Source organism: Quercus lobata, chromosome 11, assembly GCF_001633185.2.
Source record: "Quercus lobata isolate SW786 chromosome 11, ValleyOak3.0 Primary Assembly, whole genome shotgun sequence".
Taxonomy (NCBI): domain Eukaryota; kingdom Viridiplantae; phylum Streptophyta; class Magnoliopsida; order Fagales; family Fagaceae; genus Quercus; species Quercus lobata.
This window is the reverse complement of record NC_044914.1, coordinates 1148468-1292093: the sequence shown is the minus strand read 5'-3', so window position 1 is coordinate 1292093 and position 143626 is coordinate 1148468. Positions and strand designations below refer to the sequence as shown.

General features: G+C 34.0%; 13 protein-coding genes, 1 long non-coding RNA gene and 1 pseudogene across 16 annotated transcripts; 7 read left to right on the top strand and 8 right to left on the bottom strand.

The window, feature by feature from the left end:
- Positions 1-582: 582 nt before the first annotated feature.
- LOC115968420 (protein TIFY 10A) lies at positions 583-3661 on the bottom strand. Of its 2 annotated transcripts, none has more exons than XM_031087818.1 (5): positions 3160-3661; positions 2189-2300; positions 1569-1897; positions 1395-1452; positions 583-930 (listed from the first exon to the last, which is right to left on the bottom strand). In XM_031087818.1, the coding sequence occupies exons 1-5, from the start codon at positions 3323-3325 to the stop codon at positions 822-824; spliced, it is 774 nt and encodes a 257-aa protein (XP_030943678.1). In that variant the 5' UTR covers positions 3326-3661; the 3' UTR covers positions 583-821. The 2 variants fall into 2 exon arrangements, with proteins under 2 accessions (XP_030943678.1, XP_030943677.1); XM_031087817.1 differs by having other exon boundaries at positions 2189-2378; positions 3160-3659.
- Positions 3662-32620: 28959 nt separating this feature from the next.
- Positions 32621-44249, bottom strand: LOC115968270 (probable polygalacturonase). The gene is made up of 5 exons (XM_031087609.1): positions 43665-44249; positions 40713-40833; positions 37980-38228; positions 34544-34697; positions 32621-33396 (listed from the first exon to the last, which is right to left on the bottom strand). The coding sequence occupies exons 1-5, from the start codon at positions 44085-44087 to the stop codon at positions 32871-32873; spliced, it is 1473 nt and encodes a 490-aa protein (XP_030943469.1). The 5' UTR covers positions 44088-44249; the 3' UTR covers positions 32621-32870.
- Positions 44250-47661: 3412 nt separating this feature from the next.
- Positions 47662-49739, top strand: LOC115966278 (photosystem I chlorophyll a/b-binding protein 6, chloroplastic). Its single transcript, XM_031085531.1, has 5 exons — positions 47662-47814; positions 47934-48101; positions 48225-48262; positions 48586-49100; positions 49440-49739. Exons 1-5 carry the CDS (start codon positions 47768-47770, stop codon positions 49455-49457), a joined length of 786 nt encoding a protein of 261 aa, XP_030941391.1. The 5' UTR covers positions 47662-47767; the 3' UTR covers positions 49458-49739.
- Positions 49740-50051: 312 nt separating this feature from the next.
- LOC115967664 lies at positions 50052-52167 on the bottom strand. 2 transcript variants are annotated; one of them, XR_004086506.1, is made up of 4 exons: positions 52015-52167; positions 51562-51621; positions 50461-50569; positions 50052-50343 (listed from the first exon to the last, which is right to left on the bottom strand). It is a non-coding gene; the product is annotated as an uncharacterized LOC115967664 (long non-coding RNA). The 2 variants fall into 2 exon arrangements; XR_004086507.1 differs by lacking the exon at positions 52015-52167 and adding an exon at positions 51881-51998.
- A 265-nt stretch (positions 52168-52432) lies between these two features.
- On the top strand, positions 52433-55613 carry LOC115969040 (pollen receptor-like kinase 3). The gene is made up of 2 exons (XM_031088601.1): positions 52433-54126; positions 54432-55613. The coding sequence occupies exons 1-2, from the start codon at positions 52608-52610 to the stop codon at positions 54998-55000; spliced, it is 2088 nt and encodes a 695-aa protein (XP_030944461.1). The 5' UTR covers positions 52433-52607; the 3' UTR covers positions 55001-55613.
- Positions 55614-58810: 3197 nt separating this feature from the next.
- On the top strand, positions 58811-61837 carry LOC115966241 (ubiquinone biosynthesis protein COQ9-B, mitochondrial). Its single transcript, XM_031085494.1, has 6 exons — positions 58811-59241; positions 59355-59462; positions 60351-60512; positions 60608-60779; positions 61195-61268; positions 61380-61837. Exons 1-6 carry the CDS (start codon positions 58903-58905, stop codon positions 61458-61460), a joined length of 936 nt encoding a protein of 311 aa, XP_030941354.1. The 5' UTR covers positions 58811-58902; the 3' UTR covers positions 61461-61837.
- Positions 61838-62613: 776 nt separating this feature from the next.
- LOC115967802 (actin-104-like) lies at positions 62614-64707 on the top strand. Its single transcript, XM_031086949.1, has 4 exons — positions 62614-62753; positions 62831-63224; positions 63487-64100; positions 64318-64707. Exons 1-4 carry the CDS (start codon positions 62697-62699, stop codon positions 64381-64383), a joined length of 1131 nt encoding a protein of 376 aa, XP_030942809.1. The 5' UTR covers positions 62614-62696; the 3' UTR covers positions 64384-64707.
- A 1823-nt stretch (positions 64708-66530) lies between these two features.
- LOC115967394 lies at positions 66531-69433 on the top strand. Its single transcript, XM_031086480.1, has 3 exons — positions 66531-66908; positions 67014-67135; positions 68945-69433. The coding sequence occupies exons 1-3, from the start codon at positions 66785-66787 to the stop codon at positions 69263-69265; spliced, it is 567 nt and encodes a 188-aa protein (XP_030942340.1). The 5' UTR covers positions 66531-66784; the 3' UTR covers positions 69266-69433.
- Positions 69434-71964: 2531 nt separating this feature from the next.
- On the bottom strand, positions 71965-75233 carry LOC115969515 (sm-like protein LSM1B). Its single transcript, XM_031089182.1, has 5 exons — positions 74825-75233; positions 73297-73365; positions 73084-73199; positions 72922-72984; positions 71965-72470 (listed from the first exon to the last, which is right to left on the bottom strand). The coding sequence occupies exons 1-5, from the start codon at positions 74883-74885 to the stop codon at positions 72393-72395; spliced, it is 387 nt and encodes a 128-aa protein (XP_030945042.1). The 5' UTR covers positions 74886-75233; the 3' UTR covers positions 71965-72392.
- Positions 75234-82846: 7613 nt separating this feature from the next.
- LOC115968443 lies at positions 82847-85003 on the bottom strand. Its single transcript, XM_031087838.1, has 4 exons — positions 84482-85003; positions 83482-83556; positions 83116-83206; positions 82847-82904 (listed from the first exon to the last, which is right to left on the bottom strand). Exons 1-4 carry the CDS (start codon positions 85001-85003, stop codon positions 82885-82887), a joined length of 708 nt encoding a protein of 235 aa, XP_030943698.1. The 3' UTR covers positions 82847-82884.
- Positions 85004-85293: 290 nt separating this feature from the next.
- On the top strand, positions 85294-90974 carry LOC115968441 (annotated as a pseudogene).
- A 3876-nt stretch (positions 90975-94850) lies between these two features.
- LOC115968440 (zinc finger BED domain-containing protein RICESLEEPER 2-like) lies at positions 94851-99608 on the bottom strand. Its single transcript, XM_031087837.1, has 4 exons — positions 99599-99608; positions 97595-97665; positions 95232-97407; positions 94851-94915 (listed from the first exon to the last, which is right to left on the bottom strand). The coding sequence occupies exons 1-4, from the start codon at positions 99606-99608 to the stop codon at positions 94851-94853; spliced, it is 2322 nt and encodes a 773-aa protein (XP_030943697.1).
- A 10652-nt stretch (positions 99609-110260) lies between these two features.
- LOC115968439 (cell division control protein 2 homolog) lies at positions 110261-112393 on the top strand. The gene is made up of 7 exons (XM_031087836.1): positions 110261-110448; positions 110746-110866; positions 111013-111183; positions 111273-111451; positions 111976-112063; positions 112160-112213; positions 112301-112393. Exons 1-7 carry the CDS (start codon positions 110261-110263, stop codon positions 112391-112393), a joined length of 894 nt encoding a protein of 297 aa, XP_030943696.1.
- A 4123-nt stretch (positions 112394-116516) lies between these two features.
- Positions 116517-120044, bottom strand: LOC115969621 (F-box/FBD/LRR-repeat protein At3g26920-like). The gene is made up of 4 exons (XM_031089310.1): positions 120000-120044; positions 118496-119450; positions 118268-118411; positions 116517-116838 (listed from the first exon to the last, which is right to left on the bottom strand). Exons 2-4 carry the CDS (start codon positions 119417-119419, stop codon positions 116569-116571), a joined length of 1338 nt encoding a protein of 445 aa, XP_030945170.1. The 5' UTR covers positions 119420-119450; positions 120000-120044; the 3' UTR covers positions 116517-116568.
- A 7559-nt stretch (positions 120045-127603) lies between these two features.
- On the bottom strand, positions 127604-130797 carry LOC115969513. Its single transcript, XM_031089178.1, has 6 exons — positions 130582-130797; positions 130364-130430; positions 129405-129931; positions 128338-128503; positions 128054-128116; positions 127604-127869 (listed from the first exon to the last, which is right to left on the bottom strand). Exons 1-5 carry the CDS (start codon positions 130585-130587, stop codon positions 128097-128099), a joined length of 786 nt encoding a protein of 261 aa, XP_030945038.1. The 5' UTR covers positions 130588-130797; the 3' UTR covers positions 127604-127869; positions 128054-128096.
- Positions 130798-143626: the final 12829 nt, after the last annotated feature.

The following is a 143626-nucleotide window of genomic DNA, read 5'->3' as shown; positions in this document are numbered from 1 at the left end:
ACATGAGACCAGTTACCACTACCCATTAATTTTTCTTTTTGTTTACTTGATTTTTGGTGATACAAGCATTTAATAATGCAATTTTTTTGGATCCCTAGCTAAAAAACTTGACTTATGCTTAAGTTTAAGCTTAATATTAAGCTCAACTAATTAATCAAGCCAATCTCAAGCTTTTTGACATTCTCACGAGTTCGAATTTAAATATTGCTTTTAGGCTTGTCTCAAGTTTGAACCCAGCTTAAGCATTTGATTTTTATTGACGAGCCAAGCTCATACACGCACTATACGGCAGAACTTGGCTCGTTTACAACGCTAAAGAATATTGCTAATATATATGATTAAAAAAAAAAACATGGATTAATCATATTCTTTGCAAAGAATTTCAAACTCCAATTTTTTTTTTTTTTAATCTTCAGTTTGTTTAAAGGATTTACACAAAATGAGAGATCTTGGAAAGTATATACTACATATATACATTGGACAGCCAATAATGTAGTGTTGGAACATTTGGCGTTCAAATAAAGCTATGCTTTTAATTTTAAACCACAATAATAAACACATCCACTGAGAAAGAATCACCAATTGAAAAATTAATTAGTTCATTCATCCATTCAAAATTATCAGAACTCAGATAATAATCATATCAAATTTAATTACATCACTAAGATTCATCGAAAGTTAGATCTAAAGGCAGGTTCACTAAAGCCGAAGCTAAAAGTGAAAACATACTATAAAGTAGGCTTTAAAAGCCCACTAAAAAAAAGGAGAGAAGGAAAGCAGGCTTGAATTGTAAAATGCCTAAAATTGAATATAAAAATTAACTACTGCTTTAGCTGAGCAGCCAGGCCTAGCCATGGCTTGGATTCAGCTGGCTTAGTTGGGGGGGCTTCCTCTGGGTTGTTTATTTGGTATGGTGACTTTGCAGTGATCCTGTAAAAAATGCCATGTGAAAGTAACAAAGATCAATTATTGAAGAACAAATATATAATAAGAATACTAATTAGTTTCTCTAACTGTAGCCACAGCTTGCACAAAGAAACATCAACCAAAATTTTTTTTTTATTGCTAATTCATTTCACTTTTGGTCATTAAATAATACAATGGTTGAAAAATATACCAATCTCAGAATGGGAGACTGATATTAAAACCTAAACCTACCCAAACCCCTCCAGAAATTAATTTAGCAAAATTTGCTCTAGTGATAATCAAGAATGCCTTGAATTTGATCCCACAGCTGATGCTGTAAAAAATTAAAAAATGCGAGACCACTCCAATCACCTAGGAACCTAGTGTACAAGTTTATTTGATACATCTGCAGCTAAAGTTACACAAACAAATGGGATAAGAATTTAAAAAAAAATATGTTTTCCAATGTTTTGTTCCAAAATGCCTACCTATCTTTTCTCTTCTCCAAGAATCGGTGCAGTGAAGCTCTCCTTGCAATTGGTAAATCTGCAGTAAATAAATAAATACAGACTTTAATCAACAAACATATTCAGCATGATGCTCTAAACATTCTATTTTTCGAGCTTGTTGGTAAAGAAACAAAGGCAATCACAAGAAATTACCAGCAGCAAGAGGTTGAGGAGATGGTTGAGCGCGTTCGCTAATCACTTTATTGCCAAAATTTGGAGGAACAACGCCGCTAGAGCTAGTAGCAATTGAAGTGCTGGATTCAGCAGAGTTCCTGGCCAAGTTAGGAGCAAAGGCAGGCTGGTTGTTAGTAGCCGGATTAGAAGCAAAGGGGGTGTTGTGATTCTGGGGGGTTCCCTTGCTTGCTAATAGCATCACTTCCTTTGCCTTGTCAGCCGGAAAATCATTGAACACGATTACTTGTCCACCATAGAATATTGTCATTTGGGCCTTTTCAGGCTCTGCTGTGGCAGGCTTGTTCAATCTGGAACATAATAAACATATTACAATCAGATAAACAAATATTTCTGTACCAAGATTGTGTACTATAGCTTCTATTCTACTTCACCATGTGCAAAATAGTTATGATACACCATGTGCCCCAATTAATCAACCCAAATCATTAAATAGTCCATATCTATGGTTGATGATGTAATTATAAGCCATAGAACAACTAGAATACCCTATTTCCAACTTATATTTTGGGCATACTTGATATGGGTATTTATGAAGACTAGTTAAAAAAGCATAAGAGAGAGTGAGTAACTGAGCTTACCTAGAGTCAGCAATCTTTGGGACCTCCTCCTTAGGAAATGGAGTAGTAAACCCAGCAGGTTGAGGGAACAGATCAATGGATTGAAGGTTCCGATTGGCCGCCTCGCTTTGGCCTGAAACATCACTTAATTTCTCATTCACCGGAAATAAATTCATTGTTGAGGCTGATTGACGGTACATCTCAGGTGTCCCTGTTACAATTCTACAAATTATTTTCTAAACCTTGGCTTAAAAAAAAATTAAAAAAAAAAAAAAAAAAATCTATGAAAAGTAAAGAACCTAATCACTACCACCATGTTTCAAGGAGAATTAATTTATAATACAATTTCAGGAGGGCCCTTTTCAAAATCCAATTAGACCCAAGACCAAGTCTTTTTACAGACATAGGTTGAGAGATATTCTCAACAGATATTGAGAGGGAACATTTAGAAAGCATAAAGAGGAAACAAAACGTTAACTACTTATATTTTTCTTGTTATGAAAAAAAAAAAAAAAAAAAAAATTTCGGATTTGAGTGTTTTGAGGAGAAAATCAAGGACATGTCCTACAAGTTTGAACCATCAAATAGGAATATTGATATTTTTGTGGATATTGGAATAAAGAAATTTAAGGTAACTTTTACAGATCCATGTTCTGGGTTTTTCTTAGAATCACATACCAAAATGGAAATTTGGGTTCAACTTATGCTCCCATAATTATAAACTAAAAATGAATTAAAGAAAAATAAGAAACTATAAACCTATATCATCAAACATAAATAAGCTACTGAAATCCCAGCCTGACTACGACTATTTGACTTCAGTTAAGATTGTGTTTCGTTTTCATTTTCATTTCAACAGAATCCCCAAAAAAACCAGACCAGTATGAAACATTAAAACTTTCAAATCCCTCTCTCCCTCTCTTTTCACAACCGAAATACCAGAAATTCAAACTGTAACCCAAAAAAAAAAAAAAACAAAAACAAAAACGTACCGTTGGATTCGATGTTGCAAGTCATACCGAGGCTGAGATCTCCAAAGGAACCCTTCTCCTTAAGGTACTGACTCAGCAAGCTACACCTCTGAGAAAAGCTTGCCTTTTCCGGCAACTTCCCTTGCCTTTGCCCTGAAAACTCACAAAACTCCGACGAGCTCGTCATCTTTCTTTGAATATTTTCCAAACAGACCCAGATACAAAATCCAATCCCAAATCCAAAACCCAAAAAAAAGTTACTCCTTTCAAAGGTTCAGAGAATTATCAAAATTTATATATAACCAAACTCAGAATACACCTCGTTGTTTGTGCTCTCTCTCTCTCTGTACTCTATGACACATATATTTTATCTCTCTCTCTCTCTCTCTCTCTCTCTCTCTGTGCTCTATTGTATTATATGTATGTGTGTACCTGCTTTTCCTATCTTCTCCTTGAGGCTATAATATATAGTATTATTATATTTTTGGTAATGGTTATTTTGGTTGAGAGAGTTAAAGCACGAGGAATATATGGTGCTTTTTAAGCTTGTTCCTCGCACCTTCGAGGAGTACACTTTATTATTAGTATTATATTTTATATTATTTTATTATTTTGCTTTTTATTCTTGTTATTTCAAACACGTGTTCTTTGCATCAGTAAACGGCAACCTTTTTTTATTTTTCTTTGTCAGTTCTTCATGCCAACTTGCCTTTGGCCACGGTTTTTGTATTTTAAGATTTCGATTGATGTTACCTTATTAGCCCCACCCCAGCTGTACATTACTGTTTCACACGTGGGATTCAGTATGTTTGGTCTCTTTATTCGGGGATTTTGTTTTTGTGTATTTGGTATTTACATTACTATTTTTTTTCCCCTTCAAACTTTTTATTTTTAGAAACTACGCTATAAAAAGATTAGGGCAATAGTTTTCCTCCAAATGGGGTTGGTGGTGACTGGAGATTCTTTCGGCTTATTACTTGGAAGGTTATACAATTATCTGTGAATATTAAATCACATGTTTTGTTAAATCATTTAAATAAGTCACATGTTTATTAAGTAAGGTTGTAAATAAATCAAGTTGTTTATAAAAACTGTTTTACCTCGACTTTGAAATTTTTGTTTTACATTGTTTTTTTAGTAAATAAGTTAGGTGCAAACCTAAATTTAGACTTTACTATGAAATGAGTCAAATTCAAACATACTAATGCATCTATGGACGAACGTTTGAGAATGATTTACAAAAATATACACTTTTTTTTATTTTTAAAAAAAATTCAAAGTTTCAATGGAGGAATGAAGATTAGAATACTTGACATTTTCGTTGGAAATATTATGACAGTTGCTACGTGGATCTTCATTTTTTTTTTTCATAACAATTTTTTATATAAAAAAAAATACTTAGATATTAGATACTGTAAGTTTGTAAATAAGTTCCTCATAAATTAAATTAGCATTTTTGTTGATAATATAAACAGTAAATTTCATAGTAAAAACTAAAAAGTATATATGCTTTTTAACAATACAAGTTCGGTTAATTAATTTTTGATAAATTGATTTTTTATTAAGTTTCTAACTATAGCTTATTTATTAACTATTACCATAAATTTCAAAAAAAATATATATTACCATAAATTTGGGAATAAGTAAAAAAAAAAAAAAAAAATTCATGATGCTTACCCTATATGGAAAAAAAAAAGAGTTAATCATGTAATTCATGAACAAAATTGAAATTGTTTGATAATAAAATAATCAAAGATTGAACATGTAATCTAATTTGTTGATAAGTTCAAACGTGACTTGTGTTTCAAATAAAAGTAATAAACAATTTTGAATTCTTAGTAACCTAATGGCTTGGTTTATTTACAATCTTACTTTTAGGTAGGTAGTATGAATAAAAATATGCGTGAAAAATATTTTAAGTTTTCATACGGTGGATTGCAAAAACTTTCTTATACAACCCAATTTAACGGAAATTTCTATCAATTTTGGTAATGATTATAATTAAAATGATTGTTGTTAGGTTTTAAAGATTTAGGAACTAAATGTTTTAGAACTTCAATATGTAATGTTGGCAAACCATGATCAAAACTTAGAGTCTAGATTTAGGCTACTCAAAGTATGTTTATTGTGAAGTTAGAATCGAGTAATTATAGAAAATTATTATTCACTTTCTGCAAGGCTCGATCGATCGAAACTCGTGCAGAATGTTTTTTTGCAGAATTTTCCAACTCAACCCAAGCCCATATGACGTGTAGGGTTTTATGTTTTACCTTAAGTATAAAAGGAAAAATCCTAGCCACGTTCTCAGGTTGTTGTTTATACTGTGTGTGTGAATTTTTTGTGAGATCTAGAGGTGTTTGCCTTCATACACACTTAGGGTTATCTAGACCAAGATTGATGTCGAGAGCTTGGTGATTGCTTCAGGTGCTGCACAAAGAGCTTAAAGAAAAACATAAGTGGGAATCCTTGTGGTTGCTATGAATCCAAGAAAGAAGTAGTCCGTGGACTCGAAACTGTCGTGTGGTTGTGATAGTAAGTTTTCTACTCGAGATAATAATAGGATGTTAGTGGTCTAAGTCGCTATTGTAAAACTTCAATTCTTTTATAGTGGATCAGTTTTACCTTGAAGATAACTAGGTTAAATCTTCCCCAGGTTTTTTACTAGTTTAGTTTTCTTGGGTTATCATATCGTTGTGTTATTTATTTTCCGCATTGTTTACATGATATGATTTACTTGTGTTAACCTAGATTTGAATAATTTACTTAAGTAATCACTTCACAAGTTTATTAACCTAGATTTGAATAATTTACCTAAATAATCACTTGGCTAAATAGCTAGGTTAATCAACTTGTGTTTTAAGGGGTCTAAAAACGTACAATTGCAATATTATTTTTTCAACAAAAGGTTTTAAGTTGTAGATGCAAAATGAGTACATGTATTTTCTTCAATTAATTCTATTAATTTTTTTCTTCTAAAAAAAACTAAATATATATTGTGTAGGGGTGAGCTCCCTTAGAAGGTACTATCCGTTTTGGGTGAAGACCCTCACGGATTTGTCCCACATCGGGGAACTACGCCTCCCACCTTCAACTTATAAGTGCTGGGCCTAAGTGAAGGTGTACCATCGTGTGTGCCACATACTTTTTAGGGGAATATGTAAAACTATATTAATTACAATAGAACCAATTTGACAACAATAATGTTATTGTTATTATTTTATCATTAATTATTTATTTCCAGTAGCTTATCTATCTATCTATCTATCTATATATATATATATATTAATAGACAATGTTTAGAGAAAATCCAATTAGATTCTACAATTGAAATCCAATTTTGCCATGTGTCCTAAATTATTTATTTTTGGAAGTTTTATTTATTAATTTTGGACTTAAATGTGAGACCGCATCATAAATATTTATTCAAGTGAGTTATTGAGTACAAAAACCAAAGAATCTAAAATTAATGAACCATAAAAGGAAAAAAGAAAGAAAAAAAAGTGCTTCACAATATTAAAAATTAAGAATAAAAAAAATATGGACAGTTTACATTTTATACCTAATAATATTTTTATAAGAATTTTTAAAGAGTTAACAAAATATAAGAGTGACTATCAATAGTATTTAAATTATATATGTAGGAATTTTACTGTACGTCTTAATGTATATCTTTTAAGTATATTCATGGGGTTACAAGCTAGTATATATTAATAAGTAAAGTTTAGAGAAAATCCAATTAAACTCTACAATTGAAGTCCAATTTTGCGTCATGTGTCCTAAATTATTTATTTTTAGAGAGAGTTTTATTTTTTAATTTTGGAGTCAAATGTGGGACTACATCATAAATATCCATCAAAGTGAGTTATTCCGTACAAAAACTAAAGAGTCTATAATTAATGGACAATTTACATTTTCTACCTAATAATATTCTTACAAGACTTTTTAAAGAGTTAAAAAAAAAAAGAATAACTATCAATAATATTTAAATTATATACGTAAGTATTATACTATGCATCTTAATATATATATTTTAAGTACATCCATGCATATGCATAGGATTATAAGCTAGTATATATTAATAGGTAAAGCTCAGACAAAGTCTAATTAGAATTTCAAATTAGAGTCTAATTTTACGTCATATGTCCTAAATTATTTATTTTTAGAGAGTTTTATTTCTTAATTTTAGAATCAAATGTGAGATCATATAATAAATATTCATCTAAGTGAGTTATTAAGTACAAAAACCAAAGAGTCTAGAATAAATGAATCGTAAAAAAAAAAAAAAAACAGTGCTTCACAATAATAATAAATAAAATAATCATGGACAATTTACATTTTACACCTAATAATATTCTTACAAATTTTTTAAAGAGTTAACAAAATATAAAAATGACTATGAATAGTATTTAAATTACATATATAGAAATTATATTATGTATCTTATTGTATATCTTTAGGTGTATCAATGTATATGCATAGGGTTACAAGTTAGTTTGCATAATATGAGACAAAAAGTTAAAAATTAGTCTATTTTCAAAAAGCTGAAAATGATATTATTTAAAATAAAAAAGAAAAAAAAATCAGTTATATTCCAATGCTAAATACATACTAAGTACTCCAATTTGACAACAATGTAAAATTTTTATTGGAACAACAACCTTTTATGTGAACTCATAATTTATACTATTATTTTTATTATAATCAATTACCCAAAAAAAAAAAAAAATTACAAGTTCCTTAAAAAAAATCAAGAAATATTTGTCAATTTATTGTTAAGAATTGGGTGATGTTAAATTGTTAATAAAATCCAATGCACAGAAAAATACAAGACCCCAGTAGACCAGACCACAGCACAATACCCACATGGGCAGCTGCCAATAGTAGTAAAAACAAAAACAGCAGAAAGATAGAGGGATGAAGCAAAAGATAGCGTGTTGAACGGGAACGGGATAGTTTAGTAAATGGTCATAATTGGATTGGGAGTCTATGGCGTTAAGAATAACGTCGTTACGTGCCGTCCTGCAGGTTAGCAATACGACCAAAGTGGGCTCCACACCCACATGTCTTTGTTTTTCTTTTTCTTTCTGATTTTACGCCTATAAGTTTTGGATTCTAGTAGGTTGAATTAGTTAATTTTTTTTGATGATTGGATAAAAGATTTTGAATTTAATTTTTATTTATATAAAAAATTAATCGATATCTTAATTTGATGATAAAAAATTATTATTAAAAGTAAATGACATAAGTTAAATTTAAAAAAAAAAAAATCTGAGCATGTAATATAATAAATAAAGAAATAAAGAAATAAAAGAGAAGCGGCAAGTGCACGTCTTGACCACCAATGAAAAGCTGAAACGAGTTTTAAAACCGTAAAAAGGTTTGTTGATTGAAACTCCGCGTGTTTATTTCCCATACCCCCAAAGGGAAAGGCCAACAAAAGCATATAATATAAAAAATATAAAAGCATGGATCATGGATCATGGGTCATGGTTGGATTGGACATCCACAATTGCACATGCTAATACTCTTTTTTTCTTTTTCTTTTTCTTTTTCTTTTTTTCTTTCTTTTTGTTTCTTGGGATAGTAAAACACATGTTTCTATATATATTTTATATATATATATTTATTGTGATTTGATAATCTTGCCGGGTTTATTAAAAAAAGAATTTTATAAATCCAAGTTGAACGATAACCCCTTTCATCTCATTTTCTTTGTTTCCTCTTATTAAACATCGAACCTTTTAATAAGGGGGGTGTTTAAAATAAAAATAATATAAACTTTTCAAGAGGACTTTATTTATTATATTATTATTTTTCCTTAAATTAAAAAAAAAAACTTAAACTATTCTTCTTAATTTTAACTAAAAAAAGAAAAGAAAAAGAAACATGAATTGTATTATATTAGAATTTTGAAATGAATAATAAATATTTCATGACATCTCGTTAGATAATACATATAGAGATAGAGTCATATTATCAGATGCCCTTACAGCAATTATTAATAAACCATAATAAGAAAGTTTTAACATCATTTTCGCGGGAAATATAAAAAACTGTTAACAACATTTATTGTTTTACCATTCTCCTAATAAAATATTTCTAAAAATAGCTCATAAATTAATGTCTTGAGGGTATTGATTAACATTTTCCACGGAGATAATAGCAACTCGAACATTGACTCAAATAGGGAAGATCCATGCCACTTACAAATCCTATGTTTGGACATTAGGACTCGAGTGGGGTGGAATTGAGAAGTAAAAATGGCTGACCCATAAAAAAATCCCAGTATTCAAGATGAGAGGCTAAGATCTTAGCCCCACTTTAATTCAAATTATAGAAAATTTGAGTGACTATTCTCTTTTCTCATTTTATAACGTAAACGCAATTGAAAGTTTGAAACTAAAGAATACTCACAATAAGAAGAATTTCATTATTATCGAGAGAACCAATATCCTCAAGCTGACTTAAGAATAGGAGAATGATTTTTTTGGTGCTCCTCCTTACTACGACAACTGTACTTGATCACGTTTAGACCACACAATCAACTGTTTCATTAGTGAACAAATAAAACAAGACCGCGCGAATACGTTCTTTGTTAAACTTGACTTTGTTTTTATACCTTATTTTATGATCCAAAAAAAGGGTTAAATTATCAATTTATTTTTTGAGAGAGGTTAAATTATCAATATTAAATATTAAAAGTCAACTTCTCATTATGCTTATCCAATTTTTTATTTTTTATTTATGAACATTATGTTTATCCAATATATATATATATATATATATCATCATGCTAGTTACAGGCTTACAGCTAGTATTTGTCATTGTATGGTACAGCTAGTATTTGGCATTGTATGGAAAAAAAAAGTTGTGAATAAATTATATATAATATATATATGCTATTACAGTAATGCTAAGATCATCTAAAGTTGCGCAATTTTTGTCACAACTTGATATGTGTCAAATTGTGAGTTGTAAAAGTGTGATGATAGGTTCATATGAAAACACACCTTTACTACTTAGAACTCACGGCACAAAAATTTATGCAAATTTATGTGGTCCGAGTATTGTTCGTATAGGAGATTCAAGATATGGAAAACATCACTCTCATTATACAGCTCATACGTCTAGAAAAGAACATCCAATCTCAACGTATTAACGTATAAATAGTTACAAAGAGTTCAGGACCACATATTTGTTTACATATTTAGATGTAATTTTTTTTTTTTTTGAGAATCCATTTAGATGTAATTTAAACACGTGACTAGTGGTAATTGAATTACTTTTCATTAAATATTAATAATAACCTAAGGTGTAAATAATGTAACCTAATTATAGGTTAAAAAATATAAATTGTGTCAAAGTATGCGAACAAAAATTAATAAAAAAATTATCATGTTAATTAGTACTGCTAGGAGAATTGTTAATAGGCAAATATTGACAAGCATTATGTGGTCCCACTTGATAAAAAAAAAATAGAAAAATGAAAGAAAAAGACATAAAATTAGCCCCACAAGAAGCTAACTTCATAGCCTATGAAGCTGCAAAAAAAAGACATAAATTGTGTTTGGATATTAATGAAAAATTATAATTATTTTACTATTTAACTTATTTTTGTTACTATTCATAGTTCTATTGCACTTTTTGATACTATTCATAGGCTTTGTTGTACTATTTTCCTTAATCTATAATACTTTCAGTAATAAGTTTTCAATTACAGCAAAATAAGCAGTATTCAAACAGACCCCAAAATTGCTGTTTTCGTTAACAAACAATTTTATAAAAAATTTGATACCGGTTTGGTTAGAAATATAAAAAAATTAATTTTTTTAATGAAAAATTTTTAAAAATACATCTTAAACCGACATCCTTAAACCATTCATTAACATTTATTTAAAAAAAAAAAAGAAAAGAAAAAAAAAAGTGAATAATAAAGGGACATGATGGAAATCCCGTGTGAAAAACGCGGAGAGAGAGAGAGAGAGAGAGAGGTGTAGCTATTATAGGTTAAGGGTAGGCGGCTACAGCTAGCTAGTAGCTAGGTCGCACATGCACGGCACAACTCCACACGAAAATTATATATAAAACGTGGCGAAAGGCGATTGGCTGGAAGAGATAGGGACATTTTCCTCGTGATCTTGACGTCTTGGGTAGTTTTTTTTTTTGTTTTTCAAATATGGGTTTGGTTTGGTCGTGTGGTCCCCTGCTTTGTCGCATGTGGTAAAGCTTTTTCTAAGTGTGTGTTTGAATTTTTTGAAGAAACAGTACAACTTGGGGTATCACGGGTTTGATGACTACTACTGACCTTCTCTTTTCTTTTTACACCACGTGATCTTCGTGTTCACTCTCTGTACTTCCTTGCGAAACACCCTTGTAGTTCTCTATATTTACAACTCTACCACCTGCCGACCCCAGATATATTTTAAGGTATTACTTAAATAATGCTAAGGAGTAACCACCGGCATTGCCTTTGCTGTGAACTGAACTCTCTTTTTTATTTTATTTTTTGTCCTTCGTAAGCTTTCACAAATTCGACACTTTTTGGTGGATCATCAAAGCAAAATATTCTTTTTTCTTTTCTTTTACTTATTAACAATAGTTGAGTTAGACAAAGTCTTTTTATTTACTTGGAAAGAATGGGAATTTTTTTTGGGGTTACTTTTTCGGTTTCGTTGGTATGAAAGAAAATACTATTTTTTGGAGCGGAAGAAAGTATATTTGTTGTTAAAGAAGATTAAATTAGGATCCAGTAAATGGTATTAGAGTTTTATTGATTTACACCTAGTTTGGCATTATAGTATAATTTTTTAAAATCTCACATTTTCAAAGAACAAGTATACTTTAGCTTCTTTTCAGCAAAAAAAAAAAGTAATGTTAAACACACACTTAATCTTTGTTTGGATATCAATGAAAAATGAAAATTATTTCACTATTTAGTTTATTTTTGTTATTATTCATGAATCCCACGACACTTTTTGATATTATTTATAAACCCACTGTACTGTTTCAATTAATTTTTACCTTTATCTATAGTACTTTCAATAATAAGTTTTTAGTTTCAGCAAAATAAACGATATTCAAGTAGATCTTTAGTGGATGATTTATTGTGTGAAGATTATATTTGGTACAAGTTAGACCATGATTAGATTGGTGGTCGGTACCAGTAGAGTTTGAGAGAAGATTATATTGGTACAAGTTGGCATTCCATTTTATTCAAAGTGTGAATAAGTATGGCTTAAACTATGGAAGTGACAATTATTTTGTTCAAGAAAATTTTGCTTTGACTAATGTGAAGCTACCCCAAAAAGAAAGAAAACTATTTGATGGATTTTTGAGTTAAGGTGGAGATTATTGGCGAATTTCCCAAAATTCCTATTGAGGCTTGGAAAGCTATTTAGGTTGAAAGAAAAATTAATTTGAGTACTTTTTGGGTTTTCTTGGTGAGGAAGAAATCCTAATAGGCTCTTTAAAATCGCTTATATCTTTAATTATTTCATGTGTGAAAATACATTCTTAGTTTCTACATTTTGAAAGGGTTTATATTTTGGTCTTCGTGTCTTTAATTTTACAAAATGAAACACAAAAGACCAAAACAAAATACTCCCAAAATATAGATATAAAAAATGCATTTTGCTTATTTAATTTTAGTCCTTATACTTTTTTAAATGTTTGAGAACCGTTTTTGCCGTTGATTAACAAATGGAAAATACTAACATTGCAAAGAAAATTGAGGATTGGTCTCAACTTACCATCCTCAAACTCATCAACGAACTTGATCCAAAACTCGAGTACCTAAATCACAAACCCATCGAGTCAGTGCTTATGAGTTATGACAGTTTGGAGGTGGTGTTTCAGCATGATTGATCAAATCTCCCTGGGGATGAGGGCGATTGGGTAGATAATGGGTTTGTCATTTGTATACATGGATTCTGGCTTGATTTTGTTGATGAGTTTAGGCTTTTAAAGAAAGTAATTTGAATCACATTCTCAATTTTTATTTTTATTGATCTATTCAGATTATTTTTACATGTAGAATGTCCTCTAACTGATCGAGTTACTTGAATTTTTGAATGTCTTGAATAATAAAATCCTAGACTCGATCAATCGAGTTCAGAAAATGACTTGGGAGTTGGGTCAAAATGAAATACCTAATTAGTTAGACTTCAATACTTGCAGCCCAATTAATACCAATAACTTGCTGAAATGGACTTCAAAAAAAAAAATTTCCCAAAAAATCATATGGTGTATGGACCACTATTATATGATCATCCATTTATAGAATTAAAGTACTCAAGACAAAGTCACAAACCTCTATGCATCGTCTATGAAGGTGTACTTGCTAGAGAGACCTTTCTTTGTTCATGGACCACATCAAAACTCTAGAACTTGTGCAGTTGTGCTCGCCAATGATTTTATTATTTTATTTTGGGCCAGTGGTGAAAAGTTTATTATCTCTCATCTTTTTACCCTATTATTTACCATGATATAAATTACATTCTTTACGGGAATTGAATCTGCTATTACATTTAAAAAAAAAAGAAAAAAAAAGAGGCTTTTTTATATATATTTTTTACAATTGATAGTATAATTTCATTCCTTCCCACTCTAGTACCGGTATCACTTGGATCTAGGTTTATAAATCCTTTTAAGCTTTTAAGTCTTGAAGAAGTACCAACTCACCTAATATGAGTGGTAATAAAAAAAAAAAAAGGTTTTTTTTAAAAAAAAAAGAAAAAAGAAAAAAAGAATAAAAGAGGCATATTTATTCTAGAACCGTATTTTTACATGCACTTATTGGTAGATGACCCACATTGTCTTTTCATTGGAGCGTATATAAATAGCTAAATAGAAGTTAAGCGATTTACTCAAAATGGGAAGGAAGAAAAAAAAAGAAAATTATTGTTTTGTAAAGAAGTTGTCATGTCAAGAGTGATTGAACAATTTTTAATTCCTTTTGAGAGTTTTCTTAGTGCTTATCTTGAACATTAGTTATGATGAGGTTACTTGCTTTCAAGCCAAGCACTAGATGCGCATGTGGTCTTAATAGTCGGCTCTCTCTCTCTCTCTCTCTCTCTCTCTCTCTTTCTCTCTCTAATTTTTTTTTTTCCAGGGATAACTCCTTTTATCTTAAGCCTTAATAATTTACAAAAGCAAGGAATATGTTGAAGCTGCTGGATTCAGATGTCGGCATAGCACAAGAAGATAAAAAATTCACGGTCTTTGAGGTCTATTTGAATACAGTTTATTGTTAAAAACTGAAAACTAAAAACTAAAAACTGAAAATACTGTAACAAAATAATTTTTAAATGTGTGAATAGTACCGTGGGACTTAGTTTTAATGAAAATTTTGCTGAATTAGTTTGTCAGTGCATAGGACCCACTGACAAACACACAAACACGTTGAAATTTCATTTCAGCGTAATCCAAACTAACACTAAGACTCCCAAAGGAGTCTATGGATGGGTCGAAAAAATCTTGTATACGCCGATCTTATAAGACTAATATGTTATTGACACATGGATCCCATTAAAAGAATCTATAGAGATCAAGAAAATCTTGTATGCACTGGTCTTACAAGACTAACGTTTCATGAGACTAGCGTAATCTTGAATGTGTAAGGACCATCTTTGTTGAAATTTCAGCGTAATCCAAACTAACACTAAGACTCCCAAAGGACTCTATGGCTGGGTCGAAAAAATCTTATATACACCAATCTTATAAGACTAATATTTTATTGATACATGGATCCCATTAAAAGAATCTATAGATAGATCAAGAAAATCTTGTATGCGCTGGTCTTACAAGACTAACGTTTCATGAGACTAGCGTAATCTTGAATGTGTAAGGACCATCTTTGTTGCTTATATGTGTTTTTGTATAATTGTTTTTTTTTTTTTTTTAGTTTACTTTCTCTAAAGCTTATATGCAAAAGGTTGACACAGAAAATATAATAAAGCCTAGATAATGTTAGAAATTAATAATGCTTTAAAAAGTCGTATATAAATAAATAAGCTAATATACAAAAGAAAATAAATAAACTAATCCAAATGCAATACAATATATCTAAGACTAAGAGCATTCTAAACAATTATAGAACCTAATGATATATAGCATATGACCCTATTGCATGCTACAATTTTATTAATAAGTACAGATAGGTGATAGGTCTGATACCTCAGTTATCATCTACTTCTTACCTATGACCTTGTTATATTAAATTTCAAGCATACCTTGTCAAACCAAAAATTATTTTCCTATGAATCATTTCAAAATCGGTAATTAATTTTAAATATTTCAATAAATAACTTTAGAATCCTTTAAAGAAATTTATCTTTGAATCATTACAATGTATGAAAAGATGATTAGATGGATAGATATAATTACTAATAAGAAGTATTGACCTTAATCCATCTTAATTAACAAGTATTGTTTTTAGTGTATGTTTGGATAGCGGCAAGCGTCCCACGTTTTGCGCGTCCAGTTTTTTTAGTGGGTCCCAAGTACTGTTTACAGGATTTACGAGTACTTTTTTCAGAAAAACAACTTTAAAATTGGGTCTCATCGTATTATTCATACATTTAAAAATTATTTTATTACAGTATTTTTAGTTTTCAGTTTTCAATTTTTAGCAATAAGCGATATTCAAACAGACCCTTAATACTTAATAGGCAATATGTGAGGGAAGCACAACAGGAAATTTAATATGATTCGCGTGAGGTTAATATTCAATAGAACTTGACGTTAAGTTAAGAGAGAATCAATTTTCCACAATCAAATACCTTTTGACATTGTCAGCGAATCACAACAAGAAAATGTGATTCTCGTGAGCTCAATTTTCAAATGCTCAATTAGGGCATTAAGTGGTAATCCACCTAACTTTTGTAGCAATTTATTTATTTATTGGAAGAAAAGAAAAGTTTGAGGGCAAGTGGGATTAGCATGATCACTAATTTTATGGGCATGCAGAAACCTTTATATGTGTATTTGCTAATCATGAATTAACCACCCACCTAATCACATTTTTTTTCTTCATTTATTTATAAGATATGCACTTTAGTTCTAGGTATACATACAAGCTCTTAGGTAAATTATTCAGGGGTAAAAGCTATTTATATCAGCTCACTCTTTGTCTTCTAATTGGGATTTTGGTAATACTCTGTATTAATATTAATGCTGGAGAGATCTATTTTCACAAGAAATGGAAGGCTCACCTAAAGATGTACTTTGCTAAAATGGAGAGCAACAGCCAAGTAGGTAAGAAATTTGAATGGTTATTTATAAGCATGCTAAATTGACAACAATTTCACATCTCCAAATATGTCTACCACCTTCATTTAAATGAGTTAATAAAAAAAACGTTTAAATTGCAAATTATGGTGGGTGGTGGACAAATGGGGAGATATTGTCATATTGTGAAATTGTTATTATAATTATTGTTTTGTTGTACTAAATTAATGCAAACAGTAGTTTCTCAAAAAAAAAAAATTAATGCAAACAGTAAATCTAAGAATAAACATTTTTTTATCTGTTTTTTTAGAATATATTTTTTTAATCATTGATTTGGCCTATTATGATTTGTAAAAAATAAAAGTAGTAGCTCGCGGACTTATGTTAAAGTGATGTTGATTGCAATCACAACTTACTAAAATAATTATAAATAGAGTAATTAACTAAGAATATAATTCTTTTTCTTCTGGTAAAAAAGAAGAAGTCAATGCTCCTTTACCGCACCTTACCTAACTCCCTTGTTTGAGAATAAAATAAGAAAAATATATGGGCATTTTGAATAAACAAAAAGATACAAAGATAAAGAAAGTGACAACGAGTATGAAAAAGAAAATCTTTTAAAAAAGATAGTGAAAAGTAGTTGTTTCCCTAATCTTACGCTTAACTCAAAGCTTATATTTATATACTATTTATAAGAGGATTTCTCTCTTTAGTTTGGATTTTTATATAGTTTAGAAATACCCATAAACCTTACGTTTAACAGGAAAAAACTTAAGGACAACTTGGTAAAAATATATTTTCAACTCCAATTAAAATGCCTACAAAATAAGACACTCTTCTACTAATTAATGTCTTCAAAATAAACTTATCCATTTTTTTTTTTAAAGGAAAATTATGACACTTGACCAAAAACAAAAAGCCTTATCGCATGTGCAAAGCGCGTGTGATTAGGCGTGTGTGTGTGTGTGAATATATATATTTTGTTGGGTTCAAGTTACATCATATGTAACTCTACGTAATATTACACATCCTAATAACTTTTTATAGGATTAATATTTCAAAAATCTCGTCATTGGATTATATGTTCACTATATTGTTAACATGCCTATCATGTTTCGTGTCAATTGAATGTTATTTACTATTTGATCTAGAAATACATCTTTGCATAATTTTAAATACAAAAATTTTGAAATTTTTATATTTGAATGATGACATAGTTATTGATTTCCGATAATCTTAAAATTTTGCAAGCATGTGGAGTATAAGAAGAGAATTTAATTCAAAAGTGGATTTTTATTTTAAAAATTTGCTTCCGATTAAAAACATAATTTAGAATTACACCATCTCTCTCTCTCTCTCTCTCTCTCTCTCTCTCTCTCTCTCTCTCTCTCTCTCTCTCTCTCTCTCTCTCTCTCTCTCTCTCTCTCTCTCTCTCTCTCTCTCTCTCTCTCTCTCTCTCTCTATATATATATATATATATATATAGATGGGAGGAAACTTGTAGATATTAGAGTATCCCTAGTAAGGTCGCTAAATTGACTTTAATACTTTTAAAATGCATTGCACAACAAATGAGCTAAACTAAAAAAAAAATTGAGTATTAGCTACAGCTTACTGTAGATTAAAACTTAATTAATTAATTTTTCTTTTAATGTGTGGTGTTAAAAAAAAAGTATTTTAATGTGTATGGTTGTGATTGTTATTTATTATGTTGGATATATTATTTTATTGTATTATTTATATTATTTTAATGTGTTAAATGTTAAAATAAAATATTTGATGTTGAGTGTATTATAAAGTGAGGTGTTAAAATAAATAAAATAGCGTCCTTAGTTGCTTAAAGCTATATATTTTTTTAGCTTTCTTGAATGTTTTAAGAGCAATCGCATCCGTCCTTGCAAAATTCTTGTCTATTTTGTAAGAAAAAACATATTTTATCTATTTTATATACCAACTTTTATAAAACACTTACTTCAGTTAATTTATTCTATCATCTATTTTATTTAAATAATAATATTTTTTTTAATTTTTTATTATATTAAACAAACCATTACCCACATGGCCCACCCATCTTTTTCTTTCTTTGTTGTGAGAAAATAACGGATGAGAGAACAACCTGACGAGGAGAGAGAAAAAAAGAATAAAAAAACATTTACACCATGCATCATTTGCACATTTTTACAAGTATTAATATGTGTATTTTTTGGGTTAAAATGTATAAAATTAAGTACTTTTTGTATTTTCCAAATTTTTGTAACCACTGATGTGGTTGCTTACACTGTCACTTACAAATTTACTTTTCTGTTCCTTCTTTCGTTGACTTCTTTGAACCAAAGTGGTCTATTAAACGTGTATGACACTTTTATTACTTAAGTATTGCTCTTCATTTTTTGTAATGAAAACTTAAAAAGCATTACTTGTTCATCTTGAACACGCAATAATTGAATCATTCTAAGCATTAAACAAATGAGTGAAATTAGCTAAAGAAGTATATGACAATTGTTTAAACTTGAGTCGACCTGGTCAGGAAAAAAAATATTGAAAAGAAAAGAAAATTGTAAACTTAAGTTGTGCCAAAGCACATTGGTCCGTTTGGATACAAATTATTTTGCTGAAAATTGAAAATTGAAAACAATGTAACAAAATAATTTTTAAATGTGTAAATAGTGTCATGAGACCCATTTTTAATGAAAAAGTTGCTGAAAAGTGAAGTTTGTGGGTCCCTCGTGCACTGTTCACAGGAGAAAAGTCAACAACTGCGGATGAAAAAAAAAAGAAAAAGAAAACGTGCAAGTGCTTAACACAAACGCCAATAAGTCGGATCCAAACGGGTAATAAGTGTGAGTTTGAATAGAGCTGAAAGTTCCTTTCAGCTGTGTTTGCATCCAACTCAGTGGATCTCGTGTACTGTTTACGGGACCCATAAATACTTTTTTCAACAAAATTTTCTTTAAAACTAGGTCCCACGATACTATTCACACATTTAAAAATTATTTTATTATAATATTTTCAGTTTTCAATTTTAGTTTTCAACAATAAACAGTATCTAAACAAACCTTAATACAAAGAATTTTTATAAAGATATGTTGACGATGCATTGTGTAAGAATTGATTCCTCATAATAAAGAGAATTTGTTTTCAAGAGACTAGGTCGGGTCGGCACGACAGACAAAGGAATTTTTAATATATGGGAAGCAAGATGAGCAAGGTATTAAGCTTTTAGGTAACCATTCAAACTATATATTTGATAATAGGAGCCATGTGAGTACTGTGAGGGACTATAAATTTGTTTAGACCAAGAATTGGTTCCTTCCTTCTACCTTTGACTCATTAATGGAGGATAATATTCATATCTGGGTTATTGGTTCAAGAAAATGTTATGATAATTACCCTTACACTGAAATGTGTTAGAAAATTCTGAGTTTTATGTGTACGACTGATAGAAATTAATGCAAATGTGGTCAAAGATATGACCAGCTAGATTAAATGTCTATTGCTACTCATCACATGCATAATCAATTCACTGGTCGTTGGTGTTTGGTCCACCAAATTAGAGAGGCTTCTTCCATTTAATTTTCCACCAAACGAGTTGCCATGCTCTTAATTAACCATATATATTGATTTAAAAAAAAAAATTAACTACAACCATAATAAGAATAAGGTTGTTAGTTTATCATGTTAAAGCTACAAAATGATAATAATTTTTCAACCACACATGACACATGCTGCCACATTTGAAGGGTACACCGAAATTTGTGAATGTATTATTGAAAACTCTAACAAGGAGACATGTGCTTAGCACATTAAACTACCTGATTGAGCATAGATTTTATATAATGTGATGAAGCATAGAAAATTAGTGAGCCAATCATCTATATGGATGTGCTGGAAGACTTGCAAGAAGGAAGAACGCTATCGGAGGGCATTGGTGGAGTGCTAGTCTAAACTTCTCTGATGCTTAAGTTACAGACTCACATGAACCCATAAAGCTCAAATGACATTAATTTTAGGGTTTGGGACTCACATCTTAGAGTGGAGGAGGCTTGAGGTTTATATAGGAGTCTTGGGTTGACTATTAGGAGTGGCAAAATCTTACACAACCTGAGAACCTGACACGGCTAACCCGTTTATAAGCAGGTCATAGGTTGAGGGTAAGGGTTGAGGGTAAATGGGTTGGGGACATATTTGGGTCAATACGGCTGATCCATTTAATAAATAGGTTATTTTTGTGTTTAACTTACAAATTCGTTTGATCTGTTTAGCTTATAAAGGTATTAACTTTTATTATTATTTTGTTATTATTGCTTAATTTATGGTTGTAATTATATGTTTATTACTATATTTATGGTTATAATAATATTTTAATTTTAGATATATGAGAATTGATAATAGGATATTCAAGTCGGATATGACCTACTAATCGAATAGGTTCCTAAACAGGTAAATTTAATGACCTTTACATGACTTGTTAATTAAACAAGTTAAACATGTCATGTTGGGTCGACCTATTTAACACGACACAAACTTGACTTGCAAACATGAATTGCCACCCTTATTGACTACCGCCCCACGATTTTCTCATCTTTCCATAATTGAGGCATGATGGAAGGAGCGAGAGTAATGGTGGCAAGATTCTCGTGATTTGTACCCATAATTGGAAAACGTGGGATGGTGGGAAGATCTTTGGGCATGATCCTAAGAGTTTCCAAAAATATGTTACCATGGGAAAGTGATTATCTTGGTTGGACGAGTGGGATCTAAGGTTGAACAACTATCTTTGCCTATGTATATCAAATAGCTTCCCATGAATGTGTTCTCATCGGAGTTGTTGTTGTTCAGAGGGTTGGACAAGCAATCGGAGAAGTTGGATGACCTACATTCTAGGTTGCCTATGATGTGTGTTAGGTGGCTCAGGGCACCTGTTGGACAAGCCATCTAGAGGATTGGAAGAGTCCTAATGTTAAGCACTCTTATAAGACTTCTCTTATTTGTGTTGGATGAGAAGGGGCTTGTTGGGAGAGTCTTAGTTGTTCAGTAGAGAGGGCCATCCTTGTTAGTCTCTTTTGGAGGAGCACTAACACTTGTTGGACGAGCTCATTTGGGAAAGTTTCCCTTCTTAGATGGATGACACTGTGGTCATCCATAGGGTTGGACGATTCACTTTGGCCGATGCTAGTGATTTGGAGTTTCGTATCTAGCACTTGGCCATCCATGGGGTTGGACGACTCTATTGAGGTGGTGTTTTCAATTCAAAGTGGCACCTTTTTTGTCGCCTAGTTGTCCATGGGGTTGGATGATTGGCTTTGGATGATGTTGATAAAAGGTCCTCTAGGAGAAATTTTAGATGAGTGTATTATCGAAAGTGTCGAACGGTTGGTTCAAGTGGTGAAAATCTTATCCCATCAAAATGGAATGGAAAAATGATAATAAAAGAATGAAATGTAATGCAATGTAGTTGACTATATCTTTCAATGTGTTTGAGATTTTATAAAATAAATCTTATATAAAAATAAATTATATAATTTTATTAGTATACTTTTTATTTTTTTTATTTTTTTAATGTTATCTTATCGTTTTTCTTAATATATATATATATATATATATATATTACCTCTATCTCATTAAAGGAACGGATGGTCCTCATAAGGTCCTTTTGATTCCTACCATACTGTATACTCCCAAAATAGGTAATAGATGAAATACCCTTAAAAAAAATAAATTCTTTTCATTACATCCTTTTTCTTTCTCCCAAATCGATCAAAGTTAACAAATGGTACTTTTTAGATTCGTGGGGTAAGTTTGATAAAAATTTTGAACGGTCTAATTTTCAGTGCCAGTAAAAGCATGGAAGTTCTATCAATTCAGCGTTTTCACAGCACTAGACTTTGATAGAATATATATTTTTGACTGAAGTGATAGAAGTTGATATAAAAAAGAAATACAAAAAGAGTTTGGCAGAGGAGTTTAAATACAAAGAAAACTCAGCCCACCAACACAGTGGCCCAAAAAACTCCTCAACAACCAAAATAGAACATATTAAGATATCGAGGGCGTTCGGCTTGCCCGTTTTTCTGCGTCCACGTTTGGTGCTGCGTTTTCTTTGTTTTTTTCTTTGTTTTTTTTTTTTCTTCTGCCCGCATAAGTTGATTTTGGTGGATAAAAATTACTGTTTTGCACTGTAGTAGTACTGTTCATATACTGTAGCAACACTGTTCATACATTAAAAAATATTAAAAATGGGTCCCACGGTACTTTTTACACATTTAAAAATTATTTTGCTACAGTGTTTTCGGTTTTCAGTTTTCAGTTTCAGCAACAATAAGCTCAATCCAAATGGACCCGATCATTGCAAATAGAACACGGTTTTATAGAAGAATTTGAATTTGGTTATTGTTTATCACCGTTCGATAAGATTTTGCCATATTAATTTTTTTACTTAAAATTTAATATATTCTATCACACCTAATAATATTTCAATAAACTTTCAATTTGGTTGGATTTTTAGATGAGTATTGGAATTGATTATGTGTAGTTGTGCTTATTCTTATATATATAATAAGATGACGTGACATGTTGGTATTGGAGAGTGTAAAATTTGGGTTTTACACCATATCTTTATAGAACTTAATCTTTTTATAGAATATCATGTGTTATTATGATTTTGTAATACCATGGGTTACTGTGGTTTTAAATGTATCATATTCACTCTTAAAAAAAAAATTGTCTCATACTAAGCCTAATGTATTTTTATGTATACCCTACATTAGTTCATTATAACACAAAATTCAATGTAACAACTATATAATCTCTTAGGCTTTCCACATCATCTAGTTAATCTACATTAAATCTCTTTATTTTACTCTCTTTCTCTCCACATTATTTTACTTTTCTTCTTTCTATTTTAACATGGTATTAGATACAGGTTTGTATCTAGTTTCCCCAAAGAACACCAACACACACACACTTCACCACGACACTATCCTCCACTATTGTCTTCTCACTCCTATAGCACTTTCTACAGTCGATGTCTTCAGACCAATGGTGTTGCTCTACAATGTTCATTGGTGTCATTGTCCTTAGGCTACTATTCATTTTCGAACAACGCTATTGCTAGCATCTATCTTGTTTATGCCATCCCCCAGTAACCATTCTTTTGCTGATATCCCCCAGGCTATTGGTATAGCCATTATTCAACCATAGTAGTTGTCCTCTAGTCACTGTGGTAGCTGCCCTGCGACCACAGTAGTTGTCTTGTAACGTCCATCCATTACCAAGTTACCAACAATTGTAGTTCACTACTATCTTGCATGTTCCAATTCATGTTAGCTTGATCCATTCTACATTCCTAGTCAAAGTTTCCTTCATGAGTTTATATTCCAAACTTTTACGTGTTTTCAAGTTTCCATCTTAAGTTTGAGGGATGTTATAATAATAATAATAATAATAATAATAGGAAAATGTTAACAAGCATCTTAAGGTGAAAAAAAAAACAAAAAAAAAATGTTAGAAAAAAGTCAAAAAAAAGACACCAAACGGTACTTTTAAAGCTGAAAAATTGAGATAAAGCTGTTAAAAATACAAAAAAAATTGTCAGATTTTTTTTAAAATAAGTTGTTAATAGGCATGAAGGTGCCCGTTAACACAACCCTTGATAATAATACATTAGAAGTTTACCATAAATAAGTAGACCGTAATATTATATATGGGATTCATTTTTACACACAATTTAATATAGCAAAGATGTAACAACTTAGACCTTCCATCTTCTCTAGTAGGCATAGGCGATCAAATTAAATCATGTTAATATGCTCTATCTCTCTCTCAATTTTTTTTAAACCACGACTTATTTTTAGTAGTCCTCTTAAGAATTAAAGATAGGATGTGTCTAAGATATTGTTTCATTTTGGGCAAACATTCACATTTGTTGTTCCAATAAGCTCTTAGGTAAATTATTCAGGGGTAAAAGCTATTTATATCAGGTCACTCTTTGTCTTCTAATTGGAATTTTTGTAATACTCTTTATTAATATTAATGCTGGAGAGATCTATTTTCACAAGAAATGGAAGGCTCACCTAAAGATGTACTTTGGCAAAAGGGAGAGCAACAGCCAAGTAGGTAAGAAATTTGCATGGTTATTTATAAGCATGCTAAATTGACAACAATTTCACATCTCCAAATTTGTCTACCACCTTCATTTAAATGAGCTAATAAAAAAAAAAAAAGTTTAAATTGCAAATTATGGTGGGTGGTGGACAGATTGGGAGATATTGTCATAGTGTGAAATTGTTATGAATTTTTATTATAATTATTGTTTTGTTGTACAAAATTAATGCAAACAGTAAATCTAAAAATACACATTTTTTTATCTGTTTTTTAGAATATATATTTTTAATCATTGATTTGGCCTATTATGATTTGTACAAAAATAAAAGTAGTAGCATGCAGACTTATGTTAAAGTGATGTTAATTGCAATCACAACTTAATAAAATAATTATAAAGATAGTAGTTAACTAAGAATGTGACTCTTTTTACCTCTAGTAAAAAAGGAGGAGTCAATGCTCATTTAGCGCACTTTACCTAACTCCCTTGCTTGAGAATAAAATAAGAAAAATATATGGGAATACTCATTTTGAATAAACAAAAAGATACAAAGATAACGAAAGTGACAACAAGTATGAAAAAAGAAAATCTTTTAAAAAAGATAGTGAAAAATAGTTGTTTTCCTAATCTTACCCTTTTCTTTTTGAGAGAACCCTAATCTTACCCTTAAGGCCTTAACTCAAAGCTTTTATATATATACAGACACACACTATTTATAAGAAGATTTCCCTCTTTAGATTAGACTTTTACGTGGTTTAAAAATACCTTTAAACCTTATGTTTAATAGGGAAAAACTTAAGGACAATCCGGTAAAAATATATTTTTAACTTCACTTAAAATGCCTACAAAATAGGATAATCTCCTATTAATCCATGTCTTCAAAACAAACTTATCAATTTTTTTTTAAAGGAAAATTATGACACTTGACCAAAAAAAAGAAAGAAAAAAGCATCATGTGTGTGTGTTTGTGAATATATATATTTTGTTGGGTTCAAGTTACATCATATATAACTCTATGTAATATTACATCACCTAATAACTTTTTATAGGATTAATATTTCAAAAATCTCATCATTGGATTAAATCTTCACTATGTTGTTAACATGCCTACCAGGTTTCGTGTCAATTGAATGTTATTTACTATTTGATTTAGAAATACAATTTTTATGCATAATTTTAAATACAATTTTTTTTTATATTTTTATATTTTTATATTTGAACGATGACATAGTTATTGATTTCCAATAATCTTAAAATTTTGCAAGCATGTGAAGTATAAGAAGAGAATCTAATTCAAAAGTGGATTTTTATTTTAAAATTTTGTTTCTGATTAAAAAAAATTGAGTGGTGTAACGTAATTTGGAATTATACCATGTGTAACTTAAACGTCTCTCTCTCTCTCTCTCTCTCTCTCTCTATATATATATATATATATATATATATGGGAGGAAACTTGTAGATATTAGAGCATCCCTAGTAAGGTTGCTAAATTGACTTTAATACACTTAAAATGCATTGCACAGCAAATGAGCTAAACTCAAAAAAATTTGAGTATCACAGTGAGTTGCTATTAATTTTTTTTTTTAAGGTGTGGTGTAAAAAAAAAAGGTATTTTAATGTGTTGATGGTTGTGATTGTTATTTATTGTGTTAGATATATTATTTTATTGTGTTGTTTATATTATTTTAATGTGTTAAATGTTAAAATAAAACATTTGATGTTAAATGTATTATAAAGTGAGATATTAAAATAGATAAAGTAGTGTTTTGAGTTGCATATATTTTTTTAAGCTTTCTTCTGTGAATACTCTCACTGTCACTTACAAACTGACTTTTCTGTTGCTTCTTTCGTTGACTTCTTTGAACCAAAGTGGTCTATTAAACGTGTATGACACTTTTATTACTTAAGTATTACTCTTCATTTTTTGTAATGAAAACTTCAAAAGCATTACTTGTTCATTTTGAACACGCAATAATTGAATCATTCTAAGCATTAAACAAATTAGTGAAATTAACTAATAAGAAGTATATGACAATTGTTTAAACTTGAGTCGACCTGGTCAGGAAAAAAAATATTGAAAAGAAAAGAAAATTGTAAGTTTAAGTTGTGCCAAAGCATATTAAATACAAAGAATTTTTATAAAGAAAGGTACGTTGACGAATGCATTGTCTTAAGAATTGATTCCTCATAATTAATAAAGAGAATTTGCTTTCATGAGACTAGGTCGGGTCGGCACGACAGACTAAGGAATTTTAGCATATGACTATAATATATGGGAAGCAAGATGAGCAAGGTATTAAGCTATTTTATTTTATTTTATTTTATTTTTGAGAAAGTTTCACCTATGGCATCCGTTCTTGATGAATAACTCTTTATCATCAGAGCAAGACAACAATCAGTTTTAAGTGTAAGCAGAGATTAAACTCTAAATATCTTATTTAACTATCGGAGACTTTACTAATTGAGCTAATTGAAATTCACAAATATTAAGGTGTTAAACTATTTGGTAAACATTCAAACTATATATTTGATAATAAGAGCCACGTGTGAGTACTGTGAGTGACTACAAATTTGTTTAGACCAAGAATTCGTTCCTTCCTTCTACCTTTGACTTATTAATGGAGGATAATATTCATATCTGGGTTGGTTCAAGAAAATGTTATGATAATGACCCTTATACTGAAATGTGTTAGAAAATTCTGAGAGTTTTATGTGTACGACTGATAGAAATTAATGCAAACGTGTTCAAAGATATGACCAGCTAGATTAAATGTCTATTGCTACTCATCACATGCATAATCAATTCACTGGTCGTTGGTGTTTGGTCCACCAAATTAGAGAGGCTTCTTCCATTTAATTTTCCACCAAACGAGTTGCCATGCTCTTAATTGACTATGTATATTGATTTAAAAAAAAATATTAACTACAACCATAATAAGAATAAGGTTGTTAGTTTATCATGTTAAAGCAACAAAATGATAATAATTTTTCAACCACACATGACACATGCTGCCACATTTGAAGGGTACACCGAAATTTGTGAATGTATTATTGAAAACTCTAACAAGGAGACATGTGCTTAGCACATTAAACTACCTGATTGAGCATAGATTTTATATAATGTGATGAAGCATAGAAAATTAGTGAGCCAATTGTCTATGTGGATGCGTTGGAAGACTTGCAAGAAGGAAGAACGCTATCGGAGGGCACTGAGGTGTGCTGGTCTAAACTTCTTTGATGCTTGAGTTACAGACTCACGTGAACCCATAAAGTACAAATGACATTAATTTTAGGGTTTGGGACTCACATCTTAGAGTGGAGGAGGCTTGAGGTTTATATAGGAGCCTTGGGTTGACTATTAGGGGTGGCAAAATCTTACACGACCTACGAACCCGACACGACTAACCTGTTTATAAGCAGGTCATGAGTTGAGGGTAAACAAGTTGGGGACATATTTGGGTCGACGTGGTTGATTCATTTAGTAAACGGGTTCGTTTGATCTATTTAGCTTATAAATGTATTAACTTTTATTATTATTTTGTTATTATTGCTTAAGTTATGGTTGTAATTATATGTTTATTACTATATTTATGGTTGTAATAGTATTTTAATTTTAGATATATGAGAATTGATAATAGGATATTCAAGTCAGATATAACCTAATAATCAAACAGGTTCCTAAACAGGTAATTTTAATGACCTTTACAGGACTTGTTAATTAAACGAGTTAAACGTATTGTGTTGGGTCGACCTGTTTAACACGACACAAACCCGACCTGCAAATACGAATTGCCACCCTTATTGACTACCTCCTCACGATTTCCTCATCTTTCCATAATTGATGCATGATGGAAGAAGCGAGAGTAAAGGTGGCAAGATTCTCGTGATTTGTGCCCATAATTGGAGAACACGGGATGGTGGGAAGATCTTTGGGCATGATCCTAAGAGTTTCCATAAATATGTTACCATGGGAAAGGGATTATCCTGGTTGGACGAGTGGGATCTAAGGTCGAACAACTATCTTTGCCAGTGTATATTGAATAGCTTCCCATGAGTGTGTTCTCATTGGAGTTGTTGTTGTTCAGAGGGTTGGACAAGCGATCAGAGAAGTTGGATAACCTGCATTCTAGGTTGCCTATGATGTGTGTTAGGCCGCTCAGGGCACTTGTTGGACAAGCTATCCCGAGGATTAGAAGAGTCCTAATGTTAGGCACTCTCATAAGACTTCTCTTATTTGTGTCGGATGAGGAGGGGCTTGTTGGGAGAGTCTTAGTTGTTAGGTACAGAGGGCCATCCTTGTTAGTCTCTTTTGGAGGAGCACTAATACTTGTTGGATGAGCTCATTTGGGAGAGTTTCCCTTCTCATATGGATGATATTGTGGTGCTAAATAACTAAATTTTTAGCTTTATTGCTGTGAATGCTCTAAGGTACTTTTGATCTCTACTATACTGTATACTCCCAAAAAAGTAAATAGATGAAATAACCTTAAAAAAAATTCTTTTCATTATATCCCTTTTTCTTTCTCCCAAATCAATCAAAGTTAACAAATGGTACTTTGAAGTTTGAACGGTCTAATTTTCAGCGCCAGTAAAAGCATCTATCAATTCAGCGTTTTCACAGCACTAGACTTTGATAGAATATATATTTTTTGACTGAAGTGATAGAAGTATATTGATATAAAAAAAGAAATACTTGTAAAAGAGTTTGGCAGAGGAGTTTAAATACAAAGGAAAACTCAGCCCACAACACAGTGGCCCAAAAAACTCCTCAACAACCAAAATATAATATACTAAGATATCATTTTAAGTAGAACACGGTTATATATAAGAATTTGAATTTGGTTAGGATGGGTGTTAAACTCATGTTTAACATTGTTAAATAAGATTTTGTCATATCAATTTTTTTACTTAAAATTCAATAGATTCTATCACACTTAGGGTCAGTTTAGGATTTGCTTATTTTGTTAAAATTGAATTTTTTTTGCTGAAAATACTGTAGCTAAAGGTAAATATTAGTTGAAATAGTACAGTGAAACTTATGAATATTAGCAAAAATAAGCTGAATAGTAAAATAAATTGGCAAAAATAAGCTAGCCAAACAAACACCTAATAATATCTTAATAAACTCTCAATTTGGTTGGATTTTTAGATGAGTATTAGAATTGATTGGGTATGGTTGTGCTTATTCTTAAATATGTAATAAGATAATGTGGTATGTTGGTATTGGAGAGTGTAAAACTTGGATTTTACACCACATCTTTATAGAATTTAATCTCTTTATAGAATATCATGGGTTATTATGATTTTGTAATACCATGGGTTACTGTGGTTTTAAGTGTATCATACTTACCCTAAAAAAAAAAAAAAAGGTATCATACTAAGCCTAATGTATTTTTATATATACCCTACATTAGTTCATTATAACACAAAATTCAATGTAACAACGATATAATCTCATAGGCTTTCCACATCATCTAGTTAATCCACATTAATTCTCTTTATTTTACTCTCTTTCTCTCTACATTATTTTACTTTTCTACTTTCTATTTTAACATGGTACTAGATATAGGTTTGTATCTAGTTTCCCCAAAGAACACCAACACACACACACACACACACACACTTCACCATGACACTATCCTCTACTAATGACTTCTCGCTCCTATAGCACTTTCTTCAGTCGATGTCTTCAGACCAATGGTGTTGCTCTACAATGTTCATCGGCGTCATTGTCCCTAGGCTACTATTCATTTTCGAACAACGCTATTGCTAGCATCTATCTTGTTTATGCCATCCCCCGGTAACCATTCTTTTGCTGATATCCCCCAGGCTATTGGTATAGCCATTATTCAACCATAGTAGTTGTCCTCTAGTCACTGTGGTAGCTGCCCTGCGACCACAGTAGTCCATTACCAATAATTGTAGTTCACTACTATCTTGCATGTTCCAATTCATGTTAGCTCGATCCATTCTACATTTCTAGTCAAAGTTTCCTTCATGAGTTTATATTCCAAACTGAAGGTGTTTTCAAGTTTCCATCTTAAGTTTGAGGGAATGTAGTAATAATAATAGGGAAATGTTAACAAGCACCAAAGGTGCCAAAAAAAAAAAAATGTCAGAAAAAAGTTAAAAAAGACACTAAGCAGAAAAAAAATGAGATAAAACTCGAAAAAATACAAAAAAATTGTCAATTTTTTTTTTTAAAAAAAAGTTGTTAATGGGCACGCAAGGTGCCCGTTAACACAACTCTTGATAATAAATATATTAGAAGTTTACCATAAATAAGTTGACTATGATATTATATATGGGGTTCATTTTTACACACAATTTAATATAGCAAAGATGTAACAATTTAGACCTTCCATCTTCTCCAGTAGATGCAGGCAATCAAATTAAATCATGTTAGTACCCTCTATATCTCTCTCTCAATTTTTTTTTAAACCACAACTGATTTTTAGTAGTCCTCTAAAGAATAAAAGATAGGATGTGTCTAAGATACTGTTTCATTATACAAACTTTTATTTTAAATTTATAAGAATGGTATGGTGGTTGATAGTTGTAATTGGTAAACACAAAGTATGTTAAAGACATTGATAATAAAATTGCAACCAATTTAAACTTTGAAGTACTAAAAAAGTTAAAAATTTTCAATTTGAAAGTCTGAAATCCTGAGAGATACATGCCGTTCTTTGTTGTTTATAAGATATCAATAGATTTTAGTCCAATGACTTTGTTTCTGGCTATTCAAATAATGGAATCATCATGGTTTAGGAAATCGGTTTCTGGGAGGATGAAGCACGTAGTAGTGCTAATGACTGATGCAGATTTGCGGTGCGACGAGTGTGTCACGCTGCATATTCCAAAGACCCTGATTTGTCTTTGTAAGAAAACATGGACCCCCTTATCAGGCAGTGATAATAGATTGCAACAACCAGGGACTGGGACATCCAAAAAGATCAAGAATTTCAGGTAGCCCCAAAAATGATCATTTATGAAGCATTGTTGAGTTTTTAAGGTGAAGAATAATTGTCTCAAAAAAGGGCTTTAATTGTGGCACCTAGTCTCAATATGCTTCCAAAATCTCCATTAGAAAGACATAATATTCCTACATGTCTTCCACTAGGACACTGTGTTACAATCTCAACCTTTTTTCGTCACTTATTCCCCTCCACTTTTTCCCAAAACATTTTCATTGGTTTGACGACACATTGAGCCAAAAGACCACATGGGGTCTAGGGAATCTACCCTCCACTCCATGCCTAAAAATTATTCAGCACCAAATGCCCCCACAATGGGTGTTCTAAAACATTGTACTTTAAGAGAACATTGTTGTCATCCTTATTCATCCAGAAAATGAAAAATTAGAGGCTGTTTGATTCATCAATTTCTATAACTCATATTTCTGTTTCCATAACTCATAACTCAAAAATGGTGAGACCCATAGCTAGAAGTTCGTTTGGCACCACTATAACTCTATTTTCATCTCTCAATTATCTGATTTTTGAGTTATGAGTTATGGAAACTAAAAACACATTTTAACTGTTTTCAGTTTCCATAACTTATAACTCAATGACATTTCCGTAAATAACATTACATGGAGGGACCCATTGTCAGACTCAGCCGCAACTTTTGACCATCTCTTTTTCTTTTTCTTTTTCTTCATTGGGTTCGATGCGTGCATTTCTTTATCTTCTTTTTTTTCTTTTTCCTTTCACACTAAGTGGCTTCTTCTTCTTCCTTCACTGTGTGCAGTTTTTTTTTTTTTTTCACTAGGTTCGGTGAGTATGAGTATTGAAGAAAAAAAAAATTGCACCAAGTAACAGGTATGAGGCCCACAAACAGTGTGAAAAATATTAAGTGATGACAAGTGAATGATAGTGCCAAACGGGTAGGATATTTTAAGTGATGAGTGATGAATAATGAGTGATGAAAAAAAAGCATCCAAACAAGGCCTTACATTCCAGACTTGCACTGCCGTGTGTAAAGTAAGATAATTGAAGTAAAATGTAATATCTACCAAATCAAACCTCTACAATCCATATCATCGCGTTGGTGTTAATGCCTTAATATTGAGCAAAATCAGACCATTTGGAAATTTAAAAAAAAAAAATAATAATAATAAAATTGATATTTGAAGATTGAGAGTCAGAGAAGTTCTCACCGAAAGGATTTGGACATGGTACAAAATGGTTCCTATGAGTATCAGTAATCCCGTGAATGTATACACATCTGACATTTTTTTGTATATACAACTCCATGAAATAAGAAAGCTATAAAAATGAATTATAAAAAAATTCATAAAGTAAGAACAATAGCATCATCTGCTTCCAACCTCGAACCATAACTGCCTAAACCATTTCTTATAGACATAAATTGCAGTCATTGACCTCTGCAAACCACCTTCTCAAAAATCATAATCTATATCTGTTATATTCTGGGAGGATGAGCGTTTAACAAGCTGTTCTTGCTCATCGTACCGATCAAGGTTTTCACAAGGAGCAGGGAAGATGGTCCCTATTACACGGCCTTCAACGAAGGCACACTGGAATATATGCTTCTTCTTGTATGTTATCCCTACCGACATGTCTCGGAAAGTCACATTTCTTACTGGAATTTCTTCACTCCCATGGATCCTGACAGGGACACGAACTCCCTGGCCATGGACACTAGTGAAACTTATGTCCTCAAGCACTGGGAGAGCCTTTCGATCATACCCTTCATCAGGGTGTTCATTGTAGTCTGTCTTGATGACAATTCCAACACGGACATTGTCAAATGTAAGATTTCTGTAAGTTATGTGTTTCACATATCCACCTCTACCAGGGGCAGTCTTGATACGGACAGCACGCCTTGAACCCCAAACAAGGAGGTTTTCCACAGTGACATGGGATACACCACCAGACATTTCACTGCCTATTGATATGCCAGCACTGTTGCATTTCAGCCAAAGTGGATCTCAGTTACTAACTAAACACATAAACTACCACATGCAAAGAAATCTAGGAGTGAAGTAATTGAAATAACCATTTTCCTACTGTATTTTAGGACAATAGGGAATGCATGTCAATTAACCAACTACAACAAAAGCAAAGATACCATCTACAAGGAAAGCAAAGGTAGCAGCTGATTTAACTAGTATAGTCTACTGAGTTTGTATAGGCATACGGTCAAATCCCATATTTCCCCAAGGATGAGAATTTACTGAAGGTTAGCCTCATTCACAGCAATATAGTACACAACGCAGGGCCCAAAAGCCACATTGGTAAAATGTCTTTACAGTCTTCGCTCAAGGTTGATGAACGCAACAAATTATTTATACTAGGCATTATCCCACTACTAAAAGTGATTCCTTCCTTTTATCTTTTTTATTTTATTTTTATTAAATGTGACTTCTCACATCCTACTTGGAAGCTTGTAAGGCTAACAAAATATCTTGCAACAATTTTTTTTTGGATAAGTTACAAATTTCTTGTAACCAAAGCTCAAATTGGTTTAATGCAAAATTTCAGAAGGTTGTGATATAAAATTGAGTTTGCTTATTTTACAAAATACTAGTATATGAATTTATAAGGAACCAAATGCACTCCGACCATGACTGCAATTCTGCTACAAATTTTATCATACTGTGAGGCATTTAATACAGTTTGGATTTCTACAATCTACAAACCATAAACATGAGTTGCAGTTACATAAACAGAACCAAATTGATTATAGCCAGCTATATTCAAATCATTCTACTTTTGAATTAATAAAATATATAAAGAAAATGGAAAGAAATTTACATCTATTACACAGTACTAGACGGGTGGTAAAAGCAAATCTATTCCAGATTTTCCAATAGATATCTGGAAGAAAAATCAACACAAAACCTTAGACAAAAAGACACTCTACAGTACAGGTCAAATTCATTCATGAATACAATCATATTTGCAGCTCAAGGGCAAACATGAACAGACACATATATCCAGAATTTTCATCTATTGATTTTTTTTATTATCTGCAGATGCATGACGGTAATATTTGGATGCGATGAAATGAAGCACCATAAGTTAGAAGCATGATGTCTAAAAGTTTTACCTGACCATAGAGCGAACAACTAGGTTTCGAATGAGTATATTTGTTGAAGGCCGTCCATAAGCAATGCCATACTGATCCCAGCCACTCTTAATCGCAATTCCATCATCCCCAACGCTTATATAACAGTCCTCAATCACCATATCCTCACATGAATCTGTTTGTACCACACACAAAAAAAAAAAAATAAAAACAAATAATTGTTGGTTATTTTTGTATAACCCCCAAATGAATGAGTGATTAACTCATAAAACTTAAATTACTGGAGCAACTGAATAAATTTTTATTTTTTATTTTTATAAAAAGCCCTAGAGCAAACCAATGGGCTGCACTTAAAAGATATTGGGAGGTAACCCTGTGTCACAAGGTTATGATGCAGCCATGGAAGATTAAACTTATTTTATGAGGGCCATGTGTGAAGTCCAATTTAAGTAATAGCTGTGTGGGACTTATTATTTAGTTGGTATCATTGGCTTGGGAAGCATAGCTCTGATATTTGGGATTTGGTTCCAGGTTGTTTAATGTGGACTATTTGGACTGAACGGAATCAGCGGTTTTTTGAGGATGAGGGGAAAACTGCGGTTCAGTTATTAGAGTTTTGCCAGCGGACCCTCTTTGATTGGTCTCGATGTTGGGGTTTCATGGATTGTTCTACCCTTTTGGATTTTCTTTCATTTATTAGAATAGATTAAGGGCTGCTTCTGTCTTTTTGTTCCTTTTTCCTTTGTTCGCTACCGTGAACTCTTTGTGTTTCTCTTGCTATTCTTTTATTAATAATATTCTCTTCTTACTTATCAAAAAAAAAAGTAATAGCTGTGTGGTTTTAAAGGTTAAAACAATTTTTAGTTTGGGTTTTAATTTAGCAAGTTATGGTCAATTTTGTATTTAGGGGTAAAGCTATAATTTTTGGAACCCTTGCAAATGAAGGATATCTTGGTAGTGTAGTTGAGTCTAGAATTTTCAAGCAGATCCCAACTCCCAAGTATCTTAGGTTTTATTTTCTTTGAGTTGAAGTTAGTCTCTTATTATTTATTACCTAATTAGGTTTTAGTTTACTTGTCAAATTACAACTCTTCTTCTTTTTGTTTTATTTTATTTTATATTATGAATCAATATTAGACGTCTTAATACTACTAGTTCAAAAACAAGTCCTTATATATATATATTTGTGCCCAATGTACTAAAAAAATGGAATTGAAAAAGTAAAGTATTGAGACACATTGACCTTATTGTTCTTCCCTCCTCCTCTCACTCTCTTTTTCTTTCTTTTTGATATATTGTCATTGTTCATAGTACCATTCATAGACTCTCTTGACGTGCATTGTTCATTTGTATTCATGGATTGTGGAGAAATTCAATTACTGTTTCATTTTTTTTGCCTCTTTTCAACCCTAAATTATAATTTTCTCTTCCCTACAAAACCCTTTAAAAAAGTTCTAAACCCTAGATCCACAAATCCTCCTAAACCATAACCCACCACAAGCAAATGTAGAAGAATTCTCTGATATGCTCTATTTCAAGCTAATATTTGAATGCACTAAACAATTTCTTGTTAGGGTTCCAGGCATACTGAATTCTCTCAGGCCACAGTGTATAATTTATGTATATACATAGTATACCATGTGTTTGTGGGTTGACGAAAGGTGGGAAGGTGAAGAACTACCAGATTGAAGGCAAACATGAAAATAACAATAAAAGTACATCTTGCTCAAATAGATGCAAAATTCCAAGTTTTATTGTTCCTAGCTCACATGATTTTCAAATTTCCAACACCCATGCAACATCACATCAATCATGATGGGAGGTGTGTGGAGCCTGATCTACTGTGTTAGTTATGCTGATGATTCGGGTGCGTATAGACCCCTGAGGGCCCAGATCAAACAAAATTCCAGATCAAACAAAATTGGTGTACACTTTTTGAGGATATATCTGACATTTGATTACACTTTAGATGCCCTTGGCCTTTTATTGTAATTTGGCTAAAATAGCATTTTAGTCTTTGCATTTTGGGGCCACAGTCAATTTGGTAGCAGTTAATTTGGTCATTGTTACTTTCAACTTGCAGTCAATTTGATCCCTACTGTTAACTTATTAACGGAAAATGCCTACGTGACAAACGTTGTACACAATTTTTTTTTTGATAAGTCAAACGTTGTACACAATTGACACACACATTGCTAATAAAATTTAAAAAATATATATTTATTTAATTGCTATCTAAGAAAACCACACCAGCAAGAATAAAAAAAAACCATTAAAAAAAATTCCCCAAATTTTCTTGGAGTTTCTTGATAGCCAAACACAACCCAAAAAGCAACCCACACACGAAAATCAAACTCAACCAAAAAAATTCACCATGCTATGCCAGTGGCATGGGGTTGGGTTGGAGTCTATGGTGGCTTTGAGAGCTATGAGAGTGAGACTGTCTGGGTTAGAGAAGAAGTTAGCGGAAGAGTGAAAGTGATACTAATAATTATTACACTACGAAAGTGGGTTAGCTCAACAGGCATTTTCTATTCTTGTTTTGGCAATGAGGAATTGCTATTGCAGAGAGTGAGTTGAAGTAGAAGTAGAAGTAGAAGGAGGGTGTTGTCATGTTTTGGATTGAAGTTTGAACTTGTTAGTGGAGGTGTTTATCAAGGTGATATTGGAAAGTGGTGCTATGCAAGCAATGTGGCTATGCAGTTTGAATTTTCCTGACCACCAACTAGCTTACACAAATTTGATTCTTCAGTACACAACTCAAGTGCTCTCTCTTTCTCTCTCTCAAGTCCATTTATATTCTCTCTTTCAGATCTGGGTTGTGCTTGCCCAGATCTGGGTTCAAGGTCCACCACCTTGATGGCATGCACTCACCAGATTTGATGGTGCTGCTGCCTGCTGGAGTTTGTGGTGGTGTTGCTGTGTTCGTTGTAGTGGCTTGGAGTTTGCAGTGAATTTTTTGAGTTGAATTTGATTTTTGTATGTGTGGGTTGCTATGTTTGGCTGTCAAGAAACTCCAAGAAAATCTGGGGAATTTTTTTTAAACTCATCCTTTAAAATTTTTTGTTTTGTTTTTATGATGTGGATTTTTTTTATTCTTAAAATTGTTGATGTGGTTTTCTTAGATAGCAATTAAATAATTCTTTTATTATTTCCGTTTGCCATGTAGGCATTTTCTGTTAGTGAGTTAATGGTAGAGACCAAATTGACTACTATCATAATGTAGGGATCAAATTGATTATGACTCTAAAATGTAGAGACCAAAATGGTATTTCCACCTAGTAATTTTCCTACATGCGTAAGACCCTTCTATGGTTCTACCAAGAGTCAATCCAAAGAATCAATAGTTAGTAATGATGTCCACCTCAACAGAATATATCATGATAGGGCAGCACCTATCAACTGGTCACACATTAATGAGTGTGTGTGTAATGATAACTTACGAGAAAACACTTACCCGGATCTATTCCATCGGTGTTAGGAGCTTCAAATATGGGAGCTAAGATTGTAACATTTCTGATGGTTACATTCTTGCAGTCATATGGATGAAGTGTCCAAAAAGGAGAATCACGCAAAGTTATATTAGTGATCACAATGTCACTTGACCACATAATCTGAACAAGTGGGCCCCTAGTGTGGTTAAGGAGTTTCTGGCGATACTTCTTCCACCATGTTTGACCCTGTCCATTTATGGTACCATTATGCCCTGTTGATGACCAATAACACAAACTAGAACAAGTTAGAAATTAATAGTTCATCAAGATGATAGGTACATAAGCAAATCATACAAAAGTCTAAAACCAATCAAATTATGAAACCTATATGGCTAGTGGGCACAAAAGCTATCCATCGTGTGATAGTTTGATAAGTATGATTTGCCTATCCAAAAAATGATTTACAGACTAGTAGTAGATATTTCATTGTAATATGAAAAGATAATCAACTGCTCCAGTCAATGTGGCAAAAGAGAAATTTGAAGGACATTCTTTTAATGTGTCTTTACATATTATGGGCAGAGCCAAGAGAGCAAGTTAAGAGTCCTTATTTGCTAGAAACAATTAGTTCAGCTACTGTTAAATCACAAAATACTTGGACAACATTTGAAACTGATATGCAGATAGTGGGTCGTTTAAGTCATAATTTTTACAATTCCAGGATAATTCTACAAAAGATTTTGCTTCAGTAGGAGAGGTATCAAGCAGAAGCAATTTCTTTTTTTAAGCTTTTTTTAGTGGTAAGGGGCCATTAAAAATGGAATGGAATGTATTTATGTAATGGAAAGGAGTAGAAAAGAAAGGAATTAAATGAAATTAGTAATCTTGTTTGGATGTTTTAAAATAAAGGAATGGAAATGAATGAAATGTATGTAATCTTGTTTGGGTATTTGGGGTTAACATTAGAAGGAATGGAACATAATCTTTTTATAATAACATTACTATCATACTCCTATTTTAGAATAAAGGGCTGAATTTCATAAAACCATAAAACCTAATTCCATTTTCTTTGATTCCTCCCAATTTTAGGGAGAATGAAAATTTGAGATTCAAAGGAAAAAGAGAGGAATGAGTGTTTCATCCTACCCATTCCATTCCCTCCCACTTAAACTCTCAAACAAATGAATGATCATTTCATTTCCTCTATTAAAACTCCAAAACAAGGGAATGGATGAAATATTCCAAAATGATTCTTTTCATTCTATTCCTTTCCCCCCATATGGAGTGTAAGTATCTTAGGTTTTATTTTCTTTGGGTGCAAGTTAATCTTTTATTAGGTTTTAGTTTTACTAGTCAAATTAGTAGTCCTAATACAACCCGTACAAGAAAGAGTTAATACATACATACATACATACATACATATTGTGCTTAATATATTAAAAGGAGATGGGAGTTGATTAATAGAATTATTGGGTATATTGAGCATTGAGGCATGTTGGCCTTTGTTTAATGTTTTCTCTCTTTTCTTCTTCTCTTTCTTATAGTACTGTTCATACAACCCCTAAACATCATAACACCCTCTCTTTTTCTTCTTCCTTACAACCCCAAATCAAGCCCTTTCTTTTACCTATCAAAACCCTAAATTCCCACATTTTCTTCTACCAAATAGTCATAAAAAAACTCATCAAAACACCTTTTAATTCCTAACACAAAAACAGAACCCTTTCTTCAACAACTTTAAATCCAAAATCCAGAAATCTTCTTAACCCACTGCAACCGCACGTGGACAAATTCCCTGGTTTGTCCTAAGTCAGTTTAGGAACTAGCCATCCCATACTCCATCCTCTCTTGGAATTAACATAGGATGGTCAACAGCCACTCAGTTGTCCAAAGAAACAATATCATAACTGCATATTTACAATTAAATCACTATCATTGATTCGTGGCCAATTCCACCCAAAAGAACACTGTTTTGTGTGTGTGTGTTAAGTAACACATGGAGTCCCCACAGTGATCACCAGGTTAATGTGTAACATTTGTTCTGAACAATATCTTTCTGTCGCAGCACATTTGGGGGTGAGGTAAGGCATCTACATGTGTGTGTGAGTGCTTGATATACATCCTTGCCCCACTTCCTGACAACTTGGTTGCTTTACCAATTAGTTTCTGTTATGAGTGCTTAAGAAGTAAGTTCCATCTATGAAAATTAAGGGATTGTAAGTTCCATCTATGATAAATTGGACATTTGTAACCCGCAAAGGTTAGCTCAATTCGAGTCCCAAGATTATCCGATACACGGTTCTTGCAAGCGGGGTTGTGTATCCAGGGTTTACTTAACAGGGGTGGGTACATGAAGTGACCTGGCCCTACCTTAAAGAGGCCCCTCATCATCCAAAAAAAAAAAAAAATTGAACAGTTGTAGCCTTGTAGGTTTCATATACAGTCTCCATAAATCCACCATAATTTAGTTAATGTCATGGTTGGTTGGTTAAAAATTTCTCAAACTGTAAATTGCAAAATGTAAATAGGGCTACAGAAAATAGGGATACTTGCATGGGTTTTCACAAGGAAACTTGCTCAAAAGGTCATGTAATATTTAAATTGACTCAAGGAACTTGAGTGGGTCTTACACTCGGTATCTTTTCTAAAATCAAGGCATATTTGCATATTATTTTAGTCACCTCTTAAGTCAATGTCTTTGCCATGAATATAAAATTTATAATAGCTTCACCAAATGAGAGGATGAAAAATATGACCTGTAATAACAACATCTTTGAGATTTTGACCATGAATCAAACTCCCAAACCGAGGTCCAGGATGCTCTCTCCCATAACCATATGAAGGCAAAGGAGGCATTAGTGGCCAATACTTCTCATCCTGTTATACATCACATAAGATGACATATGGTAAAATACAAAACTTTAGTGAAGAGAGAGAGAGTTCAGTGGCCATAACCAAAAGAGATAACCAATTAGATTAATTTTGGTTCAGCCATTACATGTATCCTTATTCAGCAACCATGCAAGGCATGTTATCTAAACCAAGTAAAATGCAATTTCTGACATATCAATTTGTTTAAAGTGACTACACATGATGAAACCAAATGATACCTATAAAAAAATGGAAGCACATTTTTATAACAATGGTCTGATGCAGACTTATTCCCCCCCCCCCCCCCCCCCAACAACACCCACCCACACACACAAAAACAAATACACAGAGAGAGAGAGAGAGAGAGAGAGAGAGAGGGAGGGACGTCTAGAAACCAGAGGTTTAAACTTTAAATTACATTAACTTTCTTTTTCCAAAAAAAAGATAGGGTCCTTTCCTTTTTGGTCTGTCCAAAATATATGAGAGTTTTAAAAAATGAAAGCATTTATCCATTTAGCTTTCTATATTATCCTTAAATTTGAGCTACCTGTCTTGCCCCCCCCCCCCCCAAAGGGCATTTTAGGAAGATAGAAATGTTATTTTGTTTCATTAAAAATGCAAGCCATTTGCAAACTCGCATCTATTTTGGGGCTGAGATTATCAAATTGTCAAATTCTGATATTTTATCAATGGAACATCACTTTTAGTGGTAATTTGGGTGAGGATTTCACGGCTGTTGAAAAGCTGTCAACCATTTGCTAGTATTAAATATTGTAGTATAGCATAAGATCTTTTTTTTTTTTGATAGGTAGTAAAGCATAAGATCTTAACAGTGTGCTGATGAACTAGCTAAGTTTTGTTCAGTCAAGTTTACCCTGATTGTCTAAAACAACCTCCCCATTTTGTGCTTAGATTTTAACCTGATTCTCACATGTTATGATCTGCCATATATATATGTGTGTGTGTGATAATTCAATTGTGACAACCAGTGGGATAGGGAGGGGGGATATATGCTTAGCTGGTCAATGAGTTTCATCATTTAATCAATTCACTATACCTCCAACACAGTCTTAATTTTAACATATCTACGAATTAATATGTGCCCAATATGAAGAAACCACGTATACGGATATACCTAATCACCTTTGTATAAAGTAATTAAATATAAATACAATAAATTATTATGACAATGGGCTCTAATTGAAGTTCTATGATAGGCATGAGATGAACTTATCAAATATATCTCTATTTGATGTATATCCTTTTGATATTGAGAATTCTGGTTTCTCAGATCCTCACATTGGTTCCCTCACCCAAGAGTTCTTAAATTTTATCAAACTTATAAGTTTCATTGGATACCCATAGTGACCAGTCAGCAACATCATTACATAGTTTGATAAAAAGTATTAGGACTTACACTGACCCTATGTTCAACATGCATATACTTAACAAGTACTCCTCATTGTAACTGAGGACTGAGATGTCATGGAGGTCAAAAAAATGGTTCCCCAAGAAAACAGAATATACAACAACAAAGTTGCATGTGAGCCCCAATTAATAATCGAAAGGGCTGAAGCAGCTTTGTTGTCCCTTTATAGTAAGGGGAGCATCCTCAATCTGGTTGAATATAAATCAGAATCATGCTCAAGCTGAAAATGTTGAGAGCTCCAAAGTAAAAGGTGTACCTTTTACAACATCTAAATCTAGATCATTACGGCAAGATGTAGCTCATCCCTACTTTCAGTAACTTCATGATGAAAGCTACATAAATCATACCTACGTCTCTAGGCACAAAGGTGTCTCATTTCATCGATCATCTATTGCCTGAATTTTGACCTTTTTTTTTCTTCTTCTTCTTGTTTTTTTTTTTCACCCTATCTACTGACAGGTATTCCCACACTCTGGGATACACAATAACCATCTTTTTTTTTTTTGGTTGCTAAACAACAACAGCCATCTTTATTCTTAAGATTGTGGTAGTTAAAAGCCATTATCAATTCCATGGTCTAACACAATATTATATCAGGTGATTAGTCAGCGTTCCACCAACTATAAGATGTGCTTCATCAAAAACCTACATGAACCAGGTTTTCACAACGGATATTAACCCTATTTACATCAATCATTTTCATATTCACTCTCATTGATCGTAAGACTTCCTCCAGATATTCCAGAAAATCTTTTGTGCACACAACCAAATAGAACCTTCCACTCAGTACCCATCTTATAAATAAGAAAGATTTCCTCCACCAACAACCCCCCCCCCCCCCCCCCCAAATTTTTTTAAAGGTAAGACTTCATATAGGTTACATACTGTTACAAAACCAAATTAATTTAATATACGGACTCCCATGATTTACAATTAACCTTTTCATACTCCCCATACAGAAATTGTTGGTATCCCAGTATTACAACATAAGAATGTTCCAAAGTATGTAACAAAACAAAACAAGACCAGCCTAGTCTTCAATAAAGCCCTCAGACTAATCAAATTATTGTTGCATTTCGTTTCATATCCTAAAATCAAAATCCATGTGAAACCCAAAAAACCTTAAACATCCACCCTAGTCTTGTCAAGATTATAATTAAAAAAAAAAAAAAAAAAAAACCCAACTTTAACATTACTGTCAAATCACAGGGACCTAAACACAAACGTCATGCCAGCCACTTCCAAGTTCTCAATTAACCAACTATGAATACCCCCAATTGAAATCCCATGACCATTTCCACCACAACAAACAGATCATAGTAAAAACAAATCCAAAGGAACTTCAAGTTCAAAAACGAAAAATTAGCATAACCCAAATGGAAAAAAAAGAAAGAAAAAGAAATCAAACCTGAATTCCAAGTATTTCAGCATCTTGAGCAAGGAACAAAGTCATATGACTAGTTAGATTAAACGGCGCCGTAAGCCAACGACCAGGAGGCACATTAAGCTGCGCACCGCCTCTCTTTCCCAACTTAGAAATTGCCGAAATCGCTCTCTCAAAGGCCTCAGTGTTCACAGCGACCCCATCGCCCACAGCTCCAAAATCCGTGAGGTTAAACGCCACGGGTCTCAGCCTCGGCAGTGGCTTTCCTTGGCGAACGCCGCGACCGAACGCGAAAAACCCATCAACGATATTCCTCTGCCAAACGAAAACCGAAGCGAAAGCAACGATCCACAGCACCACGAACAGTGTTCTGTGCGATGTGAACAGAGATACCAGTGCCCTCTGGTGCTGTAACCGTCCTAGTGTCGCTGTTAAACTCTCCACCATTGTTGTTGTTTCAAGTGTGAGTTTTTCAATTTGGTTATCATGGGCTAGTGCCTAGTTCTTTGTACTTTGGTTTTTGTTATGGTTTTTTGGGTTGGTTGAGATGTTAATGTTTGTAATGTGCTTTCATTCAGAGTCGGGTGTATGTGGGGATTTCCGATTTTGTTTTTTTTGTTTTTTTTTTTGTTTTAAGTTTGGTTTGGAAATGTAGTAAGTACGGCAAATGACTATTGAGTATATTTTAAGGAAAGAAAACTACATTTATTCCTTACTAACTACATTGTTTAATTTCTTTCTCTAATGCTTATCTTATGCCCAATTTTATTACATGACATTTCTTTGAAACAATCTCAAAGAAAACTTCAAAGAAAACCTCAAAGAAAATCTCAAAGAAAACTTCAAAGAAAATTGAGATATTACTAATTACCCAAATTTTACCATAAAAGTTCATAGAATTGGACCTATTTTTATTTTTTTTAAATAAAATAGGGAGTATATTGATAAACCGTTTGGGTGCCTATTGTACGATTCACAATTTGACACTTTTTTTCATTTTTTTTTTCCTTCTTATAAAATTAATCAAAAGAGTTCTTCTATTACCACAACAAAATCTCATAAGATATTAACTCACCACAATTCAATGTAAAGTAAAAATATTACATAGGAACCCGTTACAACTTCAAACAAGATTATTGTAAAAATGTTATGAGAATTTGTTGTGCTCATACAGATGCAACATGTTTCATATTTTCACAATCACTGATATGAATATTTGTGATTGGAGGAACATTAATTTCAGCTAAGTTCATCATCAACACGTCTTTTATTTTGCAACAATCACAACAAAGCCTTTTGGTAACTGTTTGTGTTTCAATTGTTAGTTTTCTTTTTCTTTTTTAAAACTTGATTTAAGGGTGTGAAAAATAAGTGTTGTTTTCAAGTTGAAATGCCTGTATTGCCATACTTGTTCGTTCTTGCATAGTTTGGAAAACGGAATGCAGACTAGTTTTGTTATAATTATGTTTAGCTTAGGCTCGTCCTTTATTCATTTTTGGTGTAGTTGCCAAATAATGATTCAAGTAAGATAGAACAGAAACTCCTCTAGATGGTAGACATTCGATACAAATGGTACTGGATTTCACATAATTCACCCTATTTTGACATTTCACATGATTCACGCTAATAAGATTTATGCAAACATGCATGATAATAATTGAGGTCTCAAGTTCCCAACTGTTAATTGCATGATCTTTTAACTACTCTTGTGGATTCCACGGTTAGCTCAACTGATAAAGTTTTTAATGGTTAAATAAGAGATCTGTAGATTAATCTCCACTTATAGCAAAAATCGATTGGCGTCTTGGTCTAATGATAAAGAGTTATTATTAAGAGTGGACGCCACAAGTTGAAAGTTCTCTCCAAAAAAAAAAAAAAAAAAAACTACTCTCAAGAGTTAAATGTGACACCTTCTCCTCATATTCTTGATATATATATATATATATATATATATATTTAAGTATCAGACAATTTTGTAAGATTAATTTCTGAGGGCATTTCAAAATTTGAATCTAGGATTCATAATACAAAATAGAATGCAAACCATATGTCTTTTTTGAGAAACTGTGAGGTATGATTGCACAACATATTGGTTTTTTTATTTTTGAGAAACACAACATATTGGTTAGGTGAACTGGTGAGATGTTACAATCAGTCCAATAGGTCATTGCGAAAGCAGTTGATGAGCTACGACTACCTAACTAACCTACTCAACTCAAGCAAGCGGATCAGGGCAAAGTGCCCGCAGGTAGCAATATGAATAATGAATGTCTCGAATCGGATTCAAGTCATTGAACTGTCTTTTTGTCATTTCAATATACGCATCAAACCCATATTTTGAAAGGTACATAAAAATTGTCTTGCTCAAATATCAGCACAATAATATATGAATCAGAATATAAAAAATGTGTTCCTATACACCATAATTAAGCTGTTTTTGGGAAATGGGAATTGACCTCACCTGTTAACCTTTATCAATAAAAAGGCTGTATAAGTACAACACAACATTTTAGTGTGCACATTTCCTCTTTCACTCTTTTCTATTGTGAATTCCACAAATAGACCAATGAGATTGATTATCATCTTGTTTAGACTCACCTCCTTCAGGTTCCATCTAACTAATCTATATTGTCTACTAAGATTATCTTGTGGATATCTTTTGTAATGTCATATTGTTTAGGATGTTTTTGTGATGTAGTTTCCAAACTCAAATTGGTCTCCCATCCTCCCCTTAAGTTTTAAGGGACTATTGAATTATACAAGCCAAATGAGTCCTAAGCCCACTGTACTTGTAGTCTTGTAGCACACTCCTTTTACTTATACATAATTCAAATGTCTACGTATATAGAGAGTCCTTTGTATGGGCCGGTTTTACATACACTATATATAGAGAATTCATTCTTAATTCTAACAGGAAGGAAAGAGCTAGGTACAACAAGTGAGCTAAATGACAATTGTTACGTGGCATTGTCGATATTTCAAAACAATGGTTTATTTTTTGCTAAACTCAAAACAATGGTTTATGTATATGTCACTAGAGCAAAATTAAGCCTTAAAGGTCATGGTTATTTCTTTGATAAATTTGTTTCTAATAAATAATTATCTTACGCATCTGGTATACGTAGCATTCTCTCATAATATATGGGTTCCACAACTGTGTGAGACTCATATGCTGTGAGATGGATGTTGTATATATTAGATGCATGAGATATCTACTTATTTCTTATATCGCTAATTATAATGGGTTTTTAAACTCCATATCTTGGACCCAAAAAAAAGAAGTTTCCATTTCATTCTTCATGTGAGAATCAAAAATAGGGAGAGAAGAATTGAGAACACATGGATTACGTAGTTTAGCCTAATAATTGACGTCCATGGATTAAAGCTCTTGATGCCTACATATTCATTATACTGAATTATGTATAATACACAGTGAAACCAATAGGGGTATTTACAGCAGTTTAAATCCTAGACTAACTATACACTAAACCATTAGTTACTAGTCTTATAGTATAAGGAGAATACTTTGCTTGCACATCAAGTAGGATTGGGCATCGGCTTGACTTGGATTGGAATTGTTATCGTTATCGCTTTAAAACCTTCCATTGAGTAAGAAATTTGATCCAAGATCTTACATATGACATCAAGAGATTCTCTCAATTAGTTTAAGTAACACAAATAAAAGCAAAACCTATTCTTTTCTGGGATGGAACAACAGCATAAGCTCTAGCTGAGATCTTGGCCCTATTGTTGAAGTTGGGCTCCCAATGAGATAACTGGATATCAGCTTAGGCCCAATCACTTGGGATTCCAAATTGAGCTGGGTGAACTAAGGATTGGGTTGGGTCAACCAGATAAGTAACGCAGACTAATATAATCACAAGACCAAACTAATTACTATGCAAGCCCATAAGTCATACCAAATTCATTCTCCCAAGTCCAATTCCCATATCCAAAACACGTGCCAAGTTCAGTAACCATTGGCTCTTATGGTCCGTTTTGTGCCAAAGTTATGCTACACCATCATGAATTTTATCCATTCTACATGGACTAGATAAATCATCAGACAAAGCAGCCTGCAAAAAGCCACAGAGTTGCACAGTTTTTGCAGGAACATTTTGTCATCCATGGCACTAGCCATTGCTTCTACCGCATTGTCAAGCCTCCCAACAAGGTCAACATTTTTTTAAAAAAAAAAACTCCAGGCTTAGCATTCAGATAGATTTTATTGCTTGCTTATACATGTACAGTACTTTATCTTCATTTTATGATGTTTTTTAAAATGGGAAACAGGGAATTGCATAAAAAAATTTCTCTAGGAAAATTCACAACTTGCTTACCTGGGAGGAGGACTAGCCATTTAGATGCAACAAAAGGAGTATCAAGTGTATGTGAACCACTTCCTCCGGATAGGCCATTGTGGTTCCCAGGCAGTTCACCTCCTGAGTGGCTTGATGGCAGGTATCAAATTTTTCATCACTACTCCAACAATCTGTATTGGAACTTTCATTGTTAATTTAAATTATAGAGCGAGTGTCATGGCATCATGAAAACATCATTTCTTTCTTTTTCTATTAATTGCAGTCTTCCTGGCGATTTTGGCTTCGACCCACTTGGATTAGGTATGTGTTAATTTGTGTATTCTTTATGTTTACTAAACCAAAAAAAAAAAAAAAAATTCTATGTCATGAAATGTGGCAAGGAAAATTAGATCAACAGCCCTGTACCTGCATGCTTAAGCAATATGACAAAGGATTTTTATTCCCTGGCTAACCTTTCTTTCTTTTTGTTATAGACATGAAATGGGCTATAACATATCATTTGGTATTTATTTCAATTGAATTTGCTGGTTGATTAAATGTTTCTGTGCAAAGCACCCAAAAATGGTTCTAGACTAGACTTGCAGTACTTTTAGTACTGATATCCTCCATTTTGTATGTGATAGGGTCTGATCCAGAGTCACTTAAATGGTTTGCACAAGCGGAGCTAATGCATGGCAGATGGGCAATGCTTGCAGTGGCTGGAATTCTGATTCCAGAATGGCTTGGAAGAATAGGTTTCATTGATAAATTTTCATGGTATGATGCTGGTGCTAGAGAATACTTTACAGACAAAACAACCTTATTTGTGGTGCAATTAGCTTTGATGGGTTGGGTAGAGGGAAGAAGATGGGCTGATTTGATAAATCCAGGGTGTGTTGACATTGAACCAAAAGTACCACATAAGAAGAACCCAAAGCCTGATGTTGGTTACCCAGGTGGGCTGTGGTTTGACCCCATGATGTGGGGTAGAGGTTCCCCAGAGCCTGTGATGGTGTTGAGGACTAAGGAGATTAAGAATGGGCGTCTTGCTATGCTTGCTTTTGTGGGCTTCTGGTTCCAAGCCATTTATACAGGACAAAGCCCCATTGACAACTTGATGTGTCATGTTGCAGATCCTGGTCACTGCAACATTTTTTCGGTAATGCTCTACTTCTCCAATCATCAAAATGGACCTAGTAATTTATAAAGAGAAGGCTAATTATTATTGCACACGCTAAGTTATACATTGTCATACACACTCAAGCTGAAATCATGTTTTGAGTTAAAGTGTGTACAACATTGTATAATTATTTTAGTTATAATCATGAAAGGGTGAAATCACAATTTTAACAGAAATCGTGTTTTCAACTGATTCCCAATGTGTAACTATTACCACTCATCGGAAAATTCCAGTGAAATGTATATGACTTTGCACTTGAAATGTGCAATTAAATGCGGTAACAAAAGATGACAACAAATATTAATTTCGTACTTGCAGGCTTTCACGTTACGTTGAAGTGTTGAATTTGAGAAGCAGTTTATGAAAGACATGCAAAATTTGGTGGCACCAACAGCCAGTCAGGCAGGAAGTTCCTCTGTAATTCTTGTAAAATCATTTGCTAGCTGTTTGTTGTCAGAAGTGAGAATTAATTGTACATATCAAGAAGCCAAAGAAACATCTGGATTTTGATTTTTTGCTAATAGTTGATTAAATTGTTGTCCATGGGCTTGTTATTGTCAACTTAATTAAATGACACTAATCACCTGTTTGTCTAGGTGGTAAGAGCATTAGCATCAAGCTCAATCCAATTTTACCTAAATTAATCCTAAAAACTCCACTTTTATTATTTTAGTTAATCTACCATTCACAAACAACTACATCAACCTCAATACTTTATCCCCATTTCATTTAAATATTATTTCTTCTTTATTTATTTATGTAATGGTAATATATTTTAAATGCTCACGTTTTCCAACCCCCCAATGATCATATTTTTATATAAAAAAAAAAAAATTATCGTAATTTTACATAATTTTGTAATTTCAATGTCTTGTATCACCTTTATTTTTCTTTGCAATATCAATGAATATATACAAACAATATGTCCTCTCTTTATGGAAGTAGTTCCAAACTCTATTCCAATATGTTTTGTGCACTTGCTCATTTCCTTGCATTGCATCCATGGAAATATTGAGCAATGTCAATACAATGAGACAGTCTTCTCCTACCATGAAATTACCACTCTGTTGTGTCTTCTTAACAATTATCTGAACTTCAGGAGGAGACTGTTGGGTATGTACTTCATTTTGTAGGGATTCCATTATGAATTCATTATTCATGTTAGAATCTTTTTGTAAGAGCTCTGTGAAGTTCGAGTCACTGACATTCGCAAATCCATTCCCTAATAAATAATAAATATTAACAATAACATAATAAACCTAAACAATCAAACCTCAAGCTTTAAGTTCTTATTTCAATCAATTACCAAGCCAATAAAACAACATGGAGTATTTCAAACCTGGTATTGATAAATATCTTCAATGGTTGTCCCACCTGATCTCTTTTCTTAACCATAGTGTATCCAAGTATTTAAACTGAACAATCACACTAACTTGCACCCCCATTCTCTAGAAAATGCACAACAAGTAGCCATGGATTTTAGAGATTTAATTATAGATGAAATGGCATGGCTAACTTAGGTTCATATATGAATGAAAATCTTTAAGACGTTGTTTTTACAATTTCAGAGGGTAAGAAAATTTAAGCCCTTTTGACATATTGCAAAGAAGATATCAGAGATTGAATGAAATTGGGCAAACAGAACAAATTATCAGAAATGAAGTAATAGCAAATTGGATCACTGAATTTAGAGTGCAAAATTGACAAATCTGAACAAGTGGAGAAATGTCTACTGCAACCATCAGAATGACTTCTACTTACAGACCGTATAACATGGTTTTTCTGCAAAATTATGACAAAAAAAGTGATTCCATTTATCATTCTCATTGGGAAAATAGCCATAGGTCTCAATGAATGTCATTACAACATCTAGAAAGAAAACAATTCTATCCTTCTGATGATAAAATTTTCTGGTTAAATTGTCATTGAAGGTCATTATATTTCAAAGTAGTAACTTGTCCATACTAACTACATAGTTTTTAGACCAAAACAAAAGCTTAGACAGGAACTTGTATGATAATGCAATTCAAGGTATCATGGAGCACTTCGACTTTAGAAAATTAATCCAATCCTGAACACGTTGGATGCTGTTGCTAATTAAGATCATGTTCTTTTTTTCATGAATCAGAAATTATATTAAGAAGAAACAAAGAATACAACTATACAAGTTCAACCAATTACAACTGATTTACAAGCAACCGGGCTAAGCACCCTCACTCAACCCAGAGAACCCAACCTCACAGCCAACCATTCCACAATGACTCCAGCTACTTTCCAAACATCATCAATTTACTCACATATATGTACCAACTAAAACCACATCACCAAGACAATGCTAACTATCACCAGGAGCCTAGATAGAAATAAGCAACTGGAAGAACATCATCCAACCATAGCAGTCAACATACAGCTTCCGCATAATCCCAAGCAAAGTACTTACAGAGACTTTATATATCAGACTGCCAGAATCACTTCAAAACAAGTAGAGGACCACAGGCACCTGAATTGAAATACAGCAATTTCATATTAGCAAGATGAGAAGAGCAAGCCACTTATGACAAAGTTCAAGTCATCAACATCAACATCATGGGAAGAAAAACTAATGAACAACCACTAACAAATGATTTAACAAATTGTATTAACTACTGAACCAGATACATAAAAAAAAAAAAAAACACTGAACTTTCTGTTTCAAAACCCAAAAATATGAATACAATTAAATCAAGAAAAATGATAACTTTGAGCAACAAAAATCCCACATGCTCCCACCTGCTGGCATATATATGGCATTCAATCGGGCATCATATACCCATCCATCATCAAGCAAATTTGATGAAAAATTGAATCATAAAGCAAGGAAATTTGGGGAAATTTCAAACCAAATCTACAGTACCTGAAATGGGGTTCGAGAAAAGAGTGGTTTATAATTTTAAAGGACTGGAGATAAACGCGGGATAGTTTTACTTGAGTTTAGTTAAAAATTTGCTGTAATGGTATTCTGCATGAGTGCTCTAAATTCTAATCTACCTTCCAAAACTGAAAGTTCGGAATTTGTGCGTTTCCATTGGTTCGGATGAAAAATAGACCTTTTATTCTTGGATAACATATCCCATTTATTATAATTTTAGGAAAAGTTAGTAATGTAACTCTAGGCTGTGTCCACAGTTATTTGTACCAGGTTTAGAAAATGCATGCCAGAGCCCTCAGCATTCTATATAGATGGACCGTCCAAATAAATCCCATACTGTTTGTAAAAATTGATGGAGTAATCCGAAAATGGAGTTTAATCTGCCACTTCATTAACGAATGAAACTGACTAGGTCAACATAAAATTTGCACATCTCTCTCTCTTCCTCTCGACCCCACACTAAATCTACAGCCCTCAAAGCCTCTCTTTCCAGAAGTCCCTAGCTAGCTTAGCTATTCTTAGAGAGTTTTAACGTAAATCTGGCACTTCCTACCTATTCACCAATTTCCCTCTCATCAATGCAACTCACACCTCACACCCAACATGACACACTTCCCTCCCAAACCCAAACCCAAACACAAACTCATCAACAGAACGAAAAAAGGAACACCAAACAAAAAAAACTCAGAGAAGAACCACACATTAATCCTCTCTCCTCCGAACAGCGGCTGGTTTCTACTGGGACCTGCCTCATTTCCGGTTCAGCAATGGCCGCTGTTCGTGTTCTCCTTTTCTTCCTTCTCCTCCTCCTCCCTCCTCTCTCTTTTTCCTTATCCGAATATGAGGCTCTTATCAAACTCAAACAATCCTTCACCCGTGCAGACAGGTTAAGTTCATGGCTTCCTGACTCCTCTCCTTGCTCAGCCAAGTGGGTTGGAATTATTTGCTTTAACGGCACTGTCACAGGCCTTCATCTCACAGGTTTAGACATCTCCGGGACGATAGACATTGAAGCTTTAAATGCACTTCATGGCCTTCGAACAATCAGTTTGGTTAACAACTCCTTCTCAGGTCCAATCCCTGACTTTCACAGGGTTGGTGCTCTGAAGTCTCTCTTATTAACAGGAAACCAGTTCTCTGGTGAAATACCGAAAGATTTCTTTACCCATATTACTTCTTTGAAGAAATTCTGGATTTCTTATAACCAATTCAATGGTACCATACCTGAATCTGTGACACAACTATCCCATCTCATAGAATTACACCTTGAGCACAACCATTTTTCAGGACCTATCCCTCCTATGAAAATACCTACCTTGAAACAACTCGATTTGTCCAATAACAAGTTGGAAGGTGAAATCCCTGAGAGCTTGTCCATTTTTAGTGTGGACTCGTTTAAAGGAAATGAAGGCCTTTGTGGGAAGCCGCTGGACAAGGTTTGCATAGGCAATAATAAAACTAATAATAATACTAATACTAATACTAATGTTCCTAATGAAGTACCACCTGAAGAAAAGTCCAGCAACTTCGTGGTGGTCGTGGTGCTTGGCATTGCAGCGCTTGTTTTTATCGCATTTGCATTTTTCACTTGCAAGCAGAGCAGTGAGGAGGAGGATCACTTTGGTATGCTTGGTGGAAGAGAAAAAGTGCCAGACTCTGTCTCTGTGGTTGAAGTGCATGTGCCGAGTTCTACTTCTCACCGCAGCAACAGCAGGGCATCAGAGACGAGCCGTAAAGGCAGCTCGAGAAAGGGTTCAACCCATGGAAAGAACGGGATGTCTGATCTTGTAATGCTGAATGATGACAGGGGTGCGTTTGGGTTGCAGGATTTGATGAAGGCCGCGGCGGAGGTGTTGGGGAATGGCGGGTTGGGGTCTGCCTATAAGGCTGTGATGGCCACTGGGTTGTCCGTGGTGGTGAAGAGGTTGAGGGAGATGAATAGATTACAGAGAGAAGGGTTTGATGCCGAGATGAGGCGGTTTGGAAGACTAAGGCACCGGAATATCTTGACGCCTTTGGCTTACCATTTTCGAAGAGAGGAGAAGCTGTTGGTGTCTGAATACATTCCTAAAGGCAGCCTGTTGTATGTCTTACATGGTATGTGTTATGACTTTGATCTCCATTGCCATCTTAAGCCTCTTCTCTGCATGCAGGCTCTATTCCTGGAAATTATTTTTATTTGAAATAGATACATTTTATGATTCGGCTTTAGTATCCATTTGGATACTGTGGACGTGTTCACGGAATCCACAACCCCTTTTTTATAACAAAACTTTCATTAAAAATTGATCTCACGACACTATTCATACATTTAAAAATTATTTTGCTAGAGAGTTTTTCAGTTTTCAACAAAATAAGCAATATTCAAACAAACCCTTAAAACATATTATTGACTTGTGCAGGTGATCGTGGAATTTCTCATGCCGAGCTGAATTGGCCTATTCGTCTGAAGATTATCCAGGGAATGGCACGTGGAATGGGGTTCCTCCATACTGAATTTTCTTCTTATGAGTTGCCTCATGGAAACCTCAAGTCCAGCAATGTTCTTCTAGGTGATGATTATGAGCCACTCCTAAGTGACTATGGCTTTCATCCACTAATCAACACACCCAATGCCGTGCAATCAATGTTTGCCTATAAATCCCCTGAATTCACACAATACCAAGAAGTCTCTCCCAAGTCAGATGTTTATTGCCTTGGAATTGTCATTCTTGAAATCCTTACTGGCAAATTCCCCTCTCAATATCTTAGCAATGGCAAGGGTGGGATTGATGTTGTGCAATGGGTTCTAACCTCAATGTATGAAAGGAGAGAGGATGAATTAATCGATCCGGAGCTATTGAGCTATACTAATTCGCGCAATCAGATTTTGCAACTTCTCCGAATTGGGGCTGCTTGCACTGAAAGTAATTCTGAGCAACGGCTCGACATGAGGGAAGCCATTAGGAGGATAGAAGAGGTACAGATTTAAGGCATGCCATGCTGTGACAATGTACTAGTTCAATACATTTTGGCTTAATTTGTTAGGAAAAAGGGGTAGAAGAGGCAATATTTTGCGAGCTAGCTCGTTCCTTCAAGACTAGAGAGAGCTTTGAAGACCAGTTCTGGTAATGGATCTATGTGGTGATAGATTTGTCTTTGGCACTTCTTTACTACCCAATGAAACGGTTGTGCATAGCATTTCACATTCTCACATTTTAAACTAGCCAATTAGGGGAAAAAAAAGGATACCAAAAATTTGAAAATGCTAAGCTGGAGCTGTAGTCATGTTTTTTTTAAAAAAAAAACCTTTTGAATAGAGCACGATGACAACTCCTACAGAGTAATCTTAACATTTTTTTTTTTGGGGTGCATTGTGGGTTGGCTTTGTGTATTCCTTTCAAAATGCAGGGTGCGTTGTGCTTGCCATTCCTTTAAATGAAAAGTCTTCAGAGACGCTCACTTAATTCTGATGGATTTTGGTGAAGCTAGTTAGTGGTAAGTTGGGGCATGACTAAAATTTGAAAGATGACAAAATGGTTTCCACAACAGCGTTAATTGCTTCATTATTTGCATGTTTTTGATCTCCTTTGTTGATAAATCTAGGTACTGCTTTTTTCCTGTTGGACTTGTGTAAAGTGTCTTAATGAAAATTGCTCGTTAAAGTTTCAATCTTTTCAAGAATTTTATTTATTTATATTAGACTGCACATACATACACGACTCTAAGGGTTAATAGTTCCAAATCTTACTCTACCATCCTGAAAATTTAATGTTAGTGGTGGGCTTAAATGAAAACTAGTAAAAAACTAGTCACAACAATCGTTTGTAAAATAGTTTGTGGTTTTAGCATTACTTGAGAAATTTTGAGTGAAAAAGGTATTTGATTGGAGTGATTTTGAAAGAGAGAAAATGGTGGAGTCTAACTGTTTTCTCATTGAGCCTATCATTTTCCAACCCTCAAATTGGAGAGAAAATATGAAGGGGAAGTGGTTTGGTGAAAATGACTTATCTACCCCTTCTTCTCCCCAAAGTAAATATTCAACGTTAAAACCCTTTTTTTTTCTTTGCTACGTTAAAACTTTTTTTTTCCTAGATTCTTTGGTGTCACGTTGAACCTTCTATTTTTTTTTTTTTTAATAATTTTTTTAAGGGATCTTTGCTACTCACGTTTAAACCTTTTTTTTTTTTTTAAACCTTTTTTTTTTTTCCTGAGTTTTTTTGCTCCTTAACCATTTTACGTTGAACCATTTTTGCTTTTAATTTTTCCTTTATAAAATATTTATAATAAAAAAGTTATGTAATACAGGCATGAGAGTAAGTTTATGCAAATTCTATTTTCTATCCCTTCACTTTTTCATCCTCTAACTAGACACAAATGAGGGAAATTAAAATCTCATCTATCTCCCCACTTTTCTATTCCTTCTTTGTTTTCTATCCTCTCATCTTCAACAACTGAGCCATCTGTCAAACAAAAACCTAACGTTATAATAACTCACTATAGCCTAGCACAAGCCTCAATTAAGCTTTGCCAGGAGGGCCAAATTCTTTGTCTTGTCGATTGAATCCCCTATCCCCCTCATTTTTAGGTAATTAATAAGTTTATTCAATCCCACAAGATGCAATTTACAATACTCCTCACTAAATCTCCTTAAAATTAAATAATTATTTCATGCACGTGACATATCACCCCGGCATAAATATCTATTAGCGACACTTATTGTTCTATTCTTTGTATTCTTTCCAGCTATGCAAAGTACAATGTATATAGAGAATATTGTAGCCAGATAAGTGCTAACCATTTTGTTAGCTTTGAAAGTCTAGCATTTTGTTAGCTTTGAAAGTATACATAGTCAAAAAGTAGTTAAGCCTTTTGTTGGCTCCCAAAAATTGAAGGAATAGCTCAGGCATAGAGAACTAAAACATGGGCCTCGCATGAACTTGAAGGACCCATGGCCCATAATGATGCTCTTGCAAAAGAGGTAGGGGAGCTAAGTAAAATGGGGCCGAAACCTAAAGATAAAAGAAAGAAGAGCAAAAGGGCCTTGAATTGATATCTATGGTTGACACCTAGGCCGCACAATATATTTGGAACCAAACATCACAATTATCATGACCACTGCTTGGAACATTTTTCAAATAAGAAAAACCTTATTTCCTTACATAAAATAAAAGGCCCGTAATAGTGGTAGGATGGACCATTAAGTCTAAAAGCCCAATTTTGATACTAATTTGGAGCCAACTTGTGACCATGTTAATCTTGCATGATGATCTTAAGCATCACCTCTTAGGAAGTCTACTGTAGGCTCTGTGGCTATTGCCATTAACTGGGTGATTAGGTAAAACAAAGAGAGCCTTACCGATCATAAGGGTCTTGATTGACTTGGGTGGTCTTACTAGGCATTTGTTGGAGGATTGCCCAAAATTGGCTTGACTATAACTTAAATTAAAATTTTTTTAAAAAAAGTGTAATACTAGTATAATGTAAACCATTAATTGTCTGAAAAATAATAGATGAGACTTTTTTTTTTTTTGCCCGTTAGGCTAATTTCCCAAACATATTAATTATGTGATCAATTTTGAAACATTTTTGATATGTGACCATTTTTGGAACTCAAGTTTTATAAAAAAAAATCATGAGATAATATATTTTTTTAAGTTTCTAGTGGAACTTGAGTTTTAGAAACTTGAATTTTTCACATAATAAAAATGTTTTAAAATAAGCCATGTAACTAATATATTTAGAAAATTAACTGACGGTAAAAAAAGAGCATAATAAAGGAATTTCAAAATTGGTGAAAATACGCGTCATCTCATCTATTGAAGAGTCTAAAATAGACATCCGACTATTGTGAGAGGGCTAACTTTTTTGTTTGTTTCAGCGATAATGTTTTTTAGATAATAAGTAATTTTCCAAAAAGTATTTTTTATAAAACTATATTATTTTCCTATGTTTGGTAGCAACATTTTTTTTTTTTTTTTTTTTGAGAAACTAGACTAGGAATAGCCAAAACTCAATGAACATCAAATAAGACTAAATGGGCAATATCCTTAGGGAGGTTTTCCAACCACATTTGCAGCGCCGTACAACATTTAGCCTTTTTTGCTAGAGCATCAGCTACAATTTTGTTTGGTAGCAACTTTAAATGAGTTGAAAAACAATTTTTAAATTCCCCTTATTTAGCTTGCTGTGAGATAGAGTTGTTTTCCAAAAAAAAAAAAGTGGATAACAATCTCTAAAATTAAGCCATACTTTTTATGTTGACCAAAAATAGTTTTTCATTCACTATTTTTTTTTTTTTTATGCTATCAAATACTAGAAAATACGAAAAATTATCTTTACATAAGATTTTTCATCGAAACAAACAAGCGAGAAAATGTATGTTTCCTCTCCTCTCTATCTCTCAAAAGAACTAAAGAAATCAATTGGAGGGAAGGTAAAAAATGGGAGTATGTTGACCAAAGATTTTTATTGAATATTTTTTTTTATGCTATCAAATTCTAAAAAATACGAAAAATCATTTTTATAGAAAATTTTTTATCGAAACAAATAAATGAAAAAATGTATCTCTCTCTCTCTCTCTCTCTCTCTCTCTCTCTCTCTCTCTCTCTCTCTCTCTCTCTCTCTCTCTCTCTCAAAAATAGTCTAGCGGAGGGGAGAGGAGGTAAAAAATGGGGTGCAATTTGCCGAAACTTTCCTCTTGGCAGAGCCCTATGACACTTGGCACCACCTCACACTACAACGTGGAACCTCAAAAATCTCCTGTCAAACAATTTTTTATTATTATATTATATATTTGTCAAACCAAACGAATATAATATTAACAAACAATCCTAAACCCTTCTCTTCTTCTCTTCCCCTTTGTTCTCCGTAGACTTGTAGCAGTGACCGGAAATGTACCGAACGGCGACGAAGCGTCTGCTCCTCCTCCGTGCACCTTCTGGTAGCAATATCAATATCAAAGCCCGTCTCCGTTTCCCTTTTCTTCTTCCTCATCATCAAAATATTGACAATAACACTTGTCGTTTCTCCTCCACTTCTGAAATTCCTCAATCTTCGCCTAACCAAACCTTTAATCCAAGCCCAAATCAGCACTCTGCGAGTAATCATTCTGACCCCGCGTCAACCTCAACGGCCGAGGAAGCTGTACCCCAAGAGACTCAGAGGAAACGGCGGTACGCAGAGTACCAAGACGAGCAAGGTCGAGTGCTTCAAGCCTCGCTTCCCCACGTGGTCCGTACTACACTCTTTTTTATTTATGCCCACAATGTGTTTGATAAATTGTCAAAGAGAACACAAATGACTATTGCTAAGACAGAAGACTAATGCCCATTTTGTAATTGCAGGTGCGGTTGGGGTGGACTGAAGCGGCTATGATTGCTGGTGCCAGGGCAGTTGGTGTTTCTCCTTCTATCATTGGTTCTTTCCCAAGGAAAGAAGCCGCACTCGTCGAGGTACTTTTCTTCACCGGTTTAGCATCAATTTAACTTTGGTTTTTCCAACTCAATTATATTCAGGATGCTAGCAATTGGGTCATGTTCACTATTTGTTTTTAAGTCGCTGAATTTTGTGATAGTGTATAAAATTTTGATTTTTCTCCCCAAATTCAGCACATTTTGATAAATTATCGACTGTTTCAAAAGCTTAAGTTGATAGAAAATAGCGGATATAATCACTTACTTAGTATTCTAACACATTTTGATAATGGGGCTTTGTTCTCACTAAATGTTTTTGGTAAGTTTTTCGCTCAAATGACATTTCAGCAAGGTTGTGGCTTTAAGACCCATTGGGTGCATATGAAACTTTTTAATTAAAAAGAATGTTGGTAATAATATAACACTATGATTTGTGATTGAATTTGATTTAGGTCGATTTGTATCCATGACTTTTCGTTGTTTTCTATTTTCTTCATGGTGTCATATTACAATACATGTGGATGTGAGTTAGCCATCATTGTTGACACGATTTGTCTTGAACAGCTAGCGTGTTTCTGGCAGTAGTTAAAAAGGGAGGGATTTCAATTCAGGTGGCTTTTTGATGGGTTTCAGTGATTTAAAACTTTTGTGCACTACTTTTGCAGATTGTTGTCTAACCATCTACTGTGTTGTATACTTCTATTAACACTTTAGTATTGACTTGCTAATGATAATCTCTTTTGAGGTTGGAATCAGATATTACTAATTGATCTGTGGTTGCATTTTGTTAAAACTGTTTTTGGGGTCTAGTGCCATTACTCTTTTTGCAGTGTAACACATGCTTAGTGATGCACTTCTGTTTACCAACAAAACTTACTTTCCTTTCTATGTGTGTATTGAGCTGGTGGTATTTTTTTCACTTTTCAGTTTTTCATGGATGATTGCTTGCAAAGGCTCATTGATAGAATTGACTCTGGAGAGGACTTAAAAAGCATGATGCCTAGTGATCACATCTCCAAGCTTATTAGGTTTCGCCTGGAAATGCAGGCTCCATACATCTCAAAATGGCCTCAAGCTCTTAGCATCCAGGTATTATCCTCAGCAGCCAATCGACTTGTTAAAGCTATGACTTGCATTCATAAATCTGAACCACGGAAAATATCTGTTATCAATTTTTTCTGCAGGCACAACCATTGAATGTTCCAACAAGTTTTAAGCAGAGGGCAATGCTTGTAGATGAGATCTGGCATGCTGTCGGTGATGAGGCCTCTGATATTGATTGGTATGTAAAGCGTACTGTCCTTGGGGGAATATACTCAACAACCGAGATATACATGCTGACTGATAGTTCCCCAGGTTTATGTTCTTTACTTTGGTCTTCAAACTTGACTCTTTTTTTAAATAAATAAATAATAATAATAAAAAGATGATCACTACAATGCTTGTCCACCTTGATCAAATTGTGGGTAACCAAAACAATGATGATGCAAAAAGCTCCCAATACCAAGGTGAGCAAAGGTCACCCCCCCCACCCCCCCCCCCCCCCACCCTCTTCCCACCACCTCACTTCTCCCTAAAATGAATATCTGGATATATATATATATATATATATATATATTTGGGGGGAGGGGGGGTGAACTTTTCATGTGGTATGAACCCTTTTTGAGTTCTTGCATTGTGCAGTGTTGGTGAAAACTTTCTTTTTTAAGTGCCATGGTGAATGCATACCATAAATAACATTTTTACTCAGTTGCTTGACATTTTCTTACAGATTTTCGTGATACATGGTGTTTCTTAAATGGTCGTGTGAAAGATGCTTTTGATCTGAAGAAGTCCATCCAAGAGGTATTTTCTCTTGCTTCCTTTCTTGTTTTGAATTCTTATATTTTCTCAATTATGACCATTTGGGAATGTTGGCATTGTACAAAACTCTTCATTGTGGTGAGTTTTTTGCAGGCTCAGTATTTGGCAGAAGCTGTTGGTGCTGGAATGGGGAGCTCTTTGCAAGGATTTGTTAAGAAAGCTTTTCGAGGATGAATGCTAGATGGTTTAGAAGAAATCTATGAAAAGCATCAGGCACTAAGTCACTTGGGGAAGGTCTCAAGATTGAAGTGTACTTTTTTCACCTTATTGCCACTGATGAAGGATTGTAAGTTGGAAGATATGCTGTGTTGGTGGTACTTTGGATGGTCCTACTAATTATCTTCAATGGTTTATTTGTCTAAATTCTTTGTTGATTGGCAGAAAGCCTTTCGAGGCTGGAATTTGAAGAACATTTAAATCTATTACCGTTAAAATTTGATTTCCTGTGGTGGATTTCTCCACGGTTCTGTAAATAACGGTAGTATGTTATCCTATCTGGCATTAGAGAAGGTAGAAATAAAAGTGAGAGTTCATGGATAACGATTTCAATATTGCTCACAGTAGCACAATTACCATTTATATGTGGTAGATATATTTATATATATATATATATTTATATATATATATTTTTTAAATTATGACACGCTTGCATTTACATGATATATGTCTATCAGTCTATATATTGTATTTCAAAAAGCATATGTTACAATGATGAATGATGTAAGATGTACTATAAGGTAAATTTTGGTTGATTCGGGTTTGATCATGTGTACGACGTGTGGCATTGACCTTGCATTAAAAAAAAAAAAAAAAAAAAAAAGCCTTCAATTCCAATACGAATATGCATTAAAAAAAAAAAAATCCTTCAGTTCTAGCATTTGCTTTTGCTTATCAAGTGAATTACTTTGGCATGTGATTATGTTGATTAATAATATGATTTCAACAAAGTAGCAAACCGTTTTTAGTAGTTTATGCTTGCATTGATTTCAAAGAGTTATACTCTCTGAAAAAAAAAAAAAAAAACAAGAAGCAAACAAACAAAACAAAAATCCCTAAGAAAAAGTGTATACATTTTTAATTCAGCTAAAAAATATAGACAATTTAAAAAGTTTTTCGAATACTAGACCATATCTTTTAGAAGCCTGCAAATGAAGAAAGGGCAGCCTACTCGATGCCTTATCAGAATGGAAAAGTATTTGTATAAATAAGGCATTTTCAATATGCTTTGACATGCACAAAAGCAACCGAAAGAGAGTAATGCTAAAATTCATGTCAAAGCGAAAGTTAAACATTATTCTCCTCCTTTTTCGGCTTCCCTATCTTTATTTACATAGCCTGTATATGCCAGCCTCCCACAACTATTCCCTTTCAATCCACTTCTTGGAAAGCTTCTAATTAAGCACAAGAGGCATGGATTTTGATGAAAATCGTCCAATTGTTTGTGACAATGGAACAGGCTCTGTCAAGGTTAGTCAATCCAGCAATTTTCCCCCCTGCAAATCTTCATTAATTATGTACTAACAGTTTGACTTCCCTTAATGCAGGCTGGGTTTGCTGGTGATGATGCTCCATGTGTACTTTTTCCTAGCATAATAGGTCGGCCAAGAAACAGGCATGCAATGATTGGCATTGGACAGAAGGCTATCTACTTTGGAGATGAAGCACAAGCAAGGCGTGGGATCCTCAGTTTAAGCTATCCCATTGAGCATGGAATAGTGAGAGATTGGGAAGCTATGGAGAGACTTTGGGAGCATACATTTGACAAGGAGCTCAGAGTCAACATAGAAGAACACCCCGTCCTCTTAACGGAAGCCCCTTTGAATCCCAAAACCAACAGAGAGAAAATGGTAGAAATCATGTTTGAGGCCTTTACAATCCCAGCCACTTTCATAGCCATCCAAGCTGTGCTGTCCTTGTATGCCAGTGGACGAACCACAGGTACGTAAAACTTATACCTCAAGGAAGGTTATTATGATTTTCATACCATAACCCATCTTTGACAATTGACAACTGATATTAAACTCATGTTTATAGTAATCTTTCAAGAAAGGGAGAAGTGATTAGTTCGGCCATTAGGAATGACTTTAGGTTTCTATATCATTCAAGATTCACTTGCTATATTATTACAACTGCACACATGCACCTGGTAGCACCTTGTCGGAGTTTATGTTCCAATTATACATTTAAGGATCTTTGACAGGAATGGTAATGGATTCTGGAGAAGGAGTGACACATGCAGTCCCAATATATGAGGGTTATGCACTTCCACATGCCATCCAGCGGCTTGATTTAGCTGGCAAAGACCTCACAGACTACCTCACCAAGATCCTAGCAGAAGAAGGCTACATATTCACAACATCAGCAGAAAGAGAGATTGTCAGGGATATAAAGGAGAAACTTTCTTATGTTGCAATGGATTTTGAGAAAGAACTTGGCGTGTCAAAGGAGAGCTCCGAGCTGGAGAAGCTATATGAATTGCCTGATGGGCAAGTTATAACAATTGGAGCAGGGCGGTTCAAGTGCCCAGAAGTCCTGTTTGATCCAAGAATAGTGGGAATGGAGTCCGGTGGTGTCCATGAGATTGTGCTGAGGTCAATCAGAAGGTGTGATATGGACATCAGGAGAGAGATGTTTGGTAATTTGGTGCTTAGTGGGGGCACCACTATGATACCAGGCCTTGCTGATAGGTTGGCTAAGGAGCTGAGCTCACTGGCACCTCCTGGGGTAAGAGTGAGAGTGGTTTCACCCCCAGAAAGAAAGTACAGTGTTTGGATTGGTGGCTCCATTCTGGCTTCATTAAGCACTTTTCAGCAGGTGCCTTTCTTTGTTATTCACATTTTAATTTTTCCTATAATTTTATCAATCTAAGTATTGCATATAGAATCCATTTTCTCAAGATATAGTTAGCTAGCATCATGCTTCCTCCGTAATCAACAATAAGCACATTAAGACATCTAGATGTATTTTTATATTTATTAGGAGAAGTCTACATTGTTTATTACTGATAGTTGGTATTGAGCTTGTGTTGCAGATGTGGATAACTAAGGAAGACTACATGGAGTCAGGTTCTTCTATTGTCCACATGAAATGTTTTTGAATAACGAAATACCCTGTAAAATTTATTAGCAACGTGATGTGTTATACCATGTTGTATATACTAGAATGGATACGGAAGGGAAAACATAGAATAGGAACACTGAGAACACGAGGGTTATGTGGTTCAACCTTATCGGCCTACGTTCATGGAGAAATCTTTTAAGGGCTACATCTTTATTATGTAAGAGTATAATACAATACTTGTGTTACAATGAATTATAGGATGTGTATATATAGACGACTAAACCCTAAACTACCAGTACAAATAAGAGTGAGTTTCAGCCTATTACACTGGGCTAATATGTCTAATATATCTTTAATATTTTCTATCTCTCTATCTCTCAATAATGTATAGTCCTATTTCAAAAAATAAAATAAAAACGCATTGTCAATTTTTCAACCTCAAGTCAATAAAGATGCTGAGCAGTGACATATATATAGATTGACATTGATCCCCTTTTGCTTGCACACTCAAAAGGACTTAAGCCCCTCATTAGGAGTATCGAGACTAAAACTGTCTATAAGACATATTGGCGGTATGGATCATCATGCGAGTTAGACTTCGAATGCAATACTTAGAAGAGAGGGTAAAGACGGGAAAAAAGAAAAAAGAAGAAGAGGGAAGTTGTGAAACTATAAATAATAGTGTTTCTTTGGCTGTGAATTGTCAAATTAAAAAACGCACCAAAATGCCCTCTATTGACATTATTGTAAGAGGATATCTCAGATAGCAGGTTTACCAAACATTCCCAAAAATGCTTTTACAATAATTAAGGAAGACTCAAACCCGAGTGTTTCTGGTGCCACAACTCTGTGCACAACTTTGTGCACAAAGTTGTGTCACCAGAATTTTCCCTCAAACCCAGTTGCTCAAGACATATGGATTCTCATGTTGGGGCTGGTTGCACCATCAAATCAAGAATAATGAAACTCAATAACCTAGGGCTTAATCCATCATATAATTTTATTCACAAATTTTTAATTACCACATTTAACACCTTAAAATTTGGATTACAAATGATTAAGATTCCAATCTAAATTAATAGATTTTGCATTTTTGTGAACACACTTTCAGCTACAACTTTTTTTTTTTTTTTTTTGAATTTTTATTTTGGTTAGAAATCCTAAATGTACTCTACCCCCGCCCTTGGTCTTGAACTGGAGGTGCCATCAGACTAATGATGTCTTGGCTTTAGCTACAACTTTGGTCTATGAAAATTAAAACAAACTATTGCTATATTTTGATCTCAAAGCTTGGTTTTAAATAAAATCGTTAAAAGGATCTAATATGACAATTGAAAATTTGTGATTTAAAATCGTGCCAATGAGTTATAACTCAATTAGTACTTCTCTCATAATAATTGCTTGGAGGGTGAGGTTGTGGGTTAAAGACCTAATTGATGTGTATCTAACTAACCAATAAAAAAAAATGTGAAATGCAAAATGGCCATTCTAGATTGAATTAATTTGCAATTAAAAAACTAAATAAATAAATAAAAGGCAAATTATATTTTTCTACCATAATCTTTTACCCCGATTACATGCAAACCCCTTGAATTATTAAAATGCGCGATTGTCTATCCAAAGTTTAACTTTGTTTCAACATCTCCCCTTTTGGTGTTAAATATGACAAAATTTAACATTCAAAGACTAATTTACCCATTTCCAAAGTAGATGGCAAGGGGGTTAATTGGTATTTTTAATGCTATATTATGTTCAACTTAACATCAAAACATGAGGCAATGGTAAGTGTAGGCAATGGCAAGAGTTTAAAGTCAACTTATTTTATTATTTAACTTGTTTTTGCTACTATTCAGTTTATTTTTGTGACTATTTATGAGTCTCATTGTATTTTTTGATACTATTTATGGGTTTCACGATACTATTTTAATTAATTTTTACTTTTATCTACGGTACTTTTAACAAAAAAATTTCAATTTTAATTAAATAAGTTGTTTCCAAACAGACTTATAATGTATTTTTAGAGTTAGAAGTGGAGTAATAGTTTAGAAGAAAAGTCAATAAATACCCAAGAGATCAAGCGATTTTAATAGATTTTTTATGGAAAAAAAAAAATAATTTTTAATATTCCCTATTATCAAAACTTCCTTAAAATAATAGCCAAGGCTTGTTAGTTCTACTCCGTAATACATCTGCTACTCTCGTTTCAACAAAGACAATACATTTTCCAAAACTCAACTACTCCAAATTATGGAATTTTAATATAAAAAATACAAAAAAGTTTGGTGGCATCCAGGCGACGACTTTTGCAACAACGGTGTACAGTATATTCAAGATAAAGAGTAGGTAAATAGCCAGTTGGGGCTTTATATTATGTAAGGTTAGGCTGATCTGAACTGCGATCAAAGAGTGCGATTAAGGCAAAACAAAGGAAAGCAAACATGGGTTCAGCATCAGAGATTATAGCCAAGTTGAATCTGGCTGCCCACCAAGAAGGTGGGTTTTACTCTGAAACTTTCAGAGATAACTCTATCGTTCTCTCCAAGTCTCAGCTTCCCCCTCAGTGTAAGTTACGATAGAAGAACATATATTTATTTATATGTGATGATGATGATGATGAATCCTATGTTGTTTTGTATATAAATTTTGTTGTTGTTATAATGATTTCAGATAAGGTGGAACGCGCAGTGAGTTCGTGCATTTACTTTTTGCTACCGTCTGGGAGTGTGTCTAGCCTCCACCGTATACCATGTGCAGAAACATGGCATTTTTATGTGGGAGAACCTATCATGGTATGCACTCACCCTGAACCAATGCATAAAGAAAAAAAAAGTGCTAAATTTACTATCAGTCTTACTGCAAATTATTGTGAATTGACGATTGTTGTTGTGGCGGGCAAAAATAAGTCAAGGCAAAAACGTATCAAAGTTGCTACTTTGAATGCCAATCAACCTTTAATACCCTTATTTAGATGAGAAGAAACTGACTGGAATTGATTAAATTAACATTAAATGTAATTATGCGAGTTTTGGTGAAAGATAGCCTCAAATAGCTTGTATTGAGCTCCTCGGGTTTAGTCTGAGATAGTGATTACAACTGTTCTTATGTTACAAGAGTGAATCTTTTTCTCCCCCTTGCTGAGGGGCTTCTTTGCCTTATATAGTCATCTAAGTTGTATCTTAGCCGGGTCAGGGTTCAATTCCTTGATACTTGTCTCGTCAAGGCCTTACTAGAAGGCTTCTACACTAGGCTATGAGCTGTGTTGACACTGTTCATGGGTAATTTCCTTATTAATGTGACTAGCTAAGTGGATTCAGAACATTGAATGCGAAGGTGATGGATGCTTTATCTGTCTTCTTTCCTTCCTAGCTCGACGACAAAGCCTCCTTAACCTCGGTTTGTGCCCGACGGCCATTAGCATTGGTTCTCAGCCCCCCGAGGACATGTTGGTATCCTCAGGGTCCTCGGGCGTTATAGTCTCCCTGTACCTACAGAGGGTTGCTCATCTTTTGTCAAGGATTTACTATTAGTGCTTTCTGAGGTCCACACTCTTGGCATTGTCCTTGGCCCATCTGTCCATATTCTCAGATTCTTGTCCTCCCACAGTTGTGATTGATTGGTACCGAAAAATATAAATAAGGGTAAAGATTGGGTCTAGTGCTCAGTGCACTAGACCTGTTGTGATGATAACATGTCTACTTTTGGTTAGGTGTCGCCATTGCAATGGGTCCAATACACTGGACCAGAGCCAAGTCCTATAAATAAATATAAATTAGTACAATGAGGGGTAATCCAACCCATCTTTACCGACGTTTTCAGGGGGATTTGATTAGTTCAATGTGGGTTGCTTCAATGCAGAAACAGCTAACCAGTTGGGCTGTTCATTGAACTTGATTGGAGAGGCATCTTAGAAATTTTGATTCAGTCAAGGATGGCTAATTGATATTCTCTGTTGAATCATATTCTGCTCCATTATTGGATCCACCCCTAGGTTTTATATATGAAAGCTTGCATTGTTCCCTAGCTTTAGATAGTTTTGATTAATCATGTGAAAGATTACACAGTAATATTAAACGTGTCACAAACTGCACTATATATCTATGTGCATATATGTCACCTGTGGTATTGTAGTGCAAATTGTATAATGCTGAAAATTATGTGTAATATTAAACGTGTCACAAACTGCACTATATATCTATGTGCATATATACCTGTGTGAGGCAAATGTCACATTATGTGTATTCTGTGGTATTGTAGTGCAAAATTGTATAACTGCTTTGGTTGCTGAAAATGCATATGAAACACTCAAAGCACTCATGTCATGAGATCCCTTGTTCTTCTTTTGTTCTTGTATATGTAGATGTTGTGTTTTAGCATGGTCTTCATAAAATTGTCATTGAAAACGACTGAAACATGAAAAGTACTCATAAAGTTGTGTTTAGTTCATCTCTTAGTTGAAGGATTACATTTCAAGATTGATCGCATGTTTTAGTACTAATAGAAAATCTGTACAACTTTAGTCATGCAAGCCTCCTTCCCAATGTAATTACTCTTTCTTTTTTAACATTTTTTTCCACCACCATATTGATATTTTCTTTCAGGTAGTGGAATTGAATGACAAAGATGGGCAAGTGAAACTAACCTGCCTTGGACCCAATCTTCTTGACAATCAGCAACCGCAGTACACAGTGCCTCCAAATGTGTGGTTTGGTTCTTTTCCAACAAAGGACATCAGCCTTTCCCCTGATGGGACAGTGCTCAAAGCACCTCCAAGGGATAGTGAGACTCACTTCTCTCTTGTGGGCTGCACTTGTGCACCTGCCTTCCAATTTCAGGACTTTGAACTGGCAAAACGCTCAGAACTTGTTTCACTCTTTCCAAATAGTGAGGCCCTCATCTCTTTGCTCACCTTCCCTGAATGAAGAGAGGTCAAGTCCGATTTTCACTGTAACATGGAAACATTAGGCTTGCACTATACATTCAATGCTTTGAATGATAATTTGAGCAGATGTTTTGTGAACCTCTTTGTTCAACTTTTGTGTGTGTTGTATTAAATCATAATAAAAGTTAACATGCTTTAGTTTCTTGAATTTTCTTTATCTGGTTAAATCTCATGTGGTAAGAACTTAAAACTTCATTGCATACAAATATTCAATGCTATTTTCAGTCAGGAAAAAGGGCCAAGAAGCTGGGCACTAAATTTCACGTCTAACAAAGCAGTGGTGAGCTATCTGCAGCAAGCTCCCAAAGAAGCACCACCTATACCGTTTCTCACTCAAATCTGTTTAAATAAAACCCATAATCATAAGCATCTTATTCAACCAAAGACGTTGATAACTCAAGAATGCTATCAAAACAATTATACCATCATAAACATGTTATGAGTAATTATTAGGCATTCTTGAAGTATAGCTAAAATATCGGCCCAAGCCTTCGCTCTATGAACTAGGCCTCACCAAAATTTCATTTAAATCTATAACGCTTCCATGTCATGTTGGGTCGCGTCGGGTCGGGTTGGGCCACAGACTAGATCGAACACAAAACCAAACTCCACATAGCCCAATAGATGGATCTAATTTTTATAAGTTCATTTATGAAAAACATTTTATCTTATTAACTCAAATAATATAATTTCAAAAATAATTTAGTTACTACTTGTTAGCATAGATTTGTGAAGGATAACAAAATTTAGTACTATATATGAAATAAGAATAAGTTAATCAAGTAGTTTGTGAACAAGTTTGAGCTTGTTAAACAAACAAATGAACCAAACTTGAATATATAATCTAGTTTGGTGCTAAACTTTAACTCAACTTGTGTTTGAAATAAAATTAATGAACAATTCCAAACTTTTAAAACTTGGTTTGATTCAGCTCGTTTCATTTACAACTTGTTTTGCATAAAGTAGCAAGTTAGAATGAACTATGCTTAAATGCCTAAAACTAATAGAAAATCTATACAATTTTCAGTCTTGCAGCCCTCCTTCCCACTGTAATTACTCTTTTCTTTTGTAACATTTTTTTTCCACCACCATTGATATTTTCTTTCAGATGGTGGAATTGAATGACAAAGATGGGCAGGTCAAACTAACTTGCCTTGGACCCAATCTGCTTGACAATCAGCAACTGCAGCACACAGTGCCCCCAAATGTGTGGTTTGGTTCGGGTCCTTTACAACAAAGGACATCAGCATTTCCCCAGATGGGACGATGCTTAAAGCACCTCCAAGGGATGTTGAGAATCACTTCTCATGGGCTGCACTTGTGCACCTGCCTCTCAGTTTCAGGACTTTGAAATCGCTCAGTGAGGTCCTCATCTCTTTGCTTACATTCCCTGAATGAAGGGGAGGTGAGTCTGATTTTCAGTGTGACATGGAAACATTAGGCTTGCACTTCACATGCAATGCCATGTTTAAATAATGATCAGAGCTGATTTCTCATGAACCTCTTCTGTGCAACTTTCGAGATTTGGTGTATGTTGTATCAAATCATAAAAAAAAGTTAACAGTACTAAGGGTTTATTTAGGATCCGTTTATTTTGCTGAAACTGAATTTTTTTTGCTAAAAATACCATAGATAAAGGTAAAAGTTGGCTGAAATAGTACAGTGAGATCCATAAATATTACCAAAAAGTACAATAAGACCCATAAATAGTAGCAAAAAATAAATTGAATAGTAAAATAAATTGGTTTTTTAATTTAGAGCCAAACACACACTAAGTGACCGTTTGGATTGCGCTGAAATGAAATTTTAGTGCGTTTGCATCTCTGTGAGTGGGTCTCGTGCACTATTCATAGGACCCACAAATTGTCTAATTCAACAAAATTTTCATTAAAACTGGGTCTCACGACACTATTCAAACATTTAAAAATTATTTTGTTACAGTATTTTCAGTTTTCAACAATGAGCAGTATCAAAACAGACCCTAAGTTTTCTGAATTATTTTTCTGGTTAAATCTCATGTGTTAAAAAACTTAAAACTTGATTGCATACAATGCATTTTCCTGTAAGAAAAAAGGATCAAAAAGCCATCCACAAAGGATCCACAGAATTCACACCCTACACAAATCTGGTAGCCAACACTAAATTCCATGTCTAACAAAGCAGTGGTGTCCTATCTGCAATAAGCTCCCAAAGAAGCACTAGCCAGATTGTTTCTCACTCAAATCTGATTAAATAAAACCCATAAGCATCTTATTTCACCATCAAGATATTTGCAACTCTAAAATGCTATCAAAACAATTAAGTAATTATTAGATACCGTCGAAGTATAGCTGATGTGGTACTCCTCACCAATAGGTGCAAGTCATTTGATATATATAAAAAAATGGCACTCATTTTATTTTGGGTTTACCTAATAATTTTCCACATCTTACCATTGATCATTAACTGAGAAATTATCAGTATAGGACTCAACTGTACCATTGATCATTGACTGAGAAAATATCAGTATAGGACTCAACTGTACGTTCTATAATTAACTAAGGGGGACAGCAATAAAGCTTATAAGTTATGACTTAATTATTTCCACGACATTGAACATTGAACCAATGAACAGCAGTGTCTCTTGGACTGGAAAATCCTACACCTTAAACATTGGAAATGACAAGAATATAGAGCATGCCAAAATAGCGCATAGCAGCAATAGTTACATAAAGAACCAGCTGCATGAAATTATAATGTGAATAACAAGAATAACCATCTTACACATGAAGTGAAATGATGACACCATAAAAAACGCGGTGCCAAATGAGCAACTCTTAATAATTTCAGACAAATTGTGTTCGATAGATAAGAAAAACCAAATGTAAGGACTACAAGAAACCAAATAGGGGGGAGATGAAGCATCATTGCCTCTAAGAGATCCAAAACTTGACTTCCCTCCTAGCCTTGGCGAATTAGGTCCTCATAACAGTCGCAACTGTTCTTTTGCTGCCCCCTCCAGAAAGACGGTGTAAATCTGGTAAGCTTAACCTGCATTGTTCATATTTAGGTCACAGCCGCACTAATATTTGCGGACAAGGCATGACCTCATACCATGGCAGTATCAGTCAGTCAAAATCAAGGAACTCCATTCTTTTTCTCATGGAGCCCTTCAGATCTGTAGCATCCCTTTCTGCTTTCTGAGCCTGGAGAGAGAACATGCACTTGAGTAATTTGAAAGTGCAAAACACAAAAGCAATGAATTCTCATCCAACTAATCTTAGTAGTGCAGTTAAAGGATTCCACTCTTTAACCACATCAACACTTTTATAAATATATATATATATATATATATATACATATGCATTGCGGGGGCTTATAGGTGAAAATTTTTGGAAAGTGGTTTCAACATTTGTAATTGGAGACTTTTGACTCAAGTGGATTACTGCCAAGACTGACCATATGTATTGCTGTTCTGCTGCTGCATATCTTTACAAAATATGCAAAATTCTCATTATCTTATTATTGGATTATAGTGAAGGCAATTTTACAAGAAAACAATGAATTAATTACATGTACACAGGGCTAATGTGTATAGATTGGAATCAATGTTCAGTTTTCAAAGCAACCAAACACAATATACTACCAGAAACTTACCCTTTTTATCTCTGCTTCTGACACACGAGTCATATTAGGGGGAAGCTCTTCCTTATCCAAGTCCTAAAGAATGAGATGTAAATTAAGAAAATCAGAGGCTAAATTTTGCAGTTGTTGTTAACAACAGACAAGTCTCACAGTGTAATAAAGAAAACATTATACCAGCTCTCCAATTAAGACAACATTCTCCCCACGGATTACATATAGACCCAAGGGGATGTCACAATAAAGTTCGCCAACAATAACTCTATCACATGCATCTTGAAGAACAACATTAGCTGTGAATATGGAAGAGTACTAGAGTAAATTAAGGCTCAAAAAGAAACAGAAAGCATAAAAAACATTAGAACTTAGCATGCTATTTGGATATTTTACCAAATTGATCAAAAGAACGTAGTATCCCCATGAGCTTTCGACCATCTCTCAACAAGACCAGAAGTTTTTCTGCAAGATATTTGAAGTTTAAGCAAAATAATTTATAAAAAAGAGATTTTCTGATATCAATTAGATTGAATCTATGATGAATTCTAGATGATGCAGTTACAAAATGCCTTATTTGTACAATTGTTTGATTTCATACCAATGAAAAAGAAAAGAAGGGGGGGGGGGGGGGGGAGAAGGGGTGGCTCACATAGAAACAACAGTGCTTGTATGGGTTGCATTGAAACAAAAGCAGTAAATGTGCAAGAATTTCAACATTGGGCAATAGATTTTTATTATAAAATTTGGTGAGTTTAGACATTGGCAAAAGTTAAAGAAGAGCCTACCATAGCACCAATCACAAGCAGCTGTGTAGTGGAGCCCTCAATGTCTGTTTGAGGGAAATAGATTCCAAGAGTTAAACTTTGTTAAGCTTGACTAAGTGTAGATGCTCCTAAGGCATCTAGGTCCAGGTCGAGGTCAATTACTACTGAGTAGAATTATGAGAAGTAGTTAAAGTTTCTTCATATTCATACTCTGCAGGTTTTTCAATTATAGAAATAGCATACCACCAAATGAGGTTACGAGTGCTTTCAATGGGCTAAAGCAATCATCCTTGAATTATTTTTTCATTATGTTGAAGGTCATAATTTTAATGTCATTAGTTGAATTATAAAAGGAAGTCAACAACAAATGAAGCAACCATCCTTGAATTATTGTTGTATTATGTTGAAGATGATAGTTCTAATGTTATTAGTTGAATTATAGAAGGAAGTTAAGTTATGTCTAAATCTTTGAATTCAGGAGTTATATAACAATGCCTTAGTCCCAAAACTTTTGGGTCTGTTATGAATCCTCAACACACTAAATAGGTCCACCACATGTATAGGGACACTCCAATATCTATAATGGATCCATTCATTAAAACAAAAATGACTAAATTTGACGCTTGCCTACACACACACACAAAAGGGGGGGGGGGGGCGCTCTTTTTCCAAAATTAAAACACTGATAGAGATGTCAGACCTATACCACAATTGTTCATGGTTTTAGTACTACTTCGAAAACTCAAAATTGCTATAGCTACTATACAGACACTCCAAAAACGAGGCTTTTATTAATGGAAAAAGAAAGAGAGAAAGGAATTCAAAGTTAAATGATATCTTAATCAACCACAAAACATATCACAGCCCCCTCATATCCAAAATTTAGTTATAAAAATAAATAAAAAAGAATCTCTAAATCTAACAGTAACTAAATACATAAACATATTTCATTGAATTTTATAAAGCAAACTGCAACCATATAAATAACAATTGAAGGAAAAAACTTTATAAAGATATCAAATTTCCAGAAATACATACAAAACAAATGTTAGTAGCAAATCATCAGGCAACCCATTTGCATTTGGCTTCAAATTCAACCTTCAAACACATATTCACACAAATCCAGAGAGAGAAAAAGAAGGAAAAAGATAGATTACTGTCAAGATAGCTAGCAAGAGAGGTGGAGAGCAAGACATCATCAGGGCCAGCCCACGACATGGAGCTTCACTCACTCTATTTCTATGACTTGAACAAATACCCAACACTCTTCCAATTCCAAAGACTCCTCAAATTGCATTGGCTTCCCAAAACCAACCCCTCAAAAAGTCTCACACTCACAAACACGAAACGAAACTCGAACCTCCACAAAAAAGAAAAAACCCCCCCCAACCACACACCCAAATTCAACACAAACCCAACTCTCAGATTAAAGTCTTGTCACACTTGAGCTTGAGAAAAGTTAGGTTTGGACCTTTCATCACCGGCCTTTGCCCAAAGATTTCACCTTTTTCAAACGCACACACTCTCTTTCTCTCTGACACTGTAAAAACATAAATAAAACTTGCTCCTTTGACCTTTGGAAATATATAGAATATAGTATATTTTTAGAGGGTACAGTGAATTCAGAATAATTATATCGAAATTCACTTAAAAAAAAAAAAAAAGAATAATTATATCGAAATTACCATTTACTCGGTTTAATTTGCCAACTATTTTCCCATAAATAAAATAAAATAAAATAAAAATCTTGCCACGTTTTAAGGTTTGTTTGGATACCATTTATAATTGAAAATTGAAAAGTTATTACAGAAAATACTATAATAAAATAATTTTTAAATATATAGATAATACTGTGAAACTCAATTTTAAAGTAAAATTTGTTTAATTCCGTACTTGTAGGTCCCATGAACAATGCACAGAACCAAAAGAAAAAACACCAAATGCAGACGTTCCATGTTTTAGTGCAATCCAAAGGAACCTTCAGTACATTTCACTTCCTAAAGTTTTTTTTTTTTTTTTTTTTGAGAAGGTTCACTTCCTAAATTTTTTTGGTCATAAATTAAGGAAATATTCTTTTTTATATTCATGTTATATTCACCATTTTATAAAATATTCAAATTTAATGTTTTGATGCACGTTTTATTTTTAAAAAACAAAAATATATACATATTTAAAATTATGAAAGTACATGTAAATATATCATTTTCCTTAAATTAAATCTTTCCATTCGGTCTAGATTAATTGATTTTACATTTTGTACACGAAATTTTTATAAATATATTTTTATTCTATCACAATTTTGTTGGTTATAATTTAATAGCTTTGGGTGGACCGTAGTGGGGATTTTAAATCTAAGCCGCTAAGTTAAAAATTCTAAGATATGTCAATTAAATTATAAAATTTTGACCATCTTATTAAAATTTAGTGTCATAAAAAATTTTAAGTAATACATTTTGTCCTCTTAAAATTTGAACTAAAATGAAAATTTTAAATGATATTTTTGGACAAAATGATAATTTCATTCGGTCCAAATTTTAAGATCAAATGCATGGGGGAGTAGGAGGGCCCTGGTTCAACCCGCACAGGGGTGCAACATGCTAGTCTATACTATATTTTAACCATTTAAAAAAACAAAACAAACAAAACTACAAGATTGAAATTAAATTTCACCCTATAACAATCTTACTTGGAAATGAAAAACCTTTTATCCTCTATTATCATGTCTAACTAGTTGTGGACCATTGGATTATTTTCAAATCATAGAGGTTTGTGCCAAGACGACAATGAGATCCACCAAGTTTTAGTCTCCACAACATTTTTATAATAAATTCTAAGAATTAGGTGGTTATTAATTATTACAAGTAGACAAACGAACAAATTTAGTGATGAATTTAAATTTAGAACTAATAACAATTTATCACCTATGATTTATTATAAAAATATTGTGAGCATAACATTTCTAAAAATAAAAATAAAAATAAAAATTCCATCTCCCCAACAAATATCAAGCACCATGCTACTATCAATTAAATGTCGACTTGTGGCTATTTAGGTATTGTCTTTTCTCTATTACGGTGGGTGATATTTTGTTTTGGTGGATGCATATTATTTATTTATTTTTTTTATGGCGTTGTTGAATTCAATTAACACCGTTGGTGGACCAATCAATTGACTCTTGATATTCATTTATACTCGATGATAGATTTCTTCTCACACAAAAAAACAAAACCTATTTAAGATATATACTAAATATTTTTGTCTCCTCCTCCTCTCCTCCTCTTCTAGTTGTCCTGCTCTCTTAGCTAGATTTAGGGGGATATTTGTCTCTTCAACACCTTATAAGACTATTTCTTAATCATGAAAGAAGACTTTTATGGATGTTTCAACTATTTAGGACAATGTGGATGACATTTGATAAGGAGAGTTCAGTAATGCGAAGGTGGCTGTTACATTAGGCTTTGCATTTTCTTCAATGTGTTTCCCAAGCCAAATAGGCAAAAAGGGTGTTCTCGGCTAAACAAATGACCGCTTCTTGGTTGGGTTATGTTTCCTTGGGAACTCGAATTATCTCAGTAATAAGCCCAAATGATCTCTTCTTGACTTTGGGGGGGGGGGGGGGGTGCTCGGTTATCTCATGTTGGCATAAGGGCCGGGCCTGTTTCGCAGATAGGGATTTTTGGAATGCTCTCTTCGAGTTAAGGTCTTTGGGGTAGATTCAGTCTACTCCTCCACAACTCTATTTAACCAAAGCAACAACAACAAAACAAACAAACAAATGACCCCATTCACCATTCTGATTGAGTTTCAACTTATAGTGTTTGTTTCTCATGATAACTTTTTACCATCAGACCAAGACACCAATTGATTTTTTAGCATAAGCATGGATTAAACCCCCCAAATCTCTTATTTGATGACAACAAACTTTATCAGTTGAGCTAAATGGAACCCCTAATAACTCAATTCATCATTCATTTTAAGATAAGTAACCCCATTTTGACATGAACCCAATCATATAAATAAATATCATTTAAAATATAGAATTGAGTAATTAGTATAACTTTAATGGCTATATTGATTAAAAAAAATGTCTTTATTAGAACCCTAAAGCCTCTAACAATGTTTAAAATTTGTTCTATAGCAGCTAGAATGACCAGATTTTTTTGTTCTTTTACCCGAATTGATACATAAAGTCCTATCTTGTCTTGGTTTAAATACTAGACCATTTTAAACAAAACATGCTATTCAATCGAATTCAACCTTCGGGGTAATTACACTTTACCACCATAAATTATACCTCAAATTACACTTTACACCTTAAACTTTCATAATGCATAGTTAGCACCCTAAATTATAAGTTGTGTTGTGCCCCACCATCAATTCTGTTGTTATTTTAGATGGAAAACCAAAGTTTATGATGCAAAGTGTAATTAAGAGTCTAATTTAGGGTAATAACATGTAATTTTTTTTTTTTTTTTTTTTTAAAGTGATTGGGGAAGAGGGACAATTGAGTACTTGGTTTAATCTTTGCCAACTATGTTCCCATAAAATAAAAAAATAAAAATCTTATAATGTTTTAAGGTCTGTTTGGATACCGCTTATTGTTAAAAATTGAAAATTTATTACTGAAAATACTGTAGTAAAATAATTTTTAAATGTGTGAATAGTGCCGTGAGATCCAGTTTTAAAGCATAATTTGCTGAATTCCGTACTTGCAAGTCCTATAAATAGTGTACGAGACCCAAGGAAAAAACGTCAAATGCAAACGTCCCATGTTTTCAGTGCAATCCAAACAAAGCTTTAGTACATTTCACTTCCTAAAGTTTTTTTTTTTTTTTTTTTTTTTTTTTGAGAAGGTTTGCTTCTTAAATTTTTTTAGTTATAAATTAAGGAAATATTCTTTTTTATATTCATGTTATATTCACCATTTTGTAAAATATTCAAAATTAATATTTTGATACACGTTTTATTTTTAAAAAACAAAAAATATACATATTTAAAATTATGAAAGTAAATGTAAAAATATCATTTTCCTTAAATTAAATCTTTCCATTCGGTCTAGATTAATTGATTTTAAATTTTGTACACGAAATTTTTATAATTATATTTTTATTTTATCACAATTTTGTTGGTTATAATTTAATAGCTATGGTGGACAATAATGGAGATTTTAAATCTTAGCTTCTAAGTTGAAAATTCTAAGATATGTCAATTAAATTATAAAACTTTGACCATCTTATCAAAATTCAGTGTCATAAAAAATTTTAAGTAATACATTTTGTCCTCTTAAAAGTTGAACTAAAATGAAATCTTTAAATGATTTTTGGACAAAATGATAATTTCATTTAGTCCAAATTTTAAGATCAAATGCATGGGGGAGTAGGAGGGCCCTGATTCGATCCTCAAAGGTTCGCGACATGCTAATATATATATTTTAACTATTTAAAAAAAAAAAAAAAACAAACAAACAAACAAAACTACAAGAATACTACAAGAATGAAATTAAATTTCACCCTATAACAATCTTGCTTGGAAACAAAAAACCTTATCCTCCTTTATAATTATGTCTTACTAGTTGTGGACCATTGGATTAATTCCAGATTATAGAGGTTTGTGCCAAGACAACCATGAGATCCGTTTTAATCTCCACCATATTTTTATAATAAATGCTAAAAAGTAAGTTGTTATTGATTATTGCAAGTAGACAAAAAAAAAAAAAAAAAACAATTTCAATGGTAAATTTAAATTTAGAAGTAGTAATAACTTATTACCTAAGATTTATTATAAAAATATTATTAAAAAAAGAAAAAGAAAAAAAAAGAGGGAAGTTCCATCTCCTCAACAAATATCAAGCAGCACCGTGTGACTCTCAATTAAATGTCGACTCCTGGCTATTTAGGTATTGTCTTTTCGCTATTACGGTGGGGGACTTTTGGTTGTTTTGGTGGATGCATATTATTATTATTTTGGTTCATAGCGTTGTTGAATTCAATTAACACGGTAGGTGGACCAATCAATTGGTTCTTGATATTCATTTTATACTCGATGATAGATTTCCCTCACAAAAAAAACAAAACAAAAAATCTCAATGATAGACATGAATATTATTATAAGATGTAAGGAAATATTATTTATTAATAGTCTTGCAGTAATCAAGTTCAATCAGAGAATGGCATATGTCAATGAAATTGCTGCTACAAATCTTCTATACCATGTAATTGCATTAATGTTGGCAACAAAAATATTTAGTATAAATAGGTTTGTGTCAAAACAGGTCAAAAAATTCAACTCTCTTTTACACAATTAATAAAAGAGTCAATTTTATGTTAATAATATGCTTAAACAGCAATTAATTCAAATGACTCTTGTGGGGGTCTAAAACAAGTAGCAAACTGAACTCGCTTAGGATTTTTTTATCAACACAATTATTTTCTTTTAGGAGGGGTAAAATTCCACAATGGGAAGATTAGACAAATGATCGGAAATGAAGACAATAGTAATGGACTCTTGGACTCTTGTATTGATGAAAAACCGATTTCTTGAGGTGTGTATAGAAGCTCTAGAGGGGAGATACAAGTTAGGAATACTCTCACTTTCTCTCTCTTGTTCTTCCTCATGTTTTTTTTTTTTTTTGTTTTTTGGATCCCCTTTCCTATTATCCTCCTCCTCCTTTTATAGCCATTCTCATCCTCTTCCAGCTGTCCTACTCTTAGTTGGATTTAGGAGGATACTTGTCCCATCGGCATCTTCTCCTACCACTTCTTAATCATGAAGAAAGACTTTTGGAGGTGTTTCTACTATTCAGGCCAGCATGGATGACATTAGGTAAGGAAAGTTCATTAATGCAGAAGTGGCTGTTACATTAGGCTCTGCGTTTTCTTTAATGTGTTTCTCGGGGCAAGTAGGTGAAAAGGGTGTTCTCAGCTAAACAAATAATCGCTTCTTGGTTAGGCTATGTTTCCTCAAGAAGATGGGTTTCTCGAATTATCTCGACAATGAGCCCAAATGATCTCTTCTTGATAGGGGGCTCGATCATCTCATGCTAGCACATGGGCCGAGCCTTGTTCCGTAGATAGGGCTTTTTGGGACGCTCTTTTTAGGTTAAGGTCTTCGAGTAGATTCAGCCTACTCCCCCACAACTCTATTTAGCCAAAAAAAAAAAAAAAAAAAAACCCATTCACCATTCTATTTTTTTTTTTTTTTAATTATAGATATGATTGAGTTTCAACTTATGTGTTTGCTTTTCATGATTACTATTTATTATCATACCAAGACACTAATTGATTTTTTGATGTAAGCGAGGATTAAACCCCCCAAATATCTTATTTGATGACAATAAACTTAACTAGTTGAGCTAACTGAAACCTATAATAACTCAAATCATCATCCATTTTAAGATAAGTCACCCCATTTTGACATGAACCCAATCATATAAACAAATATCATTTTATCCAATTTTAATTTGAATATTGAGTGTAGAATTGAGTAATTAGTATAATATTGATTAAAAAATATCTTTATTAGAACCCTAAAGCCTCTAAAAATGTTTTAAAATTTGTTCCATAGTAGCTAGAATGACCAGATTTTTTTGTTCTTGTACCCAAATTGATACATAGAGTCCTATTTCGTCTTGGTTTAAATACTAGACCATTTTGGTTTCAAAAAAAAGAAATACTAGACCATTTTAAACAAACTGGTCATTCAATTGATTTCAACATTTTGGAATAATTACACTTTACCATCCTAAACTATATCTTAATTTACACTTTCCACCTTAAACTTTTAGAATGCATAGTTAGCACCCTAAACTATAAGTTGTGTTACACTTTGTGCCCCACCATCAATTCTATTGTTTTCTTGGATGGAAAACCGAAGTTTTTGATGCAAAGGGTAATTAAGAGTCTAATTTAGGGTAGTAACGTGTAATTTCTCATTTGTTTTTAAGTGATTGGGAAGAGGGACAATTAGGTCTTTTTACGTAATGTTGATCAAGATAAGAGCAAAATTAACGGTGGTGTGCAAAGTGTAACATGAGTTTTAGTTTAGAATGATAATCATAAATTCTAAAGGCTTAAGATGTAAAGTGTAATTTAAAGTATAATTTAAGATGGTAAAATGTAACTTCTCCTAGCATTTTTAACTAAAAAATCTATTTTGATTTTTGACGTGGAATGAATTTAGAGGAAACATTAATCATCCCCCCCCACTTTATCAGGCCAGACCTAGATTGATCCACCATCCTTTTTTTTTTTTTTTTTCCTCAAAATCATTTCATCAAACTCATAGTCACTCGTTTATAGATTGAAGGAGAGCAAGAGAGAGAGAGAAATCAAGAACGGAAGGTGCAACTGTTGGGGCTGGGTGAATGTGTATCATCATCATCTTCTACTTCATATGTGGAGCAATAGCAGTAGCAAGAGATAAGATTGCTGTTCAGACTTCAGAGCTCAAATCTCTATTCTTTTTATTGAAGCTTCAATCAGAGAGAGAGAGAGCAAACAGATAAGAGAAGAGAAGATAACCTTTTATAGAAAACAAATGTGTTGAGCTTAGTTTTGGAGAGATTGAAAATCCACTTCCTATCAATCGAGCTGCAATCAAAAAGGCTGTCAAGTTTGGAGATTTCAATCGATCAAGAGACGATCGAATAGCAATCAATCTGTATAAACTGTCTTCTTTGAGCTGCTTTTTTGCACTTCAATCTTGAACCAAACTATAGATTCATGATTTGATACATTGTCATGAAAGTACATAGAGCTGTTTCAGTCTTTTTCCTTATTTTATTCCTTTTTCAATAGAAAACATAGATAGCTAGCATAATTTGCCAAAATACCACATAGATGAGAAATGTTGCCGCATTACTGACTTCCTTCCGAGACCTAAATTTCTTGCAACATGAGATGCCATTATGTGAGATTGCATTCACATGTAGATATAAACCTTTTAGATCATTTGGGTCATTCTTGAAATCATCACTTAGGCAATATTGACACATCTTGATCATGAGCTCCAACTGGTGAAACATCTTAAGTACTGCGCATGACAGGTTATATACAAATAAATTTAGCACGAGTAATTAATAATTAAGAACATGATTTCAAGTAAAAGGTTTAAAAAAAAAATTAAAACAGTAAAAATTAATTATCAAAAAGACATAGTAACAATTAATCTTACCAATCATTATTCTTCGGTCTTCACTGCTGACCAAAGTAGAGTAAATCTATATCTCTAGAACAATATCTACGATAAAAGGAAAAAAAATGACCGATCAAAATTTTTATTAATACCTCCAGAGAGAGAAGGTTTAAATGAGTCTTGCATAAATTCTTGGCCATGAGGCACGCAACATTTTCCAACTAATATATATATATATATATATATATATTATTTTTGTGTTCATTTTTTTAGAAGACTTTATGTGTTGAATATTATACCATATAAAAGAACTCACATTCAGAATCTGTGTTGAGCCATTTACTTCCATTGTTGGACTTATCATTCAATTCATAACCGCAGCTCAAAACTTTCCTAGAGCCGCGTTTCTAATAAACGCGGCTATAGATTGTGTCTACTGCTGCGTTTCCAAAATCGCGGCTATAGGTCGAATCCTATAGCCGCGGTTAGAAAACGCGGCTATAGGTTGGTTTTAGCCGCGTTTTTTGAAAACGCGGCTATAGGATTTGAGCTGCGGACCTTAGGCCGCGTTTGTAAACGCGGCTATAGGAAACGCGGCTAAAAACCTATAGCCGCGTTTTTGGGGTCTAAAGCTGCGTTTTTCAAACGCAGCTTTAGACCCATTTTTTTGTAGTGTTGGCACCAAGTATTTCTTCATAGACAGTGCTTTGCTAGAACTTTGGGGATGTATCTTCTTGTGAAGCATTGATCTCAAAATCTTTAACCAGCCAAGAGGAAAAAATTTACAATGAAATCAACATATGTAAAAAAAAAAAAAAAAAAAAAAAAAAAAAAAAAAAAAAAAAAAACAAAACATTGCTTCAAAGCTATAAAGAGATGGGTTAGCATGATCTGAAATGTACATGCATGTATATATGAGTACGCATGTCATTGTTAATGTCTAATGCATCCATATGGTCTCAAAGTACACACATCGCACATGCCAATCTAAATACATGATGGAAATATTACATTTATTATCAATTCATTTGAGTGATAGATTAAGATATTTATTAAGCCATTAAGTCACTAATTACAAAAAAAGAAAATAAAAGTGATTAAGATATTTATTAATTATTTTTATTGAGTGACGCTAATTAACCATAATAAATGTCATATTAGTTTGTAAACTTTTAGTAAAACTAGCAATGACTTTATCATTTTTCAATCAATTTTATTATAAGAGCTTACAAAATAATATAAAAAAGAATGTGATTGATACCACAACAAAAATATAATTATAAAAAAAAATATCTTACTGAATTTTTTGTCTAGTATTTAAAAGTTGATACATCAATTTATAAGGTTAAAATAGTAAAATTTTGTAATACCTTGAATTATTAATACTTGATACATTATATAGTGATGGAGAATTCTACGGCTAGCACAACACTAGCTAGCTACTAAACAAAAGAGCGCCTTTATTTTTTTTTAATGTATCATACTTACTTAATCTTAATTATTAAAATAAGATGAATACAAATCTTCTGTCCCATTTTTTGCATTCAAGATCAGAGAGAGGATTTGTATTCAGGATAAGATATTGTATATATTATTCAGTTGGTTAAGAAAACAAAAGCATATTCCACAAAATGACCTATTATATATATATATATATATATATTATATAATCTACGCATTACCTTCTCCATTCTTAATTCTAGGAGTTGATCTCTTAAACTTGGAGCAGGTGAGAATCCACTTCTGCAAACAAATATTTTCTTAAGAAGAAAAGACAATGATTTTTTGCCAATGGCACCCTTAATATTATCCAAATCAATATCTTTTCCTCTATTCAGAACTATGCTGGTGCTAAGCTGGAGACTACTATCTTTGCTCTTTGACTCATCAGAATATGAGTTTATATCTACTTTTAGACCAGCTTCCAAGCTTGACTCTCTATCTAGCAATTGAAGATTAGTTGCTTCCGATTCTTTAGAGCAAGTTGACTCAACCTGTTCATGCAATAACAAGTTCAAATCCTTCTGAAGCTTTCCCAACTCTTCAAGTGTAAGATCTTGTAGATGATCTTCGGAGGAAGATAAATTCCCTTCAAGATTTCTCCTCACTTGATCATCTTTCAAATTGTGCTCCCCAAATGTCCCAGTTGCTCGCAATCCATGATGATAGTCGCTGAGTTCTTCTTTTTGAGGCTCTTGTAGCATTTGATCTATTGATTCAGAAAAAAAATTTCAATTAGATGTGGTTACACGAACAATAAAAACAACAATAACATCAGAAACCTAAAGCATTAGTACAATCCTAATGTTTTTCATAATATTTACTCTAACAGGAAGCCCAAAGCATTAGTACAAAGTCTTTTCTCTCTATTAGTATCAACCATATAACATTTGTCGTGAATCACAACCATTATATTCAACAGTTCTATATTATTGAATTTCCTAAACAGAACGAAAGTAAAATGTGCTAGAACTTAGAACCTTGGACTGAGAAAATGTGTTAGAACTCGCCCAACAACTTGACAACATTTGACTAATCAAAACCAATAAGTTTTTTAAAATTAGAACCATACACGTTTCAGCTGAAAGAGCTCTGCGGCTTTAGGCAGATTCGTCAACTTGGACTTGAAAATGTACATAAGGTTTTTGAATTGGATGCCTGCCGCATTGAAGATGCCAGAACCTGAGCTTGTTGAACATGCAGGGCTTGATTCTGCTGTATATATTAGGATCTACCTTCTTGGGTGAGTTTATAGTTTACAGTTCCTGTGAATTTGTATCTGTATTTTCCACTGTGCATGGTATCCTAATCCTTGTGACTACTCTTTTTTTCCTTTTAATTATGTTGTCACTTTTCTTTACTAGCTGATATTGAGACATCAATCAAGATTTTTGAAAGGTTTTGGAACTGCAACAAATAGAGACACATATAGTAACATATTACATCCACTGATACAGAGCTGACTTAGTTTTGTGTGTGTGTTTAAATTATTGATGGGTTATGCATTTTAAAGCAGACACATATTAACAAATGATTGCGCTATTACTTCTGATTTTGTTCTTTACTTTTGATGGATCAACTAATTTGAAGACTCCTTTTTTTTTTTTTTTTTTTTTTTTTTTGCAGTTTGAAAATTCTTTTCCCTATAACCAATCTTACTCTTTGTGGTTTTGGTACCTGTAAACTGGACCGGGAAGACACTAGAATTAGCACAGTTTAAGAATCTTACATTTAGCAATATTGACAAGCTTTCAATATCCAATAATCCTACAGGATCGAAAAGGTGAGAAATGATTTAGTTCCACAAACATGTATATATTCAGTTTAGATTCTCAATTTGTATATTTTTTTCTTTTAGGCTTATAAGCTTTTTCCGGTTATTTTGTAAAGCTGTGTAACAATTCTCTCTCTTGCAGATTTTCTATTTTCTTATTTTTGATAAGTAAATTTTCTTGACAGTATTTTTCTTCAAGCACAAAGGGCTAAAAGTGATAATTTCATTATGGTTCAGTGGAATGAAGGTGCATAATTCTTTTCAATATTAAATCTAAATTGAATGGAATTATATGATTTAGAATGCTATTTCTACTAAGTTTGACATAGTTTGAAATATCTCAAACTTTACACCTACATTACTTGTACTACTTGTCGTCACTACTGTTGGAAAAACTTATTAAAGATTGAAATCATAGATTTGTTCATAATTTAAGTTTCCATATTGAAATATGGTACCCTGGAGGCACCTTCTTGAATGTTGATTTCTCATGAATGGTACAAAACATTATTAACATCTCTTATCCTAATTTTTAGCATAATCTTGGGTTTTCTCAATTTAGTGAGTGAGTACTTGAGTTTGTCTCGTTGATTTCTTTGAAAAATATGTTCTTTCTTTTTTTTTTTTACGTAGCCCAATTTGGAAATGTTGGTCCAGACTGCTAAGAAATTTTGTGTTATTCTCTTCCAGGTTTTGGGCTCATCTTGTAATGTCGCATTTCTGCTCATTTTGGACATTCTATGTTCTTTACAAGGAATACAAGAAAATAGCTACTATGAGGTTGGAATTTCTGGCATCTGAATGTCGTCATCCAGATCAATTCGCTGTAAATTTTTAGAAACTTGTCTTACGTTATGGTTTATCTGTTTCTTCAGGCTTGTAGACATATTCTATAAGGAGCAAATTATGATTAATCGAATAATCAAGTACTATGATTCATAGAATAATTACATATATGGAAATGCTAATTAATAGGAGAGATACTATAGCCTCTTTTCATAGATGAATGTTAGGAAATGCTAAACCTTCAATCCAAGTTCAATCTTTATCTGATTATGGGACTTACCCATGTTGATCTATTGTGGAAAACGTAGAATTTTATAGAGAAACATTCACTTGTGCACAATGATATCAGATAAACTAATCTCTTGCTTTTTATTAATAGTTCTTTAAATTACCCTTATAATGCTTCAAAAGTTGAGGGCTTATCTGAAACCTACACTCCAATACATGAATAAAAAGTGCCAGTCTTTATAAAGTGAAATACCATATTATTTAAATGGAGTTATTCACAAGTGATTAGAATGTTTTTATGCTTACCACTGCGCACCCTTGGTGATGTGGTCACTCTACATATATAAGTGCTTGTGGGGTGTGGGAGATAAGGGTCAAGATTCGAGTCTCCAGAATGGAGCTTTACATACATATACACTTAGATTAGGCTATAGTAGAAATTCTATCTTATTGAAAAAAAAAAAAAAAAAAAAAAGTGTTTCAGCTTTCCTGTATCATATTATCTCTCCATGAATTTATACCGTCTATTTAAAAAAAAAAAAAAAAATTCAGTCAAACAGTAAAAAATTCCACGTAAGACTATAGACTACTAATAACGCATCTAAAGATTTAAAGAAAAAAATTATTTGTCATCATTGTTCTGGTTCTAGATATCAATCTTCTGCATGTATGGCATATAACTCCATTCTAATGACAGGATTAAAAAATAATAATAATAATTTTTCCTGATTTAATTCAGTGGTCCTTTTGAATTAAAATTCATGAAAACTTGCCAACACTTACATAACTCTGTCTCATGCATGTGCACATACTTGTTCATTAATTTGTAGCATATAGCCCTTGTTTTACCTATATTAACCATACCTTGTGAAATTTTGTTTAATGCAATCTCAACTATCAAAGAGTTTCATTAACATGTTGCATTTGTATACCATACACTTCAAAACTTGTTGTGAAAACTTCATCATATACCTTCACATATAGCTGGCCAACCAATTTATTTATTGGTGACAAAGATGCTCCTAATTTGGTATCTGTTAGAATAATGGTTAAATTATTAGATTCACAATTTCCTAATAGCTTAAGGTTTTGGGACAATTGAGAATTTATCATGTATCAAAACAAGTGGCCCTAAGTTTAAACCCTGTCTCCACTCTACCTCCCAATATAAAAGTTAAAAATTCCATTTTTTGGGCCCATTTATTTAGGAGTTTGGGCCCATACATAAAGGGGAGTGTTAGAATAATGTTTAAATGATTAACTTTACCATTTCCTAATAACTTAAATTGGTAATTTAATAGTCATTCTATATTCTTGCCACTAGCATATCTGAAGAAATATGTGTATGTGTGTCCATTTGTTGCTCCCATTAGCATTTTCTTATATACGAATTTCATTTTAGCCTTCTGTTTGTAATTTTGACTCTAAGTCCTTTTGCAGGTTCTCGTGAGAAACGTTCCCCCAGATCTGGATGAATCAGTCAGTGAACACATTGAACATTTCTTTTGCGTAAATCATCCTGATCATTATCTGACACATCAAGTGAGTAACTGCGTCAAATTCTGTCAACAGTTTGACTGGTGCAGGCAATAACATATAGTTATGTGAAGCTCCATGTATTTTAAATTTTGTAGGTTGTACACAATGCAGTTAAGCTTGCAAAATTGGCTGAAAAAAAGAATAGCTTTCAAAACTGGCTTGTCTACTACCAAAATAAGTATGAGAGAAATCCTGTGAATAAGCCTACTATAAAGGTACTTCTCTCCGAATGGTAAAATTTGGCTTTTGTTCTTGTTGAATTAGATACCTTTCTAATTGAGCCCCTTGTCTTACTTGCATAAAATGAAAATGATAATAAATTTCTTAGTGATTTAAGACTCTTGAGTTCATCTCACATCCATTTATATATAGACAGGTTTCTGGGGACTATGGGGAAGTAGAGTGGATGCTATTGACCATTACACTGATGAGATTGCAAAGTTGAGTGAAGAAGTAAGTCTTGATTTTGCACTGGCAAATGAGGTTTAGTGTCATCTTTCTAGATTCTTTTTTAACATTTAGTGTCCTATTTCTTGTAGGCTTTTTATTTTTCTGTAAGTACTTTATTCTTTTTTACTGTTATTATTGTTGTTACTGTGGCTTTGCTATTATTTGTTTTATGTCCTTCTCATTATTTGCTCATGTGATTGTGTTTACATGGTTAATGGTCTGCTTCATTCTCCGTGTTGATGGTAGAAAGTACAGCCTTTTTTCAACCTCAGCTAGTATGTTTGTCATTATAAAGTACATGATGAGGCCTGATAACATTTTATGAGAACATCTAAGAAAATTTAAGAGTAAATGAAAGAGTTGCCAGTATCATACTATAAAATATGGACAAATTATGTTTTCTTACTAGTTTGGTTTATATTATTGGAACTACAAATTTTTTTTTTTTTTTTGGTGGGGGGGATTGGGAATGGCTAGGTGTTAAGAACGTTTGCAATTTTTCTTTAGTGGAAGAGTGTTACTCAGGGTATATTATGTTTGCTATTGGAAGACACTTTCTTTGGAGAAGGATGACATATAAGAAGTGATAAAATAATGTTGAACCTTCTTAATACCGGTACATTTTCTTGACATATAATGATATAACAGAATGTGCTAATAATTAGCTATTATTATACATTGTTTATATTAGGCAATGCAGTCCTCATATCGATGCCTCTATATCTTCTCTTCTTTTCTGAAAAATGAAACTGATTGATAAGGATGTTTTGCTTTCTTCTCCTTTAGATGTTTAACACTGTTACTTTCATTCAGGAAGATGCAGAAAGAGAAAGGGTAATTATTGATCCCAAGGCTAGTTCCAGCAGCATTTGTTTCATTCAAAACACGATGGGGAGCAGCTGTCTGTGCTCAAACTCAGCAATCAAAAGACCCTACAATTTGGTTGACAGATTGGGCTCCCGAGCCACATGATGTCTTTTGGGACAATCTTGTGATTCCATATTTTGAACTCACTATTCGTAGGTTGCTTATGGCTGTTGGTCTATTTTTCCTTATTTTCTTCTTTGTGATACCAATAGCGTTCGTTCAATCTCTGGCCAACATTGAGGGCATTGAGAAGTTTCTTCCTTTCTTGAAGCCACTAATAGAAAAGTAGGAACCTTTTCCTTCTATTATTAAATGCCTTATTTCAGTATGTCAAACCCATTCTATTCTTGAATTGAATGAATCAATTTAAAAAAAAAAAAAATGCTATACTGAACCTCTTGGCTTTTACTGTGCTATTTTCTTGGTTTCATCATCAAACAAAATTGGGAGCTTTCCAAGCTAAAAGGAGAATCATGATATTATTATTATACTAATATTAGGGGGCACACTGCAACTATAAGCTAACAATATTGGCAAATTCATGCTCATGTTTGAATTGGCTTTCTTATGGAAAGAATGTGGTAGGATGTAGACAAGGAGAAAGTGCATATTACTTAATGATTTCAATGTCTATATGTTTTATTCCTATTCATATGCTGAAATTTAGGAAAAATATACTTCTTTTATCTTCTTCTTATTTCCTACAGTATAAAAGCACATCAAATTTTCTTGTCGTGTGTATCAATTAGAACTGAGGCTTGAAATCTTAGTGCAGGAAAGTTGTCAAGTCTGTAATCCAAGGATTTCTCCCAGGCATTGCATTAAAGATATTTCTTATTGTACTTCCAAAAATTCTTATGACTATGTCCAAAATAGAAGGATTTACATCACTCTCATCATTGGAGAGGAGATCTGCTCAAAAATATCATCTATTCATACTAGTTAATGTCTTGAGTCGTTATTTGTTAATATCAATAGCGTTGCTTCCATTAGTAAATAGGAAAAATAGGGAGAGAAGCACACATGGCTAATTATCATTTGTGAAGCATGAAATGGAGCATAGCAAATGGTTTGGAGTATTTTTATTCCTCTTTATATAATAATAAATAATTAATTACAAAGGGTAAAACTTAGTTACAAGGTGTCCTTAAATTCAACAATGTCATTGCATTGACCAAAGGCCATATAGTTGAGTTTAATTTTCCTTATAAAAGATACCACGGCTTTTTCCATATTAATCAATACAATTATATATTTGATTTCAATTGTAAAACCTAAAATAGAACAGCTAAAGATGTGGACCTAAGTTTTGTCAAATTACAAATTTTCTATCACAACTCAATTATCATAACCTAGAATAGGGGTTGATAAGCCTAACACATTTTCCTCAGGCAGAGAACTCGTCCATAACGGCTAGCACTAGATGAAGGAAGGGCATTAAACCTTAGTCAATGGGGAAAGCGTTACACACCAACAATAAGTATTCATGTCGTTGGGAGGAGCAAGATCCTCTCATTCAAACCCCTCAGAGGCGTTATAGACACCACATTGAAGACTGCCATCAAACACCCCCAACGGCTATGATGAAGAGGCAGATACGTATATATACATACCTCAGGACCTTGGGAGAGGTACAAGAAAAATTTTCACCCCTATACTCTAATATCTTGATATCAAGTTCTTTTTTCTCTCTCAGTTTATCTGACTTAATCATCGGAGGCCTTGTGGCAGGCACCATACTGGTGTTCTTTACGTCCTCCATTCTTTATTTATTTTTACAGGAGCTTGGACGACTTTCCTTCTGGACGATCATTTAGTTGACGTTTGGCGCTGTCTGTGGGGACGACTTTTTCGCTCTTAGGTTTGAGAACGTAGTTCCATTCAACTCACAAGTCCAGATCGAGTCCAACACTAACCAAGATCTTGCAGCATTAGCCCTGCAAATCCAGACGCTCATAGCCAGCATGGAGGAGCTTACCAGACAGAACCAAGAGATGAGGCTATGACTACAACAAGAAGACAATCGCTCGGAGACCAACCGGGACGATGACGGGGATAGCTAAAGGAGGGATGACCACTGACGACCAGTTACTCCAAAAGGGACGAGCTCGGACCTTCTCAGGGAAATGAGAAAGGAGATGGACGAGTTGAAGAATGCAATCAAGGAGAAAACAAACCCAAGCTTAGATCAAATGGTCAGGAAGACAGATTCACCCTTCACTACAGTAGTCCTAGAATGCCCGATGCCCTCAAAGTTCCATCTACCATAGCTCGAGCCATTTGATGGGTTGAAGGATCCTCTGGATCACCTCAACACTTTCAAGACGACTTTGGATCTTCAACAGCCCCCTAACAAGATCTTATGCCGTTCTTTCCCCACCACTCTCAAAGGAGCGGCGAGAGAATGGTTCACTAAGTTACCAACGTCGTCCATCAATAACTTTGAGCAGTTAGGCAATTCCTTCCTACGTCACTTTGTCGGTGGGCAACGCCCAAAAAGGCTACCAAACCATCTGCTTACCATTAGACAAGGAGAAAAAGAAACCTTGAGGTCGTATGTGAAGCGTTTCACTCGTGAAACCTTGGAGGTGGATGAAGCATATGACAAAGTGCAGCTGACGACTTTTAAAGCCAGATTAAAATCCAGGGAATTCATGGTCTCACTCGCGAAGAATCCTTCTCGGATGATGGCAGAAATGCTCTTAAAGGCTCAGAAGTATATGAACGCTGAGGACGCCCTAGTAGTAATAAAAGGAATATAGAAGCCCAATGAGAAGGAGAGAAACGAGAACGACTGAAGAGGACGAAAAAAGGAACGGGCAGATTGTCAAAATACTGACAGGAACAGATGAAAAGATGAAAAGACCCCTCGGACGGTAAAATTCATTCCTCTAGTTATGCCTGTTGATCAAATTTTAGTGCAAATTAAAGATAAGCACTACCTCAAATGGCCTTGACTACTACATTTGTCACCAAACGTGCGCGACAAGAAGAAGTATTACCGTTTTCATAAGGATCACGGTCATTACATAGAGGACTACAGGGACCTGAAGGAGCAGATATAGGAGCTCATTCGAAAAGGAAAATTGCAGAAATTTGTGAAAAAAAAGAGATTCTAGCAGGTTCAGGGATGATAATAAGGACAAACAAGAGGCTTTCCAAAGGGATGAAGACCACATGCCCCCTCGCCCACAAAGCGCCATAGGGGAAATAAAGACGATCACAGGGGGACCGTTCACAGGAGGGTCATTCAAATCCCTCAAGAAGTCATACCAAAGGCAGGTAAATAGCGTCCATGGGATGCCACCCCCAAAGCTGAGACGAACAAAGAGGGATATCTTGTTCTCGGAGGAAGATGAGAGGAATGAAACAACCCCATGACGACACTTTGGTCATCATGCTCATGATTATAGGGTTCAATACCAGGAGGGTTCTAGTAGATAATAGAAGCTCGGTGGATATTATTTACCTTTCTGCCTTCCAGCAGTTAAAGAAAGATCCGAAGAGACTTTGTCCGTTTGAATCCCCCCTCGTCAGTTTTAGTGGAGACAAGGTGTACTCGAGAGGAATAGTAACGCTAACAATCACAGCTGGTTCATACCTTTCCAGGTAACCAATCGACACAACTTCTTGGTAGTGGACTCACCTTCATCCTACAATGTAATCATAGGAAGACCTACCCTCAATCGTTGGAAAGCAGCCATTTCCACATACTGTTTAAAAGTAAAGTTCCCAACAGTAAGAGGGATCGAGAAGATAAGGGGAGACCAAGTGCTGATGCGAGAATGCTACCAGGCAGTGCTGGCATTAGGCCTGTCCACGGGTCGGGTCGGTTCGGGTTTGGGCCTGAACCGAACTCGACCCGTTTGAATCGGGTGAATGAATTTTAGACCCGTATCCGACCGAATAGTCGGGTCGGATTCGGTACTTCGGGTCACCGGATGAACGGGTCGGAGCTGTCGGTTAGGCGGGTTGGGCCATTAATATGGGCCCAATTTTTGAACTTAGATGAAATTTTTGTAGATAAAATTTTATCAGCCTTTTTAGCCCACTTTTAGCCCAAATTAAGGAGTGGCAGTTTTAAAAATTATTTGGGTGTCACAATTTTTAACTTTCCATATAAAACAGATTGGGCCTCTGTTTTCCCTTATTTTTTTTAAAAAAATGGGGCTTTTAACTAAACTAAAATTAAGCAACTTCACTTCTAAATATATTGGGCATTCAGAACAAAATCTTCTTGGAAAAATAACCTCACCAAAGGTCACAAAATAGCCAATTTCAACCACCTGTTAAAGTATTAAATATCCTGGACAAAATACTCCACAACACAAAATAAACCTATTTTACAACATCAGTTTAGCCTCCAAGCCCTCCACACATGGACCACAAAAACTAAATAGCCACATTGACTACAAATTAAACAGCCACATTGACTACAAATTGACTAAACAGCCTCCACAAATTGACTAAATAGCCTCCACACATTGACTAAACAGTCTCCACACATGTAACACTAAACAGTCACCTGTGACTTGTTAAAAAGCCACATTGACTACCCAAAAATCACCACAACAAATAACCTGGACAAAATAGCAAAACAATACACAAAACGTGTATTTCCATTCCAACAACCACACAACAAGTGATTAATTATAAGGCAGTAAAATCAATGTTCCCACAAGGCAGTAAATCATAAGGCAGCAACCTTGCTGGCTATACAATGTTCCCAGCAATAATATTAATTACAAATTATAAAATACCACAGGTATTTCCAAAATAAAAATAGCTTTTCCCAAACATTAAATGACAAATTCTCAAGCTTATAACTAATAGAAAAGAAAACCTATATGATTCCAAGGATTTCTTTCCTATAAGCATTAAGACTAGTATTGTGTTAGTAAAGCAATTTACAAAAAATCTTCCAAAATGTTCCCAAAAGGTTCTGCCTCCTTCACAAAATAAGTGATTCCGCCTACAAAAGACAAAAAAATATTTAACAACTAATACACTACTATCAAATACAAGACCAAATATAAAGGGCAGCAAGGCAGCAAGCTTATAACAGTAAGAGGCCAAAGGCAGTAACATACCAACTCAATTATCAATCTTCAACACTAATTATGGGTCGTTTGCCTAAGCTAGAACCCAATTTGGAGCTGGTACTTGCTGATGCACTTGATGAAGACTGTTGATTTAAAACTAGAAAAGAAAAGGAAATAAATACAACATATTAAATTTTGTTTAAACATGAGACATAGACTATAGGTTCTAGAATTTAAACATATTACCTAAATCATGAAATTCCTCCTCCAATGCCTCAACCTCATCCCTTGATTGGCGATGAGAAATTGGTACCGTGGCTTGAAGCCAATTTTGCGCACATACAAGGTTTTGAACCATGAGAGGAGAGAGAGAACTTCGAAATGGATCAACAATGCGGCCTCCGGTGCTGAATGCTGACTCAGATGCAACAGTCGAAACTGGTACAGCCAGCACATCCTTAGCCACTTTAGACAACATTGGGTACCTACTAGAATTGTCCTTCCACCACCCCAACACCTCAAAATTCCCATCCCTTCTACCATCACAATTTTCAGCTAAATACTTGTCAACCTCATTACTACAACCTATAGATTGCTCAGCTTCTAAGAAAAGCTCATACCTAGAGTGAACCATCACATATGGATCACTTGCATCACCTACCACCATTGGTGTCCTCTCACCCCCACTTGGTTCTTCCACATTTGGGGAATTAACAGAACAGAAAAAAGTATACAACTTCATCAAAAGAGCTTTCACCTTATCAACCATCACACTCCCCACTTCAATCCCATAAATTTCAGAAAAAGAGAACTTCAAAAACCTCAATTTTTTTCGTGGATCAAGAACAACAGCCACATACAAAAGAGGATTAATCTTATCACCTTTCCCCCAGTACTTCTCAAATTTAGTTTGCATGTTTGTGGCTGTGTTTTTCAAGAGGGTGTTTTGGGATTTAACTAAATGAGAAATACTCTCCTGAATAACAAAGATTTCATCAAAAAAGGCATTTGAAGTCACATACAAAGAACCAGAAAACTTCTTTGTTGCATTGTAAAAAAGCCTCAAGAAAGTCACAAATGCCCTACAATTTTGGAAATCACTCATACAAGGAGATCCCAAACCACCACTATCTTCCTTGCTCCTAAAATATGACGAATAACCATCATCTTCAAAGTCCATCCTAAGGAATACTTTCTCAAATTTTTCAGCAGTTTCTAACATAAGGTAAGTTGAGTTCCACCTAGTAGGTACATCTAAACAAAGAAGACTCTTGGACTCCATACCTAACCTCTCCATAAAATTCCTAAAGGTTTGATTTCTATTAGGCGAGGACTTCACATACCTCACAGCTTCACGCACCCTAGCAACAGATGCATCAATTTCTTTCAAACCCTCCCCAACAATTAGATTTAAGATATGGGCACAACACCTCATGTGCATTAACTCATTTTCTAGAACTGTCCCATTCCAATCTTTTGTTACCCTTTGTAAAAATTTAACTGTGGTTAAATTGGAACTAGCATTATCCACTGTCAAAGTGAATATGCCATCAATACCCCACTCACGCAAAGACATCTCAATCTTTCTACCTATAGTCTCTCCCTTATGATCTTCAACTTGACAAAAATTTAAAATTCTTTTATGCAACTTCCAAGTATCATCAATAAAGTGACATGTGAGACACATATAATTCAAATTTTGTAAAGAAGTCCATGTGTCCGTAGTTAGACACACCCTACAACCCTTCAAGGATTTCCTTAGCTTCTCTCTCTCACTATTATAAATTCCAATTACATCTCTAGCCACAGTTTGTCGAGATGGAATATCTTTTACACGAAGCTTAGGTTGTAACGTAGTTACATATTTCTTAAACCCATAACCCTCAACACACCTAAAAGGCAACTCATCAATTATTATCATTTCAGCTAGTGCCTTTCTAGAAGCCTCAACAGAAAAAGTTGTTGACACAAGTTTGAACCCTTCATCTCCATCATTTTTGGGTTCAAAAGCCAAGGTTTTTTGCCCTTTATCTTCTCTATTAGGGTTCTTAGGACAGATTGTCACATGAGCTAATAAATTACTAGTACCACAACTCTTACTATCAGCCAGATATGATTTTTTACAATAATTACATACAGCCATAGTGACACCATCATCTACCTTTACTTTTTCAAAATGATTCCAAGCTAAAGACTTTTTCCTACCACTACCAGTACCAGTCTTACTCACTACACTAGGTGGAACTAGGGGCAACTTACCATCAGTAGCTTCAGCTTGGGTTGCAGCAGCAGCCTCTTGGGTGGCAGTGGCAGTAGCACCATCCGCTTGGGTGGCAGTGGCAGCAGCACCATCCGCTTGGGTGGCAGCAGCACAATCCGCTTGGGTAGAAACAAAGGGAGCATTAGTGGAGGAATCCATGACCTAAAAAATCAAACATAGAAATTAGCAAACTAAAAATTAATAATAATAATCAAACAAACCAAAAAGGACAATCTTTGATACTTGAATCTAGATAACAGCATTCTACATAAAACTCTAACAAAAAATAAAATAAAATAACAAAATCCCAACTTTTAACACAAAACACAAAGGGAAACAAAAATCATACCTTAAAGAAACTAGGGGTGTTGGAGTTATGAATTTGAAGACTGAAACCCCCACTTGGACAACTTTCAATTCCTGAGTAAAATTAAAATAGGAACAGAATTAATCAAACAAATAATCAAAGAACAAAAAACAAATAATCAAAGAACAAAAAACTTGGGAGTTTATTTGATTTTTAACAGTATAAATTTTACTAAATAATAAAAGCTGAAACATTGAACACATCCACAGCAGCTTAAGTTACATGCATCAACTCTACGTCTCTAACAAAAAAAGAACAAAATCCCAACTTTGAACACAAAAAACAAAGGGAAACAAAAATCATACCTTAAAAAACCGTGGGTGGTTAATTTCAAGTTTGAAGACACTAAAAACCCCACATGTACAACTTTCAATTCCTGAATAAAATTTAAATAGGAACAAAATTAATCAAACAACTTAAGTTACTGAACAAAGAACAAAAGTAAATGGCTAAGGTTTCAACTATTTGTAGTTAGGGTTTCAAATTATAAAACTTAGGGTTTATTTGATTTTAACAGTAGATTTTCATAAAATATATAATCAATGATAACTGAAAAAAAGAGAGATGAGAAAAGGAGAACACATACCCTAGGTTCAACCCATATAATCGGCGGCAGGGAGAGGAGTGGCTGCTGGTGGTGGTGGCGGCGGCGGCGGCGGCTAGGTGTGAAGAACTTGTAGTGAGAAGCTAGGGTTTGGACCTTGGAGTAGAGAGAGGCTAAGTGAGAACTGAGAGTTTGAGAGTGTGGTCTGTTCATTGGTGAGAAGACCGAAGATGCAAGCTTTTAAAGGGTGGAGATTGAAGACTGATGAAGATTTGAGTCTTGAGATTTCGTATGAAATTGGTGAAGGCCTGAAGGGACTGTAGAGATTAGAGAGTGAGAGGCAGAGAGCATTCGTGTGAGACTAGGGGATTTGGTGAAGTGATTCCAGGTTTTGAGGATTTGAGATTGAGAATCTGAGATAGAGAAAGAGAGAGATGCAGAGAACGTTACTCAGTTTGAGTCTTTGAGAGTGAGAGGATCTGTATGAGATTACGATTAGAGAGAGAGAGAGAGAGAGAGTGACTGAGGTCTGAACCCGTGCTCGTGAATATGGTGAGACTTGAGAGAGTGATTAGGTGAACTGGTGAAGAATGAAGAGAGATTGAGGCCCTTCGATCACTTGATCAGTAGATCTTGATTCGGTGAAGGGTGAAGATTGAACTGTGAATAGTGAATAGTGAGAGAGAGTGTTGGGATATGAGACTTATATCAGGCCGGTTGATCACTTCATCTTTAATTGTGACCATCAGATTTTGATCATATTTTAATTTCAACCGTTGATTTTGAAATCTTTGACTTACTGTGCTGTCACTACTGTGCTAGAAGCTGTAGCCTGTGGAGTAGATTGCACATTAATATTTAGAACCGTTGATCAACAGCTCTTTCTTAATTAAAAAAAAAAAAAAAAAAATTTAAACGGTTGGATTTAAAATTGGGAAGTTGTGCCCAGAAGCCTTCAGCACGTTACCCACTCCAGACTCCACTACCCAGAGTCCCAGACGACGTGACTTGTAGCTGACTGCCTGACTGAAACTGAGTGGTAACAGTAATTTATTATGTTATTTTATAAAATATTCGGTCGGGTCGGGTTATTCGGATTTTTTAATGTGTAATCCGAAACCCGAACCGATTATTCGGTTCCTTTTAAAACAACAACCGTATTCGACCCGTATATACACTCGGATTCACCCGTGGGCCTTCGGATCGGGCGGATACGGTCGGGCGGGTCAGATTACACGGGTCGCTGGACAGCCCTAGCTGGCATCAAAGGAAAACCATACTTAGATAAATGAAGGGAAGACGCAGGAAATCGTGGAAAAACTGGAAATGGTTGAATTGGTGGAAGGAGATCCAACAAAAACGACCCAGATAGGGACGAGTCTGCACCCCCAAACGAAGAAGGAAATCATCAGCTTCTTGAAAGGTAACTTTGACGTGTTTACCTGGAGTCATGAAGACATGCCTGGCATACTAGCTGACATTATACAACACTGTCTAAACGTGGATCCCGAAAAGAAGCCCTTCCAGCAAAGAAGGAGGGTTTTCACCCCTAAATGAAACAAGGCAGTCATGGACGAGGTAGACAAGTTGCTTGCCGCTAACTTCATCAAGGAAGTCTATTACCCTGAGTGGCTGGCCAACGGTGTCATGGTCAAAAAGGCAAACAAGAAATGGAGAATGTGTATCGACTTCACAGATCTGAATAGCACCTGCCCGAAGGACAGCTTCCCCTTACCCAGAATTGACCAACTTGTGGACTCAACAGCTGGACACAAGCTTCTCACCTTTATGGATGCCTTCTTCAGGTACAACCAAATTCAGATGGTAGAAGAAGATCAAAAGAAGACCACCTTCATCACCAACCAAGGGCTTTATTGCTACAGGGTCATACCCTTCAACTTGAAGAACACAGAAGCCACATACCAAACGCTGGTAAACCAAATGTTCAATAAGCAGATTGGAAGGAACGTGGAGGTATATGTGGATGACAAGCTTGTCAAGAGCAAGGAAGAAGAGAATCACTTGGACAATCTCAAGGAGACGTTCGACACACTCAGACAGTATAATATGAAGCTAAACCCGGATAAAAGCGCCTTTGGGGTCTCCTCTGGGAAATTCCTCGGCTTTATGGTGTCACAGAGAGGGATAGAGGCAAATCCAGAGAAGGTGAAAGCCATCCTCGATATGTCCTCCCCAAAGATGATCAAAGAAGTGCAATCCCTTGCGGGAAGGGTGGCAGCCCTCAACAAGTTCGTTTCCAAAGCAACAGATAAGTATCTCCCTTTCTTTAAGACCTTGAAGTAGGCTTTCATTTAGACCAATGAGTGCAAAGCAGCATTCCAGTATCTAAAGTGTTACTTGAGCAATCCCTTACTCCTAAGTCCGTCCAAAGAAGGCGAAGACCTATTCCTGTACTTAGCAGTGTCCGTAGCTTCGGTGAGCGCGGCCTTGATCAAGGAAGAAGACAAGGTGCAGCGCCCAGTGTATTACAGCTAGGCCTTCCAAGGAGCTGAAGCCCAGTACTCACGAATAGAAAAGATTACCTTCGCCCTGATAGTGGCCTCTAGAAAGCTTTGTCCGTACTTTTAGGCTAACCCAATCATAGTAATAACAGATCAGCCCATTAAGAAAGCGATGAATAAACCTGAGACTACTGGATGAATGATACAATGGGCCATCGAGTTTAGTCAGTTCGACATAGAGTACCGACCCAGGACAACCATAAAAGCCTAAGAGCTGGCAGACTTCATAGCAGAGTTCACCTTCCCCAAACACGAAGATAGCCCAAACGAAGCATCTATCTGGACGATCTATACGGACGGGTCATCCATTCAGAAGAGAGAGGAAGCAGGCGTCGTCATCATTTCCCCTGAGGGGGACACTTTGAAGTATGGAGTTCAACTCAAATTCCCTATAACCAACAACGAAGCGGAGTACGAGGACATACTAACAGGGCTAAGGATCGCCCAGGCACTTGGAGCTAAAACTGCCTTGCTAAGGAACGATTCACAACTCGTCATTGGGAAAGTCAAGGGAGATTTCAAAGCAAAGGAGGCAAGGATGCAGAAATATCTCAAGTTGATGAACCAATTGGTTAGTAGGTTTGATCAGGTAGAGTTTGCTCAGATCCACGGGATCAAAATGCAGAAGTTGACGAAGTAGTAAGGAGTGCGTCATCAGATGAGCACATAGGAGCAAAGTCCCTCGTAAGAAAGATCATGAGGACAGGGTATTTCTAGCCTCTAATGCAACAAGACGCAGCAGAATTCGTCAGGAAATGTGACAACTGCCAAAGGTATGGGAATGTCCAACAAGTCCCAGGGGAAAAAATGACAGCTATCACCTTACCCTAGACATTTGCACAGTGGGGGATCGACATCATGGAATCATTGCCACAAGATAAGAGGCAAGTGAAGTTTTTGCTTGTCGCCATCAACTACTTCATGAAGTGGGTGGAGGCAGAAGCACTGGCCACAATCACGGAAGTAAAGGTACAAAATTTTGTGTGGAAAAATATTGTGTGCAGGTTCGAGATACCATAAACGATCATCTCAGATAACGGTCGTCAACTCGATAGTCGGGAATTTCATTCATTTTGCTCAAACCTTGGCATAAGAAACAAGTACTCCTCTCCAGGGCATCCTCAAGCCAACAGACAGACAGAAGTGACGAATCGAACGTTGCTGAAGATCATCAAGGCTCGATTAGTGCGAGCGAAGGGAGCATGGCCCAAGGAGTTTCCAAGTGTTTTATGGGCCTATCGAACCACAGTAAGAACCCCAACAGAAGAAACACCCTTCAATCTCACGTATGGCACAGATTCAGTCATCCTTGTCGAGATAGGACTCACCAGCCTCAGGAAGGAGTTCTTCAACGAAGATAGCAACGACAACCAATTAAAACTAAACCTAGATTGCTTAGATGAAGTTAGAGACCAAGCTTCTCAGAGAATGGCCAAATACCAACAGAAGATGGCTGAGTACTACAACTAGAGGGTAAAGCTCAAAAGATTCAGCATTGGAGATCTTGTCCTATGGAAAGTGACGCCTGCAACAAAGGACCCAGCACAAGGCAAGTCTTGACCAACATGGGAAGGACCATACCGAGTCGTCCACTACTCTCAATAAGGAAGCTATCACTTGGAAGACCTGGACAGGAACAAAGTACCTCGTCCTTGGAATGTCAAACACCTTAAGAGGTACAAGTAGGGACTATAGCTCATTTGTAAGCTATTGACAATGTCTTATGATTTTTCAAGCAGATCAATAAAATGTACCATTCAATGCCTAACATGCTCTATCGATTTTTCTCCTCTCGTCCTCTATGAACTCATCCAATCAAGTCCCCGACTGAATGCAAACCATTTAACCAAGCTTGAAAGATAAGATTTCTTAAATGGATGTAAGTTGTCCAAATAAAAACCTAGATGATAAGATTCATTGAATGGATGTAAGTCGTTCAGGAAAAAATTAAGGCGATAAGATTCCTTAAATGGATGTAAGTCGTCCAAATAAAAAGCCTAGACGATAAGATTCCTTGAATGGATATAAGTCGTTCAGGTAAAAATTAAGGCGATAAGATTCCTTAAATGGATGTAAGTCGTCCAAGTAAAAAGCCTAGACAATAAGATTCCTTGAGTGGATTCAAGTCGTCCAAGTAAAAAGCCTAGACAATAAGATTCCTTGAGTGGATGCAAGTCGTTCAGGTAAAAGTTAAGATGATAAGATTCCTTGAATGAATGTAAGTCGTACGGGTAAAAGTTAGGACAAAAAGGTTCCTTAAATGGATGCATGCCGTCCAAACAAAAAAAAAAACTAAAATGATAAGATCCCTTGAAGGGATGTCCACTGTCCCAGCAAAGTTAAGGTGGCAAAGTTCCCAAGTGGACGAAAACTGTACCTTAACAAAACAAAGATGGCGAGATTCCATTAGAATATGCAAGTCAAAGATGAGATCCCTTGCAAGAACATGAGTGTTAGACAACCCTACATACCATTTAGCATGCGCGAAGTGTAAACAAGCCACATTCAAAAATGAACAAGCTACATTTAGAAGCAAACAAGCCACATTCAAAAGCAAATAGCCACATTCAAAAGCAAAACAAGGAAATAAATATATATATATATATATATATATATATATATATAAAAGGAGTTTCAGCTCAAAATTATTCAAAAGCCCCAAAACAGGCGAGGCACCCAAAAAGTACCAAAAAAAAAAAAAGTGTAAACAAAGATAAAGAAACTAGGCAACAGGATCGTCATTCCCTCCTTTTTCTGGCACTGGGGATTCCTCGTGCAGAAGTCTGAGCAGCCTATGCAACCTCGTCAACTTCTATTTCTTTGTCGATAGCCTCGAAGTCTAGATCCTCTAGGTTCGTCCCTGGGCCATGCTTCACTAGGTATCTCCTTAGCTCAAAACCTTTATAATAAACAGGATTGTATCTCCATGAGTTGAAAGGCATGGACGGCCTTGGCCATAGCATTCTTCATTTTCTGGTTGGCTGCTGCAAGCTGCTCATCCTTCTGCTTCATCAGCAGCTTCTTTGCATTGAGCTCCTCAGACAAAGCCTTGAGCTTCTCCTTGGATGCATTGCTGTCGTCCATCGTGGCAATCAAGTCTCTTCTCAGGCGAGAACCCCCAGCCTCTAGTGCCTCCACCTTAGAATTGGCCACCACGACCTTCTCCTCGTTCAACAGATATAGGGAGGTAATGTGCATCGTCTCCCCTAACACCTGGCAACCAAGGCATACAATGATCAAAATTGACTAAGGCAACTTATGGATGAGCAATGAAAGGCGAAGGAAGATTACCTGGACGAGTTTATGCACATGACGGCTCACCATTTCGTGAGAAGGCACGCCTGAAATCTCCTTCATCTCCTCGGGCGTCATAACCTCGTTGGCCCAAGAAAGAGCCGTCCCTACGTCGGCCCAGACGCTAGCTCTTATCTTCTCCTTTCCCTTATCCCCTGTCCGGTGTTTCTTTGAAGGAGGAATGATCTCCTTAATAGAAATAGCCGGGGAAGCAACTCGGCCTTCCTCCGGAGCAGGGGTGGACAAGCCCTTCTCGGTCACCTCCTTCTCTTTCTCTTTCTCAACAACCCTCACTCTTCGCTGACTGATGCTAGAGAGGGGCTCATTTTTCTTTGCCTTGATTCGGGTGTACAGTTCCTAGTTAAATTTAGTCATCATCTCTATAAAAAAAAAAAAAGAAAAAAAAAAGAAAAAAGAAAAAAAAAGAGTAAGTTAAAAGATTGAAAGAAAGGGAAAGAAGATGAATTACTTTCATCCTGGAACAACTCACTTTTCTCTTCATAGAATAGAGCGCGGAGGACGTAGTGAGAAGGCTCCGGACCCAAAAAGTGATGAGCCAAAGTCCGAGGATCGACAAACTCGTCAAAATCGTCAATAGAGCTTGCGTACTTAATGGCTTCCTGGATGCGTTCTTCAAATCTGCTTTCAAGTTCAGGACGCTCCTTAGCTGCAAAATAGAAAAAATGCACAAGGTCAAAATGGACGATTAATGTAAGCAACAAGATTAATATTTTTGCTCAAGATGTGAACGCACCAAGTTGCGGGGTCTCCCACCAACGTAGTAGCCTAAGGACCTCCCCCCAAAAGTTGTCGGAAAGGGTCTCCCAACTTCACCCGACACAAAAAAGTACCTAGACTTCCAGTATCAGAAGGACAAAGGCAGATCGACAATGAGCCGAGACCTTCTATACCATGGTACAAGCTCATAGAAACCAAATTCTTTAGACTCCTTTAGACGATAGAGATGGACGAACTCATTTAGCGTGATCATGTCCCCATTAGCTATGGTTGTCCAAATCACCATACAGCTTATGACGATTCTCCATGAATTCGGCATAAGCTGTCTTGGGGATATATTTAGATAATGGAGAAGGTCCATTATGAAGGGATGAACGGGAAATCTAAGGCCACACAGGAAAGCTGACACCTCACCATGGGCAAAAGCACACAATTTCTCACCAGACCGAGAGAGATGAATCCTAGTTTCCTCAAGAAACTGGAACCTATCCCTAAATCTACCAAGGGTTTCCTCGTTCAGGGAACACTTCTCTTTGAGGGCGTGAAATGGTCGAGATGAGGACAAAACAGAAAGGTGGAGAGATGCGGGCATAGAAGCAGCGGTATCTGTGTCAGTCCCAACCGTGCCAGCGTTAGACGACAGGCCCATCTCCAAATCACTCGATCTAATCTCCGAACCCATCCTCTCCCTCCTTAATACCTCTCGCACAGACCTAAACCAATCTAAGGACTGGCACAACAGAGGGTACAAACTAACCAACGCTAGCTCTAAACCACTATCACCTAAGACAAAACCCCCAACCTGTGGACAATGGCCACTAGGGGAACCTAAGAATGCTCCCAAGCGAGCAAAGAAGAATGCAATAGAGGGAGAAGTATGCCTAATATCAGAGTAATAAACCATTAAACACAAGGGAAAGGAGGAAATAAAAAGTCCTAAAAAGGAAAAAGGAACGGAAAAAGAGCTTACTTGTGAAAGAGGAAGAAATTGAGAAATCAGGGGAGCAAATGCGAATCAGAAAAAAAGGAAAGTGAAGAGAGAATGAAAACACAAAGATACTTAAAAGGTTACCTCGGAAAACGAAAAGGGTTGGGAAACCGAAGAGTTTCATCGAAGCGAAAACTCCTCAACTACTCCAAGCGTGACGCGTGGCCATGACATGCGCCACGTCGCCACCACGCAATAAATGCGGAAGGGGTGGATCCCCAAATGCCACAACCGCCTAAAAAAAAAAAAAAAACTTTACATATTCCTATTACCGTCCTCAAGTGGACGATCTCGGAATAGAGGGGCAATTGATAAGCCCAACACATTTTCCTCAGGTAGATAACTCATCCATAATAGCCAGCACTAGACGAAGGAAGGGCATTAAACCCCAATCTATGGGGAAAGTGTTACACGCCAACAATAAGTATTCATGTCGTTGGGAGGAGCAAGATCCTCTCATTCAAACCCCTCAGAGGCGTTACAGACACCACATTGAAGGCTACCATCAAACACGCCCAACAGCTATGATGAAGAGGCAGATACGTATATATACATACCTTAGGACCTTGGGAGAGGTACAAGAAAAATTTTCACCCCTATACTCTAATATCCTGATATCAAGTTCTTTTTTCTCTCTCAGTTTATCTGACTTAATCATCGGAGGCTTTGTAGCAAGCACCACACTGGTGTTCTTTACGTCCTCCATTCTTTATTTATTTTTACAGGAGCTTGGACAACTTTCCTTCTGGTCTATCATTTAGCTGACGAGTTTGGCATCATCAGGGATCTCCATCATTTCATTTCAGCTTTTTGAGCTTTTTGGGAAGCCTAAATGTGCCTAATAACTCCAAATTCCAACTCCAGCTGTCTAGAATAAATTGAAATTTTACATTTTAAAAAATTATATGTGATATATATTTAATTATGTATTAAAAAATAAAAAGTCAAATTAGATCATTTTTAGAAAGAAAAAAATATGCATAATTTAAATAAAATTTGTTTAAAGAAAAAAAAATCTGCAACTGGTCGGGTTTAAGATTTTTCTAATAAAAAAAAAAAAAACAAACAAACAAATCCTTCAAATATTTCACGTACCAAAACCTGTTAAAATTTCCGAATTTCATCACAAATACATCCTATTTCTTTACCTATAATAAAAAGAGTGAAATCAAGCATCCAATTTGTTGAGCACCGTAGCTAATTACCATCCTGTCCTTGGACTTTGAGGGTTTTATGATAGCTGAATCAAGTTGATATGTGTTTATCCTCATGAAGTAGCTGAATTTCGTTTAGGCAAAATAATTAAAAATAAAATAAATATATTTGAGATCGATCTCGCAGTAAAATTTGACTTCGATGGAGTGTTTCTATTTCCTTTCTATGTTTTACATATGAAGAAACTTTTTGTTTGTAGAATTATAGCAACCATTTTGTTAAATTTTTTTTAGTAGAAAAATAAAACATTGTTTACTGTTTTTAAGGTTAACAGGAAGTCTTGAGTCGTTATTCGTTAATATCAATAGCGTTGCTTCAGTTAGTAAATAGGAAATATAGGGAGAGAATCACACATGGCTAATTATCATTTGTGAAGCATGAAATGGAGCATAGCAAATGGTTTGGACTTTGGAGTATTTTTATTCCTCTTTATATAATAATAAATAATTAATTACAAAGGGTAAAACTTAGTTACAAGGTGTCCTTAAATTCAACGATATCATTGTATTGACCAAAGGCCTCATAATTGAGTTTAATTTTTCTTATAAAAGATACCACAACTTTTTCCATACTAATCGATACAATTATATATTTAATTTCAATTGTAAAACCTAAAATAGAACATGTGGACCTAAGTTTTGTCAAATGACAAATTTTCTTTCACACCTCAATTATCATATCCCAGAATAGGGGTCTCCGTCACTTTAACTTCTTGAGCTTTTTTTGGGAAGCCTAATAAGGGTCCCCGACCATAGACATAACCCCTTGACATGGATGGTGAATTAAGTATGGTCCCACCCATCGCAGCAGAGGTTCTTACACTCGCACTCAAAGACATGACCAATGCGTGACTTTCCCCTCTTTTACTAGCTGACAAAAAGATAAATGTTTCTACCCAAAAAAAATAAATAAATAAATGTTATATTCTTCGTTTAATAACGTATTATTGTGGGTTGTTTTATATATATATATATATATATATATATATATATCGTTACGAGCTGACAAAAAGATAAATTTAAATATAAATTTAAATTTATAATAATTTATTACATAAAATTTATTATTATAAAATTATTGTAAAAATAATATAAATATAAGATTTCTCATAAAAAAATGTTAGGATCATAAATAAATTCACAACTTTTACCTTTACTACAACTTGTTACAAAATGTGATAGGTTCATATTCCTATCGCTCACAATTCGTTATAGTGTGAGATGTGGCAAGAGTTGGAAAAATAGTTATATATACATAAAATGATTCATATATATATATAATTCAATTTGTGGGAAATATGGATTTGAATGCTCAACATCTTTATTAAAAACACCAAAATAAAACTAGTTGAGTTAGAAGTTTCACATGTACTTAGCTTGTGATTTTTTTAGTACATGACAAATTCCTCTATTTTAGTACGCTTTGATCACATGTACACTATCACAGGTTGTTACCATATTGTAAAGATATTTTTGGTTGTTATTGTATAACACAAGTAAGGATTGGTTGTTATTGTATAACACAAGTACGATAAAAGAACAGACAAGTTCTTAGTATTTTGAGAGAGAGAGAGAGGTGGGATGGGGGTTTTTTTGTGAGTGGTAGTTGAGAGGAGAGGTGAGCTGGATTAGTGTGTGTGCATTGAAATGGACGTGAAAGAGAAATGTGAAATATATGGGGTTTTTATAAGTGTGAGTGTGTGGGGGATAGGAAGGAAGGTACAAGGTCCGGTTATAATGTCTGTCTAATTTGTATGTACGCAAAAAGATTGATAGTTGGGTGTGTGTGTGGGGGTTAAGGTTGACAGGCCGACATAGAGTGGTGAGGTGGTACATGTAGACTCTGTAGAGATTACAAATATATATTTACGTGAGAGATCAGTTCCCTTCGTTGATAAGCATTAGACAATTTGCCAAGTTGTTAGTATTTTTAAGAACTACCCTTTAGTTTTCAATTGTTTATACTTATAATTCTTTCATTTAGAGGATTTTTCATTATAAGTTTGTTTGACTTTAGAGTGGTTTGTGTGGTTTCAATGGTTAAGAATGTGCACATTTTTTGCGCTTGGTTCATATCTTTGGAAGAGTTTAAAAATGTTTTGGAATACAATTGAAGGGGACATATAATCCACTATTTATCATTATTGATTACGATTATTCGTTCTTAAATTCATATGATAAATTAGTATTTTAAAAAAAATTGAGAATCAAATTAGTGTTATTTATTCTAATGTAATGTACACACTTTTATTATAAACCAAGCACCAAGCTCGTGACTTGCAAGTGTTATCATAACTATCACATTTAAAAAATAAATAAAATTCCAAACCCGCCCATTTATCCAGAGGAGTATGAGCACATGTGCTTGAGTGATACTAGACTACTAGTGGAAGGGGATGCAAAAATTTGTTTTCATGCGCCAGCTAAAAAGAGATAGTCAACTTTTTGATTTAAGTTTGTATGTTGTTAACTACTCAACAGTTGATCATAGGTTGTTAACATATTGTAAAGATATTTTGTCCCATTCGAACTCTCTACCTCTCTCCCGCCAAGACATCTATAAAACCCCCTTCAATACCCAAAGGACTCACACCATTCTCCAAAATTCTCCAGGTTAGTTTTTCTTTTTTCTTCTCTGCTTTTTTTCATTTTTTGTGCCTATTTCTTTTCCTCTCTATTTTTTTAGCAGCCAAACAGTATATTTGTTCTTGTAGGTTGTAGCTATTTTTTATTTTTTTGTGCCTATTTCTTTTCCTCTCTATTTTCTTAGCTGCCAAAAAGCATATTTGTTCTTGTAGGTTGTAGCTATTTTTTATTTTCTTTTGTGCCAATTTCTTTTACTCCCTATTTTCTTAGCTGCCAAACAGCATATTTGTTCTTGTAGGTTGTAGCTATTTTTTATTTTCTTTTGTGCCAATTGCTATTTCCAAACAAGATTAGGGAAAAGAAAATAAAAAAAGAGAGTTACAATTGTTATTGATGTAGCTATTTTGATTTTTTTTAATGGCTTGTTTCTATTTTCTCGGTTGCCAAACAATAAGTAGGATTTGGAAAAAAAAAAAAAAAAAAGAATTAGAAATTGGACAAATAATAAGGAAGATTGTGGCAAACATATATGTATTGTGATGATTGTTGTTAGCATTGTTCTAAGAATTGATGTAAGGTACTAGGATGTTTTGGTAGCTATGGGCAGGTCACATTCTGTTATAGATGGCTAATTAGGCATGTGTTGAATTCAAAGATTCAACTTAAATTATTTCTAATACCTTTTATTTATTTTTATCTTTTCATTTGGTTGAATTTCATGGTTATTTAGATAATCAAAATCAAAATATCATCCTATACTCAATGGAGAGATACAAAGGTGGTGCTAAAGTTCGAGAGGGGAATTATGCAAAAGATTACTTGGCTTGGGATCCTGTGACTCAACAAACTGTAACTTTGAGAAAGATTCCTTTGATGGACAAGGATTTTGTGCATGAGATCATAATTGAATGCTCAATGTTGCATGAGGCATCTCATCCAAACATTATCAGGTACTTGTACGACTTCAATCTTTTTGCTAATTAAGTGTTTCAGAATCTGATGTCTCTTTAATTTAAAGAGAAAAAAAAATTATGCCACAAAGCATATTGTTTTGCGTAAAACATTATTTACTTTCTTGGTAAACACTTCCACTTTGGACCTACAACTTATGCTTGTGGATTGTAGGGAAAAAAGAAGTTGCTTGTGGAACTCGTTATTCATTTACAATTTAATTTTTGATAGTTACAATTTTTTTTAAATAAAAAATGGCTCTAACTTTTTTTCTTTGTGGATTTTCTGTTTGATAGCTTAAAGCGAATATTTTACGATGAAGGTCACGTAATTCTAGTTCTAGAGGGTATCATGTCTGATTTGAGGACTCGCATGACCTACTGGCCAGAAGAGTTCCAGGACCAGAAGAAGATAAAAGTGAGACAATTTCACTCTTTTATTGTCATACATTTTTAGATACATCAGTAGTTGTTTGCTAATGAATTTTTTTAAGCCAAACTAAGTCTCTGCAAATGGTGTAATAACAAGGACACACAAGATAATTTAGTCTAACTATTTTCCAGATATATTTGAAAGACCTGCTTTGTGGTATCGCCTACTGCCACTCTTTGGGAGTTTTTCACAGGGACTTGAAGCCTGAAACCATTTTGATAGATTTAACGGGTGCATTGAAGCTTGGTGATCTTGGTACTGCTAGGCTATTTCCTAATTCCGCTATCAAACTCACTCCTCAGGTATTCACTACCCTTAAAATATAAGATCATGTGTATGTTTAAATAGGATTGTGGTTGTATTCCTAAACATATTTGTGACAATATTCTAGGTTTACACACTACAATACAGAGCACCAGAGATCTTGCTAGGTTCTGAGGACTACACAACAGCTATTGACATCTGGTCAATTGGCTGCATCTTTTTTGAAATGTTGGTAGCAAAGAAGCAACAAGAAAGGAAACTCTTTGATGGGAAATCTGAAATTGATATGCTGCAAGATATTTTCAGGTACTATAGCTTGTGAATTCATTGACATATTTGCTATAGTGTTTTGTGATTCAGTCTGTTATTTTTGTTTTTGGAAAGTTCATTCATCGTATTGTAAAATGTATCAATTATAATATGCTAAGTATGTGTTACCTTGAGCATGTCTCAAAAGTGAACTGGTTCACATTTAGAAAAGTTAACTTATATAAGGTGAGGCATATATTGTCTCGTATCATATTATTAATTGGCAATCCACTGCTGATATTGGGTCGAGCATGTGATTTTTTTTTTTTTTTTTTAAATTTTATTTTAATGAATAAGGTCAAGCATGTCATGCTTTCTTGTTACTTGTTACTTGTTACTTGTAAAACGAACCACTCTGTAAGTGAATGTGGTGCTTGCTTTTTCACATCTGGAATCACTATTTTCTTAATTTATAGCAGCAGTGAAAAATGTAGTTATTGATTCCAATTCCAAGTTATTTTTGTGTATTTGAACTTCAACCGCTCCTATGTTTTGACTTTTGACAATATATCTTAATGAAGTAAATTGGGTACTCCCGATGAGCAAACATGGCCTGGCGTGTCTTCATTACCAGGATTTGCATTTGGATTTCCCAAGTTTCCTCCTCAGGTGATATGACTTTTTTTAATGGTTAGTCATGTTGGTGATTTTACTAAAATACTTGCATTGAATTTATATTCTACTTAGAATTTTCTTGCTATACAGGACATCACAACTTTAGTCCCAGAATTGGATCTTGCTGGGCTTGACCTTCTCTCGGTATGGTTAAATATAGAAATTAAGATCTCTATATTATTTACCATAATTATTGCTGAATTCATTATGACCTTTTGTTCCATTTTTCAGAAAATGTTGTGCATCAATCCGAGTCAAAGAATAACTGCAAAAGATGCCTTGGACCATGAATATTTGAAGGATGATGTGACACCTGGATGTTGATTTTCTTGATGTTTGTACGGGATATTCTTGAATTTCTGGATGATACTATAGTTCTATAACACTGATTTTTTTTTTTTTTTGGGTAAACTGTAACAGGCTAAACTTCTAGTAAACAATAGTTACATACATGTTAATGTCTAGTTCTGATTTGATGGATGAAATAGATAACATGCAAACTTGGTAAATAGTTGGATTTTAGTGTGAAATGAGCCTGTAATGTCTAGTTCTGATTTGATGGATGAAATAGATAACATGCAATCTTGGATTTTTAGTGTGAAATGAGCCTGTTATTTTGAGGCTTAATACAAAATATTGTGAACCTTGAATTTACCTATGAACTGAGTGTAGCCAGGTGGGGTAGGGGCCAGCAAAGTACATTTTTGACCCTTACACTATGTTTGGTTGGAGTGAGAAGGAGGGAATGGAAAAGGTCAAAAGGGAAAAGAAAAATGGAAGGGAAAAGAGTTTGGTTGAGGTGAGAGTGGAAGGGAAAGAAAATGGGAGAGTAACTCTGCCATGCCATATGGACTAATGTGAGCACCAAATGAAGAAGGAGCTTGGTTTCATCTTAAACCTAACCGAAATTTTATCCTCCTTGTTTTTTCACATGCAAAATGATTGCCATCTGTCTAGTGTTGAGCACCTCGTATGACATGCTAATGCCATGTGTGCCATAAACTGGGGGAATTCATACACGTAGATTGTTTATTAATCTGTTGGCTCTTTTCTAAAGAGTTTAGGATAAAATTCTCCTCTTTTGATTTTTTTTATTTATTAAATTGACTATTAAAAAATAGTATTTCCCTTCTCACATGAATGGTGTGTCTCACTAATTAAAGTCATGGTAGGACCTATCATTCATGTGAGAGGGGAGAGTATGCATTTATGATACTCTGGGAGTACACAATAATTTTTCATCTTTCATATTCACTCCCACATCTTTACATTTATGTTGTAATATTTATTCATTTTAATTAATTAATATTAAAATGCTCCAATAGTTTATTAAAAATTACTTTAAGGACATTCGTTAACATGACTTAAGAAAATAAAACTATTTTTAGAAGTTGACAATGACTATTTTTTACCATCTAAGTGTTAAAGTAGCCACTAAAATTTAGACATGTTAGTGTCTCATTTAATTTTTTAATATTAAACATACCAATAGTGTAAATTGTTTTTCACGTAATCATTTTTTGTTTGTAAATTAATAGTAAGGATCAAATTGACTGCAAGTTGAAAATAATAAAAACCAAATTGACTGCTACTAAAATATAGAGACCAAATTGATGGTGGCCTTAATATATAGGGGCTAAAATAGTATTTTTTTCAATTTATGTAATATGGGCAATTTTGTGATGACCCTAAATCATTGTGTTTTTATAACACTATTTGGGGTTAATACAATTTGGCGGTGTGTTTTTTAAGTTCTCCACCATAAGCCTTCTCCCTCCCTCTTTTAACTTTTGTTTATTATTTTTATTTGACATAATACCTAGTTATTTTGGGAATTGCAAATTTAAATTTATATCAAAATGCAACATTTGCTATGTATTGAATGTATCTGTCAACGATTTGAGTAATATTAAAAGTAGTTTTATTATGAGTTTTGATTATCATGGTAGTATTCTTTAAAAAATGTGAAATTTAAACAATATATTTGAAAATTAAGGAGTTTAGTTGCACACAAAAAAAAGAAAAAAGAAAAAAGAACCATTACATAATTTATAAAAATATAGACAACCTCAAAAATGAATTAACATCAATCAAACATGCCCGAAATAATAAAATGGTATCTTGTAGAAATGGATAGATGGAAAATTATTTTAGAAATTGTTTAATTTCTACAAAATTTAGAAAACAAATTATACATTATACCGCAATTACGAAATAATTAGGCTAAACTGCAAAACTCACCATTTATATTTCATCAAAATTCATTCCAGTCCTCTAACTTTGCTTTCGTTCATTTCAATCCTCTAAATTTAAGTTTATTTAATTAAGGTTTTTTCATCAATTTTTTTTATATGTTGTGGTTAATTGTCCAATTTTTTAATTTTTTCTTCAAAATTTTTTAATTGAAAAAATCCAATTAATGATTGAAAAATATGTTCAAGAATTTTGTTTACAAAATTTTGTAATGAAAGCTAACAAAGAGGCCTTAATTGAATAAACTTGAAACTTAGAGAACTAAATTGAACGAGAGTTAAAAGAATGAAATGAATTATGGAGAAACTTAGAGGATCGGTTTTGCGTTTTAGCCAAATAATTATCTATTCTCATGCATCACATGAGTCTACAATTAGTATAGTAATAATAGTGCTACGAGTACAACAATTTCACAACAAAGCTTTGAAAGCAAGTTAGGTAGCAAATTGTTACTGATTCTCATTTAAGCTGATTACTAACATCACATTTTTATCTACCATCAATAGTTTATCACATACGCTTTATTATGAAATTGTTGTAAAAATGCGTGGATTCCTTTTTTGGACAGTACCCAGGCTCAAGTTGAAACAAGGATCCTGGGCCTCCAAAGAATTTTATACTTGTTGTTTGGTAGACTGGGTTTGGTTCACTACAACTATATTAGTCTGATTACGAACCAAGTTGTGTGCAAAACATGGGCCCTACAACACATACATATCCACATGTTCAAATATATACATATTGTAAAATAAATGGCTAAATAACAATAAGGAAATAAAGAAAAAGTATGTAGGGATGTCAGTGATCCTCAGAAAATAAAGTGATAAGTCATTATATTGAATTTTTAGTACATTGGGTCCTATTCCTTGCTGGGATATGCCACAAGGTTCAAATAAATTCAAAAGTCACAAACTTGGATAGCTCTTTGTAGGCTTCCAAGACTTGTGAAATTTGAATCCAAGTGTATCCTCTAGCACTTATCTTAGGATCCCTCACAGTATTTTCCTCATTTCTCTCTTTTCTGAGGTTTAGATGAGTTTCTTTTTACTCTAATTAGTTATTGCTAAATGAATTTTGTTGATGACTTGATTCCCCTTTTATACCTTCCTAAGGTTTTTGGTGTATCATTGATTCCCTTCATTTGCTGTCCTAGATACCAGAACCAATGTTGTGTCAGCAACATTGGTGGCTGGTTATTTCCTCATTTTCTCACTATATTCTTCTTTTGAGATTTCCCTCCAAAAAGTCTCCAGTTGACCTTTCTCTTTTGGGGGGTCTTAGGGGCTAACTTTTAATCTCTTTTTCCAAGGCTTCTAGAGAGACTTTTCAGAACCCTCCTTTTGGTTGCCTCATCATTTATCTTTTTTCTCTAAATAGGCAGATTTTCCCATGTCAGGCTGAAAGATCCCTAGCCACCTTACTTCATGGTCACCTTGCTGCTCTTCTCGAGGTACCAGGCTTTCCTTCATAGGTGCTGGTTCCTAAGTCATCATTTGTTTCCAAAACCTTTTCTTCTGAGTTGCAGGCGGCTGAAGGGACATGTCTTTCTTCGTTCCTTGTGCCCATGAGCATGCTTCCTTGAACTATCCAACTCCCAGCTAATTCTTTCCTGTACTTCCTGTGGATCCCCTCCCTGGTTCTGGCAGCTCATCGGTAACCTAGCCCAGTCTCTTTCTAGGCTCCTTGGGGGTTCTTCTCATAGAGGTTGGGTCAAACTTCCTTTGCTTTTTCTTCCTTCTTTAAGGCCCAAGGCTTACCTATTCATGAGCTTGGGCTTCCTTTTACCCATTTTAAATGGGCCTTAGCTCACGGATTTGGCCTTTGCTATCCTTGAGGGCTCATTAGTTTTGGATTTCAATACTTGTAATATTTTGGACCTCAACAAAATGTTGCGTCCTAAGCTTTATTCACATGACAAATCTAGACATACTATCGCATAAAAAGTTACTTAGGTAGTTTAACATTGTTTAAAGTTACCCTAAGCGTAATTTTAATTCAACCCATAGAGAAGTAAAATTAATATATGCACTCTCTGCATGCATGTAAAGACATATATAAGTCATTCATGTACTTCAAAATAAACTGCGTCTGACGACATTGGTAAATTCATGAAGGCCTCTTATAGTATGGCATAAATATGTATGGCAATGTTTATTACACACTGTTCATCCACACAAGTGTGTAATGGGTTTTATGTTTATCCAAATATATAGAGGGTAATCAAAGGACGATTAGCTCTACTCTCTTTAGTTTTCATAGTTAACTATTAGCTCTACTCTTGAATTAACCTTTTCCTTCATTAGCAAATCGTAGACTTTTTCTCTAGTCTTAAGATCATCCTTTACATCAACAACCATTCGCTCAAGTGCAACAGCATTTTTCAGCAAATAAATAGCAACCTCCATCACATTTGATTGTTCATAAAATCCAGATATTCTGATGTCTTTTAAATGTAAATGTAGGCGATTAGAACAATCTCTTGTTTGAATTTGACCGCTGCTACTCATTCTACGTAACTGCCAACAAAAGAGGGTAATGTTAGTCCATAAATGGAAATTTGCAAGTTAAAAAACACCATAGTCAATAGCTAATAATTTAGTACAAAGGTTATTAGCCAAAGGTCATGGATGACTAAGGTATACACATGCTTATTAGTTGGATCAAACAACCTACCATAGGTGAGAGTCCATTTTATGGTTAAATTACACACTCATGAACAGTACCTTGAATTCGCAACACTTGCATATTTCATGCATACACCAACCTCCCTATCACAGAACTAATCACCATCAATCTCAGAAAACTCATACACATGAAATTTGACCTTCAGGCTCCATAGGACCAAAGGTTTCGATGCCTTAACATGGCAGCCAAAAGCAAAATAGATATTTTGGGGGTTTTCTCAGTAATGTGCAAGACATGAGCTGGTTCATATATTAATTAACCTACAAGTAGTCAAGTACAAGCCTATAAACTAGCTTCTAAAGAAACGTTATGCAAGAAAATGGGATGAAGCCTACTTGAATCACTTGCACATTATATTCTACAAATGTTGTTTTGACACAAAATTTTGAAGCGATCACATGGTAAAGAAACAAACTGTAATTCGGATTGTAGATCCAATAGGAAATATTGAGAGACTCAGATTGACAGGGTAATTGCAACTCAATGATCTCACATCATGCAATAATATAACATAAAATAACCCCAAGCTATATACCTCATCTAGTAGCATGAACGCATACATTTCTATATTAAATTTCACAATGAGGTAGCAATTTGATTACAAGACAATGGGGCCAATAGAAACGTACTTAACAGTAAGATAAGGAATAGTTTCACTTTTAATAGGTCAAGGCAAATTAATAGCCAAATTCCAAAAGCAACAGCCCATGTGACACACTCTCTTCATAAAATAAGATCAAAATCAATCGCTGAAATACAAATTCTGTGAAAGATAAGAGGTGCCCTGATTTTTGGTGCAAAAGTCCAGCACAACATTTGCTTTAAAAAAAAAAGAAAAGAAAAAAGTCCAGCACAACCATGATGACCACACATATTGGCCAAGGATGTGGGTGCTACTATTGTGTTAAACAAAGAGAAGGGAAAGGTGGGGTGTCAGGTGTGTGCATATGAGTTTGGGCTAGGGCTTTAAGAGGAATGAGGATAGTGAAGATGGGAGCTAAATGAGAAAGAGAAAGGAGTTTGTTTCTGCCATAGAAAACTATGGTTGTAGTAAAGAAGCGAGAAAAATAAGCAAATGGTGAAGGAATTTAGTGGGAGTGGCAAGCAACCAGAGCAAAGAAGTATATCTTGTCCACCATTGAATAATGACTTAAAAGATAAATAAACAGTTGAAAAATGATATTGGATGTACTAAACATTGTAAATTAGGAAGCATAATACATGAAAGTTAATAAAATTTCAATGAATAACAATGCTCACCTTCAGATAGAATTTCTCTAGAATGGGAGAAGCATTTAAAATGAAAATGATTGGGAGGAGGTCAAAACTAGTTGTTACCATAACTGACAGTTCCAATTGTTTCAGACTGGTGAATGTAGGCATGATTTCAGGAATAGGCAGTGCCTAAAAAAAATAACAAAAATAAAATGTTACAAAATTAATAAAGAAAGAAGGGAAAAGGATGTAAATATGTAATGATATACTCACATTTTGAGAACCAAGAGTTAATGATAAATTCTGAAGCTGAGGAAGATTGCTTGGAAGCTCATTGAAGACCGAATGCAAGACATCCACGCATTCTGGAAAAAAAAACATATTAACTTTTTCCAGACATGGAACAGCAACAAAAGTGAATGTTCCCAGAAAACCCCTGAACTCAAATGTTTCAAGATCAATAGAATTAAGCTCAATATGCCATGGAAAAAGGGGGACATTCTGGTGAACAATCAATGTCTTCAGCTTGAAGAGTTGATGGCCATGTATGCAGAGTCTCATAGGCAGCCTACAGTTTCTCAGCACCAAGCACTCAAGGTTCAAACAACCTAAAAGGATACTCTCCACGTCATTATTTGTATCTAAATTTACATTACTCAAGTCAATGGTAGCCAAAGAGCTTAATAGGTTTCTGTGCTCAGGAGAGGGTCTAAATGTGCATGCTCCTAGGCGCAAATGCTTCAAGTGAGAGTTAAGCAAATGACAAGGGAAACTATAGTTTTCATTCTGTTGGTGGAAAGAAGAGAAGTAAAAATCAATTTTCTTGGCCTCCATTCTAGCAGCGAAGGCAACCCAATTATCTATATGAGAAGCATACTCATTGCCAAGACAGAAGTGAATCTTGAGTGTTCCTATCTTTGGAGCCCTATATTGCTGCAAAAACTGATCAACTGCTGTGAGAAACCTAGGCTTAAGTTCATTTACAAAATTTGCAGGCAGTGTATCGAAGTAGCCTTTGTTTTCATCATATTCAATTCCAAACATGGTAAATAGATCAAACTGAAGAGTGGAGATGGGTGCTGAAATATGTCTCCATCTAGGTGACAGTAACCTTGCCTTGACAGAATCTCTTAGAGTTAGAGAGGAGAGAATGTTGGTGAGAATGTCATCAGGTAATTCACTGATATGGTCACTCATTCTCTTATGATCCTCAGCACCAACTACCTAGCTAGCAAACATCAAAGAGATACATCATGTTAACAGCAGCCAGAACAGAACAGTTTGTGTTTTCTGGTGAAAACAATTTCGTGCAGAGAAAAAAAAAAAGGCTACTAGGCTATATATATAAATTTCTAAGGATAATTTGATTTCTTAGGATAAACTATAAAAATTATATGTGCTCTACTACTACTACTACTACAGTACTTAAAAAGCATACATAAATACATGGCAGACATTAAATAAATAAATAAAATTCATAGCCTACGGAACAAGACATATATATGGACTAAAATACAATTCGGGTCTAAAAAGTGATGGGGTCTGAAGGTTCTGCCAATAGACTCTATATTCAGAACATGCCTCGTTAGAATGAAACTTTGCCGCTAAAACAAACTCCGTAATTACTACTACTGCTACTTCCAACGAGATTGACCTGAATTACCTCTTTGTTATTCACTCGCTTAGAACAGACTTTATAAAGTAGACAGACAGACAGAGAAAATAGAGGAAAAGAGATGAAGAATAAAGGCCAGCTTAACAGAAAAAGAAAACCTACCAGTAACGTTGAGAAGGCAAACTATAAGTTTCAAGTGTCAACAACTCAACGGCGGCATAAGGATATAAATATATATATATATATATATATATATATATATATATATATTTATATATTCTTTTTAATAACAGGTTAATGCTAATCGGACCAGTCACTAATTTCTAGAGAACAAAAAGGCCCATTCCTTTCTCAAACAATCAATGTTTTTTCACCCATCCATCTAATAAAAATCATAAGAAGAGTTAATGACAATCGGCCCAACCACTAATTTTTTGAAAACAAAAAGGGCCCAACCAATTTTTTCACCCCTACATCTAATAAAAATCATAAGAAGAGTTATGCTAATCGGCCCAACCACTAATTTCTTGATAACAAATTCGGCCCAATCAATGTTTTTCCGAGACTTACATCTAATAAAAACCAAAGGTCTAAAATATTAACATTTCACATACGTGTTGAGATTCCAGCCAAATTGGTAAGAGACTTACCTAAAAATTATTTTTAAAAAAAGGTTAAAGTCTCTTTGAATATATATATATATATATATATATATATATAGGTAAGGTCTCATCTTTCAACAGAAAAAAAAAAAAAAAAAACGAAGGTTTTTTTTTTATTGAATAAAAGATTTAAAGTTAAAATTCCATCTACACCTAAAAAAAAAAAAAAAAAACTAGTTGGAATTTTTTTTTTTTACTTTTGACCTTGCTATAAAATTCAGATTTTTTTTTTTTTTTTTTTTTTGGGATTGTATTAAAAGGTGTTCTTATTTATATGGAGGATTATTCATATAGAATTTGTTTTTTTTATTTTTTTTTCCTATTAATATTTTTTGGGTGAAAATTATAGAACTCAACATGAAGTTTATTGAGTGAGTGCTTTTGATTTTTGAAATTTCAAATGAGCGCTATTGATTATTGAAGTTTAAAAAATGAGCGCTATTAGTCTTTTTTTGTTAACTATCATTAGTTTCATATCTATGTAGTTAACAAAGCAATGACATGATATTTTTTAGGTAACACAACATTAATGTTTTTAATATTAAAAATTACACATAATTATTAGCACATATGATGGTGAACTAAAAAATTGAACCAACTCCACATCAGGCAAGAGCCTAGACGACCCCCTAACACTTAGGAAATTTCCAGAAATGGATTTATCTACAAAAACTTGTAAATCAGACCACATGCTACTATTTTGAAACATGAGCAAAATCCTTGTTCATCGCTATAACTTCTTTCTAAGTACTTAACTTCCAATGGCAGTTGTAGAAGATAAGATTGAACATTCAAACTTCTATAACAGTTGTGGAAGTTAAGTCTGAACCATCTAACTTCCCCACACATTGAGGAAGTAACTAAACAAGTAACCACTCCAATGCTCACTATATAAGGACTTATCCACATCAAATTATGGTAAGTTTTCACTATTCCTAAAAGTTGGAATTCTTGAGTTCTAGAGAAGAAGAAAAAAACTAACTTAAATATCGGAGGGTTTTTGACCGGTTCACCCCAGTCACCTTTGATTTTGTGTCTTTTTCTTTTCAGGCTTTCCAAGTAATCACTAGCTCATTGAAGCCTAAAGCATCCAATCTACTGATTTTCTGTGCATCATCAACATAAAAAAGCAAATGACTTGTGATAAACCCAAAACAGACCTGATTCCAATTAAAACCAAATCGAGCCTAGTTCAAACGGGTCTTCCACAAATCAAACTAAACTGTAACCTACCCCCACCTCCACCAAACAAATCCCAAATATCTCTATCACTAGTATGGTTAGATGACTTAGATCCCGTTACAACAATCCCATTTATTTTATTAAATGGAAGAATAAGTAAATTATATAAATAAAACATCATTTTTATTGATATGAATGAAATATACATTTCATTAAAAATAACTACGACATTACATGAATTTGGCCCTAAATTTATATCTAGGGAGAAGTTACATTCCAAATATATACTCAAATATTAGGCATTTAATATTATTTTTTTAAGAATTTATGTTAGGAAATTATTAGCAGAGAGACAATTTCTTTTGTCATGAATATAACACCTATAATTTGTTGCGAAAGTATGATAAAAATTGTGTGTGTAGCACTTTTTGTATAAGAAACCACACACAAAGAATACCAGAAAAGACAAATATCAAGATTAGGGGTGTGCAAAATATCCATTTAACTCGCCAACCAGCTCGACTCACACCCGACCAGCCCGCCCGCCCGCCCCGTGCGGGTCATTAAGTTAGGCAGTTTGGGTTGGGCGAGTTAGACCCCAAAATTGCGGATTGAATTAGGTTATGGATTAAAAAATTGCCAACCTGCTACAACTCGATCCGCCCGCTTAATTATAATACATAAAAAAAATATTAGTTCAGATTGTTAAGTATTTAAAGTTAATCAATTCACCTAATTAATTTTTACAATTAATCAACAATCAATTCCCTAAACAGAACTAGCCTTCAAAAAATTCCTTAAACAAAATCTAAAAAGTCAACATTGAAACCCTAAACACCTCTACCTACCACCCATTCTATTTACTTCAGTCATATGTACAGTATACACTTTGTGGCTCTAGGTCTCACTTTTTCTTCTCACCTTTCACTTTTGGCTTTCACCTTCAGCTACTGTCTTTCCCTTCCTCTTTCTTCTTTAACCTTTTTGTAGCCTATTTCTTATCATTTCAATTCTTCATCGACAATCACAAAGGAATGTAATTGCTTTATTGTCTTCTACTGTTTAAATATTTTTGGTCTTTTTTATTTCGGTTTATGTCATTTGATCCGTTTATATATTATAAAATGTAATATAATATTACAAGTAAAGCCATTCGGGCAAGCAGGTTCATTGTATATTCAAGTAGTTCATTGTATATTCAAGTAAAATATGTTATATATTACATAAGAATACAGTTCATCCAATTCTTTGTCTTTGTCTAATTTTTTTTTTTTTTTAATCCTTGATGTGACTTTGGAAATGTTAAAACTTTGAGTTTGTTGATTTAATTTTCCTAAGTTGTAAGGCAGAGCCTACTTTTGCTAGAGATGATATATCTCTTTTTCATTGACCCTATGTTTATGTTAGAATTGAGATTATTCAAGAAATCTACCTTCGGTTTTTTTTTGTGCGTTAGTTATGTTTTGAGATTATTCAATAAAAAATTGTAGTTTGTGATAATTTTTTTTTCTTTTAAATGTTGTTAATGCCAACCCACCCAAGCCGCCTAACCCGCCGAGTTGAAACCACTAATATTTGTAACCAATCCGCCGGATTTAAACTTTGGTGGGTTTGTAGCGGATTGGAATTTTCCCAACCCTCTAGTGGCGGATTGGATAGAAATATTGGCATTTGCCCGCCTAATCTGACCCACGCACACCCCTAATCAAGATCCCTCAGGAATATAAAGGGAGGAGCTGCAACTAGATAACCATATTTGCATGGTGTCGAGGGCGTTTTTGCGACAAGGGAAAAAAATGCAAAATTAGCCCAAATGTTACCTTGGGTTCTTTAGAAATGTTTATTTGTGGAGAATTAAGCCCAAAATTTCAAATATATATTGAAAAAAAGGCTAATGGTACTTTAACAAGAGAGAAACAAAAATATCATAACTGAAATACAAGAAAATGCAGAAAAAGTACACAGGTCCGAAACTTCGACTCATAATCAGCGAGAAGAGGAAATTAAGAGAGGTTGTGAGGAAGAGAGGGAGGGTTCTCCTGTACCCATATTTCTACCCCTAAATTTTAGAATTGTGAGAATGTTAGTTGGTTGAATGGGCTTTTACTCTAAAGTTTCAAGCTTGGCGGTAGAACGTGGTTGGTCTTAAGTTTTAGTTCTGTGGGGGAAAACGTGGTTTCTCCATTTTGAATCTGATTGGAGCCTTTTGTATTGAGTTTGGGGTGCTCTAAGTGACTAGTTTTTGGTCAATAGAAGAGGCTTTGAATCCCAAGGTCTCAATCAAACAAGTTATGGTTAGATTTGTTTTAATTGGATAAGAGGGTTGGCTTGCTTTTACATAATTTGGAAAGTGGAGTGGCCTAAATTCATCGGTTGATGTTTCCTAGACATGACAGACCCTTGGAACCTGCATTTGGTTGTTGTAGTAGACAAGGCCAGTCACTTAGGGTCAGCTATATGTTTTAGGCCAAAAAATGGTAAAAGCGGAAAGGTTAGACCACAGTCAGCTAGAGCATAAAGGCTCTTTTAAGATGGAAATTTTGGGTACAAGACCACAATCCCAAGGGCAGAGCATGAGGTAATGGACATGAGCTACTTAATGGAGACAATAGAAGCCATACCTTACCATGACTTGTTTATACACATTTATGAGGAATTGCTGCCACGTGGCTTAGGGAGATAAGGTTGTGATATAAATTCTTGTAATCATAGGTAGTTATAGTATAAGCTTGTAACCACTTTTCCCTTCAAAAGTGGAAATTAGTTTTTCTTTAGTTTTATTAGATAGCTCTTGTATATAAATAGCTAGGCTATTGTATTTTATTCAATTATGTGGATTGTATTGCTCAGTTTTCTTCAATAAAACACAGAGTTTTATTTAGAGAGAGCCTTCACTTTTTACAGGGTCCAAAACACATAGCAAACTGAATTGGCTTAGGCTTTTTTTATCAACACAATTAATTTCTTACTAGGAGGGGTGAAATTCCACAATAGGAAAATTAGACAAATGATTGGAAATGAAGACAATAGTAATGGACTCTTGTATTGATGAAAAATCGGTTTCTTGAGGTGTGTATAGAAGCTCTAGAGGGGAGATACAAGTTAGGACTACTATCACTTTCTCTCTCGTTCTTCCTCACATTTTTTTTTTGGATCCCCTTTCTTGTTATCCTCCTCCTCCTTTTATACCCATCCTCCCCCTCTTCAGCTGTAATGCTCTTAGCTAGATTTAGGAGGATACTTGTCCTATCAGCATCTTCTTCTGCCACTTCTTGATCATGAAGGAAGACTTTTGGAGGTGTTTCTACTATTTAGGCTAGTGTGGATGACATTAGGTAAGGAAAGTTCATTAATGCAGAAGTGGTTGTTACATTAGGCTTTGCGTTTTCTTCGATGTATTTCCCAGGGCAAGTAGGCGAAAAGGGTGTTCTCGGCTAAAAATAACCGCTTCTTGGTTGGGCTATGTTTCCTTGAGAAGATGGGTTTCTTGAATTATCTCGGTAATGAGCCCAAATGATCTCTTCTTGATGGGGGGGGGGGGGGGGGGCTCAATAATCTCATGCTGGCACATAGGCTGAGCCTGTTCCGTAGATAGGACTTTTTGGGACGCTCTCTTCAGGTTAAGGTCTTCGGGGTAGATTCAGCCTACTCCCCCACAACTCTATTTAACCAAAACAAAAAACAAATGACCCATTCACCAGTCTATTATTATTTTTTAATTATAAATATGATTGAGTTTCAACTTATGTGTTTGCTTTTCATGATTACTATTTATCATCAGACCAAGACACCAATTGATTTTTTGACGTAAGCATGAATTGAACCCTCCAAATCTCTTATTTGATGACAATATAATATTGATTAAAAAATATTTTTATTAGAACCCTAAAGCCTCTAACAATGTTTTAAAATTTGTTCTATAGCAACTAGAATGACCAAATTTTTTTTGTTCTTGTACCCAAATTGATACATAGAGTCCTATTTCATCTTGGTTTAAATACTAGACCATTTTAAACAAAACTAGCCATTCAATCGATTTCAACCTTTTGGGGTAATTATACTTTACCACCCTAAATTATACCTTAAATTACACTTTGCACCTTAAACTTTCAGAATGCATAGCTAGAGCAACCGCATCAGCTCATACAAAATCTTGCAAAATACAAAAAGTAGTCCATTTTACACATTTTAAGCAAAAAAACCCCACATCATTGGGTGTAAAATTGTGCATAAATGCACAAGTGCTATAGCTACAGTAATCGTGCATAAAATTGTGCATAAATGCACAAGTGCTACAACTACAGTAATCGTGCATATGCACGGTTACTGTAGTACGTGCATTTAATATTTTAGTATTTTTTGGTAGTGTTGGGTTTGTGAGAGAGAGGGGTAGTGAGTGAGTAAATAATAAAAAAATTGTAAAAGAATGAATATTTTTATTGAATAGATGTATTGAATAGATAGATTGATGTGAGTGTTTTATAAAAATGAATATGTAAAATAAAAAAGATAGTTTTTTTTTTATGCAAAATAGACGAAAAGTTTGCAATGGCTGATGTGGTTGCTTTTAGCACCCTAAACTATAAGTTGTGTTACACTTTGTGACCCACCATCAATTCTATTGTTATCTTGGATGGAAAACCAAAATTTATGATGCAAAGTGTCATTAAGAGTCTAATTTAAGGTAGTAACATGTAATTTCTCATTTTTTTTTCAAGTTATTGGGAAGAGGGACAATTGGGTCTTTTTACATAATGTCAATCAAGATAACAACAAAATTAACAGCGACATGCAAAGTGTATCAAGAGTTTTAGTTTAGAATGTTGACCATGCATTCTAAAAGTTAAAGGTGTAAAGCGTAATTTAGGGTATGAGAGGTGCTATGTCCACAACATTTTTACAACATTTTCACAACAAATTATAGGTGGTTAGTTGTTATACGTTCAAACTTGAACCCAATACTAAGATTATTTTTTTGCCCCAACAATAACAACTAGTAACAACCTGACACTTGGGATTTATTGTAAAAATATTGTGAACATATAATTTCTCTTTAGGGTATAGTTTAAGATAGTAAAGTATAACTTCTCCCAACCTTTTCAACTAAAAAATCTATTTCGACATGGAATGAATTTTGAGGAAACATTGATCATCCCCCCACTTTATCAGACCAGACCTAGATTGATCCACACCATCCTTTTTTTTTTTTTTCCTTAAAATCATTTCATCAAACTCATAGTCACTTGTTTATAGATTGAGGGAGAGAAAGAGAAAGAGAGAGAAATCAAGAACGAAAGGTGATACTGTGGGGGCTGGGTGAATGCGTATCATCATCATCTTCTACTTCATATGTGGAGCAATAGCAGTAGCAAGAGATAAGATTGCTGTTCAGAGCTCAAATCTCTATTCTTTCTATTGAAGCTTCAATCAGAGAGAGAGAGAGAGAGCAAATAGATAAGAGAAGAGAAGATAACCTTTTAAAGAAAACAAATGTGTTGAGCTTAGTTTTGGAGAGATTGAAAATCCACTTTCTATCAATCGAGCTGCAATCAAAAAGGCTGTCAGGTTTGGAGATTTCATTCGATCAAGAGACGATCGAATGGCAATCAAAATCTGTACAAACTGTCTTCTTTGAGCTACTTTTTTGCACTTCAATCTTGAACCACACTATAGATTCATGATTTAATACATTGTCATGAAATTTGCTAACTTAAAACTTAACATATATACCACCGCACACCCTTGGTGCGATGGTCACTCCACAAGTATAAGTGCTTGTAAAGTGTGAGGGGTAAGGGCCAGGGTTCAAGTCTCCAGGAGGGAGTTTCACACACATATACACTTAAATTAGGCTAGAGTAGAATTCTATCTTGTATCAAAAAAAAAAAAAAAAAAAAACCTAACATATATAGTACATATAGCTGTTTCAGTCATTTTCCTTATTTTATTCCTTTTTCAATAGAAAACATAGATAGCATAATTTGCCAAAATACCACAGATGAGAAATGTTGCCGCATTACTGACTTCCTTCCGAGACCTAAATTTCTTGCAACATAAGATGCCATTATGTGTGATTGCATTCACATGTAGATATAAACCTTTTAGATCACTTGGGTCATTCTTGAAATCATCACTTTGGCAATATTGACACATCTTGATCATGAGCTCCTACTGGTGAAACATCTTAACTGCGCGTGACAGGTTTTATACAAATAACTTTTTTTTTTTTTTGATAAACAATATACAAATAACTTTAGCATGAGTAAGTAATAATTAAGAATATGATTTCAAGTAAAAAGGTTTTTTCATAAAAAAAAAAAATTAAACAGCAAAAATTAATTATAAAAAATACATAGTAACAATTAATCTTACCAATCATTCTTCGGTCTTCACTGCTGACCAAAGTAGAGTAAATTTATATCTCTAGAACAATATCTACAATAAAATGAAAAAAAATGACCGATCAAAATTTTCATTAATACCTCCAGAGAGAGAAGGTTTAAATGAGTCTTGCATGAATTCTTGGCCATGAGGCACGCAACATTTTCCAACTAATATATATATATATATATATATATATATATATATATTATTTTTGTGTTCATTTTTTTACAAGACTTTATGTGTTGAATATTATATCATATAAAAGAACTCACATTCAGAATCTGTGTTGAGCCATTTACTTCCATTGTTGGACTTATCATTCAATTCATCCTCGGCGGCTGACTTTGGCATATGTCTATTCTCCAAGTATTTCTTCATAGACAGTGCTTTGCTAGAACTTTGGGGATATATCTTCTTGTGAAGCATTGCCCTCAAAATCTTTAACCAGCCAAGAGGAAAAAATTTACAAAGAAATCCACATATGTTAAAAAAAAAAAAAAACGTTGCTTCAAAGCTATAAAGGGATGGGTTAGCATGATCTGAAATGTACATGTATATATGAGTACGCATGTCATTGTTAATGTCTAATGCATCCATATGGTCTCAAAGTACACACATCGTACATGCCAATCTAAATACATGATGGAAATATTACATTTATTAATTATCAATTAATTTGAGTGATAGATTAAGATATTTATTAAGCCATACAAATTGTTAGGTCACTAATTACAAAAAAAAAAAAAAAAAAAAAGTGATTAAGATATTTATTATTTATTTTTATTGAGTGACGCTAATTAACCATAATTATTGTCATATTAGTTTGTAAACTTTTAATGGTAAAACTAGCAATGACTTTATCATTTTCCAATCAATTTTATTATAAGAGCTTACAGACTAACATAAAAAAGAATATGATTGATATCACAACAAAAAATATAATAATAAAAAAATCTCTTATTGACTCTTTTGTCTATTATTTAAAAGTTGATACATCAATTTATAAGGTTAAAATAATAAAATTTTATAATACCTTGAATTATTGGTAATTGATATATTATATAATAATAGAGAATTCTACAGCTAGCACACCCTAGCTAGCTATTAAAAAAAAGAGCGCTTTTATATTTTTTAAATGTATCATACTTATTTAATCTTAATTTATATTATTAAAATAAAATAAATACAAATCTTCTGTCTCATTTTTTGCATTCAAAGCCGAAGAGAGGATTTGTATTCAAAATAAAATATTGTATTATTCAATTGGTTAAGAAAACAAAAGCATATTCCATAAAATGACCTATTATATATATATATATATATATGATCTACGCATTACCTTCTCCATTCTTAATTCTGGGAGTTGATCTCTTAAACTTGGAGCAGGTGAGAATCCACTTCTGCAAACAAATATTTTCTTAAGAAGAAAAGACAATGATTTTTTGCCAATGGCACCCTTAATATTATCCGAACCAATATCTTTTCCTCTTTTCAGAATTATGCTGGTGCTACGCTGGAGACTACTATCTTTGCTCTTTGACTCATCCAAATATGAGTTTACATCTACTTTTAGACCAGCTTCCAAGCTTGACTCTCTATCCAGCAATTGAAGATTAATTGCTTCCGATTCTTTAGAGCAAGTTGACTCAACCTGTTCATGCAATAACAAGTTCAAATCCTTCTGAAGTTTTCCCAATTCTTCAAGTGTAAGATCTTGTAGATGATCTTCGGAGGAAGATAAATTCCCTTCAAGATTTCTCCTCACTTGATCATCTTTCAAATTGTGTTCCCCAAATGTCCCAATTGCTAGCAATCCATGATGATAGTCGCCGAGTTCTTCTTTTTGAGGCTCTTGTAGCATTTGATCTATTGATTCAGAAAACAATTTTCAATTAGATGTGGTTACACGAACAATAAAATCAACAATAACATCAGAAACCTAAAGCATTAGTACAATCCTAATGTTTTTCATAATATTTAGTCTAACAGGAAGCCCAAAGCATTAGTACAAAGTCTCTTCCCTATTAGTATCAACCATATAACATTTGTAGTGAATCACAACCATTATATTCAACAGTTCTATATTATTGAATTTCCTAAACAGAACGAAAGTAAAATGTGCTAGAACTTAGAACCTTGGACTGAGAAAATGTGTTAGAACTTGCCCAACAACTTGATAACATTTGACTAATCAAAACCACTAAGGTTTTTTAAATTAGAACCATACACGTTTCAGCTGATAAAGCCCCATGAAGAAAAGTATGAGAAAACATAAAATGAAAACTTAGTTATTGTTACCTGTTGTGAAGCTTGGTTTTTTGATCCCATGTCTCCCACTGAACTTATTTTGCATCCAAGTGAAAATCTGCAATAAAAAAGTTTAAACCTTCTATATAGATATATAATAATAATAATAATAAAAATACTAATAACCTCGCATACTATAGGGCTACATCAGAGCTAGCATATAGTATTACATTATATCTGTAATCACCGAATTAAAATATTTTTCTTACCTTCATTTTGGTTAAGGCTACTGACTATTGAAAGAGAGCTCGTCAAAGCACACCTCAAGAGATGGATGGATGGCTTTAGGGTGGGCTTAGAGAAATTAGAGTGTTAACACATGTACACATCCCATAAGCCAATGACAGCTGAGCTGCAAATCACTTATAAATAGATCGAGCAGGGCTCATTGTTGTTGCTGGTTCAAGTTCCAAAAACTGACTTTATTTGCGTCTCTCTTTTTCTCTCTCTCTCTCATCCTATAATGATATAATCTCTTACTCTACCATGTCTTTTCTTACTCTAATACCGTCTAAAAATATAGAAATCACAAATCCTTTCCAATTAAAACTAACATTATTGCCTATCAACAAAACAAAACAATAAAAAAAAACTAACATTACTGTGAGGACAATATTATTAACGTTCCTTAGTTTTACATTGGGCAATATTTCATAGCCTCAATTGGACCAATGCGAACCACGTCTGCAGTGTTCATGCAAAATTGATTACTAGGTGAAATATGGAATGCATGGCATGCACACAGAGAAAATTTGATCCGTATATGTGAATTCTTTTTTTTTGTTCTTTCCTTTTAGCACGCAGCTTAATGGTTTTTCATTAATCTACTACCCAGTCTGTTGGGGTCTAAATCTTTTTTTTTTTTTTTTTTTGTTGCATGCACAATTCGAACTCTTAAACTAGTTTCATTATTATGTATAATGCATTGGAAATCGTGGTCCAACACCAACTAACAGCTATGCACCATCTAATAGGCCAACTGTTTGATTCTCAAAAAAAATAATAGGCCAACTGTAAAATCACCTTAAGTAAACCCTTTTTGCTAGTTCTGGTGAAACACAAAATTGGCATGTAATTAGATTTTGACTGACCATGGGGTTTTAATATAAATTAAGCTCAAACAAAACAAAACAAACAAGGTGGGGAAAAGGAAACTATGGGGCAAATAGGTTAACAGGCCACGTTCCCGTGGGGCTGTCCCTCACTGACCGAACCACCAACCACCTACTCTCACTAGCTACTACCACACGGACAAGACTTCATTTTGTAAGGCTACCCCAGACACCAACAAATCTACTTTGACCACCGCCCTTAATTACAAGCCTGTACAATCATTTGGATGGAGGTAATTAATGATATCCTTTATGGGAAAGATAATGGTGAGAACGTACCAGTACCCTCATAAACCCCACCTTTAAGAAAAAGATCCTTCTTACCATTAAGAGAAAAAGTTAGGTTAACAGAAGTGCCCTCATTTTAGGAAAATTTTGGCATAATTTTTATGGAAAATAATAAAAGTAGCTAAAACAATTATTTTTTTTTTTTTTTTAAAAATTTCTAAAAATATTTGCTAAACTAATATCCTTCAGACATCTATTAACTTTTCAATAATAAAAAGTAAAAGATCCTTCTAAAATAGAATGATGAGCAAGTTCCTTTCTCTCAATTCCTTTGTTTATACTTCCAAATTATTAGATGGGTCCGGTTAATGTGTCATTACTTTGTTTATACTTCTCGAAAATTGAAAAAGCTGTCATTACTTTTTCAATTCTTAAGAAAAATTTTTCCAAAAATGGAAATTAATGTGTGTCCTAAGGGCACACATTAATAAAATCCTTATTGGATTATACACCTCTGGAATTTGTATATTATGTTTTTTTTTTTGGCTAAATGAAAAAATTGGATCTTTAGTGTGAACTTATTGACCCCATACCGCGTGATGATAATGGATGATATTACTTATACTATCAAGGTCTTGATGGCATTTTAAGTGCATTATGAATTATTGATTTGGTGTACATCTTACATATATAATATAATAATAAGAGGTTTCTTGTTCTCTTATGATGAGAGATTACATAAAATTATTTCTCTATTCTAATTAACTTGGTATCAAAACCTGTCTCTTCTACTGTTAATTCTTCTTATTCATCTCTTACCTATCCCTCACCACCTCCTCTCACAAATGCCCACCATTTCATTTCCCTTAAACTCACTAACAACAACTATCTTTATTGGAAAACTCAACCTACTCCTTATCTTGGAGACCAAAAACTTGTTGACTTCATTGATGGCTCAACTCCGTGTCTACCTCCTAATATCACAACCAATAATGAATAAAATCCTGACCTGGCCCACAATGCCTGGAATCATTAAGATTAACTTCTCATGAGTAGTATCATTGCCTCGCTATCTAAATAGATCATGTTAGAAATATATTAGCCCAATAACATAGGTTCAAGCTCAATTTTACCTTATGTGCAAACCAAGTCTCTTACTTGTACTAAAAGTTTATTAACCATAATTAGTGTATGGTTAGTCTAGGATTTAGCCTCCTGTATATACTCATGTTATGTTAATTGTAACACATTATTTATACTACATTCTCATATAATAAAGATGTAGTCTTTAATAGTTTCTTCCGTGGACGTAGATCGTTAGGCTGAACCGCGTGATTCTTGTGTTCTTGTGTTCTCTATCTTATACTTCCGCTTCTGCATCTATTCTAACACATTCAATATAGTATATCAAAACTAATATTCAATAGATCATACCTCTAGTTGTTGGCCTCAATGCATCATACGAAATATAGTCCAATTTAGTACTTACAGTCCTCTCTTGCATCGACTTCAAACACTCGAATCCTTCACATACGTAACTCCAAAACCTTAAGCAACTTGATCTTTCTGTCAGTTAGTCCTTGCACAAAACTAAAGTCCTGCCTAATAAATTAACGGCGTCTGGTAGTCTTTTATCTCTCCAAGACTTCAACATTTTGTGATCTTGCCAGAACCTTTGCTACTTGACCTATACCCATTAATTTTCCTACATGGCATATATAGTCTACTACTAAGCCATAAATTCATCCATTCCGATGCCTTCTCCATCAATCTCTTTTCACTTGATATAACTCCTCAGGTAAACAATGTCCAATATGGTACACCTTATAATGGCTTTGATATGACTCCATGTCGGTTCCTTTTTATGAAGGTGAGGGACACAATACTCAACCTCCCTAAATTCGATTTGGACTCAAAGCCGGTGTGAGTTTGGGAGTACACTAATGTCTCTAAGAAACAGACAAGTGAGTTGCCACTTGGTTATAGGTCCAAAAACCAAAAAATAACTACATGAAGGTCTACACACCATACTGAATCCGAAGTTAAGATACAAGATGGAAAGATGTTAGACACCCAAACTTGCCTAGCCATAGTTGACCTTCATAAATTGTAACTAAATCTTAGATTAAATGGCATATATCTAATAATTAAACTCATGTGAATACGCACTTGTGTCTAAAGCCTAGAGATCATTTACAGGTCATGCAAATCAACATATAACCAAAGGCATAATAAAGATCATAAGAGAGTGATGGAACATATGAACAAGTGAGTATGCAAATACATGAGCATACAAGCACGTAAACATATAAGCATATGAGCACATAAACATCCAAGCATATGAGTATGTAAACATCCAGATATCCAAGCATGTAGACATATAAACATACAACCAGTAAACATGTTACCATCCAATTGTGTGTGCATATAAATATCCAATCATGCAGTTGCATGGGTGTGCAAAAATGTGAATATCAAACAAAGAATTGAATGTCTAATGAGAATGGCTAATATCATGCCCAAAAATCTTTCCTCTAATCGTCTTATTTTATCTCCATGACAAGTTGAAGCTCTCCTTCTATGATCTTTCAACTTGAGAGGGAACATTAGATAATGTAAAATTTAAATTTGTATTTCAAGTGTATTTTTGAATTTTTTTTACAAGTGTATAAATACAAGAACTCTCTCATTCTTTGATTATAATAAATAATTGCATAAATTATCTATCTAATCTAACTTAAATACATTGAAAAAAGAAACCTATTAGGGATAGTAAAGGGGTAGGGTAGAGTTAGATTTTGGGTGGCTAGTTGCCACTTTGGGAAAAAAAAACTTATAGAGTGAGGCACAGGGTGCATGCATTTTGCTATCCTTAATTGGGTGGCTCTAGTACCAATGACATAGAGATGGTAAAGAAATGTATTTGGGGGATGGTAAGAGCATCAGCATCAAAGAATTCTATCTTATTCTATTTTACCATCTCAAAAAACCACTTTATTACTTATACCATATCATTTTACAATTCCTTCAGCATCCCAAAATTCTATTTTTCCATACTACACATTAAAATAATATAAAGTAAAATAAAAATAATATAAAAATATTCTCACTACAACCATAACTCAGCAAGCCCAAATATCTGCCGGTGATTCGTACTCATTGTGATTAACTGATTCCGGCGACATGTACAGAGGAGTTCCTCTAAAATCCCACCGGAACAAAAATCCCATATTAAAAAAAAAAAAAAAAAAAAACCAGCGTCACAACAGAAACCCAGCAACACTGGACTCGCCAACAGAAACCCAGCCTCACAACAGAAACCCAGCAACACTGGACTCGCCAACAGAAACCCAGCCTCACTGCTGTGACCCACTTCAGCCATACCACAACCCACTTCAGCCCACTCCAATCTCCGATCTCCGTGACCCATGCCGTGACCCACTTCAGCCATACCCACAACCCACTTCAGCCCACTCCGATCTCCAATCTCCGATCTCTGTGACCCACGCCGTGACCCACTTTAGTCATACCCACAACCCATTTCAGCCCACTCCGATCTCCGCGACCCATGTCGTGACCCGCGCCGTGACCCACTTCAGCTATACCCACAACCCACTTCAGCCCACTCTGATCTCCGATCTCTGTGACCCACTCCAATCTCCGATCTCCGTGACTCACAACTCACCTCAGCCATACCCACCACTTCCTTTAAGCACTGGTCACAGCCAAAAAAAAAAAACAACCACAGAACCCACCATATCGCAACCCACCAAAAAAAATGAACCATTGTGAGATGTTGGGAGGTGGATGATGTTTGAGTTTGAAGAGAGGAGAGAGCAGATGAGAAAGAGAGAAGGAAGAGAGAGAAGAGAACAAAAATTATGGGAGAGGAGAGGGAAATGTCGGGGAAAGTTGATTAAATTTTTTTTTTTTTTTTTACAATACTGCTACAGTACAATTCTAAAGATAGAATTGTACTGTAGCAGTATTGGAAAAAAATTTGCAATACCTGTATTTAACATTCCCTGATGCAGAACACTTTAAGGCTTAAAATGTCAAATTCTCCTAATATTTGGCATTAGCATTGTTCAATGCTGATGCTCTAATAGAATTATAAATATTTATATAAATATGATATATAGGGAAAAAAATTAAATTATATATATAAGCAAAAGTGGTAAAAAAAAATTTGCAAGTGGAGAGAAGGTAATTGCACCAGGGATCCTAATCCAGAAAACTGAAATCCTCTGTGGCAGGAAAAACAATATGAAATAGAGTAGGACAAGATAGTTTGCGTAGGGTGGGGCAATTTTGACATCCCATATCCTATTCTTCATTTCTATTCTATTAGGTTTTATTATAATATAATTCAATTTTTCTTATTTATTCGTTTTTTTTTTTTTTCATATGATTTAAGATTTGATTAAAAAAAAAAAAAACTAATGGAACAGAAATGAAAGATAAAGATAAATTAAGACGGAGTTGAATGGATAAAAGATATTTTCCTTTCATTTAGATGTTGAAAAAAAAAGGATCAAAAGGAAGATCGAACACATGATTTCCAAGAGACTTCCTCCTTTATTCTATTTTCTCCTGAAATGCCCCCATCCAAACCGGCTGCTAATTATTGAGCATGCTAAATTAAATGATTGTTGATCATTGCTCGGTTTCCATTCTCCTTAAATATGCAAATTAAGGAACTCATCATGGCCAAAGATACGGGAAATTAATCAAATTATTCATTACGTGTGGTCCTAACCAATATACATTAGGTAAATTATTGTTTGTAGGTTTCAGTTTCATGATTATGTGGACTTCTTAAAATTTAGAAATTAATAAGAAATAATTTCTTTTTATTTGTAGGGAGGATCACATGGTGGTCTACCTATACGAGTGAATAATTTTCACAAGAGATAATAGTGGGCTCACCATATCGTCTTTTGGATAACAATCTATTGTGTAATTAATTGTCATGTAAAAGTATAACATACAATATGTGTATCTCTCACATATCTCTCTTGGGCAATTGTCAAGAAGACTATAGGTTTACTCTAAACCTTTAAACTAAACTAATAAACAGCTTCGAAACTCAAAAAAAGGGGGTTTTTTGGGGGGAGGGGGGGGGAGAGAGAATATTACTTGATTACAAATTCCAGGGCCTTATATATATATATGGATGTTAAAATAAAATAGTACTTTTAACTTCAAGTTGAAACTTCCTATTGATTTAACGTCATGAAATATGAGCACAGGGATCCTTTAATTTTAACCAGAGGAGTAAAGGAGATGTAGTAGTACTTGTTGTGAAATTAGAATTTTAAGTACTTTGGAAATCTATAGGATCTTGTGGCAGGTTTACAATGCAACTAGCTATACAATCCCCTAAAACGAGGATCATGGAATTAACAAAAATATTAGCAAACCCCGGTTGTCAAGGTGATCAATTCTATGCAAAAAATTATCCTTGAAGAAAGTTCCAGGACGGGAAGTCCTGTTTCAACCTACACTAAATCAAATTTTTCATGTTATTAATTTAATTTTTTTAAAAAAATTAAAAAGAAAAATTATAACAACTTCTTACTAAATATATATTGTCCATCTTGTTTAGGCTTTCAATAAATAACTTCCTCCATTAGCATATATGTTTAGACAGGGAAGTTATATAATTAATCCAAACCTGAACATTTAAGACAAAATCATAAATAATTACTTCTTTAATTAGTCTTTGTGGAATCTGAATCAAATAGTAGATAGTTAATATTATAGGATCAATATGCTTTAAAGTTCTTATAACTAGCTAGTTTATAACCCCGCGCGTATGTATAGTTACTGTTAAAAACAATTGCAGTTAATACACTCACACACACACACACACACACACAAATATATATATATATATATATATATTTCTATCTAGTTAGTAACGGACCACACATATTCATAGTATTACATAAATAACTTATACATTTGAATTATTATTAGTTACAAAAAAATGGCTCATAAGAGTAAAATCATTCAAACTCTTTCTTCTTCTAATTTTAGATATATAATTAAGTTTTTTTTTTAGTTTATATATATTGGACTTCTTGTTTTCTACACTGAATTAACTCATTTGGCACAAAAATTAAAATACTTAGATAGAACATGTGACGCAAAATTAGACTACTCTAATTGAAATCCAATTTAAAATCTAATTGGATTTACTCTCTGTTTTGAGTCTTTTGACTTAAATATTTTATATATATACATATATATATATATACATATATATATATATAATTAGAGTAGCATTGATCATTATAAGAGAAATGCTACAGTTATAAAATTTTTTACAACATTTTTACAAACTATTGAGGTAACAAATTCTTACTAGTTTGCATTTGAGTCCACCACTTTAATCACTTTTTTACTTATTAATAACCACTAATCACAATAACAATTTGTATAGAAGTTTGCAAATCTAGTATTTTCCACCCTTTAAAGGCCATAAAAAAATTTATAGATCTAAAATCTAATATATATATATATATATATATATATACACAAGCCCAAAATATTAGTCCAACAACAAAAATTACCAATGGGAGATAGTGAAGCTAAAAAAAAAATTGAGACTAATCAACTAATTTTATCAAAAACAAACAACTTAGCCCTTTAAAAAACTTTAAACAAAATAAATTTATTCTTGCCCACAAAAGACACGCTCTATACACACATAAAAATAATAATTAAAAAAAAAACATTTATTGGCCAAATAGTAGAACCGAAAGCCAAAGCCAACGCATGCAGTTAACAATAAAACTACTCTCTAACTCCAAGTCTTAGCTCCATTCCCGTAGATTAGTTCTTTTAATCCCTCAATCATTATTTTTATAATAAACGATTTAGATGATATATTCCTATCTCAATTGATTATAAAATAACTATATGTGAAGAATCGAAATCCCTCAAATCTATGGCTTGGCCTACACTCTCTCTGCATGGGGGGTTGCTATTAATACCACGTGAAGTTGTCCACCACATGGGTCCATTCCATTTTCAATTTCAACAAACAGCAAGTAGGGTATGGTATGCCAGGTGTCAGATGACGAAATGTTGATGACGGTTTATAGAACCGTATGCGACAAACACGTGTCTCAAATATGAGTCTAATTAATAAGTCTCTGACATTTTATTACAACATAAATAAATTAATTAAAGTTCATCGGAAACAACTATCTATCTCTTACATCTATGTCTTAAAAGCGAACTCGCTTAAGCTTAACACACATTTTCTAATTTCTAGTCACTTTTTTCATGTTGGTCCTGGATTTGTTTACTCTATGTATCCAACTGTCTCTCAATTTGCTTAACCAGTATCACCTCCGGTACTAAATTAAAGGAGCTAGCATAGCTTCTTTCTATACGAGATTTGAGCATGATTAGATTATATTATTATAGCAACCCTATGTTAACGTTGAGCTGTCGAGGAAATGAAACCAATTTACTATTCTAAATAGCATTGCATATATATATATATATATATATATATATATATATTCTTATGGCTAAATATTATATATATTCGTATGGCTAAATATCTTTTCATACTAGTTTACATCTATTGTAGTGGGTTCAAATTTGACTCAATCACTTGTCTACAATGAATTTATTAATTGATTAAAAGAGCTCTATTGAAGCTAGGTACTCACGTGAAAAGCATTGAGAGACTAAAGTCGGAGAGAAATAGAGTTTGACAAGTAAAGAAAGAGTCATCGATCGAGTGTTCTTGAGAGAGAGAGAGAGAGAGAGAGAGAGAGGTACTCACGTGAAAAGCATTGAGAGACTAAGGTCGGAGAGAAATAGAGTTTGACAAGTAAAGAAAGAGTCATCAATCGAGTGTTCTTGAGAGAGAGAGAGAGAGAGAGAGAGAGAGAGAGAGAGAGAGAGAGAGAGAGAGAGAGAGAGAGAGAGAGAGAGAGCCTCTAAACCAAATAGTCTTTCTTTTATAGAGAGATGTACGGTTGTAGGTACTTATGAAAATATGTGGTTATAAGTGTTTTTTTTAGTAAAACTCCTCACATCTATTATTTCATGTACATATTCACAATTAATTTATAAATGTTTACATTTTAAAATATAAAAGCGAATATAACAATGTATATCCGAAATAGCATGTGGATGTGTGAGAATCAAAATATTCAAAATCCTATTTTCTCATTACCAAGTAATTTCAAAAAATTACATTACAGTCTAACAGTTTACCTACTCATATATATGATTAAGTTATTTCTCTTCAACACCGACCTTTTTTTTTTTTCCTTTTGGCGTAACCATGAATTGTACTTTCAAAATTCAAATGTTCTGAAAGCACAAACAGTGAAAAACAGTACTTCTATTTCCACGGGAATCCCAGTGCACCTAAATTGCTCTTCTGACTCCAACCTTGTGAATTATCATCAGCGAAATAGTTTCCTGTCTCATACATTTTTAAAGCAAGCAGGCATCTTTTTACCCATGAGGTTTGCTAAATTCGAAATATAATTTGACTGCCATGCCTAGGGGATTGAGCCCAAATTACCCAGTGTATAATTCTCGAGATGCAATTGTGAGGCAAAGGAAGAGGGTCTCCACCTACGAGAACGCCACATAATCCAAGAAAGGTTTATGGAATTTCAACAAAACAAACCATGTGATTCTTTTCCATGCATGGGGACAATAATCTATCTTGGATTGATGAGGTGGTGTCCAGGCTTTACTTGGAAACCCTTAACAAATGACTTTCCAATAAGGGAAAGTATACGGCACATTGCCAAAAATATACATCAAATTTCATAACATGCATATGATGTGAATAAGTTAATAACCTGTAATGGTGAAGGCAACCTTGAACTTTCAGACTTAACTTTCAGACTTTTCATCGGATTTTTTTTTTTCATAGGTTTCGACAACTATTTGACTAGTGTTTTGCAATATATCTTATTAAAAATAGACCTACAAACATGATCGTATTTTTACAAATTTGACCACGGTCAATTTGTACTTGATGTTGATTTGACTTGATCTTGATTTGATCAAAATTCGACCATCAGTTTATACTTGATCTTGATTTGACTTGATCTTGATTTGATCAAAATTCGACCATCAGTTTGTACTTGATCTTGATTTGACCAAAATCCGACCACCCATTATAATAAATTTGAGCTCATAACATGGATATTTGATTTCCCATTAAATTAACTATTCATGAGCTCAAATTAGATTTAAAATGAGCAAGATATCTTGAAAATGGTAAAAAAGTGCAAAACACTTGGCCATTTTTCTATTACATGTCCATAAGCTTGATTTTAATCCAATTTGATTCAATTTTAATCAAACGATCCCCAATTGGCCCAAATGAGGATTTGTTGGTAAAAATTCACTTAGAACAAAGTCAATTTGCAAAAACAAAGAAGTAAAAACTTTTTAATAAAAGCTAGTTTTCTTTTTGTTTTTTTTTTTTTTTTTTTACACACTACTTTCCAAGGCATTTTACTAGTCCAATATCAAAAATTGGACCAAAAAAGTGGATAGACTTAGAAAGTAGGTGTTATGATCTTTCCAACGACACCTAAGTTTGAGCGAAACGGAGTTCAGGAGAGTCAGGAAACGCCACAGAAATAGGATAAATTGTGCAAAACCCATAAAAATTAGTGTTGACTCAGAAGCTGGAACACTATGAACCAACCCACTTCAACGACCCAAAATTTTCTGTACAGAGCTCCAAATGACTCAAGGTCGGAACCATTGGAAATTATGCTACGAGGGCTTTTCAGAAATATAAAGAAAGTAAAAAAAAAAGGAGTCCATTACGGTCTCCAATGGAAGGTGCAAAGTTGGTACCCGAAGTTGGAAAAAATTTTGGAGTAGAAAAGTTAGGTAATTGGGAAATTCTTGACATCATACTAAGTGTGGGCAAATTCTTGACACCATATTAAGTATTGGCATAATTCTTGACACCACACTAAATATGGGGGGCCAAGGGTAGGGGTCTTTTCCTATAAATTTGACCATTCCCTCTTCTTCATTCATCACCAAATAATCTCCTCCCACCTCCCAAAATTAAAGTGCTTCAAAGGTGATTTTCTAGTATTTTCTACCCCTTTACCTTTTGTTTCCATGCTCTGTGGTTGGGGTGAAAATGTTATGAATTTGAATTTCCTTGATGTAGACATGCTTTGTATGTCATTTTTTATGAATGTATTGGATTTACATATTTATAATATGAGTTTTATTCAAGGAATTACATGTGTATAAATTGTGAAATATGGGTCTATATACTCTTATTTTGTTTGCTTGTTTTATCTTGGATTCAAAATGAGTATGGATAATACATGTTCTTACACTTACGGATATTACATGTCTATGAATCCATTTTCATTCTCTTATTCCATTTCTCTTATGCTTGGGTAAGAACATCATGATGGGAATGTTGCCTTGCTTGGATTATTCCAATCTTACTCGAATGTTTAAACTATTGTTGGAATTTTACTTTGTTTAAATAAATAAATAGACTACATGTTTATTTTGTTGGAGATTATTATATACATATTAATATGCTTTGATTTTAAGTTTAGTGTTATATTGCTCTATTCTTTTTTTCCCCCTCTTTAAATATTGTTACTGGACAAAGTTTTGCAACAAACTCAGGTGTAGCATAAGACTACAACTTCATTCAATATCTTTTTATTAAATGAGTATTTTGATAAATCTACCATTGGATTACATCTTCTTCTTATATCCTCATGCTTACAAAATTTCTAAAAAATTAGAGATCAATATCTATGTTATCAATTAAATATTTAAATTTCAAGTTTTTATAGTCTAAAATTATGCACAAAAAATAAATTTATAAATTATATAGTAAATAACATCTGATTGGAAAAAATTTGATAGGTGTGTGTGGGGGTGACAAACCAAGGAGCCTATACCTATGTATATGTTGGGCCAGGGGCCCAACCCAAAGAAGAACTCCTCCTCAGCCAGGCAAGGCCGAGGACAAAGGAGATGGTCTATCATTGAGAGTGACAATCTGGACCATTCCATGCAAGAGGATAAGTATTAAGAAAGAAAAGGATAAAGGGAGGCCTGAAAATATCTAAGGGAAAGCTACTACTATTACATTAAGTGCTCTGCAACTAATTGAACCCTATTTTTCAACTTTTACAACCACTCCCAACGACTTTGGGAAGGGGCTGATGGGACAAGTATCATCACTATCAACCTAAATCTACATGTGGACGGTGGAAATGGGAAGAAGATAGTATAAAATAGGGGGGAAGGACTGGTAAGAAAGGTGGGGGGAGATATATGAAGAATGAGTCTCCTCGGATAAAATCCGAGGACGTCTCTTCCTAGTAAATCTATGTCATCTTTCTTTCTTTATCATCTAGACCTGTTGGTTGATCGTCTGATTTGCTAAGATCTAAATTTCCAACTCATTCTCTACAAATTCATTGCATTGGGTTCATTAAATCAAGACTCCATACAATTTGGGCTTGGGTTCCAAAATTGTGACCCTACAGGTTTAATTAGTAAATATTTTTAGAAACATTTTATGGGAAAATAATAAAACAATTAATCATGTTGACAGCTAATATTTCTCATAAAAATGATGTTAAAATTTTTCTAATATGGTTTATTAACAATTACCCTAAGAGCACTCATTAACATGACCTTAATTATCATTAAAAAAAAGTTTATTTAAGGAATTCAATTAAACTATGAAACAATTTCAATTTTTACTCTCATAACATATTCTTTGTGATGTAACAAAAATAATTTAATATATTTATTTTAAAAATAGTAATTAAAATTCCTAATCAATAATTAAAGAAACACGTTGTCATAAAATCTTAAAATTTTCTTTTCGTCGACTTAAGAACGCTTCTCATTA

Bases quoted from the DNA above. Each gene is read 5' to 3' on its own strand.
- LOC115968420 (XM_031087817.1), bottom strand. From the start codon at position 3,325: ATGACGAGCTCGTCGGAGTTTTGTGAGTTTTCAGGGCAAAGGCAAGGG. The intron at 2,379-3,159 runs GTACGTTTTTGT...GAATTGTAACAG, and splicing joins TTGCAACATCGAATCCAACG to GGACACCTGAGATGTACCGT. The intron at 1,898-2,188 runs GTAAGCTCAGTT...ATTATGTTCCAG, and splicing joins CCAAAGATTGCTGACTCTAG to ATTGAACAAGCCTGCCACAG.
- LOC115968270 (XM_031087609.1), bottom strand. From the start codon at position 44,087: ATGGTGGAGAGTTTAACAGCGACACTAGGACGGTTACAGCACCAGAGG. The intron at 38,229-40,712 runs GTCATATTTTTC...GGTCATCAACAG, and splicing joins CAAAGATGTTGTTATTACAG to GGCATAATGGTACCATAAAT. The intron at 34,698-37,979 runs GTAAGTGTTTTC...TGGTACAAACAG, and splicing joins CACCGATGGAATAGATCCGG to ATTCATGTGAGGATATGGTG.
- LOC115966278 (XM_031085531.1), top strand. From the start codon at position 47,768: ATGGCACTAGCCATTGCTTCTACCGCATTGTCAAGCCTCCCAACAAG. The intron at 47,815-47,933 runs GTCAACATTTTT...AATGGGAAACAG, and splicing joins TTGTCAAGCCTCCCAACAAG to GGAATTGCATAAAAAAATTT. The intron at 48,102-48,224 runs GTATCAAATTTT...TATTAATTGCAG, and splicing joins CCTGAGTGGCTTGATGGCAG to TCTTCCTGGCGATTTTGGCT.
- LOC115969040 (XM_031088601.1), top strand. From the start codon at position 52,608: ATGCAACTCACACCTCACACCCAACATGACACACTTCCCTCCCAAACC. The intron at 54,127-54,431 runs GTATGTGTTATG...TGACTTGTGCAG, and splicing joins CCTGTTGTATGTCTTACATG to GTGATCGTGGAATTTCTCAT.
- LOC115966241 (XM_031085494.1), top strand. From the start codon at position 58,903: ATGTACCGAACGGCGACGAAGCGTCTGCTCCTCCTCCGTGCACCTTCT. The intron at 59,463-60,350 runs GTACTTTTCTTC...TTCACTTTTCAG, and splicing joins AAGAAGCCGCACTCGTCGAG to TTTTTCATGGATGATTGCTT. The intron at 60,513-60,607 runs GTATTATCCTCA...TTTTTTCTGCAG, and splicing joins CTCAAGCTCTTAGCATCCAG to GCACAACCATTGAATGTTCC.
- LOC115967802 (XM_031086949.1), top strand. From the start codon at position 62,697: ATGGATTTTGATGAAAATCGTCCAATTGTTTGTGACAATGGAACAGGC. The intron at 62,754-62,830 runs GTTAGTCAATCC...CCCTTAATGCAG, and splicing joins ATGGAACAGGCTCTGTCAAG to GCTGGGTTTGCTGGTGATGA. The intron at 64,101-64,317 runs GTGCCTTTCTTT...CTTGTGTTGCAG, and splicing joins CATTAAGCACTTTTCAGCAG to ATGTGGATAACTAAGGAAGA.
- LOC115967394 (XM_031086480.1), top strand. From the start codon at position 66,785: ATGGGTTCAGCATCAGAGATTATAGCCAAGTTGAATCTGGCTGCCCAC. The intron at 66,909-67,013 runs GTAAGTTACGAT...TAATGATTTCAG, and splicing joins GTCTCAGCTTCCCCCTCAGT to ATAAGGTGGAACGCGCAGTG. The intron at 67,136-68,944 runs GTATGCACTCAC...ATTTTCTTTCAG, and splicing joins ATGTGGGAGAACCTATCATG to GTAGTGGAATTGAATGACAA.
- LOC115969515 (XM_031089182.1), bottom strand. From the start codon at position 74,885: ATGTCGTGGGCTGGCCCTGATGATGTCTTGCTCTCCACCTCTCTTGCT. The intron at 73,200-73,296 runs GTAAAATATCCA...CCATATTCACAG, and splicing joins ACGTTCTTTTGATCAATTTG to CTAATGTTGTTCTTCAAGAT. The intron at 72,471-72,921 runs GTAAGTTTCTGG...TTCTCTCTCCAG, and splicing joins CAGAAGCAGAGATAAAAAGG to GCTCAGAAAGCAGAAAGGGA.
- LOC115968443 (XM_031087838.1), bottom strand. From the start codon at position 85,003: ATGCTACAAGAGCCTCAAAAAGAAGAACTCAGCGACTATCATCATGGA. The intron at 83,557-84,481 runs GTAATGCGTAGA...GGCTGGTTAAAG, and splicing joins TAGAATTAAGAATGGAGAAG to ATTTTGAGATCAATGCTTCA. The intron at 82,905-83,115 runs GTGAGTTCTTTT...CTTTTATCGTAG, and splicing joins GCTCAACACAGATTCTGAAT to ATATTGTTCTAGAGATATAG.
- LOC115968440 (XM_031087837.1), bottom strand. The intron at 97,408-97,594 runs GTATGATTTTTG...TTGATTTTTTAG, and splicing joins ACACCCCTAGTTTCTTTAAG to GTCATGGATTCCTCCACTAA. The intron at 94,916-95,231 runs GTAATATGTTTA...TGTCTTTTGTAG, and splicing joins GGAGGAATTTCATGATTTAG to GCGGAATCACTTATTTTGTG.
- LOC115968439 (XM_031087836.1), top strand. From the start codon at position 110,261: ATGGAGAGATACAAAGGTGGTGCTAAAGTTCGAGAGGGGAATTATGCA. The intron at 110,867-111,012 runs GTGAGACAATTT...ACTATTTTCCAG, and splicing joins AGGACCAGAAGAAGATAAAA to ATATATTTGAAAGACCTGCT. The intron at 111,184-111,272 runs GTATTCACTACC...ACAATATTCTAG, and splicing joins CTATCAAACTCACTCCTCAG to GTTTACACACTACAATACAG.
- LOC115969621 (XM_031089310.1), bottom strand. From the start codon at position 119,419: ATGAGTGACCATATCAGTGAATTACCTGATGACATTCTCACCAACATT. The intron at 118,412-118,495 runs GTGAGTATATCA...TATTTTTTTTAG, and splicing joins TAACTCTTGGTTCTCAAAAT to GCACTGCCTATTCCTGAAAT. The intron at 116,839-118,267 runs GTGAGCATTGTT...TTTTGTTGGCAG, and splicing joins TAGAGAAATTCTATCTGAAG to TTACGTAGAATGAGTAGCAG.
- LOC115969513 (XM_031089178.1), bottom strand. The intron at 129,932-130,363 runs GTAACAATAACT...CTGAATCAATAG, and splicing joins AAAACCAAGCTTCACAACAG to ATCAAATGCTACAAGAGCCT. The intron at 128,504-129,404 runs GTAATGCGTAGA...GGCTGGTTAAAG, and splicing joins CAGAATTAAGAATGGAGAAG to ATTTTGAGGGCAATGCTTCA.